The 139820-nt window shown below is 35.2% G+C and overlaps 19 protein-coding genes and 1 long non-coding RNA gene across 30 annotated transcripts; 8 read left to right on the forward strand and 12 right to left on the reverse strand.

Annotated features, from left to right (window-relative positions):
* Positions 1-9611: 9611 nt before the first annotated feature.
* On the forward strand, positions 9612-18310 carry LOC103569772 (armadillo segment polarity protein). 2 transcript variants are annotated; one of them, XM_008547252.2, is made up of 10 exons: positions 9612-9805; positions 10768-10816; positions 10914-11144; positions 11227-12021; positions 12092-12360; positions 12450-12791; positions 12872-13036; positions 13274-13576; positions 14262-14358; positions 17305-18310. In XM_008547252.2, exons 2-10 carry the CDS (start codon positions 10792-10794, stop codon positions 17487-17489), a joined length of 2412 nt encoding a protein of 803 aa, XP_008545474.1. In that variant the 5' UTR covers positions 9612-9805; positions 10768-10791; the 3' UTR covers positions 17490-18310. The 2 variants fall into 2 exon arrangements, with proteins under 2 accessions (XP_008545474.1, XP_008545475.1); XM_008547253.3 differs by lacking the exon at positions 14262-14358 and having other exon boundaries at positions 9613-9805; positions 17305-17426.
* Positions 18311-18680: 370 nt separating this feature from the next.
* Positions 18681-28393, forward strand: LOC103569769 (atrial natriuretic peptide-converting enzyme). Of its 5 annotated transcripts, XM_008547247.3 has the most exons (11): positions 18681-19201; positions 20159-21006; positions 24120-24315; positions 25411-25624; positions 25846-26217; positions 26292-26524; positions 26592-26798; positions 26872-27231; positions 27323-27745; positions 27810-27928; positions 27997-28393. In XM_008547247.3, exons 2-11 carry the CDS (start codon positions 20959-20961, stop codon positions 28168-28170), a joined length of 2346 nt encoding a protein of 781 aa, XP_008545469.1. In that variant the 5' UTR covers positions 18681-19201; positions 20159-20958; the 3' UTR covers positions 28171-28393. The 5 variants fall into 5 exon arrangements, with proteins under 5 accessions (XP_008545469.1, XP_053593772.1, XP_008545470.1 ...); XM_053737797.1 differs by lacking the exon at positions 18681-19201 and having other exon boundaries at positions 19903-21006; XM_008547248.3 differs by lacking the exon at positions 18681-19201 and having other exon boundaries at positions 19906-21006; positions 24120-24303.
* An 823-nt stretch (positions 28394-29216) lies between these two features.
* LOC103569768 (pyridoxine/pyridoxamine 5'-phosphate oxidase) lies at positions 29217-30657 on the forward strand. The gene is made up of 6 exons (XM_008547245.3): positions 29217-29403; positions 29504-29637; positions 29697-29796; positions 29863-29937; positions 30029-30231; positions 30303-30657. The coding sequence occupies exons 1-6, from the start codon at positions 29392-29394 to the stop codon at positions 30427-30429; spliced, it is 651 nt and encodes a 216-aa protein (XP_008545467.1). The 5' UTR covers positions 29217-29391; the 3' UTR covers positions 30430-30657.
* A 194-nt stretch (positions 30658-30851) lies between these two features.
* LOC103569765 (CAD protein) lies at positions 30852-43419 on the forward strand. The gene is made up of 9 exons (XM_008547239.3): positions 30852-31079; positions 31498-31636; positions 31709-35459; positions 35526-35630; positions 39681-39929; positions 40003-40753; positions 40831-40946; positions 41400-42710; positions 42791-43419. The coding sequence occupies exons 1-9, from the start codon at positions 30956-30958 to the stop codon at positions 42986-42988; spliced, it is 6744 nt and encodes a 2247-aa protein (XP_008545461.2). The 5' UTR covers positions 30852-30955; the 3' UTR covers positions 42989-43419.
* On the reverse strand, positions 35643-39491 carry LOC103569766 (uncharacterized). 2 transcript variants are annotated; one of them, XM_008547241.2, is made up of 5 exons: positions 39406-39491; positions 38627-39206; positions 38214-38512; positions 36449-38091; positions 35643-36375 (listed from the first exon to the last, which is right to left on the reverse strand). In XM_008547241.2, exons 2-5 carry the CDS (start codon positions 38857-38859, stop codon positions 35749-35751), a joined length of 2802 nt encoding a protein of 933 aa, XP_008545463.1. In that variant the 5' UTR covers positions 38860-39206; positions 39406-39491; the 3' UTR covers positions 35643-35748. The 2 variants fall into 2 exon arrangements, with proteins under 2 accessions (XP_008545463.1, XP_008545462.1); XM_008547240.2 differs by having other exon boundaries at positions 38627-39164; positions 39406-39489.
* Positions 43420-43548: 129 nt separating the features above from the next.
* LOC103569767 (uncharacterized) lies at positions 43549-45719 on the reverse strand. 2 transcript variants are annotated; one of them, XM_008547243.2, is made up of 3 exons: positions 44508-45412; positions 44250-44394; positions 43549-44176 (listed from the first exon to the last, which is right to left on the reverse strand). In XM_008547243.2, exons 1-3 carry the CDS (start codon positions 44548-44550, stop codon positions 44020-44022), a joined length of 345 nt encoding a protein of 114 aa, XP_008545465.1. In that variant the 5' UTR covers positions 44551-45412; the 3' UTR covers positions 43549-44019. The 2 variants fall into 2 exon arrangements, with proteins under 2 accessions (XP_008545465.1, XP_008545464.1); XM_008547242.2 differs by lacking the exon at positions 44508-45412 and adding an exon at positions 45446-45719 and having other exon boundaries at positions 43554-44176.
* A 162-nt stretch (positions 45720-45881) lies between these two features.
* Positions 45882-47772, forward strand: LOC103569763 (uncharacterized). The gene is made up of 3 exons (XR_548939.2): positions 45882-46010; positions 46073-46310; positions 47685-47772. It is a non-coding gene; the product is annotated as an uncharacterized LOC103569763 (long non-coding RNA).
* LOC103569764 (protein singles bar) lies at positions 46893-48511 on the reverse strand. The gene is made up of 4 exons (XM_008547237.3): positions 47677-48511; positions 47419-47601; positions 47189-47329; positions 46893-47121 (listed from the first exon to the last, which is right to left on the reverse strand). Exons 1-4 carry the CDS (start codon positions 47824-47826, stop codon positions 47044-47046), a joined length of 552 nt encoding a protein of 183 aa, XP_008545459.1. The 5' UTR covers positions 47827-48511; the 3' UTR covers positions 46893-47043.
* Positions 48512-49107: 596 nt separating this feature from the next.
* LOC103569762 (uncharacterized) lies at positions 49108-51276 on the reverse strand. The gene is made up of 5 exons (XM_008547236.2): positions 51188-51276; positions 50277-50412; positions 50020-50199; positions 49774-49893; positions 49108-49410 (listed from the first exon to the last, which is right to left on the reverse strand). Exons 2-5 carry the CDS (start codon positions 50388-50390, stop codon positions 49336-49338), a joined length of 489 nt encoding a protein of 162 aa, XP_008545458.1. The 5' UTR covers positions 50391-50412; positions 51188-51276; the 3' UTR covers positions 49108-49335.
* Positions 51277-52905: 1629 nt separating this feature from the next.
* On the reverse strand, positions 52906-63864 carry LOC103569761 (MAL-like protein). 2 transcript variants are annotated; one of them, XM_008547234.3, is made up of 4 exons: positions 63433-63864; positions 53895-54062; positions 53687-53809; positions 52906-53582 (listed from the first exon to the last, which is right to left on the reverse strand). In XM_008547234.3, exons 1-4 carry the CDS (start codon positions 63604-63606, stop codon positions 53499-53501), a joined length of 549 nt encoding a protein of 182 aa, XP_008545456.1. In that variant the 5' UTR covers positions 63607-63864; the 3' UTR covers positions 52906-53498. The 2 variants fall into 2 exon arrangements, with proteins under 2 accessions (XP_008545456.1, XP_008545457.1); XM_008547235.3 differs by lacking the exon at positions 63433-63864 and adding an exon at positions 58226-58327.
* On the reverse strand, positions 54069-58217 carry LOC103569760 (dynein axonemal intermediate chain 3-like). Its single transcript, XM_008547233.1, has one exon. The coding sequence runs from the start codon at positions 57413-57415 to the stop codon at positions 54353-54355; it is 3063 nt and encodes a 1020-aa protein (XP_008545455.1). The 5' UTR covers positions 57416-58217; the 3' UTR covers positions 54069-54352.
* Positions 63865-64317: 453 nt separating the features above from the next.
* On the forward strand, positions 64318-67944 carry LOC103569759 (protein singed wings 2). Its single transcript, XM_008547232.1, has 8 exons — positions 64318-64567; positions 65185-65375; positions 65547-65709; positions 65804-66127; positions 66224-66430; positions 66737-66895; positions 66980-67090; positions 67161-67944. Exons 1-8 carry the CDS (start codon positions 64514-64516, stop codon positions 67458-67460), a joined length of 1509 nt encoding a protein of 502 aa, XP_008545454.1. The 5' UTR covers positions 64318-64513; the 3' UTR covers positions 67461-67944.
* A 4035-nt stretch (positions 67945-71979) lies between these two features.
* On the reverse strand, positions 71980-77293 carry LOC103569758 (uncharacterized). The gene is made up of 7 exons (XM_008547231.1): positions 76988-77293; positions 76636-76772; positions 76263-76463; positions 75119-75462; positions 74370-74937; positions 72616-74261; positions 71980-72524 (listed from the first exon to the last, which is right to left on the reverse strand). The coding sequence occupies exons 1-7, from the start codon at positions 77244-77246 to the stop codon at positions 72092-72094; spliced, it is 3588 nt and encodes a 1195-aa protein (XP_008545453.1). The 5' UTR covers positions 77247-77293; the 3' UTR covers positions 71980-72091.
* A 3748-nt stretch (positions 77294-81041) lies between these two features.
* On the reverse strand, positions 81042-84608 carry LOC103569757 (replication factor C subunit 5). Its single transcript, XM_008547229.2, has 8 exons — positions 84329-84608; positions 84146-84210; positions 83283-83410; positions 82995-83157; positions 82039-82198; positions 81729-81940; positions 81537-81614; positions 81042-81459 (listed from the first exon to the last, which is right to left on the reverse strand). The coding sequence occupies exons 1-8, from the start codon at positions 84358-84360 to the stop codon at positions 81314-81316; spliced, it is 984 nt and encodes a 327-aa protein (XP_008545451.1). The 5' UTR covers positions 84361-84608; the 3' UTR covers positions 81042-81313.
* Positions 84609-84767: 159 nt separating this feature from the next.
* Positions 84768-85994, forward strand: LOC103569756 (ERI1 exoribonuclease 3). The gene is made up of 2 exons (XM_008547228.2): positions 84768-84991; positions 85066-85994. The coding sequence occupies exon 2, from the start codon at positions 85268-85270 to the stop codon at positions 85985-85987; it is 720 nt and encodes a 239-aa protein (XP_008545450.1). The 5' UTR covers positions 84768-84991; positions 85066-85267; the 3' UTR covers positions 85988-85994.
* Positions 85995-86236: 242 nt separating this feature from the next.
* Positions 86237-91424, reverse strand: LOC103569755 (uncharacterized). The gene is made up of 5 exons (XM_008547227.3): positions 91062-91424; positions 90804-90949; positions 90620-90736; positions 90454-90554; positions 86237-90385 (listed from the first exon to the last, which is right to left on the reverse strand). The coding sequence occupies exons 1-5, from the start codon at positions 91247-91249 to the stop codon at positions 86237-86239; spliced, it is 4701 nt and encodes a 1566-aa protein (XP_008545449.1). The 5' UTR covers positions 91250-91424.
* A 1297-nt stretch (positions 91425-92721) lies between these two features.
* Positions 92722-94424, forward strand: LOC103569750 (SAC3 domain-containing protein 1). Of its 2 annotated transcripts, XM_008547222.2 has the most exons (7): positions 92722-92880; positions 92971-93050; positions 93112-93306; positions 93382-93543; positions 93614-93874; positions 93941-94081; positions 94149-94424. In XM_008547222.2, the coding sequence occupies exons 2-7, from the start codon at positions 92983-92985 to the stop codon at positions 94396-94398; spliced, it is 1077 nt and encodes a 358-aa protein (XP_008545444.1). In that variant the 5' UTR covers positions 92722-92880; positions 92971-92982; the 3' UTR covers positions 94399-94424. The 2 variants fall into 2 exon arrangements, with proteins under 2 accessions (XP_008545444.1, XP_008545443.1); XM_008547221.2 differs by lacking the exon at positions 92722-92880 and having other exon boundaries at positions 92887-93050.
* A 14-nt stretch (positions 94425-94438) lies between these two features.
* Positions 94439-95944, reverse strand: LOC103569751 (mediator of RNA polymerase II transcription subunit 4). Its single transcript, XM_008547223.1, has 4 exons — positions 95702-95944; positions 95218-95624; positions 95021-95155; positions 94439-94752 (listed from the first exon to the last, which is right to left on the reverse strand). Exons 1-4 carry the CDS (start codon positions 95767-95769, stop codon positions 94571-94573), a joined length of 792 nt encoding a protein of 263 aa, XP_008545445.1. The 5' UTR covers positions 95770-95944; the 3' UTR covers positions 94439-94570.
* Positions 95945-98264: 2320 nt separating this feature from the next.
* Positions 98265-107465, reverse strand: LOC103569749 (protein diaphanous homolog 1). Of its 2 annotated transcripts, XM_008547219.2 has the most exons (7): positions 106075-107465; positions 104816-105407; positions 104068-104217; positions 101515-101678; positions 100119-101436; positions 99903-100024; positions 98265-99833 (listed from the first exon to the last, which is right to left on the reverse strand). In XM_008547219.2, exons 1-7 carry the CDS (start codon positions 106501-106503, stop codon positions 98595-98597), a joined length of 4014 nt encoding a protein of 1337 aa, XP_008545441.1. In that variant the 5' UTR covers positions 106504-107465; the 3' UTR covers positions 98265-98594. The 2 variants fall into 2 exon arrangements, with proteins under 2 accessions (XP_008545441.1, XP_008545442.1); XM_008547220.2 differs by lacking the exon at positions 104068-104217.
* Positions 107466-114486: 7021 nt separating this feature from the next.
* Positions 114487-129309, reverse strand: LOC103569748 (hemicentin-2). Its single transcript, XM_053737315.1, has 7 exons — positions 128449-129309; positions 118334-119798; positions 117014-118242; positions 116755-116920; positions 115292-115476; positions 114769-115044; positions 114487-114663 (listed from the first exon to the last, which is right to left on the reverse strand). The coding sequence occupies exons 1-7, from the start codon at positions 128519-128521 to the stop codon at positions 114503-114505; spliced, it is 3555 nt and encodes a 1184-aa protein (XP_053593290.1). The 5' UTR covers positions 128522-129309; the 3' UTR covers positions 114487-114502.
* Positions 129310-139820: the final 10511 nt, after the last annotated feature.

Raw genomic sequence — 139820 nt, forward strand, 5'->3', positions numbered from 1 at the left:
ATCAATGAATAACATACAAATGTTTCATTTTTACATTCTCATAGAGCTTTTTGCCCAGAGATCACCAGTGACGATGGGTGTTACTTGATACCAGGGCAAAAGGCACGCGCTACATCTTCAGAGCTTACTGCTTACTGCTGGGCACTATATTTCAAGTATTCTCCGCCGAGAGAAGTTTTAGTTCTCTTTGGTGTGTGCATTATATGCAGAACAGGGTGGACCATAGTGCGCCGGTGGATCGCGATACGGAGCTGGAAGAAAGATCGCGATGTGAGTAGCAGTAGCAGCAGCAGCAGCGAAGAGAATAAGGGGAGGTAGGTCGGCTATATAACCACTGGGCAGTAGTCTTCTATACTGGTTGCCGGAGGATTTATATTACGATGGCTCTCGAGCTCGCACACACCGGTACACCTGACTTATGCAAAGCAAACCCACGTCCCCGTGCCCAAATAAATGTCACTAGGAAACAAAAACGTTCTCTTGTCTGGCTCCGTCCTGGTTTGTGCCACCATTGCCAGCCACCCTCATATGCCCCACACTCGTTCTTCTTCCCTTATATATATATTACTACTACTACAACTACTGGTGGGTCTCTTCACCGGCACCTTCACGACCCCGGCCCTTCCTTTCGTCCTGCTGCCCGGATGAAAAAGCCAACCATATTTCAATGACGTCATTGGTACAAAAGGCATGGGCGTAGACGAGTACGCGGCGAGGTGAGCAGGATAGGACTCTGACTCGCGGCCAGCGGAGGTGAAGGAGGAAGAAGAAGAGTGTAGAAGGAGAGAATGAGCGCTCGACTGGCCGGATTTATTCGTGTGGTGACAAAGCACCTGCTGTCTCACCGTTGCTTCGGTCGCTGCTTAGCAGCACACTCATTCCTTCTCTTCTTTGCTTATATACCTATGCCTTATTCGTTCTTTCCCTGCCTGCCTGCCTGCATGTATGCATGGATATAATAGTGTATTATATAGTTGCGTGCACGATATGCAGCAACCACGACCAACTACTCCTCCCGCGAGGTTACATACTTCGATATGGAACCCCGGTCTCCATTGTTCGTGCGCTCCTGTTCATCGCGCACCTTCTTCTTGCTCCTCTTGTCATTCGTCTTATCCTCTTTTTTCTTTCCCCCTTTATTTTTTCCTCAATGTATTTTTATTTATTTATTCATTTGTTTTTTTCGTTCAGAAGCAACCGGATTTCACCAGAGTATTGTCACCACCGGCAGTGGAAAATCTGACAGACAAATATGAAAAGTATACTCTGTTAGAGACTGCTTTACAGCTTGTCGACAACTCGAGATACCCATGGAATTCATAATGGAGCACAAGCACTACAGCTTTATACTTTGAACGTTTGATTCTGTGCGCGGGTGTTTGTTCAAGACTCGCGATCGCAACTCGTGCTGCCATCTATCTCCACGGGTATCAACTTTTCACAAATGTACGGTGTGATATACCGGGTTTTCTATCATCCAGTGGAAAATTTTCTCCATACATCACTTCAGATAAGAGAGTGATGCCGTCCGTTGGTTCCTCGGAATAAAAAAAATTTTCAATGTGTAAAAAATATTTGACAATGATTTAGATGAATTTAAAAATGTTATTTTTATAAAATATATATTTTCCACAGAACATACGAGTATAGCAAAAATAAAACTAAAAAATTTGGCTGATATGGTAACTAATAGCAACAGAGAGTATGAAGCATATCGCGACAGCAGCGAACAGCGAAGGCGTGTGTACTTGAATCGTCGCGGCGTGGTGAGCCTCAACTCAGCCGATGCAGCCCCTGATGAAGATAACGCCAAGCATCTTTGAATTACGACTCGGACCCGGCAATAATAAATTCCGGCAAACATTCATTTTCGTACACGCAACTTTATGTCCTCCTTAACCGGACTAAGCACTCTCTCGCGATGTCATTTAGTATCCCAGTGATGGGCCTAATAGCCACATAGCCAGTTTAATATTTTTACTTTTTATTTTTTTATATCAACAACCACACAGATACTCGACGACACCGTATACAATATTCACTTGTCTCGACTCTCCAGAGATATTCGCGGATGCTTATTATATACTTCTTACATTATTGCTATGCCATTTTATTTTTAGTCAATCTATGCATTACCATCATTCCTTTAAATTCAAGACTCAAGAGATTCACATTTCTATATGCATATATATGTATATATATATTATATATTATATATTACAGGTGAATATACGAGTAATTGGACAATCTGACACGTGAGAATCGAGCTGCGGTGATTCAGAAGAGGCAAGGTTTGTCTCGAGCTAAATCATATCGCATTGAGTGTATACGAGTCCATGTATTTGTGTAGTCAATCCTGTCCATACAACATATATACATATATGTATATATATTTATTATTATTTATATATCTATATATTTGCGAAGCCGCTCCATCTCCACTCGTCCGAGTCTCATATAATTGCTGGCATCCATAACGCTGATGTATTTATGGCATTAACTCGCCTCTTTCTCGTACGACGTGCCGCCCCCGACCCAGCCCGGGCCATCATGCAACCACAAGTAGAAATAATTGGTTGAAAACAGCGCGCTCTCGGGCGGTAATATATCCAGCTTACTCCCCGCTGTCGCATCGCTTAGATCACTTGCTGGCCAGCCTGCACCCAAAACTTGCCACAGACAACAGTCACACAACACAACTCAACAAACTTGAGATACAGACATATAATAATAATAATAAAAACCGAGAGATATTGAGAGTGAATACATACCCATCATTCACACACACCAAAGACCAGATATCAGAAGAAACGACTTTGAGAAACCTACCTTTTGCCTTTGCCACGTCCACATCTACATCCACTTCCTCCTCTCACACGTCTCTCTCCTTATTCATCTGCAATCGCAGTACAACTCAGATCCCCGCCTCCACCACCACCGCCACGGCCACAGTTTCAGCCGCCGCCACATCTCCAACTCGTATCGTCATCATTCTGCTCATTTGAATGCCCTCTTATTTATGAAAATTGAATCGAATCCGCTTTATTTATTGAGGCAATTGATGTCTGTCGTGAATTCTACATCCTTAAGTGCGTTTATGCTTTCTTACATGTACATATAAACATACATGTCCTATCTTATCGCGGGGATTAACATTAACTCGATAATTATTCGTTCATCAAGTTTTATTTAAAATTCACTGTATTAAATTCTTTACCAGCGCAGCCGAGTGGACGCCGATGTAACGCAGTAAATATCAATGTAATAAATTTATATACATATATGCATACATGTATTTTGTATCATTTAATTTTAAACTGCTAAATGCTATCGATATCTTAGGTACTTCCGGTCCCATAAGGTCTTATCAATCTGGCAATTCAAGTAAAATACGAACGCACAATATAATTTCAGTGTATGAAGATTTTTAAAATAAAATATTTAGTAATAATGTATTCTACTTGAGTGTTTTCTGTCGGTATTTGTTTTTTTGATTTCCGGCATTCTTCCTCGGAGGTTGTTGAGTGGCTATCCGATTACCTGGGTACGAACCCGATCAAAGGGCTGTTGCGAATTTCCGCGCACTGTCTCAAGTCACGCACTCGTTCTGTGATTTTAATGCTCTCTATAACAAACATCGCCTCGAACGATGCATTTTATGGAAACAACAGCAAATATAAACATAAAAGTTAATTTTTAAAAAGTCATCCAACATCCACTTAAAGTCGAGAAAGAGCCGAGTCACTTGATTAAATATTATATTGGGAATTATTATTTTACTTTTTAATCTCGCTGACAGCTCGTCGATATTTATAATAGTATGTACATATGTTATTATTATGGCCGTTGGTTAAATGGACGCGAGAGATAATCGACGGGTGTAATTCTCGATCGCAACTCATAATATAATAAGATGCCAGCTGTCATTCTGTCCTGAGCAAGGCCATCAGAATGCTGAGTCTGGAGTATAAACAGGCTGATGCAGTTGCGATGAGCAAAACCGCGTATGCTGGATATATAATAGTCCGTTGGTGCTTCCCGATAAATTTAATTGGCTGGACAGTCGGTTAATAACCCAACGAAACGGCCGAGATAAGACGGCTTATTTCCACACAACGTTTATGGCTATGACTTTTACATAGACGCCATATAAGTTGTACTGTATATGTATCAGCAGGGTCCATGGAATAAGAATGGACAGGTTGCTGGTCATTGGGGTGACAGTAGACAAAGAATAGCAAAGTCCTCCCTCTCGTAGCACAACAGCTCTCTAGATGAACAGCAGCGGCCCTGTTTTCTCCCGGGTCCAACTTGGGAAGGATCAAGGCACACAAGAGAACCTTGCTCAGAGATATGCAAACGTCTTGCGACTCGACACTTGGACATAATTCACCTCCACATATAGACTCTTACATACACACACACCGTACAGTGATGGTGTGTACAGTGAGGACACACTATAAACCTCGATACCGGGGGAATAAAATCCCGGATTTACTGTCCTGATACCGAAACCGAGACCGAGTAGACGGTCCTGATGTCGTCTTGTTTGTCGCTGTCTCACGTAGTGTTGCCAGCACGGTGTGGGTTGCCCACTCATCAGTGATGGCCACGTCCACCACTATCTCTTAGCTGTCGAGTCCAAGAGCCAGAAAACCCTGGAATAACACATACGCCGTGGACTTTTGCTGGCAAGTTGGCATACATACCGCGTACTCTTATCAATTCTCGGGCGGATTGCGACAACACCCTCGCTAAATAACTATAGACATATACACACCAGTCTTGTTCGATGCCATTTGAAGAGGACCTCCAATAACCTATCCTCCTGGCAATTCCGATACGGGCTGTCGGAGTCTCTACTCCCACACGTGACACATCTTACAACCGTCTCTTATGCATACATATGTATATATATATACATATATATAGAGGCATCGTCACAGGTGTGCCGCGAAAAAAAATATAAACCGTGTCATTATTTTCGCACGCAGTGTGTACTTTCAAGTACGCTGACAATTATCATAAGTTGGTGTTTATTTGTGGTACATGACGAGCAACGGCCAGCCCGATAACTAAACCTTCTCAATTTAAATACAAAAACACAAACAAAATAATATATTCATTATTTTGTTATATATTGGCGTATTGCGAAAGAAATAAATTTAAAAAATAGGATATTTATTATTGTAATTTTTTGCCAGGCGAGTATTAGTCAAGTAGTGTGCACGAGGACATCTTCTTCGTGCATCATAAATAAACAGCATGTCGGAGTAGATATCTATCTTTCTCTCTCTTTCCATCTTTTTGTTGAGCAGAGTCGTTTCCTCTCTAAACGAAAACAGCTAGCCGTAAATATATATATCAATTCGTCGACAGAATTAATAATTCGAGTGGACACTGGTGAAAAAGAGAGGTAGCGATGATAAAGACAGAATAAAAAAAGGTGTAATAAATAAATGTATATAAAGAAAGAAATATATACAGTGACTAGAACAAAAACAACGACAGCACTCTAATATACGCACACAGCACACAGCATACACACGAAAAGGCGAGGAAAGCGAGAAAGAAGGAGTTCGATACCTCTAAACTACCTTTCGCATTATGCCAAGGGGGGTCGTAAATAAGGGGGTCGCCTTCAACTCCTCTTTTACCCCTTCTTCTTCAGTTCTTCTGACCGGGCGCAACACGAGTGGAGTAGCGTTGCTGCAAAATCCACATACTCTCTGTTCCACTGGCATTAGAGGTAGAGATCCAAGCAGATTCTGAGAATGCATATAATTAAGCATGCCGCTCTCTCTCTCTCTTTTTTTTTCTTTCTCAGCTTTCTGCGGTGACGCTTCAGTGCGAGCCACACGTATGGTATCGACACAAGGATATAGTGCGACTGCATGTGCATACAGATCTGCATGTGGCACACGCGTGAGCTCGTGCGTGTAAAAATACAGTACTAAGGAGTCCAGCATACCGAACATAGAACTCTTGCTTGATCCAGTACACTACCATATACTCCAGCATATTATCATGCATATATATATATATATACACATAAATATACATGTGTAGTGGTTGGCACAGTGCCGTCTTTCTATCTTCCTTTTTTTTTCATTCGCTGGCTCCCAACAAACAGCAAGTCCTTAGCGAAACGCGTTCCTCTGGTGATCTATGCATCGACTTGTGCTCGCCGAACCGGGCAACCGTGTCCGTCCCCCAGCTCTTGCTTACTTTATTATCGAGGCTCAAATGAGAATTTATGTAGACATAAACGCTTGTGTCAGCAATACACTGCGTAGATGGGGGAGGGGAAGACGCAGATCACCAGGCATTTACTATATTATAAACATATATTCCAAAAATATATATGTATTTGATATGAAATGTTATCGACGGTTACTGCGGATGCTGCCAGTGTTTCAAAGTGATTCACGAGATTGCTGATATCTTTTGTGTGACAATTAAACCACTGATGTATGATGTTAAGGATGGACTATATAACCGAGATCTGTGAATTCATGTGTGAGTTTTAGTCTGGAAAAAGTTCCAATCGGCTCGAAATAAATAAATGAGGGAAGACGGAATGTATAAAATGTGTAGTGGGAAATAATTTACTCGGAGAATCGAGTTTCAGCTGCGTTTAGGTGGATTAACGCGGAAGTTACCGTCACCACAAATCATTATTAGCATATTATCGTCGACACTTATCGGGGTGTCGCACTCTGCAGTGACTCTACTCCCTCAAATAAAAGAATATCCATAAATCACAGAGTGTCTCCAAGCTGAGGCTATAATTCATTCGTTAACAGGCATATAATTATATGATGCTGTGTGAGCTGAGTTGAGCAGAGCGGAGTGGAAAAGAGGAGTCGAGTCGAGACCGAGGATGAGAAAATAATAAAACTAAAAGGATATATAACTTAAGTTCATCGATGATTTTCGCATAGTTGACTAGAAATAATATATATTATCGTGTTCACCCACGCGCACGCCAACTTTACTCGAACGAGAATTATAATAGTGAGAAAAATATAACGAACAAACATTAAAAATGTGTGACGCGATGAAGGATTTAGAAACATTAGGTGGACGAGACACACAATGTTGACATTTTTTGTTGATTACGATGTCGTCTGGTAGAAGAAACTCCAAAGAGTACCAGAAAAAATTTTATTCTTTCGATCATAGTTAGCGAGTCCTTTTTTTTTTTTAATTTTCTCTAACAGCGGATTTTTTTTATAATTTTCCTAACATTTATAATAGTAGAATTATAAAGAACTGTTAAAAAATTTCACAGCGCAAAATCGCCTTTGATTACTTGTATTTTCTTGAGTTCCTTAAGATTAATTGATTAAAAGATCATGATACTGAAGTTATCCGACAACTAATAATTTTTGATTTTTTTTTAAAACTATAAATTATAAAAAAAAAATATTTAAAAAATTGCACCTGTAGCTTTTTTTGTTTTCTACATGTGCATATTTTTATTTTTATTTTTTTTTTTCAATTGATTCGCTGAAAAAAAAAAATTCAAAAATTTCTACTTGTCTGCTAACTTCAGGATCATAAAAAATCAAACAATTGATCGTATGATTTCTTTTTTTATAAAATGATAGCCATATATTCATAATTCTTATTCAAGTTATTTAAAAATAAAATATTTTTGGCGCGAAAAATTTTGTTTTAAATTTTTTCTTTTCAAATAAATATGAATAATTATAAGAAATAAATTAAATAAATAATTGTAAGCAATAAATTATCGCTTGAGCACAAGAAATAAGTAAGGAATTATTTGAAAAAAATAATAAAAACTTACATTTTTAAGACTTGTGATGAATTTTTCTCAATCCGGAAACGAAATTTTAATAATTTAATAATTATTCATATTAAAATACTCTAGTTAAAAATATTCACACCAACACTGATATTAATCCCACAATTTTTAATTAATAAAAAAAACTGAATTCTATTTTTAATTTTTTTCACAATGGCGGCATGAAAAGTCATGATAAAAAACACTTTCACTTCAATTACTCGAAAAAAAAAATTCATATTTATACACAAACACTCACTTATACTTTTTAACACTTTGGTATATTTATAATAATTAATGGAAGTTATTTATTTAGATTTTGATGATCTTGAAGTTAACAGATAATTAATAATTTTTGAATTTATTTTAAAGCAAATAAAATATAAAAAAAAAAAAATATATACACATGTAAAGAATCAAAAAAACTACAAGTGAAATTTTTTAAAATATTTCTTTTTTTAATGTATCGATTTTAAAAAAATTCAAAAAATTATTAGACGTTGGCCAACTTCAGTATCATGGATTTTAAATCAACAAAACAAATGACGACGAACACCGGTGACCGAACAATAAAAAAAATGGAACGATTTAATTTTTGTTATTTTTTGTTATTTATGTTTTAAGCACCGATAAAATTATTATCACGAAATGTTCATTGGGTGGTAGGGAATATTTAAAGACACGAGTTTTAATTTATTTATACAAAAACCCACTAAATTTATTAATTTAATCACGACTTAGATAATGTCCGAGTTAATACAATAGCGGTACAGTGAAGTTTGATACAGAAGACTTGCGCAGTTGTGGAAACGGTTGGTACGACCTGCGCAGTAGAGACGAAACAGAGGAGCGCGTGCGCAGAAGTCAGTCAGTCTCCCGCGTGATGGCGGCTTTCATTGTCTTTGTCATCTAAACTCGGTAAAATAATTTGTTTACATACTGTGTAGTATAATTATGAACATATAAATATTTTTTGTTTTATGATAAATATTTAAATATATAAATTTATGTGTGTCAGTAATCGTGACCTCTCTAGTAGTTCGACAAATTCGTTGTCGGAATACCAATAATAACACAAATAAATATTTAAATGATCTAGTTTTATTAAAAATATTATTTCCTAGTTATTTTGTTGAATTAGTGATTAATTACTTACATCAAGTTAATTTTTTTGTGAGTGTTTATGTCTTTAATTTATTTAGTTGGACACCGGTGATGTACAAGTACTCCCAGCTGAGAATGAAAATGGCGGGAAGAGTGAGTAAATTCAAAAAAATATTTTTCTTCATTCAAACTCATACATTATTAAGTAATTGTGGAATTATTATGATTATATACATTGATTTATTTCATATTTATACAACACTGATATTTTTACATATTTTATATATATTTATACATTTACTGGTTCTTTCTAAGTGCAGAAATTTTAAATTCATTTTTACTAAATCTTTAGTGCTAATGGCTAGAAATTACAGTAATAAAAATCAATCATCCATAGACTCCAAAATTTCATCAATAGATTTTCCTAAAAGTACAAAAGGAATTACCATACATACAAGCAAGAGTAGCAGGTAAAGTACAATGAGTACCTGCGCCCTTTCTCCTCAGCCCCACGTTATTCAACAATCGGCTTTCAGATCATCCATCCTACTCTCCAAGTAGTTTCATCGTCAAGTTGAGTCACCCGGATCTGCACTCGAACATCGGTAGTGCATGAGTATCACTGACCAGCAAGTGCGCCTCCACCTACAACTCCCAGTACTCTCTTGTCAAACAGCAGTTACCGAATAAGCCACCAGCGCTGGCGTAGACTCGAGCAAGCGTCCAGCAACCAGCAACCTTCTGAGCTCCGCCATCTTTAGTTGACAGATCTCCGTAAGATACCGAGGAAGCTGGTGTTACGTGTGAGTAATCGATTGTTATCGAGTGATTCATACGTGATAACCAACCCGGAACTATCAAATTAGTCCAGTGATATTTATCCTGACACCGGTGAGTATTCATAAATTATTTAAATATCATCAATATTTTTAATAAACAATAATATATCGTGTGTTTACCTAGGGTGTGTCAAAGTGTGTTCGTTCATGCTATCTCTCTCTCTCTCCCTCTTTTTCTCCCTTCTCAGTACACCAGCTTTCTCTCTCGGCATGCAGTCATACCCTCAGCTGTCTCTCTCTCTTGCTCCTTCGAGATTCCATCTCGCTCTCAGTCCTTTCCTGTTACTTCTGTCTCGATCTCTCTCAATAAAATTCTCTGACTTTGTTGCCGCGTTCCTTTCATCATTACGTGGACGCGTACAACTGTAGTAGTCTATGGTAGAAATTGCGGCACCCCCCAGGCCCTTGGCTTGGACGTCGACGCGGGCGCAGGAGTTTGGAGTTGTCATGAAAATGGTGATGCATTGGATTCTGCAATCCTTTGTTGCACTTGAGTTACACAGGGCTCTTTGATAGAAAAAGAGAGAGAGAAAAAGAGAAAGAATAAGATCTAAAGCCAAAGCCAAAGCTAAATCTACTGGCGCTCGTTCCTCGTCAACCACCCCCTTACTAGACGGCACTCACCAGCGTCATAGTCGTTGTACTCTCGTATATTGGAAAATCTCGAGCGTCCTTTATGCGCGACTTTGTACACGTTTTAGTAAATGCGCACCAATGTTTAACTAACGCTCTTACTGTGTGCTGCTTCTGCTAGTGTTTCGGAGTTTTAGTTTCGTATTTCGATCGTTGATTTTATTTCAGCATCTTCATATATATATATATACGCGGTGACTGACCCTTTGTAGTGATCTATACAATCTTGTGTACACTAACGACCAATTAACGACCTCAACATCATACTTGCTAATTTTATTTCCCATCAAATTTACCCCCTTTGTCAAAGACATTACGGGTGAATACTTTGTTTATTTTATTAAATACTCAAAAATATTATTTCACTTTTTTATTTTTTAGGAGTGAGTAGACACAAGTGGAGCCATGAGTTCCAATCAAATGCGACCTGGTACGTGTATTTTTCAATAATAGACTCTAATTAAATCTTTTACTTGTGTTTAGCTTGTCAATAATAATAATATTCATTGATTGGTTTTTATTTTTAGTGTCCCATGGTAACTACCAAGGGCCAGGTGATTTACCAATGGGTTCAGCCAAAGAGCAGACGCTCATGTGGCAGCAAAACTCTTACATGGGTGACTCCGGTATCCATTCTGGAGCTGCTACACAGGCACCATCACTGTCCGGCAAGGATGACGATGAAATGGAGGGAGATCAACTGATGTTCGACTTGGACCAAGGGTACCCACAGGGTTTCACCCAAGACCAAGTGGATGGTATTTAAATTTGAATATTTAATAACGGAGTTTGCAAAAAAAATATTTGACTGAGGATTAATAATTGTTTCATTTAATCTAGAAATGAATTCACAACTGAGCCACACACGTTCACAACGTGTACGAGCAGCGATGTTTCCCGAGACACTTGAAGAGGGTATTGAAATACCCTCAACTCAGTTTGATCCTGCACAGCCCACAGCAGTCCAGCGTCTGGCCGAGCCAAGCCAGATGCTGAAGCACGCTGTTGTCAACTTGATAAACTATCAAGATGACGCGGACTTGGCAACTCGAGCCATTCCCGAGCTGATAAAGCTACTTAACGATGAAGATCAAGTGATTGTATCTCACGCAGCCATGATGGTCCATCAGCTATCAAAGAAAGAGGCTGCCCGGCACGCTATCATGAACAGCTCTCAGATGGTAGCCGCTTTAGTCCGCGCTATCTCCAACAGCGACGACCTAGAATCGACAAAAGCAGCCGTCGGTACTCTACACAACTTGTCCCACCACAGACAAGGTCTCCTCGCAATCTTCAAGAGCGGTGGAATACCAGCACTCGTCAAGCTACTCAGCTCCGGTGTCGAGTCTGTCTTATTCTACGCCATCACTACTCTACACAACCTCCTGCTCCACCAGGATGGCTCCAAAATGGCAGTACGTCTTGCTGGTGGTCTACAAAAAATGGTCGCGTTACTCCAGCGCAACAATGTTAAATTCCTGGCAATCGTCACCGATTGTCTTCAAATTCTCGCTTACGGTAATCAAGAAAGTAAATTAATCATTCTCGCTTCACAAGGACCCATTGAACTGGTGCGTATCATGCGTACTTATGACTACGAAAAGCTTTTGTGGACTACTTCACGTGTTTTAAAAGGTAGGTAATTTATTTAAACTCAATAATAATTACATAGTTGACGTTAATAATTTTTTTTTTTTAATTGCAGTATTGTCAGTGTGCTCAAGTAATAAGCCAGCAATCGTTGAAGCTGGAGGCATGCAAGCCCTCGCAATGCACTTGGGAAACCCAAGTCAAAGACTCGTTCAAAATTGTCTCTGGACTCTACGGAATCTTTCGGACGCCGGAACAAAAATTGATGGCTTGGAAGGACTTTTGCAAAGTCTCGTACAAGTTCTCGCATCCACAGACGTCAATGTTGTCACCTGTGCTGCTGGTATCCTCTCAAATCTCACCTGCAATAACCAACGTAATAAAGTAAGTAAAAATTACATTATTATCAGTGTCTATTTACTTTAGCAATTGAGTGAAATATAGTAATTAAATTTAAATTTTTAATTTAAAAGATCACAGTATGTCAAGTGGGAGGTGTTGAGGCTCTTATCCGCACAATCGTCAATGCTGGAGACCGGGAAGAAATAACAGAACCAGCAGTTTGCGCTCTGCGTCACTTGACATCTCGACACGTTGAAGCTGAAATGGCACAGAATTCCGTGCGCGTAAATTACGGTATACAGGTGATAGTTAAATTACTTCATCCACCCTCACGCTGGCCCTTGGTTAAGGCTGTTATTGGGTTGATTCGCAATCTAACTCTCTGTCAAGCTAATCACGTACCTTTGCGTGAACACGGCGCTATTCATCATCTCGTTAGGCATCTAATGCGTGCATTCCAAGACACTGAGAGAGTAAGTTCAATAATAATAACAATAATAATAATAATAAATGATAATAAATAAATATTTATAAATAAAATATAAATTTACAGCAACGGGCATCCGTCGCTGGCATGGGAAGCCAACAAGTTTACGCAGATGGTGTACGTATGGAAGAAATCGTTGAAGGAATTGTTGGTACACTTCATATTCTCGCAAGAGAATCTCACAATAGAGCAATCATTAGATCTCAAAATGTCATTCCAATCTTCGTACAGGTAACTAATATTTTAAAATATATTTATTTATTTACTAGATATGCTGTAAAAAATCGAGAGTGAATTTTTTTTATTTGAATCTGAATTCACTCGGAGTTTTAATATTTAATTCTTCAACTCTTCGGAGTAAATTTCAATAAATAGACAGTTATCTGCTTCGTACTCACTCTTAAAATTTTTTACAACATGGAGTCATGGATAAACTAATTAATGAATTATTTATTATTTCCCAAACAGTTACTATTTAATGAGATTGAAAATATTCAACGAGTTGCCGCGGGAGTGCTTTGTGAGTTGGCGGCGGACAAAGAGGGTGCCGAGATGATTGAACAAGAGGGTGCCACAGCACCACTGACTGAATTACTACACTCGAGAAATGAAGCTGTCGCGACTTACGCCGCGGCTGTTTTATTCCGTATGAGTGAGGACAAACCCCAAGATTACAAGAAACGTATTTCAATGGAGCTCACAAATTCACTGCGTGAAGATACGAATATGTGGAATAATCCTGATTTTGGTATAATGGGCCCAGACTTACAGGTATTATATTTTTATACAAATTTATTTTAGTGTCACGTTTTATTAAAAAATTATTTAAATTATTATTGGACAGTTTTTAGTAGGAATGTTATTAAATATTTTTTTTACGAATCGCTCAAGCGCAAGCTTTTAATTTTCGACTGTTTTATTAATTTTTATTTTAAATGCCACTGCAGTAGTTAAATGTCAGTAGTTTTTAGAAAATTATTAATAATTATTTAAAATTATTATTTACTTACTAGATCACTGGTACATTAATATTATCAAAAGGTATAAAAAAAACGTATTATTTATTATTTAATATTTATTACATAGACATTCGATTGACAGCACTGATAGATCCATTCGTACGTCTAAAAATAGTTAAAAAAAAAAGAAAATAGTATCAGAATGAGTATTTATATTTGTTTGTTTTGGCACTTCTCTGAAACGATCTCACCCTCACATTGCTCAGTATAAAAATAAATAAAAATATATATTTTAGTTTTATAAACAAGCCGTCATAAATGTCGTAACATAAAAGAGATAAATTGATATCCCAACTACTGCTAGCACCACAATACCTCGGTTTGCATATGTATGTTATTCCATCTGTTTGTTTATTATCTTGCGCATATAAAACTGATCAGTAGATACCCCACATACTATTAGACATTGTTGTTGATCCTTGGTACCTAATCTTCAGGACATGCTCGGCCCTGAACAAGGCTATGATGGTATGTATGGACAGGGACCCCCTAGTGTGCACAGCAGTCATGGCGGCCGCGCTTATCAGCCCCAAGGTAAGTCCTCTATTCAGTTGCTCCGTAATAAATAGAACTCCTAATAAATTACAGGGCAATATTTACTTATTTTATTGATAATTGTACTCTATAAAAATTGGATAGTGACTTATCACTGAATCATTACATTTTTGATAGCTATAAGTACGTTACTGATCTAATTAATTTGGACATTCACCAAAAGCTGCGCCTATATGGGTGAATTAAATTTAAAAACTTTTAATTTACCGCCTTTTTTAAACACCTATTCGAGCCTAGTAAATTAATACAGCTGTCTATAAGTAGAGGTACCGTTTTTGGCCACTTTAGTGTCAGTTTTGAACACTAAAAATTGAAATTAAATAATTTGTAAACGACTCAATGACGTAGATAATTTTTCTAACATATATAAAGATATTTTTGTTACACTATTAAAATGAAAATTTTATTTTATATGTTGATAGTAATTAAAATAAAGTATTGAATGTCCAAAAATGCTACTTCTACCCTCTCTTTAACTCGAGTTTTATTTACAAAATTATAAAATAATTATTGACTTGAAAAATCCAAGGAGTCATGGAAATAACGATCCCAGTTGCTCCAGTAGAGATGAGTATTTGATTTTCTATGCATGGAAATAATTCTACAAATAATTACTCAAAATTTTATTTTTTGTCTCGAGTTCAATCTACATTAGTTTAGTTATCATTAAATATAGTTATTCTTCCATTGAAAAAAAATTCGCGGATTGAATGCGGCGCGTATGATCGTCTATTTATTCAATCTCTGGTTCAGAGTGAATGCGGATTTAAATAAAATCACTCTGCTAAAAAGACAAACTCTATTTACTCCGTTTACAGAATAATTTAAAAAAAAAAAAAAAAAAAAAAAAAAAAAAAAAAACTCCAGAACTCCAACGCTAGACAGCGTTATTAATTTTGAAAAAAGTGGGAGCAGCTTCAGAAGAATGTCCTTAATTTTATCACTAATGAATTTTTAAAACAAATACTACTCAATTAGCAACAAAATTACCCACTATGTGAATCAGTTAAAATTTCACTACTCATTTTTTAAGAGTACTGATATATAAATATAACTATTCCTATATCTTTCTAGTAAAAAAAAAAAAAAAATGACAATCATAACTAACAATGCCTGTCCTGTTTTATTTACTGGATACATTTAACATAATCTCTGTTGGCAGCAGCATAATCTATGGATTTAATTTTAAGTTATCAACTACCATCAAAATAACGCAGTAACTCATAGGTGAAAGTTCAACCAAATAAAGTAGTTTGATTGCCTGATCTAGCTTTTATATTTAACACCAACCAACACTTGAATTTGCTTGCACTATTTTTTACTGTTATCATAAATCTTGCCTGTTTGTCGTCTGTTTTCTTTAAATTTCTTCTGCTATCCATAATTGATAACCGCGCTAATGCATGCGTGTGGTCAGACCTTGTTTTAATAATTAAAGCAAACAAAATTATTAAATTTTTGATTATTTATTCGAGACGAAAAGGACAAAGTACTTTATCCTCATAAAAAACTCAAAGGTAATGCTAGAAAAAAAAGACTCAAGCGGTATGAAAGCATGAGCAATTCACAAACTCCTACGTGAGCTTGTATTTTGCACTGGCTTTAATCTTTTCCCTCTTTAGATGTTTGTTGAGGCTGAAAAATCAATAAAATTCCTCTCTTTATTCTTTATCTTCTAAACGGTCCATTTCTTCGGCTTATCTTGAGCTACAATCGCCTGTAGCGATACTGTACCTGCAGTTTATACATTCTTATAACAATAATTATAACAGTCACAGTAATAATAGTAAATAATAAACAAGAGTTTGATGTTTGAGTTTTATAGCACTGATTAAACATCCGAGATAAATATTTGCAGCAGACGCTAGTGTCGTCCGTAAACATAATTATTGAAATTTAGTTTAGTCGGAACTCAAAATTAGGACGTAGACATTCTCGGAAGTTGGTACAAATTTAATTGAAGGTCTATGATGTCACCTATCAACATCCCCTAGAATAAAAGTGAAGATGACACTTTCCGTGTCTTTCTATGAAAAGTAGCCCGTAACTTTTCACCTGTTGGGAATAACCCATCACAATATAAACGTTTTTTGTTCATTATGATGTCCTCTAGTAGGAAAAGCCATAAAAAGTCTTGGGAATAATTTATTTTTCGAATCTGGACCTATATTAGGATAAATTAAGATAAATGAGAATGACGCTTTCTATGTCTTTCTACGAAGAGTAGCCCGTAACTTTTTCCCTGTTAAGAATAAACTATCTTAAAAGTCATCTTCTTGAGGGTGATGAAAAAAAAAATGAAAATACCCCCAAAAACAGATTTTTTGAAAACATTTCATAAACGAAAAAAAAATTCTTAAAAAAAAGTGTAAGAAAATTTTTTTTTATCTGTAAAAAATAACACGTTATAGATTTTTAAAATTCCAAAGTTTAAATTTAGTGAATCTTCACAAGCATGCGCCATTGAAGTAGAAAAAAATGTGTACTTATAGCTGGGGTATGAGTGTCAGTAGTCCAGATCCAAGTACACATATTTTTTTCTACTTGAGTGGCGCATTCTCGTAAAAATTCACTACATTTAAGCTTCGAAATTTCAAAAATTTTCACGTGTTATTTTTTGAAAATACGAAAAAAATTTCCTATACTTTTTTTCATGAATTTTTTTTTTCTACGAGTTTTGTTTAAAATTTTTTTTTGTTTATGAAATATTTGCAAAAAATATTTTTATTTTTTCTCATCAACCTCTGGGGTAATGACTTTTATTCTGCGGACTGTTTGTGTGTGACATCATAGACCTTCAATAAAATTTGCACTAGCTTCCGAGAATGTCTTCTATTTCTGAGTTTTGACTGGACCAAATTTGATATTTTAAATTTTTACTCTCGTACTGATACTGATTATCTCTTTTTTTTTTCAACCCAACAGCAAGTTATGACCAGATTCCAATAGACTCAATGCAAGGATTGGAAATAGGGGGATCAACATACGGCGCAATGGACGCGATGGACGTCGGACACGACGGCGATCTGAGCTTCGATCACATCGACGAGCTGCCAACGCCTCCACAAGACAACAATCAAGTTGCCGCTTGGTACGACACCGATCTCTAAGCCGACATAATAATTTATTGAATTTATAATTAATAACATTAATATTAATACTAACATTAACATTAACAACAATTATTATTTTAATATTAATGATAAGAAAAAAAAATAGCTGCCGGGTCCAGTGCGAGGCAATGAATTATTTTTCATTTTCCTTTTTATATTTCTTTAGTTATTATTTAACTATTATTTTTTTTACATAATTTGTTTTTTTATGTAACCTTATCACGGTTAAATAACAAATTATTTTCGATATTCTTTTTATATATTATTACAGTTAAGAATGACTGGAAAAAAAAAAAAAATGAACCCTATTATATAACAAATCGACGTAATCAGATTGTTAATTTTGTCAATAATAATATATACACTTAAATCTACGCATAGTATATAAGAAAAAAAATAAGAAATATGAACAAAACTACTCGAGTGTCCGTAAAATTACAGAGTGACGCGTCAACGTACTATCAATCTGAATAAACTATTTATACAATTGTCCCATATTATTATTGTACTGTTCGATTATTAATATAAATAATAATAATAAAAGTACCACAAGCACTTTTAGAAATTATGGTATATAAATTTTAAAACGAATCCATTTTACAGGGTAGTAAAATTTAAATGATGATGGTGATGATGATAAAATAAATTAATAAATAAATTAATTAAAATTAAGATAAATACATTTATTATTATATAATTATTATTATTATTATCATTTGATTTATCATGTAGAAGAAAAACGCACCGCTGGTTTATAATAACTCGTGTGTCATTAAATGTATTGACTTAAAACTTAAAAAAGCAACATGTAATTCGTACACTTGTTTATGTAATTTATTTAAATCCAGTCTTGTAATTAACATCCGATTCCTTATTAAGTGATATAGGGACAAGATTTTTTCCTTATTTTTCGAAATGGATGGATCAAATGTTTGATATTACGGCGAAAATATTGGTCGTATAAACAAAGTTTTCAAACAAAAATTGTAGGAAATTTAATTTTCTAAAAAAAATGTCTCTTATAATTTTGTTGTGCGACCAATATTTTCACCGTAATTTCAAAATTAAGATTCATAATTAATAATTCAAATTTTTGTTAATTATAAAAATCTTAGTTTTGAAATTACACCTTTCTTATCAGTCCTGAGAAAAAATGATAAGAGATATTTTTTTTATAAAATTAAATTTTGAACAACTTTTATTTGAAAAATTTTTTTATACGACCAATATTTTCGCCGTAATATAAAAAATTTGACACCTTTAATTAATGATGAATTGTTATTTTTAAATTAAGGTAAAAATTCTGTCTCTAATTTAGATAATGTATTCTTTGAGAATTCAACAAGCGAGTAAAGGGAACAAAGAGCCACTTACTGATTTAGCTCATAAGCTTTCACTGGTCTCAAACTTTTTCTAATCATTGTAATCTAAAATACAGGAATGTTTTATTTTATTCTGGACAGGGACAAAAGACAATTTCCGGTGGGAATTTGACAGCTGGGACTGGTGGGACCGGCAAGGTGTTGGGGTCAGGAGACCCGAGTCAGTGTAATGCCGCAACTCGCCGCGGACGCTGGCATTAATTCTCTCAACAGACTCGGCTCGTTTGGTCAATGGATAAAACTTTTTTTTTTATCCGCGTTTAAAAGAGTTAGATTGCGATAGCAGCAGGTGCAGGACTAACTAGTCGACGACACGATAAAATAACAGTAAATTAATCTATATCAATCCAAGTTGTCTCAAACATTCTCTTTACTTGTAACTCAATAGCTCGCATAGCCCAGTCCACATGAGACTGCGATCTAGTTGTTGTTATTCAATAGCGTCCTCTTCAACACCAGATATTCAATCCTACTGTTGAAATCTAGAGCCAGCACTTGATCCATTGCTAATAAAAGTTAAATAAAGCATCAGTTTCGCCAACTGTCCGTCCGTGAACTGGTTTAATATTTTGCGGTCATACAATCTGAAAAAAATAAACTTTAAAAATTTGTTTGTTTTCTAGATGTCTGGTGAAGGTCAAATAATTTACCGAAATATTGCAAAAATATAAATGTGCTAAAGGATAAATATTTTTTTAGTCCACGTTCTTGTTAATGTCATACATATTTAAATCATATATGTGATCTTTAATTTAAAAATTAGTGTTTGAAATTACTGGGAACTGGATATCTATAGAAAATTTTAATGATACTGAAGTTTGCCAATGTCTAATAATTTTTTGATTTTTTTTAAACAATAAGTTATTGAAAAAAAAAGTATTTAAAAAAATTCCACTTGTAGTTTTTTAAATTTTCTACATGTGCATATTTTTAGTTTTTGTTTTATTGTAAATGATTTGTTGAAAAAAAAAAACCGAAAATTATTAATTGTCGAAAATTTTAAAATTCCAGGCAATAAATTTTATAATAATTTTTTAAAGTTCGAATATTAATTTTTCCTGCATAGAAATTAAATTCCAATATTTAATTATAAATAAAAAAATTGCTATTTAGAGTGATAGTAGCATTTACTGATCACTTTGTCATTATATTACTTGTGTAATTTTAAAATTCAGTACTCATACACCAGACCACTGTCTATAAAAATAATAAAAAATGAATATTTGACTCGCGGTATTCTCATAATAGATAAAATAAAACACGAGTTAACATTTTATTTACCAGCAGGAACAGTTGTCGATGCTGTTGCTAATACGTGAAAGTGTATCTACATGAACAGAGTGCTCGGGAGAACAACACCGCTACTCCAGTCTCTCGTCTCGCGTACAAGTTTCCTGAGGCCGCGACAATCCCCGTTTACCTGGCACTGCTCAAGTGTTAGCGGGAGAAATTCCCCGTCGTTTCGTCAAGTCGCCGGGCAATCAGAGTCCTCATCTGATCGGGGTGCTGAGCAGTCCTACCTGTAACGACCAGTGATATTACGTGAGCTCTGAGCTTCTTTACCTCTTACTGTACAATAATAATTCCAATAACCATCAGTGCGCTAACCAGATAATTATTGCGGCAAAAATTCAAATGGATTACGCGCGCTAACAAAATTTCGTTACTCGGTTAACTTTTCACGGGATCCTAAGACAGCACCTGCAGTAATTAATTATTCATCAGATAAATAATTATTTTTATTTCTTAATGGACGAGTGTTTACTTGTGGGATAACGGTTACCAAGTTTAAGACCGTTTCAGATTCCTATTGTCTTATTACTAATTAAGTGACAAATAATTTAAAACAATGAAACTCTAACTATTCTTATTGTTGTTATAAATGTGTACCCAGTAAGACTGGTGGATTTTTCACACAGCGCACACATGACAGACCGATTACACGATAAAATAATTTTTTATTTAAACTAAAATGTTTAATTACATTTATGATATTAAAAGTGTAATAGTGCACAAGTGAAGTTATTTAGTTGTCATTATTGTTATTATATATATAAATATAATATATTTTTTACTGGAGTAAAATGACTGTTTCGATGGAGCACAAAAGAAAGAGTTCATGGGACTCAAAGGTAATTTTTTTTTTTCCCTGGTGATAAAATTGTTTGGGCTTATGGCGGTCGCAGTAGAGAAGACATCGGAGTAGAAAAAAAAAATAAATTATTAATAACGCATTGGAGCATGAAATGCTGGTTAGGAATGAGAGTACCTCCAATCATCTCGAAAGTAATGGAGAGATAAAGTCACCCTTTAATAGCCTTATGCTCTGAGCCGGTGAAAGTGGGGCTTCCATTTACCTTTAAAGTGTGCGCATAAGTGAATGTACGGTATTATTTATGCACACGAGCATGAGTCTATACAAATTTTTATCTCGGTTGAAAAAAATAATACACTGCAACCTTTCATCATCTCAGTCATTATTATCCAGCCTTCAATGAGACCACGATGTGAATTTATTTTTTTTTTTTAAGACAAACAAAGAGTAGTATTATTGGCTGAGGTAATAAAGAAACTATTAGTCGTGGATGATCAGCGATCCTCGTCTAATATTCGCTGAGGTCTATCGGCTCAAGAGCTGCACCAGCCGCTAAAGTTCAACTGATTGCGTAAATAAAAATAATTGTAAAAAGAGACGGGTTTAGCTTGAGAAGAAAGCGCGAGTTGGCCTAATGCATTTTTGAATTTCTTAAGCGAGTGCCAGCAGTTTCTTGTCCGACCGGTCCAATAATCATTTTCTTGCCCGTTTATGTTAAATATTTATTTTTCCTCCTCGAGGTTGACTCAGTCGTATTTATTTTCATGTCCTAAATAACTTTTGTGTCTTAAATAAATAAATGAATTTTTTAACAAAGAAATAAGAGCCACCGAGACCAGGACTGAATACCAAAGAAAATAATTAAACTCGCGATGATTCTTCGTACTTGTAAACTTACATATTGTGACTGTACTGTCGACCTTGTTCTTCGGTGACCTCTCACGTTCAGTTTACAGTCGTGCCTCGTATAAGGTATTGTATATTACACACACGCACACATATACACACAGCGACCAAAAATACAGTCCAACAAGACCCGTAAGTTTGTTTAGCTGGATACGAATAATAAAAGGACGGTGTGCCGGATTCAGTCCAGGCTGGGCCAGTTTGAGTTGGGTTGGGTTCACAATGCCCAAGAACACAAGAGACATATTTTTTAAAGATAGAGGTAGAAGTAAAGCTACTAGAAGCAGAAGTACCCGACTCTGACCAGGTTCGTGATACCGTTACCTCGCTCGGTAATTTTGCTGGTGTCTTGTCACAGACATTTAAACGGTTAGATATAGACAGTAAGTATGTCTGCTGTCCTAGGAGTTTTTAAGCTCCTTTCTTCAACTATTACTTACTCCAAGGCCAACGGTTTCGCTTCCGCGTGACGGCGTGTCATCACCGTGCAGTGGCTTTCAGAGAATCTAAATAATAAACCCGTCGCTGATAGCATCTCCACGTGCAGCACCCGGATGAATAATAGATCGAGAACTATACATCGAACCCGTGGATTATTGCTGCGATAAGCGCGGAACGAGGAACGATGGGTAATTGAGGTAGAAAGTTTGAATTCAGTAATAACAGGCTGCAGTTAAAGTTGATAGCTCAAGTGCATTAATCTTTAATTACCACGAAGATGCTACTGAAAAATATAAATTTAATTTGTTTTAGCTCCTTGCTCTCAGTACATTCCTTTCCATCACTGACATTGAATATCGTACTTTCTAATTTAATACAGATACAGATACATAGATATAGATACAGAATACTTTTACATTTCCTTGAGATTTAAATACAAGATTGCTAAATTGTCCGGAAATGGCGTTTTGTTTTACAGATAAATATATTTTATTTAAACCTCACGGTTATACACGACTTTGATTATTAATTTATTACTTATTATTCTCAGACATGCTAACACCCAGTTAAGGGGAAGTGTAATTACATAAAATTACATTGTGAGAAATGAATTTCATTTGAATTATCATTAATTTCAAAAATAATCATATATTGATTGTAATTAAATAAAACACCGCCGAGACGAGGTCGACGAACTCGTTCTCTATAAAAAAACACCTGAGATATTCGTGTTCAAAGTAACTTTTAACTTTCGTAACAGTGCCCTAAGTCTTAGTAGTTCACTTCTGCTCGCCAGTATCATTTAAGTCTCTATCAAAACTTTTACGTAACTTTTATATTTATTTAATTATTCTGATCCCCTCACTTTATCTAGTACATTGCGAATAGATAGCAGACTTCACTACTTACAATAATTTATTTTACTCATTGATGCTCATGTGAATTTTCTCAAAACATTTTTTTCCGCAAACAGTAACCTTTACCAACAGTTTTTTATTATTATTAATAGACATCTTCTTGTTTCCTTTATTCAGTTAAAATCCTATTAATAGTTGGACGAAAAGTGCAATCCTCGATTCTCTAATCGAGTGTTCTTTGGAGCGTGAGCCGCACGTAACATTTGAACGAGTAAGGCGTGGGGCTGTTTAGTTGCATTGCTCTCTCTTAGATTACTACCACAACTTGTACTATAAATATATACTATGTATATATATTTATTTACTCTGGAGTGGGAGGAATGTAAGAGTAGGAGCAAAGTCTATTGGCTCAACATGTAACTCAGGCATTAAAATACCATGGGTGTGCAAAAACAGAGATTACGCATAAAGTAACTGCTATTACACGGGCGTTTAAACTACTGGGTCATCAAACCAGACATTAATTGTCTGTTAAATAATTTCCTTATGAGAATCAATCATTTCTGATGAGCAATACCGCCCGCGAGTAAACCAACGAGTGATTAAAGTCGACAGCAAGGAGGCGTACGGAAACCACCATCGCCAAAATTATTAAAAAATCTCGTAGTGGATAAACGGATAATTATTGATGATGGGATGCTCGGCTAGATGGGCAGAGAATAGACCAACAGTTAACAATATACTATTACAGAGACAACACCCACCTTTCTCGATTCTAATAACCAATTTGTCGATCTTCCTTTCGCAAACTCCAGTCACGGTTTTGAGTCTTTATATGGGTGCACTCAGTGAATCGCCAGCTGGGGTAAACGAGAGGGAAATGTAATCTCAGTGGCGTTTTACACAATTCAGATACTGTAATATTTATTTTTATTTCTTGTTTCAGATTTCCGTGAGCACGGTGAGCACGCGAAGGTTCAGCAGAGCGGGAACTCCGTCTTCAATTTTGTCCTCGGACAGCGACATAAGATTCACGAGGAAACTTGGCGGGCAGTACAGATGTGGATGCTGCGTACTCGCGGCATTTTTGCTCTTTCTCCTTTTTTCTGGAGTCTCTATCTACCTAGGATGTGAGTTTATTCGTGAGTTTATCATTGACGATAATTATGAATGTGGCTTTTATATATGGATATAAAAGCCACACGAATGAGATAACGAGAGAGAAAAAGAGCCGTAGGAGATATGTTGATGCGGCCAGAGCCCATTGAGGTCTTACGAGCGCGTGTAGCTAACGGTGTGACCGAGTTACCGACTTTAAATTCCCGAATCGATTACCGGTTCGTCCGGCCGCAAATCCATACTAATGTATCTCTATTTAAATAAATTACTCATAAGCCCACAACGCTTTTATAATCATACCTGTATATGTCTATATCTATATCTACTTATCATATCTATTGGATACATATTTATAAAGATATAAATATACAGATTGAGAGCGCGCATTAACAACTATAATTTTAAACTTAAATAAACCAGTTGATAAGCCGTATATTTATGCACAGAAATTATTTCTTGACGCTAAAGATTTTTACTCGCCCCAAGAAATTACAAAAAAAAAAAAAACCAAAAATATGCACATGTAGAAAATTAAAAAAACTGTAAGTGCAATTTTTTTAAATATTTTTTTTTTTTATAATTTATCGTTTTGAAAAATTTACAAATATCATTAAACGTCGGCTAACTTCAGTATCATACAGTTTTTTAAATTATAAATTGAAAAAAAAAAAAAATTTACTGCGCCAAGAAATTTTTTCTAGTCCTAAGAAAATTTTTTCTTTTTCATTCAATAATGAAAAATATTTATTGCGTCATGAAATATTTTTTTTTGTGTTTAAATATATCTTAAGAGTTTGTATGTTGTCTTATTTTTGTTATTTAAAACTCGGCACGGTGTCTGAGCAGAGCAATGATCCAGTAGTACACACAATACACGAGGGAAAGAGAGCCTCGATGATATCATCGGACTAACGGTACGTCCGAGTTACCGCCTCCCCGGCAGCCCACGATCACCGTGACCATTTGCTATATTGTATCCGTGCCTAATGATCGACCTTTACTCTGGAGAAACACGGCCTTGCCATACATACCGTCCGTAAAATATGCCAACTAACTCGTGTCAATTGTCGCTGAGTTTTGCTAAAAATTGTAATTGCTCATTGTTAATTTTGTTGCAGATCACCTCTTGACGTCAGACCCTCCCTCGGACCAAGTGTTCCTCGCGTCTTTCCGCGTGACAGACGGCGACTCGTTCACAATAGAGTTGGCTGATCCGTCAACTGAAGCTTTCCGTATCCGTGCGAGGGAATATCGTGATAGACTGAATCTTGCTTTCCGCAGGAGCAATCTCAGAATTTCCTTCATTGCTTCTGAAGTTCTTGCACTAGATGGGTAAGTGGTATCACGACCTACAAATCCACTTCCGCATATATTTATTTAATATCACGATGTGAATTACTTTATCTGAAAGCTGAAATAATAATTACTGGAATATTGTATAAATTTCCGATCGTATATTTATTAATAATAAATATGTATTAATTGACCGGAATAAAATAAATAAATAAATTTGCTTTTAATAAACTGGTTAATCTCGATTTTATTTACCACAGAGTGGAGAACAGTGACCTCGTTGTACACTTCGAGTTACGCTTTGATCCGCGTTATCAGACGGTACAAGTTGCTGATGTCGTCCAAGTGCTGACTAAGGAAATAAACTCCGAGACGGCCAAGTACTTGGTAAACTTGACTATCGACCCCAAGAGTCTCGAGGTCCAGGAGAATTTTGCGGCGCTCAATGCCCAGATAACCATGTCGACAACTGTCACGACTCCCCCAACAACAACAACGGCCCCGTCACCCAGGAGCTGCAGTTCTCTGGAGCTGACTTACTGCAAACATCTTCCCTACAATATCACTTCTTACCCGAACATTTTCGGGCACCGATCTCTCTCTGACGTGGAAGAGAACGTAATAGCCTTCAGGTATTTTTCAATATTTGTTTAAAAGCTGAGTATGGATCCATTACTTTTGTTATTAATTTAAAATAATTTAACAGAGAACTTGTTGACGCCGAGTGCTACAGACTGGCTTACGATTTTGTGTGTCAAGTATTGCAGCCAGCGTGTGTTGAAGGAACACCTGAGGCGACGATTAAACTTCCTTGTCGTAGTTTTTGCCGGGAATTTTGGTCTGGTTGCGGCAATCGCTTGCCAGATAGAATTAAAAATGCTCTAGATTGTTCAAATTTCCCGGAATATGCCGACGAAGGAAGTTGTAAACCCAAACCAGGTATTTATCTCCCTACTGTTACTTAAATTAAACATAATTTTAATAATAATTGAGATTATTGTTGAAGGCTGCGTGAGAGATTTGCAGAACAAAGCTCTGTCTCCGCGGATTTGCGATGGCATAGTCGACTGCCCAGATTTATCTGATGAAAAAAACTGCGCTTACTGCCAAGAGAATCACATGCACTGCGGAATCGGCAGAACCTGCATTCCAACTACTAAAAGATGTGACGGCAAAGCAGACTGTCCCAATGGATTAGACGAGAAAGATTGCCGTCAGTATTTAAATTATTGCGATTATTTGTATAAATGTTGCATATAAATATTTATTATGATATTTTCTATCAGTATTTTTGGCTCAAAGCGTAAGCTCTGTTAAAAATCAGCCAATAGACACACCTCTGTCGGCGAAATACACTCACGAAGGCTACGTGATATTCAACGAAAAAGGAACTGTTGGAAAACTTTGTATCGAAAATCTGAATGCGACTCTACCCCAAACGGAAATGGATACAGTACTTCAAACAGCGGCAGCTTCTTTGTGCACTCTTTTGACTTATAATGGAATGAGTTCCGTTGAAATGAGAACTGACGACGAACAAGACGTACAGTATGTGCATATGGAGGATCCTTTGGCATCTGAAATATCTTTTGTACGCGCACCCTGTCCAAGTAAACAAGTTATGTATGTTCGTTGTGCTGAACTAGGTACTCAATTATACTTCAAATAAATCACTATATTTATTTAATATATATAAATAAATTTTTATTGACGTCTTTATTTGTTTATTTACTCAAGAGTGCGGCATACAGGCACTGAAAACAAAAACAGGCACAAAGGTGCTAAACAAAATGGCTGAGCCGGGAGACTGGCCCTGGCACGTTGCTCTTTTCAAAGAAGATTCCCACGTTTGCGACGCCACGCTGGTGTCCACCAACTGGTTGCTGACGACCGCGTCCTGTTTCCAAGGACAACCGAAGGCCGAGTGGTCAGCGCGACTGGGGACTGTACGACTCTCCAGTACGTCACCCTGGCAGCAGGAGAGACGGATTGTCGGAATGGTAAAGTCTCCTGTCGAAGGCAGCACGATTGTTCTTCTAAAATTAGACAAGCCGGTGATCGTTTACTCCGATCTTGTAAGACCTATTTGTCTGCCTTCGAGTCAAGAATTTATGCAGCTCAATACTTCTCACTGCAACACGCTGGGATGGGCAAGAAATCGTAAGATTTTATTGTTTTAAATAAATAAATATTTATTAATAATTATATTTTTTATTTTTTCTAGGAGATTTACTCCAACGCGTTCAGTTAAAGTACAGCGTGATGGAAAAGTGTGAAAATATTAGCATTGCTTCTGTTAATGGAATATGTACTGACGCTGTTTACTCAACAGATGACTGCAATGTAAGTTGTGAACATAATTTATTTTTATCGCGATGGAAATTTGATTGGTTTTTTATTTTTTTGTGCAGGAGGAAGAATTAGCTGGGGCTCCAATGATTTGTCTGCTGCCAGATGAGCGAAGATGGGCTTTGGCCGGAGTCAGCAGTTGGCGAATCGGCTGCTCGAAGTCTGCTATCGAGAGACCCAGACTCTACGACAAAGTTTCGTCGAACATTGCTTGGATAAAGTCTACGATCGCTTGATTAACACAATCTTGATATAAATGTAATTTTAAAAAAATAAACCAAGTATCTGCTATTTAAGTTAGCAATAAGTCTGACTGACGATCTAAATGTAAATAATGTTATTCCATTATCCAGATGCCAGATATTTTATTATTTATTAGCTATTATTTTAAATTAGCGATTATTGTGTATAATTAATTTAAATATGTAATTTTTTAAACAGTAAATGTATATTTCAAAATGTCACTCAACGAAATAAAAAGATTGTTAATACTTGTAAATTTTTTCATTTATTCAAAATTCTATACTGCCAAAAATCATGAGTAAATTTTTAGTGATTACGGATTTTATTTCAGTTTAAAAGAAAATCACTTCGCATACAGGGTAAATAAGGAGTTTATTTTTAGCAGATTTTCAGTAGTAAAATAAATACAACCTCGGAATGAAATTCACTTCGAAAGAATTGAATAAATAAACAGTTGTCCTCTTTGTAAATTTTTAACAGTCTAGTTTTTATATAAAAATAAGTTCATTGACTTTTAATTACCAGCAAATGTCAAAAAAATTTCCTTTTTTTTTTTTTTAATATGAAAATTTAATCTTCAATAATAAATTATTTCAATTATTTATTAAAATGTGACTTGTGCCAACGGCGAAAGTCATTTTCTCAATAAAATTTATCTTCTTTCCTCTTCAGAACGTTAACTACTGAGCATACAACAAAAACGTTCAGGATAATTTTATAGAAAATTTAATTTTCTTCAAAACCAGTCCTATGAGTCGAGTCGCTAAAGTCAAGGATTTGCGAGTTACAGAAATTTTAATAACAAAAAATAAAAAAAAAAAAAAAAAAAAAAAAAGAATTAAAAATTAAAAATTTTTAAAATGATTAGAATTACGAATAAAATTTCATTAGCTCTTATCAATAGTAGCTTATCAATAATAGCTGCTAAATATGCCAAGATAATTTTGGGACGTTATCTGATACCAAGGAGCAAATTTCACCTATTTCGTAACAAAATAATTTTTTTATAAATTTAGAGCAAGTAATTTAAGTACTGGAAGTGAGCTGTGATCAGAAATATAACCACAGTGGGGGTCAGTATACCGATTGAGCTGATCCAGTGAACATTCTCGCTTTGTTTAGGCTCCAATACGCAAGTGCACTTCCATTGATTCCTATATTTCACAAACTTATAAGTCATAACTAAACTTTTGTCTCCTCACTACTTAATATACATGGCAGTTACCGTGAGTTCAATAAACTCTTCAGAATATCGACTAAAGTGTCGACCTATAAGTTTCGAACAAAAGCTCGTTATCTTCGTACTCAATATTCAAATTTTTTTAGGACCAACAATCAGATCTAGCTTTTATCGAATTAAGATCCGATGATCCATGTGATCTATTCAAGGACTGGCATAATGAGGCGAATAAATTCACCAAAGGGTCCACGAATGTGACTTGTCTTGCAACCCTTGCCGAGTACGTAAATAAAAATACATTTTTTTGCGTAATAATTATTTTTACTTATAATTTTCCAGAGGAAATACTCCAAGAGCTAGAAATTTGTTGCTGAGAAAATACAACAGAGATGGCTTTGAATTTTTCACCGACAGCCGCGGAAAAAAATCTTTGGAACTGGTAATTATATAAATATATATCTATATATGTTTGTTGATAAAATATAAATAAAATATTTTTTTGTAGAGCAACAACAGCAAGGCCGCGATGTGCATTTATTGGGTCTACGACAGCGATAAAAATGAGCGAGTTTCCAAACAGGTAACAGTTATTTTACTTACAACAAGCAATAACTTTTTAACGTCGGTTGTTTATTTATCTTAATCTCTATCTGTAATGTATTTTACTCAAGGTGAGACTTGAAGGCAGAGTAGAATTATTACCCCGAGACCAAGTTAAAGAAGTTTATGATGCAGAGCCGCTTTATTGTAAAGTTCGCGCTCACTTGTGTCATCAAGACACAGCCGTGGATTGGAACGAGATGAAGAAACGTCATGATGAGTTACTGCGTCAAGCTAAATTAGATCCCGAGATTTTATCCATGCCCGATCATTAGTTAGTCAATAAATATTGTTTTATAAATTATTATGATACATTAAATGTTTAATTATTTTTATTTATTCCAGCATTGGATACAAGCTGGTTCCTACTTGGTTCGACTTTTACTTTTCGAAAGATAATTTCATTGCAGATCGAATTGAATTTTTAAAAAATGACGACGGAATTTGGACAAACAGAAGAATTGCCGCCTGATTCAAATAGTTTTTTTTAAAAATTATTTTTACTCTGATTCATCATCGTCCTGTTATTTTAAATTTACGATAAGTTTTTCCGGAAAAAACACATACATATGTCCTTTTTTCTGCTGTCTTATCAACTCTATGTTTGTTAATGTAATAAATTTTATTATTGTTTGAAGATAAAAGAAAAATTCATCAGTTTACTGTTAATGCTTTCAAGTCATCAGTGTTAATAAATTTAATTTAAAAAAAAATTGAAGCCTCATTAATAATTTAAGAAAAAAATTTTTACCTGGATTGAGATTCAAAAAAGTTAGCGCACATTTTATTTAGTCAGTCACAGAGAACAATTCAAGGCTGAAATAGATGGCAGCAGCGAATGGAGATGTGAATAAATAAAGTAAAAGTAGAAGGGGATGCCGGTTGATTCTTCAAACACAGAACACGGGTCTGCTGGAAAAGCATGCTCTAAAGTATCGCCATAAGTTCAGACACCAGCCGGCAGTAATCAGTTTGAAAAAGCATTTAAACGTTATAACATGCCGTCAGTGTCGGAAGTTATGTCGATTCGAGGTGAACACGACTGTTTTCTTTTGCTAGAAAATGGTTCTATTTTTCCCGGCAGAAGTTTTGGAGCCCACGTGCCTGTGGATGGAGAAGTTGGTAAATATAACAATTAAATCTACAAAGCCGAGCACGTGTTCGCTCTACTCCATTCTCCGGACTCCATTTTCCGATAATAAATTCTTTACTCCGAATCCTACTGTCAGATATCATTTTCTCTCACTCTAATTATTATTATCACTGTTGATTGCACAATTTATTATATCGGATATTAACAGTTATTTTAAAAATTGTTGTTAATTTTATTTTCCTTACTGATAAGCTGATAATCACATCGGCGTACGCATGGCGGTGCGCAAGTCCAATGAAAATATTTAACATGTGTGCGAATTAAATTCACGTGGCTACCGGCTAGTCAGCTTATATATAAATTAATAAATTTTTTTTTTTGACCAACAATTAAATGTAAAAAATTTTCACTCCATTGAAAAAACTGATTATAGATTTTTTTTTTAAGTTTTTCAAACTGGTATGGTTGGATATCCAGAATCATTGACAGACCCATCTTACCACGCTCAAATATTAGTATTGACTTATCCATTAATTGGTAATTACGGAGTACCAGGAGACGAAAAAGATGAGCATGGACTACCTTAGTACGTTTATTTATTTTATTGCCGTCAATTTATTTTAATGGATTGTTAACAATAGTGTAATATTATTTACAGCTGGTTCGAATCAGACAAAATATGGGCAGCGGGTCTCATTGTCGGAGAAATATGCGACACGCCGAGTCACTGGCGTCAGACTAAAACCTTGTCCCAGTGGATGGTGGAACAAAAAATACCGGGAATCTGCGAAATAGATACCCGAGCACTGACTAAAGTTATCCGTGAAAAAGGAAGTATTTTAGGAAAAATAATCCATGGACAGCCGCCAGCGACTGTCACTGAAATTCCATTGATACCGAACCCAAATGACAGGAACCTCGTTGCCGAGGTATCGCGTAAATCACCGGTTACTTTTAACCCTCAAGGCAGCCCTAGAATCTGCGTTGTCGACTGCGGACTAAAGTACAACCAAATTCGATGTTTTTTGAACCGCGGAGCTCGAGTGGATGTCGTTCCATGGGATTATGATCTTACGAAGGACAATTATGATGGATTATTTTTAAGCAATGGACCTGGTGACCCATCAGTGTGCCAAGTAACAGTTGACAACCTTCGTCGAGTGATGTCAACAAAAAAAATTCCTATTTTTGGTATCTGTATGGGTCATCAGTTATTGTCACTTGCTGCCGGTTGTAAAAGCTACAAAATGACTTACGGTAACCGCGGTCACAATCAGCCGGCACTTCATCTAACAACCGGACGATGCTACATGACTTCGCAGAATCATGGGTTCGCTATTGACACTAACCAATTGCCCGAAGCCTGGGAGCCGCTTTTCACCAACGCGAATGACAACAGCAATGAGGGAATTGTCCATACAAGTCTGCCATATTTTTCAGTACAATTTCATCCTGAGCATACAGCTGGACCGCAAGACCTCGAATGCTTGTTCGACGTGTTCCTAGACGCTACGAGATACCAGATGAAAAATACCACAGTGGAGTATAATATCAAAGATAAATTAACGGAGAAACTGGTGTACATACCTGACAGCGAAGAAGCACATACTAGACCAAAGAAAGTATTGATTCTAGGATCTGGTGGTCTCAGTATCGGTCAAGCCGGGGAGTTCGATTACTCTGGGTCCCAGGCCATCAAGGCACTTCGTGAAGAATCAATCCAAACAGTTCTCATCAATCCAAACATCGCAACTGTACAGACGTCCAAGGGAATGGCTGACAAAGTTTATTTCCTGCCGATTATTCCTCTTTATGTTGAGCAGGTCATAAGATCCGAGAGACCTGATGGCGTTTTGCTGACTTTCGGCGGTCAGACGGCACTGAACTGTGGTGTCGAACTCGAAAAATCAGGAGTATTTAGTAAGTACGGTGTAAAAATACTTGGTACGCCAATTCAATCAATTATTGACACTGAGGATCGTAAAATATTTAGCGAAAAAGTAAATGATATCAAGGAACGAGTCGCACCAAGTGCTGCTGTCTATTCTATCCAAGAAGCTATGGAGGCTGCTGAGAAGTTGGGTTATCCAGTGATGGCACGCGCGGCATTTTCACTCGGCGGTCTCGGTTCTGGTTTTGCGAACAACAAAGAAGAACTGAGAGTTCTAGCCCAGCAGGCACTCGCTCACTCAAGCCAGCTGATAATCGACAAGTCGCTGAAAGGCTGGAAGGAAGTGGAGTACGAGGTTGTCAGAGATGCCTATGACAACTGCATTACCGTCTGCAACATGGAGAATGTCGATCCTCTGGGTATTCATACGGGAGAATCAATCGTCGTGGCGCCGAGTCAAACGCTGTCTAACCGCGAGTACAATATGCTGCGTACAGTTGCCATAAAAGTTATCAGACACTTTGGAATTGTTGGTGAATGCAATATTCAGTATGCCCTCAATCCTTTTTCTGAAGAATACTACATCATTGAAGTAAACGCCAGGTTGTCTAGAAGCTCGGCTCTTGCTAGCAAAGCAACTGGTTATCCACTTGCTTATGTCGCAGCTAAATTATCACTAGGAATTCCTCTGCCCAAGATAAACAATTCAGTCACCAGCAAAACCACCGCTTGCTTTGAGCCCAGTTTGGACTACTGCGTGGTTAAAATTCCGCGATGGGACTTGAGCAAATTCCAGAGAGTCAGCACTAAAATCGGAAGCTCGATGAAGAGTGTGGGCGAAGTGATGGCAATCGGTCGCAAGTTTGAAGAGGCATTTCAAAAAGCTCTTCGTATGGTTGATGAAAATGTCACCGGATTTGATCCTTATATAAAACCACTCAATGATGACGAGTTGGAGAAACCAACTGACAAGAGAATGTTTGTATTGGCTGCGTCAATAAAAGCTGGGTACTCAATAGATCGGCTGTATGAGCTGACAAAAATTGACCGATGGTTTCTACAGAAAATGAAAAATATTATTTCGTATTATGAATTGCTCGAAGGTCTGGGTCAGGGCATCCTCTCTCATGCGGTCTTGCTGGGAGCTAAACAAATTGGATTCTCTGACAAGCAGATAGCTGCCGCTATTAAGAGCTCAGAGCTGGTGGTACGAAAGCAAAGAAAGGAAAGTAATATTCGCCCGTTTGTTAAGCAAATAGACACTGTTGCTGCCGAGTGGCCAGCGACGACAAATTATCTCTATCTGACTTACAATGGATCCACTCATGACGTAGACTTCCCAGCAGGCTACACTATGGTCATTGGTTCAGGTGTCTATCGTATCGGAAGCTCTGTAGAGTTCGACTGGTGTGCTGTAAGCTGTCTCAAGGAGCTCCGGAACCTAGGCCGTAAAACAATAATGGTAAATTACAATCCAGAGACAGTCAGTACCGACTACGACATGTCCGACCGACTTTACTTTGAAGAAATATCATTTGAAGTTGTCATGGACATTTACGACCACGAGAATCCGGAAGGAATTATTTTGTCAATGGGAGGACAACTGCCCAACAATATTGCCATGGATTTGCATCGTCAGCAAGCGCGAATCCTCGGGACATCACCAGAGTCTGTTGACGGAGCAGAAAATCGTTTCAAATTCTCTCGAATGCTCGACAGAATCGGAATTTCGCAGCCTCGGTGGAAGGAACTGACGAATCTCCAGTCGGCAATCGAGTTCTGCGAAGAAGTCGGCTATCCTTGTCTCGTTAGACCCTCGTACGTGCTAAGTGGGGCGGCCATGAACGTCGCTCATTCACACCAAGACCTCAAGTCGTATTTAAAAAACGCGAGCGACGTCAGCAAAGAACATCCGGTTGTTATTTCGAAATTTATTCTCGAAGCTAAAGAAATAGACGTCGACGCGGTTGCTTATGAAGGAGTTATTCTGTGCATGGCCGTGTCAGAGCACGTGGAGAACGCTGGCGTCCACTCAGGAGATGCCACACTGGTGACTCCGCCGCAGGATATAAATCCCGAGACTTTGGCTAAGATTAAAATCATTTCTCGAGCCATCGCCGGGTCTCTCGAGGTCACTGGTCCATTCAACATGCAGCTGATAGCTAAAGACAATGAGCTCAAAGTAATTGAGTGCAATGTCCGAGTCTCCAGATCATTTCCATTTGTTTCAAAAACTCTGAACCACGATTTCGTAGCCACAGCTACGCGTTTAATCGTCGGCGAAACAGTAGATCCCGTTGACATCCTCGCTGGCTGCGGTAAAGTCGGCATCAAGGTGCCGCAATTTTCGTTTTCACGTCTCGCTGGAGCAGATGTTACTCTGGGAGTTGAGATGGCTTCGACTGGTGAAGTTGCTTGCTTTGGTGACAACAGATACGAGGCTTATTTGAAAGGAATGATGAGTACTGGGTTTCATATACCAGAAAAAGGAATTCTGTTGTCAATCGGCAGCTTCAAGGTATTTATTATCAAATAACATTAACTTTTAAATTATTATTTTACTTATATTTAATTTATTTTTTAGCACAAAATGGAATTACTCCCATCGATTCGCAGCTTACATAAAATGGGGTACAAATTATACGCTAGTATGGGAACAGCAGACTTTTACACTGAGCATGGAGTTGATGTAAGTTAATAAATAAATTAAATATTTTATTTAATATATATAATTATAAAAGTTATTTATACAGTAAGTAGTAGCTGTCATTATTTAAATAATATAAAGGTAAGCTAAATTATTTAAATCAAATGTAGGTCGTTTCTTCTTGCAAGTTCTTGTCGGCATTCAGCGAAACAGATCGCGGCTTATTATTTTTCTCACTATTTTCATTTGAATTCCCCATTTGCTGGAGCTCGATTGCTTCGGTAGACGAGCTCGAGGATGACTGAACCTCGTGAACTACTGCCATGGTGACGTGCTTGCGGGCTGGAGGGGATTCAAGTTCATGGGGACCCTCATTACTACTTTTAGCTTTGAAATTTTCTCGTGTGTAGTCCACAGACTCACCGATCGAGGGTAATGGCGCGGATGTTTGAGATTCTACTGGATGATGGAAGCGGTTGTTGAGCGAGGCCGAGAAAATAGACCGATCGGAATTGCGAATCGGAGTCTCGGGAGGATCACTCTGGGGTTTCGTGCTGGCGACGCGGCGTTTCAGCGCGTGGAGTCTGTCTAAGTAAGCTTTTGCGTCGTCTTTATAGCTGTCGTACTTTGATAAAATCATGCAGAGTCTCTCCGAGTGTTCGATGTACACTGTCTTCTGTGACAGTGATCGATACTTGTGACAACACTCCGCTATTCTAATAAAGTGTCTGATAAATAAGTCCAGCAGCAAGCACAGTCTCTGCGGTTCCATTTCCGCACACTTTACCTATTAAAATTTTAATTTTCAAAAAATTAATTGACTATTTTAATTAACAAGTGGATTTCAATTTTTTACTCACCGGAATTTCTAAAATTTGGTCGTAAGAAGTCTTTGTGTCGACAAGGTTTTTACTAGTAACCATTTTCCTGACCCGACGTTTTTCTTTCTCATGTTTCGCGCTGTCCCAAAACCCTCCAGTAGGTTCATAAATTTTTTCCAAAGACTCAATACTCTTTGACTGAGACTTGATCGTTCGAGTTCCACCCAGATGCGGATTTATCAGCATCAAAATATCATCAGTGAGTATTCTCAGCAACGTCGCGTAGTCTAATTTCGGAAAAAAACTCCTGCTGTGTTTAATATTTTGCATCGCGTGAATAAAATACATCACCGGATTCTCAATAATTCTCTTCAGCTGTTTCTGCGTTCTTAGAAGGTATTTTTTTGCCGGAAATATATTTTTTTCTTTTATAAAATAGTCCTGCATTATGGGTTCGTCTTGGCTGATTGAGTGGTACAGAGTCCCCAAGAAGGTCATCAAGCATTCGCCCATGCGGTTCTCCATCCACTTGGAAGGTGTGTCGAGTTCCTCAATCATCCAGAACATATGATGTCTGATATGATTGGCCGTGAGTCCAACAAATGAATCTATAGGACGGATGAATGTCTTCTTGAGCACCAGAGCCATAAAGTAGACTCGAGCTTGTGAATAACCCATACACGTTTCTAAATAACGTTCCGCCGCCGGAAAGGTCAATTCCCACTCGAGATTCTTCAAGCTGTTGTTTCCATTTTCTTCAGCGTAGCCCTCAGGAATAATGTAGCATCCAATTTCCTTGACTCTTTCAATGACGTCGTAGTCGGGCCACGTGGTACGCGGTCGGTCGAGCCACTCGTCAGCGATTTCCGGCCAGGGTAGCCAGATGCAAGGTATAATAGCGAACTGGTCATCTTTGGTACCAATCAACGACTCCAGTGGTTCTATTTTATCCCGATAAATTACTGCTCCCAAAGGTCCATCTTCATCCTCATCCGCATCAAATCCCATCAAGTCAGACAACCCATTAGTAAATAATTCATAAAAATGATCCATAAATTTTCGGCTATTTAAATACCAGACATCGTACTTGCGACTATGAATGATTCCTCTTATTTTTCTGTCTTTACTGTTAAGATTTTTTTGTACTCGCGTAGTCCGCGGGTCGTAAATTTCGAAACACTCACGAGGAATTTCCGGACTGAATACCGGTCTCTCGGTCTCTGAGTCAACTTTTACATCACCGACAGTCGAAATCGCGTAACTTCCGTCACTGTCGCTGTCAATGGCATAGTTGCTGGACTTGTAACCCGAACTGGTGCTTTCAGCAGAACTGGCAGCTCCATTAAATAATTTATCTCTGGTCTGCCTGGTCCTCGCGTCCCCTCTGTCATTGATTTGTTTCCTATTTTGTTCCTTTTTAAATTTACCGGTGCTAAAATTAAAATTATCCCTCTCATCATACGCGCTGTCTTCGTAATTTAAATTAGAAGATGATGCCGTTAAATTTGAACTTCCGCTTCCGTTAGATTTCTTATCGCGATCCGCTGACAAGCTGTTGTTATCTGGACTAGTTTTACTACCATTGTAATAACTATCACCGTCACTATATATCACATTTACACTCGCCCGTTGGGTCTTCCTCCTAGAGGGATTTACTTCTAGCCGCTGCAACAACGCATATCCTGCAATAAACATTAATTAACAAATAATTCAAATAATAATAGCCAATAAATAAATACGTTTTTTATCGCTCTTATCAGTTTACAATTTTTATCTCTACAAGCTTATTACTTCCTACAATTACCTTTATGTTTGCTGGGCTTCAACTGCATGCTGTAAGTGACTGTTTCATTTACGCTGCAATAAGGCGAAGCGAAACTCTGCTCCGAGACTTCGATGTTGTCATGAACAACAAAGACACGAATCGGCTGGAGAGATTCCACGGAAGGTATCATCGACGGCCCGACGTAAGTGAAGTCAACTTTACGCGCGAGGCGCTCTTGAAGTACATCCGGTATGAGAACATGCTTCTGTGCCGGCAAGCAGGTGTTGAATTCCTCCTCAAGTGACGACACAAGTGTCTGCCTTATGCTCGCTATTTCTCTGACAAAGAAAAAAAATTAGTGACTGATATAAAAATCGATCTCACTGATTATCACCTGACCTATCAAATAAATTCTCTACAGAAAAAATGTTATTTTAAATTAAAATACTCACTCGTCATAATTCTCAAAGAACTGGATGGACATCATGAGATTGTTGAGGATGAAAATCTCTGGATCTTGTTCGATAGTCCGACGAAGAAGCTCTAGCTCATGGTCTGCTGTCCAGCCGTCGTTGATGTCCGTCGAAAACGGTGGGTCTCTCGACTCAACAGAACTGACTGACGTGTGGTCGTCGTCGCTTTTGCTAGCAAACATTTTTGTGCATCGTGACTTTGAGTTTCCCATTCCTAATTTGGATGGGCCCTTGAGCTCTTTTGCCTTTGAAGCCGCAATTTTGGTATATTTTTAACGGCACTAACAAATAAATTAACAAACAACAGAGTACAAATAATTGTGGTTTTTATGAAGTATGTCAACGATTATCCGATTAACTGGAAGTTGTTCTTCATGTTGATATACACTCGTGTTAACGAACTGCGATCACCAACTCGACTAGAGACTGAGCACCGCACAGTAGATTCACCGGCTTACCTTGCGATAAATATCTATCCACGTTATCGAACACATACTCGGGCTTTTTAATTGGACGTCTTGTATCGATAATTGATAATAATTTAATAGAGTTAAAAATTCTTAGAAATCAGAGGATTATTCATTTAAAAGAATATTAATAAAATAAACCTCAATAAATATATGTATATGTATATACATATATTAATTAATGAATTATTTTATTTTTCGACGTGCGTACGATTACGGACACCTCAGTTATCATTTAATTTCCATGATAACCGAGATTCTGAATCAAATAAAAAAAACGTTACTCAATACCTGACGGTAAAATGATGCAAGTGAACCATCTGAGCGTTGAAAAATATAAATAACTTTACGGTGGTTATAAATAATGGAACAAAGCGACCTGCCGTATTTTATAACATATTTTCAAATATTTACTCAAAGTAATGAGTCAAATTCTTGCCAAATCTAATCTCACTTATCAGATTATTATACAATAAATATAATCTCATAACTATTTATATTATTTATTATTAAACATACTGAGACAGTGGTTAATATCTATATACACGTAATATTTTTAATTACAGGTTGAACCGGTGCAATGGACTTTCGAGAATATTGATGTCAATGAAGACTCAAGTCCCAGCGAATTGCGTCATCTTGCCGATTTTCTTTCTAAAAAACATTTTGATCTGGTCATTAATTTGCCGATGCGCAATGGAGGAGCACGTCGGGTCTCCAATTTCATGACTCACGGGTACCGCACGCGAAGACTCGCTGTCGATTACTCAGTACCTTTGATAACTGATGTCAAGTGTGCCAAACTTTTAGTCGACGTGAGTTTTATTTATTTATTATTCTTGTCATTATTCATCAGAATCAATTTACTGATGAATAAATTTTATTTAGGCCATCAGCATGCTGAAAGGCGAAGCGCCCCGTATGAAGACTCATACTGACTGCTTATCATCAAGAAGAATGATTAAATTACCGGGTTTCATTGATGTCCACGTGCATACACGTGACCCAGGTGCTACGGAAAAAGAAGACTTTGCTTCGTGCACAGCAGCAGCTTTGGCCGGCGGCATCACTATTATTTTTGCGATGCCCAACACAAACCCCGCAGTGGTTGACCATCAGTCATTCGCCCTCGCCAAGGAACGGGCTGCTCTGGGTGCACGCTGTGACTACGCTTTATTCTTGGGTGCCTCTTCGGAAAACTACACTCTGAGTCCTGAAATAGCGCCGCTCGCAGCAGGATTGAAAATGTATTTGAATGAAACGTTTACCACTTTGCGACTCACTGATTTGAGCGTTTGGGTGAAACACTTTGACAGCTGGCCAAAAAAGTACCCGCTTTGTGTTCACGCAGAAGGACAGACCACTGCGGCGGTCTTGCTTCTTGCTAGTTTGCACAATCGACCTGTTCACGTTTGTCACGTCGCTCGGAAAGAGGAGATTCAAATAATTCGCGCGGCTAAAGAAAAGGGTCTCGCTGTTACTTGTGAAGTTTGTCCGCATCATTTATTCCTGTCTTCGAAAGACTTGGAGCGTATCGGGCATGCCAAAGGACAGGTCAGACCTATTCTGGGAAATCCTGAGGACCAACAAGCTCTTTGGGACAACATGGACATAATCGATTGCTTTGCAACCGATCATGGTAATTAATTAATTTATTTTATTTTATTTTATTGGATTAGATGAGTTTCAAAAATAATTTATTTAATTTTTTCGAAGCTCCGCACACTGTTGAAGAAAAAGAAAGTGAGAAACCTCCGCCAGGCTACCCAGGTCTTGAGACTATTTTACCTCTCCTTCTAAACGCCGTCTATGAGGGAAGACTAACAATGGAGGTAATTTAAAAAAAAAAAAATATAAATATTTCTTAATTTTTAAATGATAAACAAACAGATTGTAAATCCCTCCCGCGATTCTTTATCAATAAAATGATCTTGAATTTTGTTGAAAGATCATCAGTAATCTCTAATGGTAATCTTCGACATTGAACGCGATGATGGTCGTGGTGTTCGCTGTAAAATTCTATACTTACATAAAGTAAAAAAAATAAAAAATAAAAAAAGCTATACTAAAGATTAGAAAAGACTTTGTGGGGTATTTTATCATTTATTGTAAAAAAAAGTTGAACGTTGTTCAGCGATAAGTCACTGAGATAAGCGATCACTCCACTTAACAATGATTACCCGATAAAGTATAAAGTAGTTTCATTAAACCGTCTTTTTTTTCGTCTGAATATTTTTATTATTACTCATAAAAATTAAAAAAAATATTTGTTTTTTTAATTGCAGGATCTCATTGACAAATTTTACCGTAATCCTAAAAAAATATTTAACATTCCCGACCAACCAAATACTTATGTAGAAGTTGATCTCGACGAAGAATGGACCGTGCCAACCGCGATGCCGTTTACCAAATCCAAATGGACGCCATTCGCTGGAATGAAGTTACGGGGACGTGTCCACAGAGTTGTGTTGAAAGGAGAAGTCGCCTACGTCGAGGGACAGATACTAGTTAATCCAGGATTCGGACAGGACATACGAGAAGTCCAGAGAGCCGCCAAGAGCCAGACGTACCTCCAGGCACCGATGATCGACGTAACGAGCCGACCGAATTCAGCGCTCGACCGTCTCCTCTCACCAAACTACGAGAAACATAACGGAGTCCAAGAAATACCCATCGACGAGACCAATGATTTCTCTTATTTATTCCAATCAGTAAAAGGAAACGTTCACTTCGCACCCGAAGTTGAGGCACGAGATTCCGCTAAAATTACCCAGCGATGCGTGTCGCCGCTACTCACGACAGCCTCAAAAGATCAGCGAACTATTTTCAATCAAGTGATACCTCCACCAGTCCATTTACAAACCAGTCACGGACTAGCCGGGCAACACATTCTCACCGCCGATATGTTTTCTAAAGAACAACTCAATGATATATTCAATGCCGCCCAAACTCTACGCATTGCTGTGATGAAAGAGCGATCGCTGGATCACATTTTACGAGGCAAAGTCCTGGCATCAATATTCTACGAAGCGAGCACACGAACTTCGTGCAGTTTTTCTGCTGCGATGCAGCGTCTTGGCGGTCGCGTAATTCACATGGACGGTTCTACGTCCTCCGTTAAAAAAGGAGAAAGTCTCGAGGACTCGGTTGCCGTAATGGCTGGTTATGCGGATGCCGTTGTCCTACGACATCCCGAACCCCGAGCCGTCGCACGAGCAGCTCAGCATTGTCGCAAGCCCATGATAAATGCCGGAGACGGTGTAGGTGAACATCCCACGCAAGCGCTGCTTGACATATTCACTATTCGTGAAGAAATCGGTACTGTTAATGGTCTGACCATCACCATGGTCGGCGATTTGAAGCATGGAAGGACTGTCCACTCCCTCGCCCGATTACTCACACTCTACAATGTTAATCTGAGGTACGTAAGTCCACCAGGGCTCGGAATGCCCGATCACGTTGTGAGCTACGTCGCCCAGCGCGGAATTCTTCAGGAAAAATTCGCCAGCCTTGAAGAGGTTCTCGCTGATACTGATGTCCTCTACATGACACGCATCCAGCGCGAACGCTTTGTCTCCCAGGACGAGTATAATCAGGTAACTGAAACAAGATTTGTTGTCTCAACAAACAGCAATAAATTAAAACACATTGATAAATTTAATAAATATTATTACAGGTTTGCGGGCACTTTGTCGTAACTCCGCAGCTGATGACCCGAGCCAAGAGGAAGATGGTCGTCATGCACCCCCTCCCACGTAACTTTGAAATAAGCCCAGAGTTCGATACCGATCCGCGGGCTGCTTACTTCCGTCAAGCTGAGTGCGGTGTTTATGTGCGCATGGCACTCCTGGCGATGGTTCTCGGACGTTGTTAAATTTTTCCTTAAAAATATTAACTCATCCTTTGGTAAATTTGCTCACTATCACGACCTTGTATTCCCGAATTCACTGATGACCTTCAACGAAATCTATAATCGCATTCCACAATCAAGTTTATTTACGGAAATTTTTTTTTCACCGACCAGCCGTCGGCGTTCATATTTTTTATATTAACATTTACAAATAAAAAAAAATGATAATAATAATTATCACTTCCTACATTCGATATAATTTTTTTATACAATTGTTATTGGATTTAAAAATAATAATGGCTTTGGAACGCAGGACTTCCATATTAAATATCACAAAAAATATTTTTTATCATAAATATATAATTAATTAGTATACATTATGCATATTATAAATGTAAAGTACACTGCATTAGTACGAATATTGTAAATGCGGGCATAAAAAATAATAACTTTGGTATTGACATTTTTCCTGATTTTTTATACTACAAAAACAACAAATAAATGTTTGTTTTACAAACGAAAAAAAAGTAAAATAAAGATAATTATTTGTGTAATTATTTACCAAGTGTAGCCGTAAGTTTATAAATTCTGTTAGCTAAATAATTATTAAGATATAATCTGTGTGAATATATATGGCACACGTTGCTATAAATATTATTTAAGAACAAGATTATCTCGAAATAACGCTGAAGATCTACAAGCGATTTAAATCTGTAGACAATAGCTTTGTTATTGTTTGTATAATTAATAATTATTATTCTGACGGTTGAGCAAACTGACGTAAAAAATTATAATTTATATCACAGTCATGATAATGTATCCGAAATCCGCTAATTGTTTTATCGCGGGTTATTTGCATCCACAAATTGACTCATCAATTCCGTATAAATTCCAATAGCTCACTATTTTTTCTCTGACGTCAACACATTTTAATTTTTTGCTAAGATAACAATGCCGACTTAGCATACTTCGTAATGGAATAAAAAAGTCCAATATAATATCTCATATATTAATTAACAATATTCATTTAAATATATAAACATATATTTTCTTATTTAAACTACTACATCTAAGGCTCCCGCTCCGTAATCCGTCAATCCGCTGGGAAACATATCCGAGGCCAGAGACTTTTCATCGTCCATTCGCTTCTTTTTGCGCGCCAGCGTTGGGGCTTTCATGCGCAACGGTTTGTTATTATTCGCATTATGTTTTCTGAAAAGTAAATCAATTTATTTATTTATTTATTTATTTATCGGTATTTAAAAAACATTAATTTTCTACTCACTGATGTCTGCAATCCAAAAATACGCCCATAGAAAACAGAATAATTATCGCGACTATTACCCCGATAACCACGACGATAAGAGTAAAAATCGTGTCTTCTTTTTCTGCTGTAAGTGTTGCCGTTGTCGTCATCCGAGACTTTTCATCTGTATTATTATAAAAAATAATAACATCTATTATTATTATTAAAATTTAATTTATTGTTTCAATTCTTTTGTTATAATTTGATACCCGCATTGTAATGGTGATAAAATAATACCGTGATAGTTGTACATTACGAGGACAATTGAGTGTCCAGGCATTGTGACGCCGATACAAGAGAAAATAATAACGAAGAGACATAAAAAGATTTTAAAGAAAAGCGGCAAGTGCTGCGGTAAGCATGCGGTCGAAGGAAAGATTAGACGGGAAATCACTCAGGATGTGGTGACGTCAATGCGTCAGGCTCTGGATGCTTTTGGTAAGAAAGCTGTAGACGTCATAGGCTTGAAGTGAATAGCTGCACGTATTATACTAATACTGATATGATACGAATACGTATGGGACACATGGGGCCGGCGGGACCGGAAATCTCAGGAGCTGACTACATTTCGTATGATGCCAAGGGACGGCTGAACAATCATCATTAATTATTTAAATCACTCGGTCGATTTAAATTTAAATCCTCGATATTTTTTTAAATTATTATTATTATTATTATTATTCTAAAATCGGTGACATAGTGAGAAAAGGAGGCGTATTGCGACGTTTTTGACTATCAGCAATTCATTATTTTATATAATATATTGCGATATACAAATATGTATTGTTTTTTACTTTTAATTAACATCCGCGCTTAATAATCTAATCACTTTTATGGAAATTATTATACTCGTTAGAAATGCGCGTTGCTATAAACGGCAATCGCGAGTGAGTTACAAGGAAAATAATTGCAAGAGAAAAAATTTGTCGAGGTAAATAATAAATCATGGATTGGCAGCACTATTATTTAACTCAAGGCCGCTGTTAAATTACAATAGATAAATTTTATATGTTTTCAAAGAGCAATTACTTTAAAATCGTGAGCTGGTTATCATTTACGAACTTGACATTGCTTTTGTTTTGTGATGTAAGTCGAAGAAATTAATTTCACACGTAGTTTGGGTACGAAAATAATCTGAGTATTGATAAATAATTAATTTTAAAAAAAGTACATACGTATTGTTGAAGCGGTGGTATGATTTCGGTGGTCGAAATCCATTTTATTGCTGATGTAAATTTATAATCGGAAATCGAACGATAGGTGTCGATAAATCACATTTGTAAGTAGTAATTACAAGTAAACCTGTTGGAGTAATTTAATCAGGTAGGTGTTGGCTGGAACGAGAGTGAAACGAGTATCGGAGCTCAAGTGAAGCAACCGGTTCGAAATCCTGGAGTAAACTGCCGGGCACATGCTTTACTACGTTCATTTGTAGCTATTGAGTGTAAGTTGAGGCCATACGGTATGACAGCATGAGCCGATGCTACTGGCAGCATAAGAACGCAAGTGGTGGTGAAAATCGAGAGAAACGCAGCACAGAGTAGGGTTTTACTCTGACGTTTGATCGCTTAGTTAATTTAACAATTTACAAATCATTACATTTCATTAGCGGTTATTCTTTAAAAAATTACCAGTGTCCAAGACCTTGTTGAAGAATAAATCAAATCCAGAGTGACATTCAATTTTATGCTGCTTGTCGAGAATAATCATAGACTTTAGATCGAAAAACGTCAACAATAGGTACAAGTAGTAATAAAATAAAAATTTTTCATTCACGAATGATAAATTATTTTTTTTTACAGTCGAATGAACCGAATGGTGAAAAAATGATTTGGTTTATTTTCGCTTAGCAATCGTCGGGATTATTATTTAATTTTGTTCGGACACTAATTCACCTGGGACAATTTATTTCCCAGTCAATGATTCTAAAATAGACTATTATTATTGAGTATGCGGTTTATTAGAATCAATTTCCAGCGCAAGATAATTTTACTGTCTATATACACTGGCAGACAAACCATCAGGAACATTTAATCAGAGGTGAGAATGAATCGTTTGTATGTTCACGGTGTAATTTAATCATTAAATTACTATGTTTATGTATAATGTGCGTGTACGATACCAGAGTTTCAAAACAACTCATTATCTTCCATAAACACTAATTAATTAACGCTTTTATCATTTAATATTTTTAATAATAATGACTATTAACTTTAAGAAAAATCGACAAAACATCTGACCCAAGACTTTTTAAATGAAAAATTTTCGCAACTGTGCACTCCCCCTCAGGATTTATGGTTACTATCTACCAGTTACATGAATAGTTATTGAAATAGTGTATTACACACCAAGGGAGGAAAGTAGAACATTTTAACCCGGGAGTCTAATTGCTTACCCGAGTCAAAGGCGAATTTTTCATCAGATCTGTACTTGAAAGTTTAAATTTTTGCCTCTATTTGTGGGAAAAATGGCGCATGCGCTAATTTTTGTAGTTTGTTGTCTAACACGTGATTTGAATGTCCTACTTTCCTCCCTAGGTATATAATATACTATTTAGTTCAATGCAAGTCTGTTGTGGCTTAAAAATTTTTTTATAATCGTTTTTTTAAATAAACCAACAGCTTAATATTTCTGTTTTTGTATTAATATAAAAATTTGCTATAAAAAATACGAAAAATTTACACTTGGATAAAAAAAATATAAATATATAAACAAATATTTTGATATTTAATAATTCACTTTTCTGTATGGATCCTAATAAAATTACTGGTAATTATCTACTTCCTCTGTAATGGCGAAATGAAAAATACGCGTCTGCCCCGTGAATTACACCGACGACTCCGCTCATCATCTAAAAAGTAAGATAACTAAACTTACTCAGAATTTATTATAAAAAAATGATACAAAAATAGACTTACGTAGGCAGCAGTCATTGCCGGATAAACGTCAAATCCCGGTGTAATATAATATTGAACCCCTAGGAACATTTTCGTGGAGAATGCGAGGTATGAAGCGGAACTCAAGTAGAAAAAACAAGCAAATGCGTTGAACATCATTTCCTGTGTTTAAATTATAGTTTTAAATTATTTTTAAATCCATAAACCGCTCGGTACTGAGAAAATCAACGGTGATAAATTTAAATACATACAAAAAGCGAGGCCCGGATGAGATTATAAGACTTTTCTGAAATTACGTAGCAGCCGAGCAGTAGAGCGGAAGTGAAAAAACACGCGGACGATGTAGTTAAAGCGCTTTCGAATGCCGATCCAATATTTGCACTGTATCGAAGTCCGTAATTTATCAGCAAACTCTGGATCAATCCACTCATTATCTGAAGAAAAAAAAATATTATTTGCATAAAAAAAAAAGTTTATTGAATTGAAATTAACATATGGAAATAAATTACTGTTTCAGCGACTTTGACAGCACCCGGCAAAGTTTTCATGAATTCGATGTGTATACAGGTGCAACATCTGCACCAGCAACACTGAATTCCACCAGATGAATGGGTCTCGGTCGGGGCCATCCGTATAATCGGTCTGCCGGTCTTGACCATCGTGCTTTGTGTTTTGTTGACGCGAAATGAGAGATGACTGTCTGAATTAGACTGACTAATTTACATCCACTTACCAGTTCGTTAACCGGCTGGTTTATTTTTATCAACTTGCTCTCACGCACTTTACTTTGCCGTTTTTATTAATTACTATTGTTATTAATTTTGAAATTTTCAATTTTCTCAGCACTAAGTACTAGTTGACTAGTACACGAGATCTAGTTCTACGAGGTCTATGATGATCAAGTTTTCGAAGGAAACTGAAGAAGGGTCCTCACGCGTAGCTTACAATGAACGCGTGTCGTTTTACCCCCTGCGTTGACTCGACACAACATCCGCGGAGTCGAGTTATTTTCGGCACGCGCCACCAAAGAATGCTCGAACCTCTTGAAAAATAATAAAAAACACGATACACTTTTAACATGACATTTGTCTTGCATAAATTTGAATACTTATCAATTAATCGACGGCAAATAATAAAGTCTTTGAAAAATATTTTGTTAAATAAATAATTGGAGGAAAAAATATTTGCACATTTAATATTAAATTTTTTTATTAAAGCATACAGACATTACAAGTTGCAGTTATATTTAGCCAACATATATTTTATCTTTGATAAATATATCTTTCGTACAATTTCTTAGCAAATTGTATTTTATTTATTGTTAAATATTTACTATATTTATTTAAATTCTGACACTTATTAAATAATAATTAACAGAATAATATATTCAAATATTAACTTTAATTAATAAAAATTAATAAATTATATAGACTGATAGAATATTTCAATACAATCGTAACTTATATATGTATGAAGAGGGCCTCGATGAGCTTAATTTTTTTATTTGCTTATATTTTTAAAAAATTATTAAATTTTATTTTTTGGCAAAATGAGAAAGTCGTAAAAAAATTTTACTTTAAATGATAATTAATAAATATTTATAGTCTAGTGTAAATTTGAGTTAAAATTTTGACAGAAAGTTTCAGGATTGATTTAAAAAGTTAATAATTAAGACTTAAAATCATTAAAAAAAAAATTTCACCATTTTTTGGATACTCTGTTCTGACGAGCCCGTCTCCTTTTTAAAATTAATTAATAATTTTAAAGTCATTAAAATTTTTATATAATAATAATATTTTAAAAAGTAACATACAAGTAATTACTTTACTATTTTTTAAAAATAATCAGCTTAATAAAATCTTAACAATTATACATCAAGTAAAATTATGACTCCAAAATCTCGAGAACAATAATTTAAAATCGATTATTAGAAAATAATCTGCTCTGTATACTCATTTATAAATAAAATTTCTGGAAAAAAAAATATTTTCCAGTTTTCATCAAAAGACTATAAAAATTTGGTAAGCGTACTTTGTTTTGTATATTCAGACTTTGTTATTTGTGAAGTCAGTATAAAATGAACCGTGTGTGTAATATTTTTATAAAAAATATTGCCATTAATTTTTAAGTACTTTAATGTTATTTTTTGTCTCGTGTTATTTTGTACTTTACAAGCCTCTGTACATTCTTAGAGCGAGGACGGTGCTGAAGAAATACAAGGCACAGTTTACCAGTCCGCAAATCTGTAAAAATAAATAGACATAAATAAGTATAATAATTTTTTTTAACTACACTGTAAAAAATTTTCTGAGTAAACGCGAATTTAATCCGGAGCGAATGATTTTTTTTAATTTCATGCTCTCAAAGTGAATTCACTCCGGTGGAGTTTATTTGAAAATTTAAATTTTAGATCAGAGTGGACGTGGATTTAATGAAAATTAACATCACTCCGTTGAAAAAAAATCCTATTTACTTCATATGTGGAGTGAATTTTTTGAAATCTCTAGAATTCTATGTGACGAAGTAAATTTGAATTGAATTAAAATTCATATTTACTCGAAATTTTGTTACAGTTTATTAATAAAATAAATAAATAATAAACTTACTGAAGCGCCTAACAATAAATCATATTGTGCAGTTCTACTATACCGGTCAGTCACTCTCACCATGAGATTTAAAGAGGCGGCAAGTAATAATGCAAATGCAATTGAATGATAAATAACTTCCTGAAATTGTATAATTCATATTAAAATTAAATACATCCAATGACATTTACAAACATCAAATAAATTATATACCAATATCATCGCATTGCAGATAATTATTTACATATTTATATTAAAATAACTTACATAAATTGTCTTAGAGATAATAGATTCCGTGGCAATGGAAACCAGACAACTCAATAATAATAAAAAGGTCGCTATCATAAAAGTTGTCGTCATAAGCATGAAAAATTGATTTGGAACAGTGTAATGATAGCCCAGATCAAAATGATGCCCCATTATTCCCACGCATACTGCACCCAGTATCTAAAACAAAAGTGATTAAATTTTATTGATAGTCATGATAAATTTATCAGTAATTATTGTAATTAAAAAATACATACCAGTTCCAATAACTTCAAAATCCCTCGATAAGTTTTTAAATACCCAGTGTTGATAATAATACTTGAGGTACTGGTGGTCACTGTAGCGGTTCTCACTGTTACTGTGTGCGACATGATATCAAACTCCTTTCACTTTCTGAAAGCAACAAATAAAATAAACATTTGCTTTCTGAAAACTTGTGCCAAAATTTGTAATAAAGATGAATCTGTCCAGCGAATCAGTACTTGCTGACTTGCTGTCTTTATTTACTTTACTCTGTGTTTATATTAACTATATATTCAACAAATGGTAGTGGGAAAGTAGGACAAGGCTATGTTTTCGTGGGTCGACCCACTTCGAATACGAATTACCGGTTGGTGTTTCTTACAAACAAAAATAGGAGTGACTTAATAAAAAATTATTTATAGATATAGCGTGCCAAGCTTTGAATCATGTTGCTTATCATTTTGAACATTAGTACGCTTCAATAATACACAAACAACCACCACGCCCTTGAATCTCTGGCCAAACACTGGATCAATATCAATGCCGATTTTATTTCAATGCTAATTAATACGATCTGTCTACTGATTATCACCAAATTGAGACATTGTTCATTACCTCTACCCACGCTTCAGTAAAAATAAACTTTGTTCATAAATGTCAAAAATTCAGCAAATAGATAATTTTGAAAAAATAATTTTTGAAAATTTTTTTAAATAGAGGTAAATATTTAAATCAATATCGAGCACGTGTATCCACCTGTCACTCAATAATTGACACTGTTTACATTATGTTCAAAGAAGTCATCAATCTCTACTTAAAATAATTTTAAGCGGCTCAAATTTTTTAATTTTTTCAAGACATTTGAGTCGAGAAATTGTCGGGAGTAATTACTTAATTAATTTAATTAAAAAAATATCCAACTGACCTTTAATTGACTGATCACCGCCGACTGCCTACGATCAACTGGAGACGCGCACGCCAGAGTTATGACTACTAACCCATTCCGCGCTATTACGTCATCAATGATATCATACGCGCCATGAACATATATGACATACAATGTTATCATAAGAGGCTGAATGTGAATTTAAGAATTATGCATTATTATCGTACTGATGATAAAAATATTGAGCTTCACTTAAGCCGAATAAATAGAATCCTCATTTCTCTTATCCTCGTTTCATAAAAATATCTATATATGTATTTTTATACTCTGAAAAAAATTGGCAGATTAAAAGCGGAACGCATTAGTTTTAATTCTGGAAATTCCCTCAGAGCTAAATTTACTACAAAATTCAAATTTTTATTATCAATAAAAAAAACCGCGGAGTGAAATTTGAGGAGTAAAAATTATTAATTATTTTACAAAAATTTTATTTATATTTTTGTATAAAAAATTAATTTTATTAAAACTTTAATAGTTATCGAGGATAAATATTTAAATAAATTTCTCATTTACTCCAAAATCACTCTGGTAAAAACTTTCAATTTTCTCCAAAGCAGTGATTTTTTTAGAATTTCGGAACCGGAGTAAAAGAATGTAATAAAAATTTCACACTATATTTTTTATTAATCATCCATAACTTACAAATAAATAAAATTTAATGAGTGAACAAAATTTATACTTCTTCTAATAATTAACGATAAATATGTGAATATAATTTTACAACATTTTTATAAATATAATTATTTGAATTTTAAATTACAATAATTATCTAAATGCAACACTCGATGTTTCCTTTTTTTTTATACTTTTTTTTCAGACATAATTAAAATGTATGAAAGTGATTTATATAAATAAATAGCTGTTATATATATATATATATATATATATATATATATATATATATATATATATAGTTCGATGTTTGTAATCATTAAAACTTAAAACACTTGACGGTTTGATTGACGCATTTATGTAATTTTTTAAATTGAATGAGTAGAAAATTTTTTTAATTAAAACGTTTATTTTAAAATGTACTTTCACTAAATCTTGTTCTGTAAATTGTTCAATAAGGCACTTGTTAAAGTCACATTTTATTTCAATCTATTGATACTAATATATCAAGATTTTTTTTTTAAATTCTGTATAATTTTATTACAAAATACAAATTTGTTGGCAAAGCTTTCGTGTTGATCCGAAATTATCGATCATCAAATTATATAGACGTATAGAAATATTGATTTATATAAGAATATATATATAGTCTTATGTACATGAGACTTGATAAATTTAATTTAGAATACAGGTGTAATTATTTACTGTAAAAAATTTTCGGAGTGAAAGCGGATTAAATCTGGAGTAGATGACTATTTTTTTTATTTAATCCCCCCAGAATTTATTTAAATAAAATCCAAATCCCTCCGAAATTACTCCGCCAAAAAGACAATGTCCATATTGACTCCGTATTCAAAGTAATTTTTTACAAAATTGCTAAATTCCGACAGAGTGAATTTGAATTTGAATAAAATTCATAATCACCCGAATTCACCTTCGATTTTTTACAGTGTGTATTATATATGTATGTATATATTATATTATCGTACGTATATTATAGTAATTGTAAATAAAAATAAGATAAAAATCGTCATATGAGTTGATGATTAAATATAGGAAAGAATAAATGAAGTGAGAGAAAAATATATAACTAACTACGTAAGCTTTTTATAAAGACATTTTTTTGCCGTACAAGATTTGTGACTGATTCAATAAAACTGCTGGCGAGTTTCGTATAAATTCAAAACTCTAGTATTCAATAATAATTATTTATTGCTCTAATAACCAGCAATTGTTGGTGAAAATATTTAACCCTTTGTACTTTATCAGTCGCACTCATAAATCCTATGACAGTTTTAGTTTTACAAATCATTATAAATATACAATATATATTATATATATAATATGAGAAAATAAAAGCGATAAAAAAAATTAAGATTTTGATTTAATTGTTTCAATAAAATCTAGTGTGAGGAAGTATGAGTTAATTAACTGATAATTATCTTTAAGCTTTTTAATTTTCATATTTGTTTGTTCATTATTATTATTAATATGTAATATTATTTACGTAGATTTATAAATATATGTATATATTTATTTAAAAATGGACTTTGCACGTGTTGATGTGGAGCATTAAGACCTGGTAGCAGCTGATGGCTTTTATTTAAACATCAGGATAATATCCTGCGTAACATTATTTTATGCTGATACGATTTAAAATTAAGCAGGTACTTTATCCTCACTGTGAGTTATTGCTCTTGTGTTCGACATAGAGGAAGTACGTTCCCGCAGCGTAAGCTATGGTATTGAAAATTCCAAACACCTGAGGAAGGAAAACCATACAATAAATTGTTGATCGAAACACTGGGTATCGTAAATAAGATAAGAAATAAATTAATAAGTGCGTTAATTGCTTCTGATATTTACCCCAGCGGCAATATTCGATGACTTGATGCCATAATGGTTATTGCTATAAGAACTCCACACAGCTAATTGGACTATAAAGGCAATGACGTAGAGAATAGATATTATTCCTGTGTTCAGCAGCTCCTGGACAAATAAAAATATTTAATTACATATTTGGGTTGCGGTCATGACTCTGGCGATTGGAAAAATTTTAAATTAATAAATTTACCGTTAAGATCCAATGGATGCGGATTTTTAGAGCCTCCCGTATGGAGAGGAGGTAAACGAAGATCCACAAGAGGGTGGCTAAGAAGGATGTCGTTGCAACAAATAAGAACCAACTCGTCGCAGGAATATACGCCGGAGACGCGCATGCCATGCAAATAATACCAAGACCCTGAAATATATTAAAATGTATATCGTCAGTATTTGCAACATATATCATATTACTCGTTAATGCATAAGGCCTAACAAACATGTATATTAATTTATTACGCAACTATAAAATAGAGTAGGAAATACAGGGAATTTGTTTGTGGGCGGGCAAGTGGGAGGCAAGTTGAAGAAATTTCGGGAATGAATATTAATTAAGCGTGGGCTCTGCAGGCTTCGTACATTTATTTCCTGCTGGTATTGCGCATTGGAGTTTAAATGTAAATTAGACAACTCATTGCCTCGGTAATTAGCTTAATTATTTTTATTTTTTCTAAGCAGGCCCGCTAGCATCATAGAGTTCCAGTCGAACTTCGGGACACGAGGACTCTCCTCGAGATGTTTTTGTGCCGCGGAACTAATTTCTAAATAATTACTTAGATGCTCATTTATGACCTCATCAATCACTTTGTTTGTCGACACGGGCGTGGCTGTTTGAGCCTCGAGCCCACTTGACGAGCGCTTTATACTCTCCGGAAACTCAACAGCCAACGCGTGTTTAAAGTAAGTGTCTTTATCAGCGACTTTCTCTCGCGCTTTATTCATCCTCGTATTTTTTTGTTCTTCTTGCTGAACAAGTGGATGTCTAACTTTATCAAGCTCTCGAGGGTCAAATCCCTTTTTTTTTAACAGCGTATTTTTCATTACTTCGAGATTTCCCGTTCGGAGAATCGTCTCTTTGGATTTTCGAATTTTTTTAGCTTTCCTCTCAGCCTTTATTCTCGTCAGTTCTTCCTGCTCCTTTAAAAATTTATCCCGCGCCTCCTCGTGACGTCGCTTGGCCTCTTGAGCAGCTCGGGCACTTTTTCTGTCAAGTGCTTTTTTGTCATTAGCCAAATAATCCTCCTGCCAACCGTGAAACTCTTTCTTACGCTCTACTTCTCGATAGACGAATTTTCGGAACCACTCAATTCGTTCTTGATAATTTGACTCGTTTTCTACTGGCTCATCCATGAGTCGAAATGTCCCGTTGTAGTCACAAATACCAATAAACTTTGAATTTGTTTTTTCTTTTTGCTGCTGATTCTGATGTTGATGTTGATGTTGATGCAGCAGTAGATCTTGCGTCTCAAAAAGTCCCGTTATTAACTTTCCAGAAATAGTCTCTATGTGAACCGGTTGCTTAGTCTTCCGGTATATATCCCAAGTTTCAAGGTCACCGTCATGCCTAGCTACCATGAAAACTCCAGGTGTGTGACTCCAGCAGCATGCAGTGTAACGACAGTCACCTTTTCTCCACAACACGGGATGCTTTATATAATTGTCATGCCAAATGGCAAAAATACGGCCACCAATGCTCAGCAAAACGTCTTCTACATGCTTAGAACGTATGATCCTGATGACTGGCCCATCGTGAATACAAGCACTGCTTAAGAGGTCACAATTCTCTTCACCGGTGACCTCAAATTCTTGACCGTGCCAGGTGCAGTGAAGCACTTCACCTTGAGCAGTACCGAACCACAATTTCCCTGATGTTTCTTCCGACTGGTAGGCCTCTGGTGGTGGAACACTGAAGTCGAGTACGGTCAAGTTGAAGGATTCCTTCGGTAGCTGAACATGGAGCCGGTAGTGCGGGTAAAAGATTCCGTCAAGTCGCTCAAGATCATCGGTCAGTGACATTGCGGCCTTAACAATACTTTTCAGATTTTTGGCAGTCTGCGGTAAGCTCGGCTGCCAAAGGAGATCCCAAATGGCAACCGTGCCATCTTCAGAGCTTGTCATCAACTGCAAGCAATTGTTTCCCGGTACATTTTCGAGCATCCCATTATCCGTTATTTTACAGTCGGTTGGAAGCCATCGAATAGCACGTACTGCCTGCAAATGAGACTTGGACGGGTCCGAGGAGGCGGAAGAAACAATTACCGGAATCTCATAATCAGAATCCGCATCTTTGGGTTTCTCTAATGAATTATAAAGATCCCAGAAAATCAATTGTCCATTTTCAGCCCCTCCGACGACGATGCTGTGCCGAGAGGGACAAAAAGAAATCACGTTAATCTCACGAGGATCATCAAGAATTAATTTGGGTTTAAGTGGTTCATCGAGCGACCAGACAAGTGCACAAGTACTTGAACCAGCACTAGTACTTATACTTCCACCGTAGCTACTGTCATCTGATTTATTAAGCTCGGTAGGTTGATCCGAAATTTCCGCAAAGTCACACCGGGGATTAGTTACATACGAAATGGCTACTAATTCAACGAGATTCGGGTGCCAAGAAACATCTGAAATGACTTTGCCCTTGGTAATGTCGAGATTAATCAAAGAACAAGACTCTTTATCCAAGTAGTTTTCAGCATCATTAAAACTGTCGGTTTCAGCGATTCTCGTTGTCAGATTATCTATGTCGTCGGAAATAATATTGATCTTGGAATTGTAGCCAACATAATCAATCGCGTCTTGCAGATGTTCTGGAAATGTAATTTCTAGTAACGGCTCCTGCATCAACGGCTCTGAAATTTTACGGTTTATCTCTCTCTCCTGTTCAGTTATCACCTCCGGGAGTCCAACTGGGCTACTTTCCTCAGTCGTTGTTTGCTTCTCAGTTTTACTACCTGCAGTTTCATCTTTATTATCTTCACCGACAGGTTTTACTACGTCTTTAATATCGTCACACTGAGTCCACTTGTTTTTCGGATAACCCAAGTAAGACTGAACGCTTTTGTCACAGGCCTTGAGATTTGTGTTTACAGCTTTTGAAATTTTTTTCATAAATACATTATTGTATTTTCTCGAGTCTTCTGGCAGTAGATCAATGGCGCCATCTCTTACATCTCCGCTATTTCTATCAGCTAAACTATGCCTTCGTCTCCGGATATTCGAATTAAAGTTTAGCTCGACCTCAAAAAAGGGCCTTGAACTGTCGGTGTCTTTCTCCAATTCTTCTTCAGCCCGAAACGCCTCAAAACTTTTACTAGTTTTAGTAATCATAAAAAAAACTTTCTCCAGAATTTTCCTCGTCACATCTCCGTTTCTCTTGACAATCATGTTCCGTGTTTCTTCCGTCAAACAAACGACAAAGCTAGTCGAGGTCAGCTCACTGGAGGCGTAACCAACCAAAATCCATTCCGACTTGTAATCTCCTATTTTGTCTTTGCAGCATTCAAAACTCGAACCGCTCTGGCATGCTTGCCTCATCACTTCCTCACGCGTCACATACGCCCATGGATATTCCAGAAATACATCTTCGCCAACCTTACACCCAAGGTTACGTTGACTCTCGTAGGGCAGTTCAATTCTCTCAACGTTCTCGTCGTTGTAGATATTTTCGTCTGGTAACCAGCTCAAAGGCCGCTCTGCTGAACCAACTTCCGACATTTTCCTTTATATTTGTATGTTTTTAATTCCGCGTAATATCGTCACTCTACTACGGCTCTTGAGATACTTGTCCCTCGAATAAACCGGTTACTCTAGTCTCAAATACTGCCTCAGCATCGATCAAACTTCCTCGCCTCCCTACCAGCCTACCCCGGTAACCGTTTGAATATTTCGAAAAGGACTTTATGGGTCGATGATGTTTGGCTTTCACGCAACACTAGCTCCTATTAAATCATACACAATATTTTTATTAACATATATATATATTACATTGGATTGATATATATATTTACTGTTGATGTATATCATTGATTACGTTATAAATGTAGTGTATTAATTTTCAAAAGGAATGCTCATATTTTACTTTCACTGGAGCTCAAAGTAAAAACAACTTTGTAAAATTAAAGTACATATATATATATGTATATATAGAATCGATTAAAGGCTAATAAAGTTTATGGAATTTACAACACGACGACTTTCCTTGGTATTAAAACATTCCAATCGATCCTGTCTGACCTTTGAGAAGTGGCCACGCACGCTAGCAATAAATAAAAAAAAAAAAAAGTCACGCAATTTTTAAATATTTAAAAACTAAACAACGGTATGATGGAAAGTTAAACATAATTATACGAAAAGAAATAATAAATAAAATATTTTTTGAAAGTCTTGCTGATAAGAAAGTGTGTATGCTGAGAAAAATATCTAAATGCGCACGTTTAAACAGTTAAGATATCTTTTTATGCCGATTGTTGAGTAATGTGATTGTGTGAATGACGCGAATCGTTTTGAGTTAAATGAATCACTGACCAAAATAGATTCCAAGTCAAACAAGACGTCGACACAAGGCTTATTGTAGCGCGCAGTAGAGTTGGTTACAGATATATAACACATAATATACGGTAGCAGGCGTTTTGATCTCCGGACAAAATATCTCGATAACAAAATATCATTAAGACAAAAAGAACTTTTGATAAAATATTCTCTTGATTATTAATTAATTTTTTACGCTGCTAGTAATTTGCATACATACACTCATGCCATAAATTAAAGGAACAGAAAAATTTTATAAATTTCTTATTGATTTTTGTAAGACTAACTTCGTGAAAAATAATTGTATCGGGATTTAAAAAAAGCGTTTTATAGCTTGAAATTTCTAGTTTTGGCGCATTGTCATCAAAATTCTTTTGGAGCTTTAACTATTGCACAAACATGAAAAATATAGTGAGACAAAAATTTTCTTTTTTCTTTTCTTTGAGAGTCCACGGTCCCGATACGATTGTTTTTTTACAAAGTTACAGTCTTATTAATAATAAAGAAATAAGAAATTTCTAAAATTTTTCCGTTCCTTTAATTTATGGCATGAGTGTATATTTTGAAAAAACTCATAAATATATATATGTATACTTCCATAGATTCGTATGAATTTATTTTCGAATAAACACACATAAAATCCATGAAAAAAGGGCACAGCACGATAACAAGCATATGTGTTGGTCTATTTTCGAATAAGTTCAAGAGTATAAATGTTGATGACAATAATAATAAGAAAATATTTTTATAATGTTGAACTTACGTAATATAATAAAAATATCATAATATTTGAGTATTTAATCTTTTATAATCGGAATATAAATTGAAAAAAAATTGAGTATTGCATGGTGATATTTTGTCATCGAGATATTTTGTCTTGGGGATATTTTGTCTGGGGATATTTTGACCGGGGATCAAAACGTATGGAACCGTAATATACACTCGAGTTTCTACATACGTCTCTTGTTCTTGCTGTTTATTTAATTTGCTTACGAGGCAACCGCACCGCCTCGGGTTTAACTACTTTCGAGACCCCTGAGATTGCTTTCCAGCGATGCAAGTCAACTAAGGTCAACTCAGTTCGTCAATAAACGAGTGTGCGTATTTCATACTCTTTGGTATTAAACACATGCAAATAATCCTCAATAACACTAATACAAGTGACCCACTTGTCAGCAGCGCATTCGCTCTGTTATGCCTTAAAAATTAAACTCGTTCCTCTCATTCTTCGGAGCTGAAATAAAAAGTATCTTGCTACATACTACATAACAGCCAGTGGAGTATCACATACATGGAGTGTAAATTTTGTAAACATCTTATCAAATCAGCGGGTGACATCATGCACCAAATAAAATAAAAGTAAAAATACATATGAACATAGATATGTTTGTATATATGTATGTGAATTATTTCATCAGGTTATTTGTTGTAAAAAATATAAATATAAAGCCTTGAATAGCATCATCAGAGTGGAGTACAGTAGTACAGTGAGAAACTGGTATCTCCATGTATACGAGCAATAAAACGACATGAATCGTCAGAGAGCACGGTTCAACGGACACGTACATAACTTGCCGATGACCCAAATGCAGTCACGGCTCGGTAACTGTCTACCTACTATAGCTGTTCGACTACTATTGCGATTGAGAATTGAGAATTGAGAACCGCGAGTAGGGACGAGTGTAGTAGTCGGGAAGTCAATTGCTGACCGTTCATGGACTCCGATACCATACTCCATACATACATATACTCGATAATAACAACAATAATAATAATAATAATATGTATGTACTATTAGAGTAGGATTGCTGAGACAAGAGACAACGAGGAGGCCGTAGGGTGCGGCTTGGAATGGTCGGTGCTTCTTGCCATTTCGCTGACGCACTCGAAACTATTCTCCATTGGAATGTATTGTAAATCTATCAGTTGACGACACATGCTGCTCATAGTTGATAGATAGACGTTGTCATATATATGCATGTTTATATTTATATAGATTTGTCTTGTATCATTTAATTTTCTTAGTTTATTTGTAAGAAACCGCGCAGAAATTGGAACGGATGCTCGATTGCACTCGAGCAAAGTAGAAAGAGAGGAAGCGATGAATCTATTGGCAGCCAATCGGCTTAGGTTTACATTGGCTAGCTGCCAGGAAACGAGTTCCAAGTGTAAACGCACCGTCTCCGGAAAGAGCTTGATAGTTGTAATAAGTGTGTACGTAAATGTATATCTACTATAAGAAAAAAAAAAAACAAAAAAACTAAAAATATATGAAACTGCGTTTTATTATTTAATAAAATCAATAAGTGTTCATTACACACGTAATGGATGAGCACGATGACATGGTAATATTAATAATTAAAGTAGTTATGGATTTAAGAAATAATTCAATTGAATTTCATGCTGACAAGTGGCCTCGTGAAGCACCAGAATGTCCAAGGCAAAGGCAACCCTGTGCTCTCATGTTTTACCCATACTCCATTATATTTATTTAAATATATATATATATCTCACGGCACTCTCGATTCGCTAAAGAAAATTTAGTACCCAATGATGATGACGGTGGTCTCGTGGCTGAACACAACCGATGAGAATTTAAAATACCCACTGTTCTCCTCACTCTGGTTATCTTCCACTGGTGGTTGTGTATCATATGTATATGTATGTGTATACATAACTATGATATATTATGCTTATTACAATATCAAATATTATGTGTCGTGTATACTTGAGTCCGGTGTAAGTATTGAGGCGCGGTTCGTCCTTGCAAATAGAACCTCTACTGACTCTATGCACAATTATTATTAGCCGTTATATACTACTTGAGCATGCTGGCCACCACTACCATCTGCCGCACGCAAACCCTCAAATGACACAATCTACACTACACTTTAAGTCTATTATATTATATATATATATATATATCTATATATATGTATACAAATACGTGTATTTTAAATTACGCAAGTGAGCCGCTCACATTCGCGTGGGTGTGATTACAATTGTCATTATCTCGAAACGCGATGCGAGCTGATGTTTGTCTCATAAACAATTATTAAATATGACAATTAATATGACACAGTGGTATAATAGTAATTGTTAAATTTATAATCGACACGAGGTAACATTTAGCCGCGCAATAAATTTTTTAAATAACTAATTCTCAGTTAGTAATTGATAGAGAAAAAAAAAAAAAAAAAAAAAAAAAAACCTGTTAGTCATTAAGTCATGTGAAATAATTTATTTGAATTATTTTGTTGATAAAACTAGTTGATAACACTTGAGGCGGGTTTGAAATAATTTAACGGTTTCAGTATAAGCGATAATGGAACTAAAGTACATCGTAACGTGTGTACATAGCAGAGTGTACATGGCATATAATAGAGTAGGTACAGAAGGATTGTCGGGTATCGTGTGCGTATGCATTTCCCACGTTTAATTCCGTCAATTAGCTTGTACAGCGAGCGAGGCGGATTGCACCCACGTTGCCGTGACCGAAATTACGCGGAAGGGGCCACGAAGATTGACGACATAATCGCTTTTAAATTTTACTGTCTTACAATTAGCTAAATTATTTTTTTCCTCGACAAATATAAAGATCTTACACGTGTACAATTATATTTCTACAAATAAACTCCCGTTATATAGGCGCTAAATTGTTTTATAAAATTAATACTGCGGAAAAAAGTGGGAATAAAAATTAGACACACTATCGGGTATTTTTCGGTAGCTTATAGACAGACTTTACATACGTGTCAGAAACACCCAATGGCAAAGACAGTCGACTCAAGGATACGTTGAATTCTTAATGAATCGTTTCAATACCGTTGGGTTCCAACGCGCGACACACCGAGTTTCTATATGGATGTAGGATGGCTCTACTCGCTCGGTTAAATATCTGGGACGCCACGTATGATCATCATACACCGATCATTCCGTATGGACATCTATAGATTTATATCTCGATGCACTTTGTTAATTAAATTTATTTACCATTTTAATTATTACCAATAAACTAATAAATTAGTACCACCCAATAAATTACTCGCGGCCGTATCGAACTTCGAGCGACAGTAAAAAAATACTTGATTTATTATATAAATATTTTTTTTTTCTTTTTACAAGAGGACATTGCCCGCGAGAAAATACGGAACCCAAAGAAATGCAACGACCGCTTAGAGTCACGACTACGTCACATACAATGAGCACTCTAGTGTTTACTTATTTAAAACGCTTTAAGAATACTTAGTGTCACGTGATTTAATTTAAATTACGAATAATATTACCTGACAACAAAAAAAGAAGAAAAAAAATGGACGGATAGATAAATTAAATTTAATTGATAACTTGGAGCTGAGTAAAGTACAAGAGCACGGTAGCCTTTTTTTGAGCTAATTATAAGCTGGGATTTTATTATAATACGATCATATATATATTTATATATATAAGATTAATGTAATTCTATGACAGGAACAAAAAATATAAATAAGTATTATAGAGATTGAGAATAAATAAATATGACATTATTATTTAGTATTGTGTATATAATAGTTGTGCCAACCGGTTAATCGCAATGTTTCCCGACAAATTCGAGCACCAGCTAAAAACAGTACGTCGATCTACGAGCCAACATTCAGAGCAGTTTAACAAAACGTGTAATAAATAATCTAGCTGCCATGAAATTAAAACTCTCATAAAATACTCAAGGTTATTAATTCCCGGTAAATTGAATTTTAAATTTCAAATTTAAAAATGAATATAAATAGTGAAATTTATTTACAACCGCAGCATAATTGCCTCATATATCAACAATTATAATCCCATATGAAAATCACCACCGATACGCACACACATGATAACATCCAGGTGTATTGTTATGTAATCCACCTGCCGCTCGCTCGCACAGTTGATTCAAGGCAATAAAAGTGATACCCAATCAATATAATAAATCTTAGACTCATCGAGAATTACTTGTAAATAATCAATGACTTTGTCAAGTACAAGAGATTATTTAACTAGCCTTAAAAATGCGACACTTGAATACAAGTATCCATAATAACAATAACAGTAATAATGAATGTAAATGGGTATGAAATAATTGGTGAGGCCGAGGATGTTATCTGAAGACAATAGCTGAGACAATTTATAAAATGTATATAGTTAGTATTATTGTACTGTATTGTATTGTATTGTAATGTATTTACCAACTGCACGAGCTTTATAATTCCAGGAATCGTCTTGAAGTAAGGTAAATTTAAGGTGATTCCAGCGATGAGACTCGGCTGTCCAGGCTCCGTTTTGACGGTCGGTCCTTGACGAGGATTGTTTGCATTGTTGGTAGAACCATCTTGGACAGTCACCACCGTTTCCGACATCATGTTATTTGTCACGTTAAATAAAAAATATTAAACGAACAAACAGTATATACTTTATTTTATATATGCGCTATATATTTGTATGAAATGAAATACAAGTGGGAGTAAAAATACGTATAAAATTAGGGGAGCGGATAAAAGTTGAGTAACACCGATAAAGCTTTGATAACTTGTTGATAGAGAACGAGACACCTGTTAATTCAACACTGTCGACGGCCCGCGAGGCGGCCACACCACTGACTATTACCTACATCATCGCGGAACCGCTATATTCTCCCACCACCTTATTCTTACTACCTCTCCAATCCTCACCACTCATAGTTGCATTACATCTCTCCTCTATTTTATTAACACACACGATACACCATCCGTATAACTTTACATCTATTCACCTTCTCTTTACTATTTTATTATAAAACAAATTCCTACGTCACTTACATACTTTTTCATATTTATTTATTTAGTTTTTTAAAAAGATTCATGCTACGATTTGCACGCGATGGAATACTTACTTACTGGAGATTGAGTTGCTCGGCTAACAATTTATTACTTTTTTTTCTATAATAATTACCAGCTGATATAAAAAATACAATTTTTTTTTTTTATTAAAAAAATTTAATTTTACTTTAGAGAATTTGAAAATTTTAATCAAAATTGTTTATGGAATACAAAGTAATTTTTAAAAAATTTTTAAGTTCATATTTCATTTTTTAATATTTTTATCGACGAGTAAAATGCCGATGTATTATCAACCAAAGAAAATGCAGAGTAAAAATTATCATATGAGTAACTCGCGATTTAACTTTTGAATCAAATAATATGCAGTCTGCCATAAGAAAATGCAACCGTGAGGTGCAAAAATTATTTTTCCCGACTCAAGTTCAAGAATATAAAAATATACAATTTAAACATGCGTACAATCAAAAAATCAACTCAGCCAGCGGTGGGCTACACCGACATATATGTAAGTTATATATAAATTCCAAGTGACAAATTCCTAAAAATAATTTATTTAATCGTGGGTTTGATTAAAATAATATTTTTACTTCGCGTGTCTCGTTATACTTAAATCTCATTATAACAAACAAAAGTCGAGTATATTCCCCTCGCACATAAATTTAAATAGAATAAAATATATTATCGAGATTAATATCGAAATAACATCTGTTTTCGAGATACTTATAGACATAATACCTTACGAAGACACGTGATACTACGTACTCTGTGTACCTAATTATTAATATATAAACCTGCTGTGTGAATATAAGAACAATATGCGCCTGCGTATTTAAATAAGACGTGATATATATTTATATTACACTCTCGCTGCAATTCACCACTGAATAATACGCTAAATAATTTGTTTGCAAACTCGAGCATTAGAAGTCGAGATAGCGAATGTAACTAAGCGTCATGTTAACTTCTCTTGCAAATACTCTGGCAATTGTCTCAACTCTCAAGTGATATCATTCATCTATATAGACAATCACCATTTATTAAAAACATTTTATTCAGTCTTTAAACAAAACTCGAAAAAAAAACCTTATCTCAGAATCTGACGTAAATATTTTTTTTTTCCAGGTGTGCTACTTACTTTTGATATTTATTAGCTCGACAATGGCATTGAGCGATAAAATGAATGCATGCAACCCGACAATTGCCGAGAGACACAATGCAACCTCAAATTGTCTTATACAGAACAGCACTCATCAGTTATACTGCTGGGGCAATAATCGTTACGATAATTACGATTTTAATGAACTGGGAGTAAAGTAAATATATATACGCACGCACATGTTCATTATTATCATAATCATTAGCATCAACATCAGAATCAGAATCAAAATCAAAATCAAATTCAGTATCATCATAGCCGACACAGTAATATAATTAGTATTAATTGATTTGTGCGTACACGCTTTAATTATCAATTATTTCGGCAGCGCAAATGACGTCTGGTTATTAACGATTTGTAACACATCACAATTATTATTCAACGCTAATCGAATATTAAGTAAATTCTACAATGTTACTGAGCTAATTATAGTCGATGGTAATTTGACCAAAATCACTACTGCGTTCCCTGCAGAAGCTACTAAACTTGAAGTAATCTATATAATTATTTTATTTATTACCTGATAATTCGACGAAATTTAATTTAAAAAAAAAAAAAAGTTTAATTGCAATTTTGAATTTACAGAGAATTCATATCAGCGGAACAAAGCTCCGTTATCTGCCAGACGACTGCTTTAAAAATTTACCGGCGTTACGTAGTGTAGACTTGAGGAATAATTCATTGACAGTGATTAATCCTAAAGTACTGTCGTCGTCGCCGTTGACACAGGCACTCGATTATTCTGTTTATTTAGCTGGTAATCCTTGGAAATGCGACGAAAATATGTTTTGGATAATAAATGATGAAAATTATTCTTCTCTGATAAAAAGAATTGTTGATAGAGATAAATTGCATTGTACTGAGCCGTATGCAAGTCGCTCTCTTATCGCAGTGATTAGCATAATGACGGTAAGTGGGCGCAGTATTTTTGTATAAACAATTTGAGCTTTCTGTTTATAGTTATAATAAAAATAATAAAACTTGGGTTTGATTTATTCAAGGCAGACTTTGAAACAAGAATGTCAACAAACTCCCTGTGAGTGCGAATTGGTGTACGTAATTGGAGGGCATTTTAACCTAAGGGAGCAAAATTTCCATCGGAGATCACAACTCATGGCATTTATTACCGTCAATTGTAGCTTTCTGGGTCTTACTGAGATGCCTAAATTTATACCAGAAAATACGACAAAACTTTATCTTACTGGCAATAAGGTATTTTATTATTAGTTTTATGAACAAGGGAAGAATTCCCACCACATGTTCCGTAAATAAAATTTCTAATTGTGGTTTTTTTTTTAATATTTTGTATATAAATATCACCATAAAATATCGACAGTGAATTTTCAATCTGTTACGGAGTTTTGAAAAATTCAAATCTGGGGCAAAATTAGCTATAAAAAAATTATAATTCTCTTTTTTTTAAAAAATTCTATAAAAAATTTTAGGAGGCTCATTTCACCCCAGGTTATTTTTCCTTTTTTATCTCACGAGCGCAATTAAATATTTTTCTGTTTTTAGATCAGCGATCTCAGTCCTCTTGTAGAGAATCCTGTCTATAGACAAGTTCTCGATCTTTATTTAGACGATAATTTAATTGGATCAATTGCTCAATTAGACGGTTCTTATTGGCTTGAACACTTTCGATTGTTCAGTCTTCGGGGGAACAAATTAACAGACGTAAAAACAACGATATTACATAAAATATATACTATTAGTGAATAAATTGATTATTAATTGACCGCAATTATAATTATATTTTAGTTACCGACTTACGCTCTAGAAAACGCTCTGCACAACAGCGTAACTGCCGTCAGTATTTTTCTGGGCCACAATCCTTGGACGTGTGATTGCTTCTTCACCCCCGGGTTCCAGGTATATTTATAAATAAAATGTCAATTGCCAATCAAATTAAATTGTCAACTATAAGATAAATTATTTCCAGGATCTTTTAATAAAATATACAAACATATTCAAAGATATAAATGATATTAGATGCAACTCAACGTCATCTTTATACAGCAGCGAACATAATAAAATTTTAAATAAACCTATTAAGGATTTAACTAGAACGGAAATATGTATAATTTATGATGAAGAAAGTTGGTTGTCATTCTACCCACTCGACATCTTGAATATCATCTTAGCACTTATAATTGTTTTAATTATCGGAAAACTTGCTTACGATTACTGGGCCTTCAAGAAGACAGGAAAGCTGCCCTGGATCGTTACTAAAATTCCATAATTATTTATAAATTATTATTTATTTTAAGATAATTTTTTTCGGATGGGTTTAAACTCGTTCAACAAACACGCTCTGTAAGTTCGCTAACTAAAGACCAAAAGGTTCAAAGCGTCCTTTTATACCTGGCTCCTCATTAACTTCTACTATCAAGTTTCTTCCAAAGGTTTCAAGCTTAATTATTAATACCAACTGATTGGTAATCACAAATTAGTAAGCCGGAGATGGGATGAAAGGGCTTCTTAAACTTTTTTTAGTCTTCAGTATCAAGCGAACCTTCAAATAGAAAATTAAGTTCTATTTGAAAACTCCCGGGCATCATCCGAAAAATTTATTTAGTAAATTGTGCAGATTTAAAAAGTATTAAGTTTTAACTGAATTTATAGGATATACTTATTATGATACATCTTTGGAAGGCGATTTTCTGGGGATACGTGATTTTTTTTTCGGCGATACTGAAGCAAATAAAAATCAATAGTGATATGTATAGATGTATAAATTACTTGAGTGAATGAACTAATAAAATATTTATAATAAAAATACTTTTGGCATTTTGACTGATGGGAATTGAAGAGGCTCGCGAAGCTCGACGTCGGATAGATGGATTATTTAGTACGTTATTTTGTTGTGGTTCATCTATTGAAGTAGACAGCCTACAAGTCTCACGTGACTGTATACTTTCCGTTTGGGGTGAAGTAGGCTCCCTAATGGCCGTAATCAATTTATCATTCACTGGCGTTGATATTCTTGGCTCGACCGTTTTGAATACCGCGTCCTTGGTCGTTATTGTCGGAGTCAATATTTCTGCTCCCTTGTAGTCTTGATCCGAACTGCCGCTCGATTCGCGACTTTTAATTGCTTCCGTATGTTTCGCGAACGGAGTACTTTTATTAGCGTACTTTAATTTCGAATCCTTAACAAGCGGATGAGCTTTTTTAGTTCGATACATTGGCTCGGTAACTTTACTTTCATCTCCTGAATAGGAATTTCAAAGTTTTAATTGAATCGTAACAAAAAAAACCTACTCAACCTGATTAAACAATTTTAATATACCAACTGCGTTTATCGAAGCTGAAAAAGTATTTTCCCTTGAATATCTTAGATCGTACGAGCCGCAGTTAAAAAAAAGAGACGAAAACGAAGAGAACGATTTCTTTTTACCACAGTCTTCATCTTCATCATCGTCATCGTTTTCTATAGAACCCATTGATAAACCTTCCGGCAAGTAATCAACATTACTACAAACACTAGCGTCTTTCATTAATTTTTTACAATCAGTCATTTTTAAAACATTTTGCTCAATATTTTCTGCTGACGTTTGCGTTTCAATGGCTGCAATAAACATAAAAACTCACATTCAAATAAACCGTAAGACAAAAAAAATATAAATATTACTTGAAACACTGGCATCTCGTGTGAATAATTTACAATTACTTAGTTTTTTACACTCTCCTACCCGAAAATTATCATTTTTATCTGTAAAATAATTTACTGTTAAAAAATAAATGTTAGATAAGACTTGTATTATAATTTAATTTACCCATTTTAAAAGAAGAAACAATGCTTGTAAACTCCGAGAGAGTAATTCGGGAATGATTGATAACCTCATTTAATTCGCATAAAACATGAGCAGTGTTGGGAAACCTTTTAGACAAAACATCCCAAGCGGGAACCCCAAGCCCACTTTCATCAGCGTCATGATGATGATCATCATCTGAAAGCCCCGTCAGCTGGGGTACTCTCGAGGGTGGTATTTTAAAATCACTGTCATTATCTTCATTATTATTGGACATATCCTACGTATCCCTTGGACGCACACACACACACATGATAAGCCACATGCATAAAACAAAAGCACATCTAATAATAACCACCCCTCCCCCGTTACATCTGACATATATATAAGTTATGATGACAAAAAAAAAACTAAACAGTAACAATAGTAATAAAAATAAAAATTACAATATTTTTTAACGCTGTAATATTTTATTAAAACTATAAACACGGATATTACAGTACATCACATAAGTATTGTGTTGTTATAAATAATTTTTTATTAATTTATTTTAAAAATGATCGTTGAATCAAGGCCACACGCTGACTCAAATATTCACTGTTTTATTTATTTAATTAATTATTTTATTTTTATCTTACTCTTTATTATCATTATCATTATAACTATTTATTTAAAAACGTCCTGAAATAATCGCGCGCGCAATTCATCTACAAAATACAAACTCATTGTGCTATAGGTACATGCATGTGTTACATATATATTTATATATGTATAAATAATTGCCTATCACGGTGCGTTTTATTAATTATTCCTTATCATTATCATGATATTGTTTATTTACTTATTATTTTAAACCACGAGGGTCATTAACCATTACAATTATTATTAATATTATTATTATTAATATTAAAATACTATATTTCACACAACTACGATGGTATAAAAATTAACAGCCGTAAAAAATAAACAGCCGTATAGATGTCACAGTAAATAAATAAATACTTAAATAATAGATATTAACAATCGAGTTATAATTTATAATATTTATCACTCTATACATTAGCAAATATATTATCAATAATACAATAGTCGTCTATATTAATAATTCATTTATTTATTTAAAAATATAGTCCGTAGATTGTAGTGTAGTAAAATAAATTGGAGAGAGTAATAACACGCAGATACTCGTATATAGGGAGTTCGTTACTGCAACTACAAATATTTAAATCGAGTGGATCGATTTTTAAAAAATGAAAAATAACCCATGAATGTTTTCTCTGCAATCTGGTAAAAAAAATACCTTCAAATCTAATTTATATCAAGCCGATTTTAAATTTTACTTTTTTTATACTTTTTTTTTTTTTTTTTACTTGCAGTGCAATTGTCACGTACATTCATCATATCTACTAACAGTAGCGGCGCGGCAACGACTGGATACTGTAAATGTAGTAATGGAAATGGTAATGGTAAATACCATTAACGCGATGCAATAAATCAAGTTCTCTTCTCTTTAGTATATGTATCTATATATATATATATATATATATATATATATATATATATATATATATATATATATATATATATATACATATATACAAATACATACTCAGATTGTTGACACGCGCTTAATTCTATCACAGCATGCGCGGGATCTTGTGTTCGCATTTCAATTATATACATGCATACATACAACCATACAACAAATATATGTATTTATATGTATATATATATTATCGAGCGTGTGGGTATGGGCACTAGTGTTAGTGTATTTTAGTGTGCATTTATTACGTATTTGTGTTGGGCTGCCAGCGAAATAAATCAAAAGTCGATTGCTACTACGACGGCGCATCATTTAAAGTTGCGCGCGCATCGAATTATTTGTAATTCCCAAATTCATATGTATGTATAATGTATATATCCGTCCATAGAGTTACTTGAACTTTTACTCCTTTTAAATGATTAGTCGATGGGTCTATTGCACTGAATCGTAGCTACACAATAAATGCAAAATAAAATTGGACCTCGTAAATGAATTACTTAAATGTAAACGTTGAAAAATGAACGATAAAAAATTGTAATTTTTGTTACGAGTTAAGAGTTTGTTTGGTCCTAGGGCAGTTCCCAAATAAATATATTAATTTTATTAGCTTGTCGCACGCGCGCAGTCTTGATTGCTTTTATTAAGTATTCGATTCACATTTAAATTTATATTATTATTAATAAATCGCTATCCTTAATTAACCCTCCATTGGTTATATATCAAATAATTAATCGTAATAATAATTTACAGTTGAGCGTGATACCATTAAAATTTTTTTCTTTTAACTCTTATTAATTCTTCTACACTCACAGACTTAAACTAGTTCACTCACAACCAAATGTAGCATCTAAATCTTATATATTAATCGTATTAATATAATATTACTTGTTTCTTAAACTTATATTCAGCTTTTATATTATTTATATTTAACCTCCATTTGTTTCTTCTTATAATCCATTGATATAATGACAATCTATTTTCATTAAAACATTAATCTTACACGCGAATATTTAATAAATCAAGTTAGTACGGTATACAATATATTATTCTGCAGTCGTTATGCCCGAAAGGCTCGTGACGACAATCTGTAAAATATTATTTTGGCACATATTTTATTTAGTTTTATTCTTTTTTTCCGTCATACGGATTTAAGAATTTATATGTATAATGTACAAAAGCTTTATAAATTGGTATGTACGTTAACGAACCAAATGCGCTGGTGTCGCAATTAGTTGCCTCGATATATTCCACTCAATAGCCGGCTTACGTATTGCAAATATTATTATATTTATTTAATTATCTCGATAAGAAAAAATAACTATTATTCAATAAAATTTTTTTCTATCCCACTTTTGTGTATATATATATATATATATATATATTTATATTTATATGTATTTAGTTAATAATAATAATGCGCTATCGCCTATCGACAGATTTAAAATTCAAAATAAATAATTGAATGATCATTGCTTTGTGTTTAGAATTATCCTGGAATAATATGATGAGTTATTCATGATAGCTAATAATAATAATAATTTATACGGTTGTTTCGACATTAGCTATGGCGTATTGTCAACAGATGCTATCTTTACCGTAATTATCATTGCTGTATAAATCCTGTGGATGACTAGTGATATTGTATTGGCCACCGGTACCGCCGCCGCTGCTTTGCAATTGACTGCTACTCGTTAATCCGTTATTATGATGGTGATGCATGTGATTAACATGGATGTTGTTGACATTTACTGAATTCAAACTGTTTTTCTTCTTTTTCTTCTTCTTCTTTGTCCTCATTTTGTGCCGGTATACGCAGTATTTGAGGCAACCGGTTGCCAGAAGAATAACAAGAAATACTCCCAGTATTCCTGCCCCCACGGCGACGTAGAGAAGAGTGACCCCCAATCGGTATGAACAATTTATCTCTTCCTCGTCGAAACCTGACGGGCAGTGTTTTATTCCGTCGCACCATAAGACGGAACTTATGCAGGCTTTTATCTCTGGGCATCTGTAAGCAGTAATCAGCAAACAATGATAATTAGTAGTTTGTTTAAATAATTAATTATTTTATAAAATAGTAATCAACTGTAAATGTGTACCTGTAAGGACAGTCTTCAACCGGAGGGACCACTGAGTAAATATTGACGGCATTGTTATCACCATCGGGACTGAAATAATGAGTGTCCGTGGCAGCCCGAGCACTCTTTGAAATGGCAATCCACATTACGGAATAAGTGCCCGGTTCTTTCTGGATAAATTCCACGACAAAACTTCTCGCATGTTGCTGGGCTAGCGCCGAGGTAGGAACAAATGTGGACATTCCATCAGCGGTAATTGTCACGGACGTATGATTCCATCCACCGCTAAAAAACTCAACAGTTTTGGAATTAACTTTATCATTATCACTATTATTATTATTGCCATCGCGATTACTCCTGGTTGTTTCTGGACAAATAACACTTCTCTCTTTGGAATTTATTGCAGAGTAAACAATTATTCTATTGAGCGTATTACAATCAGCAATATTATCAGCATTTATTGCAAAACCCGTCGTACGTAAATATATATAGTTAATCCGCGGATCTTCTGGTTCAATTAACCAAGGCTCATTAATACACTGCTGAGTTGCAGTAGCCGTCGCCGTAAGATCTTCGGTGTTTTTAAGAATTTCTTCAACTGCCGCAACATCAGCAGTACCCTCGCCAGAATCGCTTCCGTCGTAATTTCTGACAGACAATAGAGGACTTTTCAATGATATTTCTCCACTAGTACCACGAAGTCTTCGGTCCTCTAATCGCGATGGGCATCGACGACGTGATTGCTGTTGCTGTCTTTTCTGTAGCTTCTGTTCCACATTGTCATTGTTGTTGTTGTTGCCGTTGTTGATGTCGTCGTCGTGGTCGTTGTCGTGATTTCTGTTGCTATCATCACTATCATCATTGTCCTCAACTGGGAGATTGTTTGAAACAAAACGATATTCTCCTTCGAAAAAAAAATCATTGTAATCTTGAGTAACATTCATACGTGTTATTGTAAACCTGAGCTCGACAATATTTGACGTCAGCGAGGTAAGTGAGACTCTGTTGTTATTGTTGGCACTGTCATTGTCAGTGTTGCCGGTAATATTTGAACAGAAACAATCACGAACAAGCTGTACACCAGGCCAAGGATATTCCGAGACAACAAGCTCAGCGTATCCATTTAATTTAACGTCTGATGTACGCCGATCGCATGTCCATCTATTCACCAGAGGATCCACGTACGACATGCATACTTTATCGCCAAAGGAAGCTCTTGAAATAGATATCTCGACTTTCTGATCTAGCTCCGCCTCGAATCGATAGACACAGCTAAGATTTTGTGCTCCTCCGCGACCGTAAAAAAATACGTTCTTTGGAGATGAAAATTTACCCGATATTCCGGTTGATTTCTTAACCACCGATTCATCATGTCGGGTGGATCCACCGGCGGAAGAAGACGACGAAGATGTAGATGTAGAGGAGGAAGTAAAAACCAAATGGCAAGACATTGAATTGTGGACGAATTCATAGCGTAAGACGAAGCTTATTGGATAAAGAGCACTACCCTGACGTAGAATATGCTCTAGAGTTAAATCTCTCCCGGTTGAAACATAACTCTCGGCAAGACTACAAGGACGTGTATGACGACTACTATTTCTTAAAAGACTGTGGTCACATAATACTGGTATCTCATCCTTGCAAAATTGTCCCATCAACCGTATTTTCTACAACACACATGATGCACACAATGCATTATCCGATTTAATATTATACCTTTAATTAAAAGTTATGAAACCCACATCAGTGAAACCGACATTGTAATGGATACATACCTTTTTATAAGACTGCTGCTTATCCTGCTGGGTCTGGTCTCCATCCCATATAATGAGCTTGGCGTGACACTCGTCATTGTTATTATTATTGGTGTCGTCGTCATTATTGAGTGTATCGATGCTCGCAGCGGGCGGGGGATCGGTGCTCGCTGAATAGTACTTTATAAAAGATATCCATACTATTTCATTGGGCTTACCGTGAAAATGATAGCGACAGGTTGTATTGGGCGGCAGAGAATGTTTTGGATTCTCAAGTGTTCCCAATGGATTCTCATAACTCGTTATATAAAAATCACAATTCGAGTTTTCTTTAACAAAGCTGCGAGATTTATCGTCGACAAATAGAACGTGAACCTCGAGTTCAAAACCCGGTAGAAAGGATAAGGGAACTGGATGAAAGGGATTGTCATAGGGTGATGTATGAAATTCAAGAAGCATTGTATTGCGACTGCTGACAATATCTGGTACTGTGTCACCGCCACAAAGACGAACTAGTACTCGGTCTGTCGTTGAGCCGCCGTCATAAACAGTAAGATAATCCTGAACAACATTACACTGATCCCAAACCCTACAAATAGATAAATTACTTATGTATACACATATGTCTGTCCAAGTATTATATTAGATTAAATTACATAACTTTATTCATTTGACGGACATGCTACGAGCAAACTGGATTAGATTCACACCAAAAAATATGCGCTCGAGAGCGTACTCCGGCATTATCACTCTCGTACATTTGTATTTACCTCAGTATACGCTGGCTCCTGTCGTACTTGACGACCTGGTCTTTTATGTGGATTTTATGGCTGTTTCGTTGATTAACAGCGAGCAGAGCCCTGTGTCCAGGCGGCGCACGTTTATGTTCGATTCTATAGTAGCAAGTGACGTTGCGCGGATAAACACCTGGATAATTTGGCGACTGTAGTCGACATGCACGGGTATCGCAACGTGTTAAAACTCTGTCGCAGTAAGTTCCATTTACCAAATCACCCCGCCACGTAGACATTGTGTTATTTCCATATCGCAGATGCGCTTCGCTTCTTTTAAGAAATTTATACGACAATTTGAAGTCAAAATTGTATCCAATTCCCTGTAGTCAATTAAAATAATAATACTAATTTTATTTATCATTGTTTTCTTTCTCTTTTTTTTTTTTTATTTTTTTCTCCTCTCACTATTGTCATTTTTAATATTTATCTTTGATGAAAATTTTCTCACGAGTCTGAACAGGGGATTAAAAATATTTACTTTGAGAACTTGTCAAGGGAATTTATCGCATCCGTTTCACACCGCGCTTACAGTTTTGCCGCATATATTTTAAGTAAAAGTAGTGCTATGCATATATATATATATATATATATATTTATACTGAATTAATGCAACAAGAATAAAGAAATCAAGTATCAATAAAGCATTATAAAGATAAGGAAGCTCTAATTCGGAGCGAACATCGTAATTAGTGAGATAAAAGTATTTAATTTATTCAGTAGAGTAATAATAATAATAATAATAATAATAATGATACCGTTGTTATTATTATTATTATTGTTATTATTATTATAATCTAGTCTCTAAATCCGACGGGTAAGTTTTCCTTTTTGAGAAAAGAGTTATCATGTACACGGCAGCTATCTAGGATCTGAAACATATTTACATGGGTACGCGTCGCGCATACAGTAGTGTAACAGCAGCAATAGTCAGACGCGCAACTTTAGACATGAGTTGAATTGAATCGATTTTCTTTATTGGTGTTTTTACCGCCTACACACACCACTCCAGAGAACTGAGTTAAGAGTGAGTGAGTGAGAGAGTGAGTTATATATATGTGTGTAGCCTGGAATAAATGTACTTATATATGTATTATTTTTTGCGCGCATACTCTCGACGTACCTGTTCAGATAATCGGGCGAGATAAAGCGTTAGATTGATGGAAGCTGTTTCGCTATAATAAACGGTGTAACCCCATGCACTCCCACACCATTGTCCGCCTGTTGCTGGTCTTCCTTCTTCGCGAATCATCATGAAACCATCGGGGCATCCTTGATTCGTAAATGATAGGAAACGTCCGACGGTAAATGTATCAAATGTAAGCTATAAATATTATTTTTTAAATGCAAAATGAATAATAGCAGTAATAATAATAACAGTTGGATTCTTCTATTCTGTTATAAAATCTATTCCTTTCCTGCGAATCGTTGTTATTATTATTATTATTATTGTGGATTGTGCTTTTTTACAGCAACATTATGAGCAGTATTATTACCTGAACTAGGTCACCAAAATCGCCACCGGCAGCCGTAAAATTGATGTGACAAATGAAAGGTAATCGATCCTCTCGAGGACGTCGAACTTCCACTTCGTAAGTTCGTCCCACATCGCCGTAAAGAGTTCTATTGCAAGCTGTTAAATTAAATTCTGTTTATTTCCGGCAAATCATCCACTCAATTAACTAGTTACTTAAATTACTATCTGAGATTACCCTCCATTAACATCATACACACTATTGTATTAATAGAAATAAATAGATATCTATCTCTAATGGCCTGGATCTAAATATCCGGCAGGATGATTACATAGCCAACAATAACAGTAATTATAATTATGATGATAATTACGGGTACAGTATTTGGGTTCGTCGGATTTGTCAGAGCAGTCGTCCTCGCCGTCGCAAAACTTGTCCTCGGCAATGCAGTGACTGTTATCACATCTAAATTCCGACAAACGGCATCCCGCGGTGGCGATGTCTGTTTTATGGGATGAGCTACTGCTGGTGGTAACGGCAATGTGATAACTAGCAACCCCAGGTGTTGAATGGAAAATCAAAGCAAATCCAAGGTAACTAATAAACCACGGTGGTCGCCACCACCACCACATACCGCCAATCTTGTTCCCGGTTGTTGCGGCTGCTGGATAATGACCAATCGAAGCTGTGAGTACAGCCACGATCAGCAAACGCCGAGTAACCAACATCCCCCTTCACCCTGAAATTCATATTTTTACCAATACCTGTACTCTCATTATTACTTTTATTATTTTATTTTAAATAACTCGAAGCTCCGTCGACACAAAATATTCAATTATATTAATTAAATATAAATAAAAACTTTTATTGTAATTGATTATTTCAAAATATTAAAATCCAGTTTCATATCGGAGAGATATTTATCGAAAAGCTTCATTATATACGAAATTAAAATAAAATTCTCATTTAAAATTTAATTACTCGGGTTTTGTTTCAACGCTGTTTAATTATTCATTTATAATAATCATTTTAACTCATTTAAATTAATAATAATAAATCAAATAACGACAAGTACAATCTATATGTCCAAAAAAATATCAATTAAATTTATTTCTTTCATTTATATATAAAATGCAGTAACTAAATTATGCTTTTTGTCATATGGTAAAATAAATCCGAATTTCGTCGATACCCGAGTCAAAATAAAATTTGAATTTAAGTCTCAAAATTCTCAATGAGGTTTTTGAGGATCGATTTAGAATTTTAAGATTGACACTTTGAGGACTAAACTGGAATAACATAATCTGGATTAGAGCCTCAAAATACTCAAAACATACAGGAATAATTTTATCTACATTTGAACCTCAAAAGTCTTATTCGATGTATTCTCTCCCTCCCTTTTCTATGTAAAATTTTTAAAAGTCCGAAATATAACTTTTCATTAATTGAGAATTTTGAAGTCTTAGTTATAATTTTAAATCGATAAATTCTTATTTAGACCTCATAGTTCTCATTGAGAATTTTTAGTCCTAAAGTAGAGTTACTCTGGGCGGCAAATAAAATATCAAAGGAATTGAGGCTTTTGAGGACTAAGTCAGAACTTGTTTTTTGACTCGGGTGAACGCAATAATTTTTTTTTTCTCACGGCTACTTAACTATTTTTGAACTCATTAATATATTTAACAAGACACATGCCGCAGCGTACACGCGTCGTTGACCGCGAAGTGAGATCCCTTCCGCAAAGCTATAATATAATTCATATTCAATACGAAATTCTCTCCATAGATGACAAATTTATATATCAATTGTCCCTCTCAATGCCCATTGTGTATTTGTGTTATTGTATAGTTGCATAAATTATATAACTCTATTCAAAGAAATCAAGGAGAGTGCAATATATAATATAGATATATATACATATTCATACTCATGCATATATACATGGGAGATGATTTAAATGAAGAAAGGAAAAAATAATAATAACAAAATCAAGGGTTTTCACGCATAATGTAGCTTGTTCTTTCCGCTGATTTGATTTAAAAAAGCGGGGATTGCGCACGCGCGCGACCCTTTTTACCTCCAATGCATCAGAGATTTGCTTCAGACACTTACTCGCTCGCTCGGCACACACACACGTCCCGTTGCTGCATGTGTGCTCGAGCTGTACGGTATTTGCACACATGACATAAGGATAATTGAAAACAAAATTTAATTGGGTTGTCCATCAACGCTGAAAGTTAATTAATTACTATATAAATTCTGTTAATTATTTACTAGCAGCTATCTGGCATTAAATTATTGTTTTCATGCAGCTGAAATAATTTATATAGTGGGAATGGTAGGGCAGAGAAGTGCATGCCATGTTGTGCATATAGATGTAGGTACATGCAATCTACATCACATTGAAATGCTTAGACGTATAGTACCGTGTGTGTATGTTAGTATGAATGTAACTGCGCGGTCATCAAGATCAAGAACGCGGTTGAGCAGATACGCAACCCTATCTATCAGTCTTGGTCGCGCGCGAGCGCATTTCTCCTCTTTTATCATTACTAATTTTTTTTTTTTATTTTTTACATTCTCACCCTCGGTCCCCAGACCCCGGCCCGACCCCCACCACCCTATTCATCAAGCATTATATTGTACGAGTAGAGGACACAGAGATGGAGACAATTAAAAGACACATGTGTCTATCACGCTTGCTACTATTTTTACTACCATTATTACTATTGTAGTACAATGTATTATTCATATAAATGGATATATATATATATATATTTTTATCATACTCACATGTCCAATAGCCAGCCGGATAAATTCTTTATGTATGACACTCGTTCTTGATATTTTTAAAGTTAATAAAATGTGACGGGCATTAAAAAAAAAATATTAATATTTTATTCAGATGAAAGTTTATTTTTCAATGGTTTTACTTTTAAAAAATGATATCTTTGCCGATAACTATTAAAAATACATATGACCTCACACAGTTATGATTAAATATTTATAAAATAATTTTTCCACAAAAAAATGAGCATTTGAGAATTTTATTTTGAGTAAAAATGATAGAAATAACGGTGACAGTTCGCGAGTTTAAAAATAAACGTCAGTGTGATGCCGTTGATGATGATTGACACGCACAGTGATAGAGCAATAGCAATAGCAGCATTAACTCGTCATCTGAGTTCAATATCCCGCACGATAATGCTGACTGGTGTTACTCGAGCCGCGCGAATCGAATAACGGGAACCTTCTGTCGACCTCCGCGGCGGCGGAGTACTCTGCAAGCTCGCGGTCAGGTAGTGGCTCACGGGGGTAGCGCATTCACGGAGCAGCAGCTGCAGGGAAGCAAGAGAGGAATGAACGACCTGGTAGTGGTGAAAACGACGGGGCTACACAGCCCCAATGATATAGCTCAATGTGGTTCCTTGCCCCTCTTCCTCGCTGGTTCATCTCTCTCTCCCTCTTTCTCTTCCACTGGTTCACTCTTTCTCTCAACTCGGCATAGATACACACATGCACACATACTCGGTGTTGAACTCCAGTCGTACGGTAGGTTCATATCAGTGGTGTTGTGTTGTAGGTTGTAGGACATACACACCCACACAGAGATCCGCAGTGGTAGGATGTAGCTGCGCAGCAGCCGCGCAAACGACCCGGCCAAAACCCGGCCCCCCCAGTCGCCGGCGGCAGTATTACACACCATGCGGGACCTGAGTACTCGCAGCGAGCTAGCGTCGGAGGGCCGAGCCACCCCAGCAATCCCGTGACGGCGGCAGCGGCAACGGCGACGGCGTCCCGGCGGTTCCCATCTTTCCTCGCTGGTACTCGCAACGCTCAGCCCGAAATTCTCCACACTACAATCTGTCTCTTTCATTCGCGCGCGCACCCCTCGTCCCCGAGCACCCGTACTTACTGCTATCCTTCACTTCACTTTACTTTACTTGCCCGTAATCTTTATCTTTGCTTTACGCCCGTACCACCGGCAACGGCACACGTAGATTTTGGTACCTAATTTATGTTAATTATATGATAGATTCAACTCAGACTGCAACCACTGCAGTCCGATCCTCCTGCCACCACAGCCGACGCCACCGCCGCTACTATTTATATTACTGGTTGTATTACACAGCAGATACTTGTTCGCTATCTACCACCACTACGTCTAATTGCTTCTGTGTTGTGAATATAAAATTTAAATAGTACAGTGAGTTGACTACAAAAATCAAAAACACATGTTGTTACAACTGTTACCGCTGATACTGCTGCTGCTGTTGCTGATAGTGCTTGTACGTACACACCAAGAATCCAACCCGAAAACGGTTTTAAAAACAAAAAATAGCAGATAGAGATGTAAAATGTACAATACAAAATTCATAGGAATGTTAAAAAATAATGAAAAAAATTTAAAAGCTTGCTGACACATCTCAGTGTTGATTCTCGTTAAATTTAATAGGATACACTTGGATAATGATGTCCACGAAAAATAATATTTCAACAGTTTTGTTTTTCGCTGGCAAGCATAAAAGATGCAGCGTAAAGTAACGTGGAAAAAATAAGTCAGGAAAAAAAATTAAATAAATTAAGAGACATTTCTAAATTCAGTCCGACGAGACGATTGTTTTATAGTGAATTTTTTATATTCCGAGCATCGCCGTGTACTTAATACTTGTCATGGCACTCTACGACACCGCGCTCCTCACACCTTTTCAATATCGCGAACATTTTGAAAGGCTGAAACTAGAGCATTTAGTTGTACTGCTTCGCTACATCCAGCTGCAGTTTGCTTTTCAATTTGCGCTAGTTTGATAATTAGATCCATCATTAAATTATCCGGAAATTCAACTGAAACAAAATCATAATCGTATCAATAATTATTATTATCACTTAACATTTATCACAGAAAATATTTAATTAATTACTTTTGTTCACTAGTAGGTGCAACTGAGTCAGAATATCCTGTAGAGCCAGACCTTTTTTTATTTTCAAATCGTTGATCTCTGATTAGCGAATAATTAAGGAATCGATTTAAATCAAAGGGTGAGTTGAATAAAAATAACCTGATACTCCTTGTTTGTTTTTACTCGAAAAATAAAAGTATAAAAAAAGGATACTCGAGTAAGCTGAAAAGTATTGCTCGTTCAGTAACCAATTTAATATATTTTTTATATCAATTGGCAGAGGATGACCAACACAGGAATAAACATTTGTTTCAGAAACTGATCCGAATGCCAGCCACGTACTTTGAAGAACATTAAGGACTTTTCTCATATCCCCGCCACTTAGATCCATGAGAGCACGTTTACCATCTTCAGTTATTTTTATACTAAAAAATATAAAACAAACTTTTAATTTGTCAAAATTCTGAAAAACCCCGTAAGCTCGGATATGTGTGTTTATAAAATAACGTCTTAATGCAATTACTTTTCTTCTACAACGACGTGCTCAAGTCGAGGGAGAATCTGCTCGGATTTTAGGGAACCGAACCGGAACTTTGTGCATCTGGACTGCAGCGCAGGTATGATTTTATTGAGATAATTACAGATTATACAGAACCTCACGTTCTCGGTATATTTTTCCATTACTGAAACAAAACAAATCATGTAAATATGTATAAACTACACTGTGCCAAATAAAACCGACATTTTTTTCGCGGTAAAATAGGATTTCCCTCTTGAAAACATGGGAAAAATTTTTGTAACTCGTTAACGAATCAATAATTTGAAACGACCGTTACATAATTTTGTAGAGAATTAAATGCTCTACAAAAAAGGTCTCTTATGATTTTTTGATAAATCTAACAATTCAAAAGTTATTTGAGCTTATAATTCAAATTTACGGTAAACTTATCGTTTTTTTTTACTTTTCCAGCAAAACTATCAGTCATTGCGAAATGTCATAAGACGTTTTTTTGTAGATCATTGTTTTAACAATCGAAATATGCTGTTTAATAATTTTTTAATCTGTTAGAAAATTCTAGGTCTTACAAATTAATCATTTACGAAAAATTCTGAAATTTTCATAAATCAGTAACTTTTTAACGGTTAAATTTATCAAAAAATTATAAGAGACCATTTTTGTAGAGCATTTAATTCTCTATAAAATTATGTTATCGTCTTTTCAATTTATTGATCCCCTAACTAGCTATAAAATTTCAGTTAAAAAAAAATTTTTCCGTTTCTAAATGGAAAATTTTATTTAAACGAGCGCGCGTTTTGTAGTTGAGTCGAAGGGCCCAATCTTTTTGGGACCGAAAAAAAAAAAATCGATTTTATTTGGCACAGTTTGACATATATGTGCATGAAAACATGACACTGGTGAAGAATGCAACTCCAGTATTCCGGCGCTCAGCACACGTCATAAATTAAAACCCGACATACTTCTTCTGAGGGCATTTTGGGCGTCGTTTGTCATGGCATCAGCTTCATCCAGTATTATTAATTTAAATCCAGATCTATACATTGTTCCGGTACTTGCGAAACTAAGTATCTGACCTCTAACACTACCAATACCCCTGTCATCCGACGCGTTCAGCTCCAGCACCTAACAACAACAACAATAATAGTAATCCGCGAAATATTAATCCCCTAATACCCGCAGTATGATTGATTTATTAATGATACTTAAAAAGCTTGAATAGTTTATAAAGTATGGTCACGGGTACACACCATCGAGTTGAATTGTGCTGGCGTATATAATTTTTTGGCACAAGCCAGAATTGTACTTGTTTTTCCTGTACCAGGAGGGCCATAAAATAATAAATGCGGCAGTTGATTTTCATTTATAAATTTGTTAACTAAAAATAAATAAATAATTATTTAAAAGTAAGAGATAAAATAAATTTTATATTTAAAATTATATTCTTGCTCCAATAAATTTACTTATTCAAATTTAAAATTAAATTTTTTATGCATTTAAGATTTTATTAAATTGATACTAAAGTTAGCATGAGTGTGAATGCAGCGAACATCAGACGAATTTTAAATTATTAATAAATCAAGTAAATAATTAGTTTGATTTATTTTTTAAAAAATGCGCATTTTAAAAATTTTTAAATTAATAAGTGCATTTTTTGAAAATTTTATTTTTTTAATTATTCACTCTATTTATTTCTAATTTAAAATTTGTCTGATGTCTGCTACATTTACAATCATAAGTTAGCGGACGTTCAAAGATTTTTTAATTTTTGCAAAAATTATAAATTACAAAAAAAAAATATTTTCAAAAATTGCACTTGTAGTTTTTTAAATTTTCTACATGTGCATATTTTTAATTTTTTTTTTTTTTTTGTAATTGATTTGTTGAAAAAAAAAAAACCTGAAAATTTTTAATCGCCTGCTAACCAGGATCGTCATTAATTTCCATACTATAAATTTTTACAATTAAATTTACAATAAATAAATTTAATAAATCAACATATAATTTTTTTTCATTAAAAAGTAAACAAAATTTCTCATTCTCTCCAGTTACTAAACATTTAAAAAATAATTTATAGAGTTAAAAATAGTTTTTAATTAAAATGAATACTCACTGGTTTTAATAATGTCCTCGTGTGAAATGAGGTCATCTAATGTTGATGGCCGGTACTTTTCGACCCTTTAATACCCACGGAAACGTTAAACATACAAATAAACGACAAGTACACACACTGTTAATATTTACATTGCCATAACCATTTTCTCATTTAATATTTAATCATACCAGTCCAACTTACCATGGTAAATTTCCAGATTTATCAGCTACCATTGCCGCCTGCTCCAGGACATAAACAAAAAATATTAAACTGCCTTAGCTTTGAGCTCCAACCCCTTGAGTGTTTTTACCCCTTTAATTTACTTTTCGCGCGGAAAAATAAAAAAAAACACACGCGATAAATGAATCACTTGTGTATGCCGGTCTTGTTGTCCAGCACTTGCACGTTGCACCGGGTTTGTTATTACAGTTTATAAAGCCAAGTCCGGCTGGAGGTTATAATATTATTTTTCGTTCGCGCGCATTTGTCAGTCTGCCGACGGGTGACGCCGCGTGACGACACAAATACTAAATAAAAATAACAATAATAATAAGTATAGAGTACTGTCACATGGATTGTCACCGAGGAAACGGTGACTAGTTACGTGATACGTGAAATACAGACAGTGATTATAGCGAAAAGTACCAGGTCACCAATCACTACGCCGTTTATTCAGAGACACGTGACTCTGACGTTGAATGGCCATGTGACAGGCATGTCACTGTTGTATTGTAGCTCGTAGCCTCTATCCTCAATATCTATATGCCGTCTATCTCGTGTACATACTTTGTAATGCACGGGAAAACTAGTGGGTAAACACGAGCAAGACACGAGACGGGAGAGACTTTGCTTTGCTGCACCAGGGTACTTTTTTATACTTACCCTCTTTTCCTCTGTGTTATTATTTTTAAAACTTTTTTTTTATTATTGGTTTTTAGAGTACACAGTATAAAAAAGGAGAAAAAAAAATTAAATATTGACGACGTAATCCGAGGCGTGAGTTATTTAAGCAAAAAAAGTGTGTGAAGGTGGATGCTGATGAAAGCTTGCGCATTTAGCTTGAGCTGGTGCACATCAGCAGAAGCCGAGAAGAGAAAATAGTAATAAAAAAAAAAAAAAAAGGAGGGGAAGATTTAAATTATGGCGCTGCGTTTTATGAAAAAAACCGTAGGACCGGTATCGTTTGGACGCAAAACACCGGATGATGTCGTACAAAAATTCAAATATTTACTGGTATTGGACTTTGAAGCGACTTGTGAAAAACATGAGCAGATAAAAAACCAGGAAATAATCGAGTTTCCTTGCGTTGCGGTTAGCACTAAAAATTGGGAAATAGAGAGTATCTTTCATGAATATGTAAAACCGAGAGTAAATCCAATTATAAGTCCGTTCTGTACAGAATTAACGGGAATTATGCAAGAAACAATTGAGAATGAAGAGTATTTCCCAGTTGTACTGGATAAATTTTCTACATGGCTCGCAACAAATAATTTTATCAAGGATATAGACGACAATAATTATAATAATAATAATAATAATACCAACTGCGAAAGTACATTTGTAACTTGTGGCGACTGGGATTTGAAAGTGATGCTGCCGAATCAGTGTAATCTTGATAACTTGCCGGTGCCCCATTATTTCAATCAGTGGATTGACTTGAAGAGAATTTTTCACATGGCAACGCAGTATTATCCAAAAAGCCTGAGAGACATGCTCAGCCGATTAGATTTGCCGATGCAAGGTAGACTCCACTCAGGCATACACGATTCTCTCAACATGAAAAGAATTATTGAAACCATCGGCAATAAATATCCCCTTAAATTTGATTACACATCCCGAGCGAAAACAATTTTAGATTAAACTTTATTAGAAATATACATATATATTTATTTGTATACACACATATATCTTATATTATAATTATATCATAACGTTGTATGAGTTAGTATAAAAAAAGAAGTTCACGTATAAAAATTGCCTCGTTTTTTCCTACTTTATAAGTACAACATTATACTAAATGAAAGATAAAAAAAGAGTAATGTTAAATATAAGTAATATAAATTAGTTTTAAAGTACGCGCGCGTAAATGCATAAGATGCTTAACGTTATTTAAGATTCGGATCCTGGTCTTCCTTTAGCAGGAGCTGGTTCGCTGGAAGAAACACCGGTGGCAGTTAAGATTTTTATCTTGAGATCACGTTTCTCATTAGCTGTATAAATTCGTAAAACAGCCTCGATATTTTTGTCAACGGCGGTGTTATTACTTGATTTTACTTTAACGAGTATCCCTCGTCTGGCCGGGATCGTACCCTCGCTGGGCACAACACTGATCCACTCATTGTGAGACAGGAGTTTTGTTTTGTACGGCTGGTTTTTTCCTGTCATATTTGTTATTATGACCGTCGCGTGTTTCAAAATTGGCGGACTTAAAGTTACAGATAATGGAGATACGGTGAATTGTTTGTTGTCTTCTTCCACGTCGATGGTTACGCCCGAGGTTGGGTTGGACGTTGATGCCGATGATCGCTGATTGTTGTTTGCGCTGATAATATAATTTGCGTCAGGCAAATACCGAGTAGTTTCAGGAGGCAAATAATAACTATTATTTTCATTGGTAACAGTGATTGCCGTGCAGTTGTTCATCTCACTGGCGCTGTAAAGTGATTGAAATAATTTTGATTCATTAGAGTCATCATCGTAGTAATAATCATAATCAGCGTCCTGATATATCGACATCGTGTCATCGGAATCCCACTCCATTGTTAGCGTTATTGCGTGACGCAAAAGTTGTCGACACAGAATACCTATATCTTGCACAGAGTCGCGTATGGTATTCAAGTTATTTATTGATTTTTCCCCGGTTATAACTTTGCTAATTTCGTGTAGCATATCCATAAAAATATCTTTGCTATCTTTAGATTTTTTAACCTGCTCAGTTTCAATTAATTTTTTATAGAGTCTGCGTACTCTCCACCTTGTGGGTTCATCTCCGTGCATTATTGTCAGAGTCGCTATATCAGTAACATTGCCGCTGGAATTGCCACAGGCGCCTCTCACCCCGTAGGACGTTGCTCCGCGTAATAACGCCATGTCCTCTCGACGAGGTCGAAATCCAAGTGTTATCCATTGCACTTCTTTGGGCTTGAGTATCAGTTCCGTAGGTTCAATGTGCCAATTTGATTCAACTGATGGATAAACGGCTTTTGGTACCAACGATATTTTAGCGTAAGCTGACAAATCGCCTGTATTTTCTAGTTTTATTCTAGTGTTTAGAGTACCGTTTGAGTTTAATTTACCGAGAGGCAGCCACATTTGATCGCCTATTATTTTAAGGGCTTGACCAACACAAACTTTTGCGTAACCACCGTAACCGTAAAGTGGAATTATCCTTGAAGCTCGAGATTCTTTGTTGTTGTTGTCACTATTATGCTGATGATGGTGATGCTGCTGCTGTTTCTTATCGTAATAAGAGAATGTTATTTTTCCCGCCGCCGGACCAACGCTTGACGGATTAAATATAACCGTAAATGTCTTGCTCTCCATGCGCTGCAACGTAAAGGTGATATTCGTACTCGAATCTCGATCTTTCAAAAATTTATAACAATTGTCTTTGTCAGTAATTATTCCCTGTAGTTTTATTTTACAATTACCAATATTGCGTATTGTAAACTCACGATTTTCGTATTTACCAACTTTGACTGTAGTCCAGACTAAAGTTGAATGTGTTGACTTTATTGGAATTATAACGTCATCTGTAACGGCTGTAGGTGGTCTTGAACCGCCAGTGTTTGATGTTGTTGTTGTAGATGTTGTACTGCGAGGTGAATTTCTACCAGATAAATTTATTCTTGGCGCTATTGTCGTCCCTGTGCTCGCTGTTGATGCCGGTGACAATATATTGTTGCTAGGAGATAAACCAGCATCATTCACAATATCGCCGCCGGCGCCGTGTTCAACAGAACCAGCCCAAGTACCAGCACTACCAGACGCACCAGTAAACATCATACGCTGTGGAGTATTACACCGTTGACAGTAATCGTTATTTTCATTATCAACTCCAACTTTATTATTTTCTTCCTCTCCTTCTTTTTCTTCTTCTCCTTTTCCCCCTTCATTTTTATTTTTTTCTTTGTCTTTATCTTTTTCTACTAATACTAATACTGCTAAATATGAATAACTATCATCGTCTGTTTTTATTTTAATAACCGCTTGTCTGTCATTTAAACTCGTCCGCGTACTGTGATATTTAATTAACACACTGCTCATTTCGTTAATTTCCAGTGTCAAATTTTTTGGTTCAATAATAAAATTATCCTGCAGCGATTTATCGAGTGGTTCAACAGCCACCGACAAATTAACCGGTTTATTTTTTATATTTTTAATGCGGATATATTTATTTTTATCACTTTTTAATACAACTGGCAGTGCATCAATTAATTCTATCTCACGATGGCAATCACCGTTTGTTCCAGTAATTGCTGCTGCTGTTGTTATTGACGTCGAACTGCACGATATGTCTTTATTTGTAAATTCATCATTTACTGTTGGAATAAAGCACATCATATGTTGTTTCGTAAATATTTCACGTGTCGACATGTCCATTACTTGAATATTAAGCGAGGCTATTACCGGATCACTGAGTTTTAAAAAATTAACCAGAACTTTAGCTGTTTTAGTTTCATTCGGTTCAATTAAAATCTGGTCTGATGGCACTTTTATTTCGACATTATTATTATTATTACTCTGAATTTGATGTAATTTACATGTACATATTAACCACCTATCGCTTTCATTTTTAATCTCAATGTCTGCATCGCGCGGTGCGCCAATCAAACATTTATATAAATCACGAGTATTTTTACCAATACTTATTTTTTCATTATAACGTTTTTCATAATTTGTGTGATCCAGTTCTTGTTTTATAACCGTTTTATTTTGCTGCTGCTGCTGATATTGACGCTGACGAATATTTTCAACCGACAATTCATCATTGCTATTATTTCTTTTAATATTATTATGCAGTGAATTATTATTATTATTATTATTATTATTATTACTACTATTATTTATAATTTTAAATTTCGACAATGGCGATTGTGCAGGTGACAATATTGACGTTTTAATTATTTTAATTCCTTTGCTATTTTTATTATTTATCGAACCGTCAACAACGTCCTTTGTACTTTGAAATAATGCTCTAGCAGCTTCGCTGTCATTATTAGAATTACTTTTATCATTAAAAGACCCAAAGTCTTTTTTAATTACATCATTAATACCATTATTATCAAGCGCTAATCCATCTGATTTTTTTTCACCATCATTATCCGGTACATCAGCTACTAAAGTTCTGGAACAAGTGTAATCCATAACAGGCAATGAAGCTCTCGTTGGCAGTACCGTGTAAGTGTCTCCTCCAGGTGTAATTGTGTTTGAACTCAGCATTAAAAGGCTATCAGACTTTTGTTTCTTCTTGAGCATTAAAAGTTGATCGATAAGTCGTCTGGGGCTGCCACCCATCTCATCGGACTGCAACACCTGAGCTATTTTACTCAGACTCATCAAGTCATCGGCTACTGTTGTCTTTGAAAATTGTGTTTCGTCGCAACTATTTACTGTCGAGTTATTTCCGAAGCTTTCAGAGCCACCTTCTGCGGAACCGTTTAAAGTGTTGACTTGCTCGCTATTATTAACTGGAGATTTGTAACCCGCGACACGTTCAGGACTTCTTATATTGGACAGTCCGAAATTAGGCCTATCTACGGTGCTGGTGATTGTACTGTTAGACAATTGACCCAGGGGATCACATTTTCTTTTGAAATATTCACCGACTGAAACTTTGCGACCGTCAGCTACGGCCGTTGCACAAGACGCGATTGATAAATCTAATTCACCGATTATTCCGGAAAAACACGTCAAGTCTAGATGTTCTTTCTTATTGTAATTATTATTATTGTTCTTATTGTTGCCGTTGCTATTCGTAGAAGGGGGAATACTTGCAGTGGCTGAAGGCGGTATTGGATCAAAATTTTGTCGCCAGGACAATTCATCATTCGCGAGTTTATTATTAAACTGTGAGCCAGATAAAAAATCATCATTGCCGAATTTCTCCATCAATTCAGCGGCTGTGCTATTGAAACTAAATCCATAGCTGTTGGAATTATTGCCTTTGAAACTGGACAAAACAGACGTCAATGCTGACGTACTGCCGTCATTTATTATTGATGACCGTCCGGTAAATTCCGCTGGCTCAAAGCTTACCTAAAATAAATTATTAACCTTCGGCACAACAGTAATTAAATATTTTATTATATTTTAAAATAACTCACGCTGGTAAAATTTAATTTCGACGCCTGCTGGGGTAGCGAAGCCTTCCCTTCCTCTGTTGATGATAAATTCTGTATGTTGACATCGTTCTCTTTGTTCGTATCTGTATAATTTCATATAGATTTTTAAATATTTATATCAGCTGTATTATAGATTTTATTAATTTACCAAATAGCGCAGGATTATTATCACGCTGGCTACACCTCAATAATAATTGTCTGGCGAGTTCTCTTTCAGTCTCGATATTTATCGTTGCATTGTTCATTTTAGACTGATCCTTCATGACTGTCCAGCAGTAAAATATTAAATAAAATAAAATAAAAGTGATATTTAATTATTTAAAAATACTTACGAGTAGAAATATCATTTATGAGCCCCAACGAACTGCGTCCCGCGCTTGCTGTCGAATGATGCCCGGATTGTCCTTCACTCCAACAATTACTGTGATCATTAATTGGTGAATTTGCAGGCATGTATGACCTGGGAACTGATTTGCTTCTGTAATAAATTAAAATTATTAAATAAATACAAGCTAACCTTTAAAATAAAATAGTTAATTAAAAAAAAAATAAATGAGTACAAGTTTATTTAAATAAAATATAAAACTCACACTTTTCTTTCAACAGTTGAAGAAGCTTGTGGCGGGTGTAAAGCAGACAACAAAGTAACATCAGCAAAGTTATCAAGAGGAAATTGTTGTTGGTGTTGATTGGACAAATCTCTTGTTGATTTAGAATCAACAACAACCTTCCCACCATTGCAACAACTATTGTTTACACTTTCACTATTAACTTGCATTGTTTTTGTTCCTTGTATTACAGCACACACCCATAACACGTGTAATCATTGATACGAGTATTCTCGCGCGTTTTTTATACAGACGCAATTAAAATTCATATGACTGTTGTCTTGTTTCTTTTTTTTTATTCGTTACATTTTTTTCTGACATACAACGCTTCTCACACGCCTTCAAAAAAAAAATCATTCAGGACCTAGTGCTGGTTACAAACTCCAGAGCGCATGACAGTCGTGAGAACCAGGTCTTGAAATATTTTAAATCGTGACCTTGAAAAAATTACTGGACATTCCGCTCGATAAATATTAATGATAATTATAAAGAAAAGTTTTGTTTTTACCGAAAATAAAGAAAATTTTAATTTGAAAATTTTCGAGATGAAAATTTTTTGTTTAAATCGCGGCATAGGGTACATTCGGAACTTACTCTAGCTCTAGTTCTAGTCAGGGGTTGCCATATAGCGATAGTTAAAACTAAATAGCAAAATAAATTATTAAACATTGGAGACAAATTAAAATTCGTACATTAAAATAAAATGGCGGCAGAATATGATAGAAATATTTAAAATATTAAGAAAAAAACACGCAAGTATTGGAACAAACCTTGACGGGGAAATAATATGCAGAAGGGTGTCCTAATACACTTGGAGATTTGAATTAAATTGCTCCAAGTGTATTGCAGCTAAACAAACGTCACTTAACTGCTATTTCCCCACCAGACGATGCCGGATGAGTTTGGTCAGGAACTTGGAAGATCTCAGCATCAGCCATCAGCAACACTTTACACTACCACTGAACACTCAACACTTTACCCTCGCACTGAACACTCAACTACACCACAGACATTTTGCATAATTTAAATTTTACAAACACTTCACATTTTAGTTAAACAATAACTATGAGCAACGAATTTTATGAATAATTACACGACGCCACTGCAGTACTGTGTTTCAATTTAAACGCAGAGAAAGATCTGGACTACTACTGCCATTAGCGATGATACTAACTGCCGCTATCGAACCGTCAGTCGACACAAAGCAATCGATTTTTGCGATTCTCTCCCCCCCCCCCCCCCGGACTTTATAATGATGCGCCGTAGCGCCAAGGGCGCGAAATTTCAAAATTGAAATTGCAAATTGGACTTGAAGTAGTGCATTACTCTCAACATGTCAAAGTCTAGCAATATTTAATAATTTTATTAAAATTTTTTTGTCTATGTATTCGAAATGCTGTAGCTCTAGTTCTAGCCAAGTGTTTGCCATGCAACGTGAGCTAGAGCTACAGCATTTCCGAGTGCACCCTTTAATTGACTTCTTATCAATAATTTATTCTATTAATCTCTGATACTAATATCCCTGATAATAAATTTAACTTTAAATTGATAAGAGACTCAAATTAATTCTGGAAATTTTCTTTGATAATCTTTAAAATTCAAATTTGCCGCTGATTTTTAATTCTGTCTGTCATGTGACAGCTGTTAAATAATTTACTTTTTAAATGTAATAATAAAATAATTGTTAAATTTTATCTGATAATAATTATAAAGTGAAATATATTTTAAAAAATACTGACATACATTTTATAAAACATATAATCTCAAATAAATATATAAAATTTTCATAACCTCAATCTAGGTATAACATTATTTAAAACTGCAATAAATAAAATTAATATCTCATAACTTTCAATACAATTTATTTTATTTATTATTATAATAATAATAGAAGTGATAAAAAATGAGTTCAGATTCAAAAAAAATAATCGGCACATGTTTTTCAATGTGTTCAGAAAAAGAACGACATCTGTAAGTTTAAAAAAAAAATTTATTATAATAATATAACATTATAATAAAATAATATTTTCAGAAGAGAACGAGAAGGTTTGTTAAGTATTTTAGAGATCGATGAAAAAACTAAAAATCAAAGGCACAAAAAAGCTGATCCTGCTAAAACAATAAAATGTTTTCAAAGATCCAGCGCAGGGAAGTCGTTTGCGGATGATCCTAGTGAGTTGAGACCAGGACCAGTACTCCTACTCACTGTCAGATATTTACTTAACAAGTAAATTTGTTTTCTAAAATAATTATTCTGTCAAAAAATGTCCCTTCTTAATTAAATAAAATACGTTTTTTTCAGAGTTTCACTCCGAAAAGACGTAGACTGGAGCTTAATTTACGAATTTACATTTGACAGGATCCGGGCAATAAGACAAGACATGATCATACAGAGACTAGATGCACTAACGAGTATTAAAATTCTAGAACCAATTGTGAAATTTCATATTTATGCTGCTGAAAGGTAGAAAGAAATTTTAATCATAAATAATGTATTAAATTTATGTCTATTATATTAAAGATTTTGTTTTAAGGATGCGGGAGAGACCTTTGAAGGATTATGTTCCCAAATTCAATGATCAGCATTTACTGGAATGTATCAAACAATTGCTCGTCCTGTATGACGAACTAAATTATGCCAACGCTGATGTTCATGAGGAAAAACAACCGACAGACAAATTCGAAAAAAATGAACAATTCACCAACAGATGCACCATTGAAGCTGTATATCTCCTGCTCTATCTGGGCGACCCATCGGCTCTATCACGCGGACTGTCTCTCCCCAGCACATACAGGTTTCATTTTTGAAATAATTAAAAAAATAATTGGTTTTAATTTTATAAATCAAGTGGAAATTACAGGAACTCACCGGTTGTTCAGCAAGCACTGGAAATATCTCTTGGATGGTACTTGAAAAATTATGTACGAGTGTGTCGTAAAGTCTCTCAGCTGCCTTCTTTACTTGCTATGGCTGTTTTGAATAACATCAGATCCATCAGGAGGTAATAAGTTATCAATAATATCAATTGCAAACCCTCATATTTAATAATTTGTTTATTTATAATTTAGGGACGCTCTGGAAATAATGAGTGCGGGATACCAAAGTAAAATTTTGACGTTTCCTGGTGATAAATTAAAAGAAATTTTAATTTACAGTGATATGAAAAAAGTATCTACAGATTGTAAGTTACTGGGTATAGACTTTGTTGATAGTAATCTTCATTTTAAACATAGATTGAATACTGATTCGTTGACGAATCCAGAAAAGACATTCAGTGATACTCAGCTTGATAAATTTTTACCGTATATATTTTTTTAAACTATACTGTGGGTTTATTATTAAAATAAATAATATTAGATATTTTTATATCAAAAACTTTTACGATGATTTTTATTAATAAGAAAGAAAGCTATGTACAGACAATAGCGTTTAAGAAAAAAAATTAAATAATGAGACGGCGGTGATAATGAGGATTACTGATGTGTGAATTTTATTGTGAATCGCTGGAAGAGCTGCTAGATGAATCAGTGGACATCACTTCGACGTCTTCGCTCTCTTGCTTGTGGGTATTGATGGCCACACTTCCTTGCCCACCGACTCCACCCATGCTGATGTTTACTAATTCTCCAGATGGGTGCCATGCAAATTGGTTTGATATAGATGCTGGTGGTTCTGTTTTTATACATATATTTATAAGATTAGTTGGACTAAGAAAAAATCATAATGATATTCAAGTTAGCTTTCGTCAAATAATTTTTTGATTTTTCAAAACCGATAAATCTCAAAAAATTGCATCGGTAGTTTTTTTAATTTTCTACATGTCTATTTTTTTTATTTTTTTTTTTTAATTAATTTTTTAAAAAAAAAGTTCGAAAATTGATAATTGTTCGCTAACTTCAGGATCATGTCATAAAATTAACGATAAAATAAAAATAATGACCTGGATGACCTCCGGTACCGCTGCCACCACCAGCTCTGTGTAAATCAGATGAGATTCCTGAATGAGATCCAAGTATCGAACCATTTAGAGGTAAATCACTTAAACGTCCCAAGTATCCCAGCCTCATTTCAATGTCTGCAGATTAAAAAAATAAGTTAACAGTGAATTGATACTCTGAAAAGACTAAAGATAATTACCAGTTGGATATGGTCTTCTAGGATCACCCTGCTGCCAAGTCAACGGAGCGCAGATTGCATTCGAAGCACTGATTCTATGAGCAAACTTTATCAACTCTTCGGAAGGCACTGGTTTCTTATTTGCCTGCGCAATTGACTCAAGTTTCTGCTTTGCTTGATAAATAGCAGTCGCCAAAATCTGCTCGGCTTCTTTCAGCTGCCGCTGGAGCTGCTGAATGTCCTGGTCCTGCTTGTCAACCTCAGCCTTCAACGCTTCCATCTTTATGTTTATTTTTTCCTGTTCAGAGGCCTGCTTTAGCATTGATTTCAAGTCATTGTTTTTAGCAACCAGCAATTGCACCAGTTGACCGTATTCTGTTGCTGACAACTTGAGATGTTTCTGAGCTATCGTGTTCTCAATCATTTCTCTATAAATTTATCAAAGATATTTTTTTATAATTTATATGATTATTAAATAAGATAGCAACAGTAAATTATGACTTACTTTGAAATTAATTCCATGTCATCAACCAGCGATAGTAAAATTTGACGAGTGCTTTTGTTTGTCGCCATAATTAATTTATTTGGTTTAATATTTAATTACTTTATTTATAAATACAATAATTAATAGAAATACATAATTTACACAACAGAGACTACTTGTATGTATGATATATAAACATATAACTATATATATAGGTTATGGATGTAGTGTACACATTTTAATAACAGCCGGAACAACCCGAAGTGAGTTATTAGTCTATTTGAATTTTATCAAAGTTTGTTTAACTGGACACAAGTACCTGTGGCGCCCTCTGTAGAAATGATGAGTGTGAACATAGCAGACACGAGAAAAATTTAAAATTACAAATAAACAAATTAAACAATTAAAAATATAAAAATAAAAAAAAAATCCCCATTTAAAAATTATATAAATTCGTATTATTTAAAATTGATTTTTATTTAACTCATTTATTTCAAAATTTTTTAAATTGACAATTGTCAGCTACTTCATCTGTAGAATGCTTCTGCGCACGCGTATCTCAATTTTGTCTCTACTGCGCAGCTTTCCAACCGCTTCCACAACTGCGCAAGTGTTCGGGTCTAACTTCATATTGCCACCATAGTAATGACGCCGGTCCCGTCTAGCTCGTGATTAAATAAATAAATAATTTATTTTTGCAGTTATATTTATTAAAACAAGTGTCTTTAAATATTTTTTGACGGTTTTTGAACAGTTTGTGATAATAATTAAATCGGTGTGTAAAATATAAGATGTAAAACGATTCATTTAAATATATCGTGTCTGTGTTTCCGTTGTTAAGCTATCGGTGTTCGCTGTCATTCGTTTTATTAATTTAAAATCAGTGAAAATAACTATTGTTATTTTTTATTTATATGGAAAAGTATTGAATACTAATCAGTGAATATTTTTCTGTGAGTGGAAAGTGTTTTTTTATTGATCGATGTGAAAATTTTTTTTTTTATTCAAGTTATTTTTTGATGACATTTTTAAAAATCATCCTGAAGTTAGGAGACAATTAATAACTTTCGGATTTTTTTTAGAAACGATAAATTATGAAAAAAAAATAAAAACTAAAAATATGCATATATATGAAATAAAAAATGCTATAAATGCAATTTTTTAAATATTTTTTTTTTAAATTTATCGTTTGTTAAAAAAAAAGCTAACTACAAAATCATTTTTATCAACTTACTTGTGTTCTTTTCAATCAAAAAGTCGTGGATTATAAGTGTAGTGTTTAATTTCGTAAGTGATGTCAGTGTTAAGTTTGTGTTAATAATGAATATCAGTGTAATTTATTGTTTATTACTTGATTGTGTCACCTACGTTTTTAAGTCAAAGTCTAATCTAGTTACCAAAAAGCAGCAAAATGTGGGTTTTTAATTTTTTTATTCAAAAATCATTGACACAAATAATTTTTATTAAAATGATGAAATTCCAATTTTGAAATCGCGCGCCATTAGCGCTACTGTATGTCGCTGTAGTCGACGTTCAAATTTTTGCTAAAGTGGGGGAGGCGAATGAATTGTAAAATCGATTGCTTTGTGTCGACTGACGGTTTGATAGCGGCGGTCAGTATCATCAATAATGGCAGTAGTAGTCCAGATCCTTCTTTACGTTTGAATTGAAACACAGTAATGAAGTTAAGTCGTGTAAAATTGTGCAGTGATTGGAAAATTTATCTTTTATTAATTTAAATTGTGTAAAGTGTCTGTGGTGTAGTTGAGTGTTCAGTGCGAAGGTAAAGTGTTGAGTGCTCAGTGGTAGTGTAAAGTGTTGCTGATGGCTGATGCTGAGATCTTCCAAGTTCCTGAGCCAACTCATCTGGCATCGTCTGGTAGGGAAATAGCAGTTAAGTGACGTTTGTTTAGCTGCAATACACTTGGAGCAATTTAATTCAAATCTCCAAGTGTATTAGGACACCCTTCTGCATATTATTTCTCCGCCAAGGTTTGTTCAAACACTCAAGTGTTTTTTTTTTAATATTTTAAATATTTCTATCATATTCTGCCGCTATTTTATTTTAACGTACCAATGCTAATTTGTCTCCAATTTTAAATATTTTATTTTTCAAATATTTAAAATTACCGCGCAAGTAATATTAATAATTAATAACTTAATTACTTTGGGTGCATTTGGAAATGTTCTAGCTCTAGCTATCGCTATACGGCAACGCATGGCTTGAGCTAGAGCTAGAGCAATTTCCGATTGCACATTGAGTTTATTTGAATTGAATTGTAAAAAATAAAAACTCGTTTTCGAGTAGTCGAATAATAAGAGTACATCCTGTTGTCCTGGTGATGACACTGAAGTTAGCTGACATCTAATAATTATTTTATAAAATTTAACTGACATTAAAAAATAAAAAAAAAATAAAATTTATAATTTAAATATTTAATGAAACGAGAATTATTTCTCCGTATAGTTATTCAATTAAAAAAAAATTTTATAAGGAAGAAATTTTATTTACTAATAAAAGGATAAAACAAAAATAAGGATAAAATTTTTTTAAATACAAAATTTATTTATTAAAGTTCTACTTCGTTCAACGAATACTAAACTTATAGTTTATTTAAAAATATAACAATAATTAAATAATTCGTGCGCGTAATAAATATAACAAATGTCACTTCAATTAATTAACAATTCATACTATAGTTATTTTAATAAACAAAAAAAGTACAGCTATTGCTCAAGGAAGCATAAGTAAATTTATAATTACAGATTTATTTATACTTGGATGTGATCAACAGTTGGATCATCCATAACATTAAATAAAATATAGTAACAAATTTTTTAACGCGATAGATTTTTGTGCATTACATATAAGTAGTCAAGGTGTTCATCATTTCGTATTTACTTTTTGTATAAACTACCGCTTATTTTTGTCCATCAGTTTCAGAAGTCGGTCTTTCAGGCCACCTGGGACGACTTTATCCGTTTCAACTTTCCGTTTGTCTTCTAATTTTTTTCTTATCGTCTTCATACGTTCCTTCTTCAATCTCTGCTGCTCCTTCTTCCAGATGTCTTTGAAATCCTTGCAGAAACTGATCCACAGCCCAAAAAAGTCCTTTGGGTCGGCAGTGTCTACACTAGTGCCTTTAGGAATATACTGATAAAAAAGCATAACGGCTTTAAATCTAGCCCGTGCTTCCTGTAAATTTTCTTTTTCATTGATAAGTTCATTCCTAGCTCGGGTTAAAAATGTATCCATTTTTTCAGTGAACGCAGTCGTTGAATTTTCAGGCGACGATTTTGTTACAATTTTGCAATTTTTTTCGCACCTCTGTAATTCTTTTTCCAATCGATCCAATTCCTTGATTATGTCCTCGAAATTAATTGTCGAGGCGGCTTCAATGTCTGCGGGTTCGGGTATTGGCAGCGCTAACATTTCATCGAAATTATAGTTGCCCTCTTGTTCTAGTCTGACGCGTACAAGATAATGTAGGAGTGTAACCCCAGGTACTTTTGATTTGACGTCTTTCAGTTTGCTGAGAATTTCAAGACCGAAACCATCGGCTTGCCCTCGCATGCGGTTACCACCGTTCATATAATTACCCAGGGTTAAAATTAGTGCCATTACTCTTTTTAGGGACTGTGAGTTGCGTAGATAGTCACAAGTTGAACGCAAGTTTGTTAATTTTGTTGACACTGATGAAATAGCGTCGTGGAATTCGGACTGAAACATCAAGCAGGCTATACGTTCGTTGAAATTTTTAATAGTTGACAACTGTTTTATAAACTTCTCCGGACGATCCAGGGGTATTTCTGGATGCTCTCTTTCGTGGGCGGTGATGTCCTCCATTTCTTTGGCCGTTGGCATTATTTCATAAATCTGTCTGAGTGCTTCTAGACTGACGATACTGGTATCGAGATTGTATACGGCGTTTTCAACTTCGCTGAAATCAACACGTAAACTTTTTTCGAGGATTCCAACAGTCTTGGAACGCTTAGAGTCCAGTATTTTTGCTGGTTGAATTTTCGATGGTTTGTCGGACTCTTCTTTTTTTATTGTTGGCTTACGTTCAATCACTTGGCGCGAAAAGAGGTCCACGAATTCTTTCATATTTAAATTTTCTTCTTGCTTTTCAATTTCTATCCACAATGGGACCTGTTGAATTATTTTATTTTATTAGTTATTACGAATATAATCTAAGTAAATGCAGAAAAAAAATAGTACTTGTGGAGGCGCATCTGGAGACGTAGCGGGAATAACAGGTTGTTGGTCAGCTGGGATGATGATTCTTGTCCAATAGAGAGGTTTCATTGGTACTTCTGGCGCTAGAGGCTCTTTTCGCATACCTAGACATGAAAAATTTTTATTTTGATACTGCACTAAATTTCTCAATTAAATTTTTAAATTATAGCTGGCGGTAGTTTAAATAAAAGAACTTACTTGCTCGAGCGGGAGGATTCCAGCCTCCGACAGGTGGAGTAGGTAGTGCTGCTGGACTTCCTGAAAATGGCGGGGGAGGTGGTGGAGGCCCTGTTGAACCACTTCCTGGTATTGGTGGTGGAGGAGGTGGACCAGCTCCAAACATTGGAGGTGGTGGAGGCGGTGGTGGGCCGCTTAATCCTGGCATTGGAGGTGGTGGGGGTCCACCTAATCCTGGCATTGGTGGTGGTGGTGGTGGTCCAGTTAATCCAGGCATTGGAGGTGGTGGAGGGGGAGGTGGCCCAGTAAATCCTGGCATTGGAGGTGGTGGTGGTGGAGGTCCACTCAGTCCCGGCATTGGAGGTGGTGGTGGTGGAGGAGGGCCACTCAAACCTGGCATAGGTAGTGGCAAGGGTTCACTAGGTATAGGAACCGGTAAATGAGGAGTTTCAAAGCTAGGTAGTGGTGGAGGTGGAGGAATAGAAGTATCCGGTAAAGGTGGAGGTGGTGGAGGCTTAGAAATCGTGCATACAGACTCTTCATTATTATCAGCAGTTATTTCTTGTGTAGGTAAAGGTGGTGGAGGTGGTGGTTTTGAAATACTATCATCTACTTTTAAGTCTTTAATTTCTTGTGAAATTGATTTGGAGTCGCCCCCATCAGACTTTATGATTGATAAATCTTTAGTGTCCTGTAAACTCTCATGTAGTCCAGTATCATCTTGGACAAAATCCAATTTCCTGCGAGTATTATTTTTAATTCCCAGTGACTCGGATTGATTAACACTATCTACAATATTTTGGCAACTGTTAATGTCATCTGTGACATCTACCGTAGGATCCGACTCCGGATTAACTTGATCCGTAATTTGTTTTTCAGCATTGGATAATTTTCTATATGGTAACAGCGTTTTGTACTCGGTTTCATCATTTATTCTGTCAGCTTCACAGATAGTTGACAAACCGGACGGTAGCACTAAAGAGTCATCCTGGACCCTATCCGATAATTGATGAGAAATCGGTGATAAGTCTATTGAACTACCAGTAAACCTTCCGCTCTCAGACGACACACAGCTTCTGTTTAATTCTAAATTATTGTCATCTCTCGGCATAGGTGAGCTGGCTTTTGATCTCATAACCGCGAGATTCTCCGATTTATCTCTATTCTGTCTTTCCAATTTTTCAACCAGTATTTTAAGTCTCTCGACCTCCGTGCGTAAGCTCGTAATCTCATTTTCGAGGCCTTTAACATACTCTGCCGAATATTTTGTTTCATTGTTACGGTTCTCAGTTGGTAATTTCGCTGGTATCAGCGAATCCCAATAGTAAACTTGATCCGCCTAAAAAAATTAAACAAAGAAATTTTAATTAATCACCTTCGATTTTTTTAAAAACTAAAAAATCAATTAAATATTCACCGAAAAAGTTTTATTTATCGACTTATCTCCAAGTGGTTTGATTATTCCTATCGCTTGTAGCTGAGAATAAAGCGCAGCAGTGAATTTATTAAGATCCCCATCTGAAAGTTGTTTCCGTAAATGTTCAGGAATTTCAGACGTAAGCAAGTTTATTAGATGTTGACCTAGAACCAGGTAAAAAATTCACCAATTAAAGTTTAAACTTCCTCTATATTTAGAACGGTCAAAAAATATTGACGTAATTCGTCTAAAGTATCAAGACAGAAATATTCTTCCATTAAAAAAAATAACTTAAAATTTAATCTTAAATATTCAAATTTATTTCGCCATCTATTTGATTTTTAAAATACAAATAGATAAAATTTCTCAATTATTACCATAATTTATTGCGACACATTAATTAAAGAATACATTGGGAATAATTACAAATATATTTAATGATTGTGTCGAAATAAAATTCTAATTGTAAATTTAGTTTATCAAAAACTCAACTATTGGCCAATAAATTTTTTACTCACTCTTGGGTATCAGTAGCGAATTATAATTTTGTGACTTTGACAGTTCCATAATTATCAGAAAAAAATAATTGACTAAAAAATTAACACATAATTAATTTTTTAAAATGTCATTCGGTCCCAACGTGACAGAACATTTAAACTCAATTAAACTTTGTCCCCGACGAGTAGTTCCGCGGCACACACTTCAAAAAGACCGCACAGGGCTCGATTTGACCGAAAACTTATTGATCGGAAATTAACGACAAATCCCAGCTTAAAATAGCGTCCTCGAGGATCGGATACCAGTTAAACCCGACGAGTGTCGAAAAATTTATCACCAAAAAAAAAAAAAATATCTTCAGTCAATCTAACGGATTTCAGTCTCAAGTCAAGTCCATATCGATGTTATTATAGCCAAGGCTAAGTGTAGTAATCCACGATCATAAAGCTGCGATAGGAAGTATTAAAATATTACAGAAAGAATTTACCGAGCGTGTTACACCGAGTAACGTTTACTTGGTTCTGAATAATAAAGAGAAGTGATCCAACGAAAAAAACTGTTGACTCGGTATTTTTATGAGCTGACTTTTGAGATAATGAAGAAGAATCTCCACACAGCACGATATTTGGGTATCTGTTTTGCGTAAAATACCAGTTTCATCCTCTGCTGTATCATCTCGCGGGCATAATTTTAGGTTTATATACATTTATATATCTTTAAACAAAATATATACATATATTTTCTCATCTACACTACGCTGGTGTATTCAAACAAAAAATTAAGATAAGTCTTATCGTTTAATGTTCGCTATAATATCACACACGAATGACACCAGAACTGCTTGCATTTAAATTGTTTATTCGACTTTGCATTTTTTCCCATAAAAATAAATTACCTCGTATTTTAGTCTTCTCATTTAAATATTTTTAAATTTAAATTTAATTAAAATTATAAAATTGCCGCCTAATAAATTTATACTGCGTTATTTTTTTACAAGTGCAGTTTATGTTTAAAAAAAAATAAAATGGATAAAAAAAGTGTCGTGATGTCATGGAAGTTCATATGACAATAATCTAAATGGGCGTGAATGCATTACATACAATTGATAAGAGAATAAACAGATCGGGTCTTTTATGATGTTAGGACAGGGAGTAAAAATAAATGAAATAAAAATTAGTACCGCGTGCGATAGCGAGCCCATGAGAGTCGTGTTCTGTCAGTTGTTAGGTGCCGCGTGATTTAGAGATCAGCTTTTATGTAAATGAGACAACATTAAGTCCCGGTATGGGTCGTTGTGCTGCAGCCTCTTGCTTACTTATGCCGTAAGACTTGAGAATAATCACTTAGCGTTACTGAGAAAACTCTGCCTTGATTAAGACACCGTACTGTCATTGAAATACAATAAACCGATCGTTACATATTTATTTTTATAATCACACACCGTACGCTTACTTAATAACAGGCACTAGATTTTTTTTTTTTTTTTTAAGTAATTACTCATTTCCTTGTATGCGGAAATAATTTCCGATACAATGCATCTGTATATTATTAATTAAAATTAAAAAAATGATAAAGGGTGATAAATAGAGCGTGACAAAATATGTAATAAAATTGTTTGTATGCTGATTTAAAAGTAAAATAGTCATTTTATTTCTTTTTTTTTTTTTTTTTTTCATAAGCGATAAGTGATAAATAAAATGAGCAGCTTTGATGACACTTGTTTTATACGTGTACTAGAAAATGTGTAGAGTAAATAAATATATAAGTAGATCTAATATCCAGTGTATGTTTGCAATCTGGTTGGTAATCCGTCAGCGGATTAAATTATTTATTTATATATATAAAATTTTTTTTATGACATAAATAATAAAGATGTAGGCTTCAGCTGACAGTCACGTGAATTTAACAGTGCATTAAAAAAATAATTGATGACAAAGTCCGAAGAATTTGTCGCCATTTATCACAAATGATAAATTATTTTTTTTTATTGCGAGTAATGACTCTGCATTATTTTATTTACACTTTCGTATGATATAATAAATATTATTTTCTTACCGGTGAATTTTTCGGCGAGCGGAAATCCTGATCTGTGTGATAGAGTATTGGCGGATGTAAAACTTGATACTCTTCTTAAAGCGACACTCGGATTAGGTAATTGTTCATTAGTACTGTGTCTGCGATAAGATCCGTTAAGCGATGTTGAGACTGAAACAACACTTGGTGTTGATAAACTTGTACCATCTTTATGTTTGTACCAAACCATAATTAAGAATTTATGATTTGCAATTCATAATTTAATTGAAAGTATAATAAATTTTGAAATGTCGCGTGAAGTTGAAAAGCCTTAGGATTGATAAAAGTAAAAACAATGACAGCAAAGTACTAAATGCCTTATTTACAAAAACAATGAAAATAGAAAACTACTAGTCGTGTTTGAATGCAGACGATTTAAATGAAAGTTTCGAATGAAATATAAATAAATATCTTAGGATTATAGAGAGTTAGTAGTGTTGAGTTTTGTGTCGTGTTGTGGCGATATTGTAGTCCAATAGTTTGTTGGAAATGGTAACAATAACAAGATCAGCTCGATAATCCCTTCGATAGCCTTCAGGACAATACACAATGTTAGTTATGTATATCTAACAGAGCAAAACCGGTCTCAAGATCTGCATTATCCGGTTAGACTATTTAATTCGCCATTGTTCGATTCACAAAGTAAAGCTACATCTGAGCAATGTAATCGAAAGATCATGAGTTTTATCCTCTTTCTCTCTTATAAATATAAATAAATGTCTCTACTTACCAAGTCGATTATTCGGTGAATTAGAATTTGAGTTGCCTTCGATTTTCCGGTGTCCTGTTGCGGAAAAATTTTTCTTTCGGTTGTAAGTCGATAAACTATTGTTGTTGTTTTGAAGTTGATGCTGCCGTGATTTTTTTGTCGTCAGAGAGTTAATTGTCTGATGAGGCGCACTAGTATCAGCCACCATACCGTTCTCCTCGGGATCAGTAAAAATACTGTCACTGGAGGATGCTTGACTCGGTGGTGTTGGAATGTCAGATAACTTCAGCACATTTGCGTTTGCACGTCGCCAGGAATCGGTTACGAGAAGCTGAGGATCGATCGTTAATAGTTGCGAGGGTATTTGTGCTGCCGCGGGAGCACCTGGTGCGTCCACGGAACCAGAGAGAGAACTCGAGGATACTGCGGGTGCGGGAGCCTCATCGAAGCTCTGCGAGTCTACAGGTGGGAGCGGACAGGACGTAGTAACCTCCTCCTCTTCAAATTTTACCTCTACCTCTTGAAGTTTTTCAACCGGTACTTCCGCTCGTTTTGGAGATTCCACTGTAACTTTGATGTCATCCGGCTGTATCGTTGGGACTGGCGGAACCGCCTGTTTATTGAGAATCATCGTTTATTATTATTATTATTATTTTTTTTTTTTATTTTCATGTTCTTGCCTTTGACGTAAAAATAAATTAGAGATTAGACATCTTATCTACCGTGATATCATTGACAGAATTTTAGTGTTATTTATATAAATATATATACGTCTCGATGATAATATCACGCGTTTGTTGAACAATTATAATCCACGATGTAAGTCTATATCCGTGTTGGAGTAAGTGGTTATGTCATTTGTAGTGATAATATCATACAGATGATATTACTCAATTGATTTATTAAATGAATGATAACTCGATATCGTATTAGTTGTACAAATTTGATTATTCATCAACGGATTATTTTTTTAAATCATTTTATTTAATATTTAATATTTATTTATTTTTTTTTTTTTACATTAATTAGTTTACTCAAATTCGACGTTTAAAAAAATTTTCATTACTATTGTAATAGCAAAAGACAGTAAAAAAATTTATTTTGTTTAAATAACTTACAGTACAGTATTGACTGTGCCATTTCTTCAATTGTGTATCAAAAAAATTTAATATTTTTACGAAAATATAATTCATGTTTAATTAACATCAAGAAAAAAAAATGATCGCGTTTTTTTTGTTTTCATTTTTTTAAAATTCTGTAAAAAAATTTGAAAAACAAACCTGTCGAATTTTAGGCGGTTGTGGTGCCGGCCTTTTTCCTGGGGTGTGAACTTTTTCAAAATTAACTTGGACATTTGTTTCAGCTCCCACATTGTGTTTTTTTTGACGTTTCTTACCGTCACTTTGATGATTGCCCATTGTGATATCTGATCTTTCACTAGAATCAGCTGTTGATTCCCCGGAAGCATCGATTGCTTTCGAATTACTTTTACTCAAGCCCTCGACAACGTAATGCCCAATGTCGCCGCGAATTCGCGACAATAAGGACCTACCGCTCCGATCGGCAGGGCAATCATCAGCACTCTCATCGCGTGATAAATTAGTTCTGGTCCTCAAAGAGTGGATCCAAATACGGGCGATGTCTCCGATACTTCTCCGTAAGGGTCGCGACGCCGTCGCGACTGCGCCCTCATTCTCATCCACACTCATCTCTTAATCGATATTTCAAACGCATATACGTCCACTTTATTATATTAATTCACTTTAGATTCCGCTGACATACATTTAGAGAAAAATAATAATAACAGCCATAAGTTATGTCGCATAATATATGAACTTCTATTTTTTACACGGCTATATTTGAGATATAAACAGGTATATACCCAGGAATTTTTCAAATATTTACATTTCGATCTGTTTAAAATAAATCCCTGTACTTTATCGTATAAAACTTTTATTTGTCGTCTGTGTTATAGTCGAGTGAGTCAAAAATTAATATCCAGTTTAAAATAATCCCAAGAATTAGTTGAATTAAATACGAGGTCTAATAACTTTTTATCGCTATGCGGTTTGTTTTCAAAATCACGCTCTGAAAAATGACACGTGACTAAAAGCCGCGAAATAATTTTCCGTAATTAAAAAAAATCACAGACCCGCTAATTAAGTAAAAGAATTTGTAAATAATTTAATAGTTAACAATAATAATTATTATTATGTTAATTGATATAAATTACTTTGTACTTATACTTGTGGGCACAATAGAAAAATTATTAAAAATTAATGTGATTTATTTAAAAAGTTAAATTGAATATTTTATAAATAATTTGAAATGAAAGTGAGTAATGATTTAACTTTAATTGTATTGTATTGTAGTTTCTTGTGATCTCACTTCCTTATTAAGGATTCTCTAAATATATAATTGTATAAATTTGCGCGTCTGACATCCACGTGGGAACAATTTACTCCATTCATGTGAGTGACACATTTTATTGTATTCATTTTACCACGTGGCTAAATTATTTTTTAAATTATTATTTATTTATAAAGTACGCTCACAGGTTTATTAAAAAAACATATCAATTACTTTAATTATTATTGTAATTATTATTTGTTATTTATCACAAATTGAAGTCTTTGTTGCGATAAATAATTTAAAAACCGATGCACCATATCGATAGCAAGTGAACTACTAATACATTGAAAGTATTGCGGTATTCGCAGATTATTGTGAAATTGAGAGCGCAAGCTCAGGAATTTTCTCTAAAGGGTCTCTAGGAGCTTGCAAGTTTACCAGAGTTCAATTATTGATTTTGCTGCAATGATAAGCAGATAGATAAATGAAATTTTATTTTTAAATTTTGATTTTTCTAAATCTGAGTTGAATTTATTTTCAAAATTTGAACTTTGGCTTTTATTACAACTAATAGTGATCTAGTAGAGTGATCAACGTCTGATATAAAAGAAAAGACAGCAATTACCATGCGAGTGAATGCACTTTTCTCAAGAACTTGATCACCAGATGGCGCTTTCTGGTGGAACTTAAATAAAATAAAAACCCCCTGACTATATAATATTTGAATAGATATTTAAATATTTGATGAATGCTGTGAATATTTGAATAATATTTGTATAGGTTCATAATGATAATTACTGTTGGCACATAAATATCGAGGAAATGATATTCAGTTGCTTTCAACTCATCAATTTGTATTTAAACTCTTATAAGTTTCCGGTTAAAGTAAACCACAAAATTCAAATAATTTGTGTGCATCCATTAAAAGTTATATAGAATATTATTTGGAAACAAAATAAAATATAACGAGAGGAATTTCATCACGACATTCCCCAGCATTTCCGTTTAGTTTTATTCGTTTAAAATGAATCGGTAACCGGATGTCAGTTTCAAGAGGATGTTTAAAGATACTTGAGGGAAATTTTTTTTTTCATGTGTTTGCACTTATGGTTTTCGAAATAATTATTTTATTTTATGGGAAAATAATTCCCATGAGCAAGTGGTCGGGAGATTCCTCGAATTTATTAAGAATTACATAGCATTTAAAAATAAACTCAGCATAATTACTACACTGGGTGGTATATATGCATATATATGTGTATATATATATTCTAGTGTGGGAACGGTTGGCGACCTCGCGTCCTCAGTTCTCCTCGATGAAGCTATTGTCTATTCCAGTGCATCCGGTGTGTCTGGGCGTCATACTGCCTCCTGATTCGTAATTAGTCACAAGTTTTTTTTATTCGGTCATGAAACTTTCGTACTCAATCCATCCATGATAGGCTTCTCTCATATATATTCTCTAGTTTGTCTTTATATTTTTATGACAACTGAGAATCGATAGTCTGGATTTCACAAAAATTCAACATGGGTTTTTATAATTAATAAAAAATGTAGCGTAGATTAAAAATACATAAATAAAAAAAAAACAGGAAAGGAAGCTAATGAGACGATAATTAAAAAAACTCTTGTTTTATTATTTATTTTTGTTTTTTTGTTCATTTTATATTGCAACATAAAATTTGTACAAATAATAATCAATAATTAATAATAAATGTTTATTTGTTTTTTATTTTTAATTAATTATTTTTTATATAACTAGTAGTAGGCAATTAATATATATGTATAATATATATATATATATATATATATATATATTTATATTTCCATTTATAATTTTATGAGGGTGGGAAGTGTTTATATACATACAAGTTACAAACAACGGTACTGTGACGCCCTAATCACGTGGGTTCTAAGTTCAAATGTTGAACATTTATTAAACATATGCGTAATAAAATAATAATTAAAAAAAAAAAAAGAATAATAATAATAGTTGTATTAATTAAAAATAATTAAGAGTCTTAATAACAACGTGTCATCAGTTTTGCTTTTACTCTCATTACTATCGGCGTGAAAGAGATCCCGTATTTTAGTCTGTTATTTATTTCACTTCCAACTTATTCTTCCGTTTCTTCATTCTTACTTCCTTTCTCTATCTTGCTTAATTATAATGTAGATAAATACTAGTATGAGTTCTCTTATCCTATACTATTACACCGCTTCTCCATTTTTTCTTCTATATACATTTTTTTTTTAGCTGCTTCTTTATTTTTAACTGAATTTCGTTTTTTACAAGGTCGGTTGGATGAGGCAAGTGGGTGGGAAAAGTAGACGATCCCGCCAACGCTCGTTAAATTTAATCACCCGTTACATAAGTATTATATATTCCCTTCTTTTAATTTTTTTTTTGTTTTTTTTTTATATTCATTTTTCTTCCTTTACTTCGCCGTCATCTAAGGTTTCATTATGCAAAAATATTTCAGCTTTCGTTTCTATTTCTCTCTTTCACATTCTATGTTTCTGCTAAGCGCATTCGCATTCGTTCTTTTTTTTTCTTCTCATTCTCTCTACTCATTTTTATCATTATTATTATTAATATTATTATTATTACACCATACATAGTTATTTCTTGGAAACTAATTGGTCGCAGGTGTACGACAATTTTCTTTCGCCAACTCATTCAATTTATCCAATATTTTATATTATATATTTAATATGTTAAATGATTTACTACAATTCGGTAATAAGTATTAATATTTTAAATATTAAACATATATATGAAATTAGTAGCTGAATAAATAAAATGAGAAACGTCAAAATTTGTCGACACATTTGTTATATTTATAATTGTTTTAATTTAAAATCATCTATTGAGACTGAAATTAACAAACGCACAGTAATAATATTATTACTATTTTAATTTTTTAAAAATTAAATTCTGCTTTCGTCATATTTAATATTCGCATTATTCATATCAAGTGTTCAACGAGCGCAGTCAGGATACAGCCGGTAATATTTTAGTTTATTTTCCCGTAAGCATTAAAGGATACAATGATAATAATAATAATAATAATAATAATAATAATAATAATAATAATAATAATAATTTATGAAGTCGCCACTGTGTACGTGCATTAAATTTCATCAATTAATAATGCATTATTTTATATAAATAATGATAATTAATTTGAATTAATTACGAGAGATTCACATTTTTATGTCTTGTTATATAAATTCTTTTTATTATAATATACATATACATATACATATATATATATATTTTTTCTTCGTTTTAACAATAAATTTATGTGCGTAAATGGCCCTATAATCACTAGTTAATCCCACTCATAATAATGAGATTCAAAAATTCGTGCTAAACAGCGAATGAGATCAAAAAGTGCAGATCGAGTTTATTTATAAAAAAATAAAAACTGCCCAAGCTAAAATAAATCTATACTTTTCTTAGTATTTTAAATAAATAAATTTATTAATTAATAATATTATTGTTAATAGTAAATATCGATATAATTTAATCATTTATTTTTATCAATAAAAAAAGAAAAATACAAAAATAAACTAGTCGATGTGCCGTCAGATCTATTACTTTGTTTTTACAATTTTAAAATAGTTGCCGTAGATTTAATCTATAAAATATAAACACGTACACATTTAACTCAACCGAGACTGAATAATGTCGCAGTTATTATTGTTTATTTATATATTTTTTTTTAAATATTTATTCGTCAAAGAAAAAACAACGCGTTCCGAGTTTAAATATTTATTTAGTCATAGAACACATTGATTTCTATTTATTTATTATTTAAGTACCTTACTGATAAATTATGGCTATATTTACACTATAAACTTTTGTTCCGATTTACAATAATAAAAATTATGGAACGAGTATGTGAGATTCGCAGAAGACTTCATTTATTTACTTATTATTTTATAAGTATCATTAATTACGCGCGGTAATTTCAAACACGATATCTTCATATACACATTTATTTATATAATATATATATTTATATTTGTTTTTTTTTTTTTATTATATCTATATCCTTTTATTTATATTTTTTTATATGTTCGGAATTTAGTTGTTCTTAGTTATATTTATTTTAATTTTATAATCACGTCACATAAATATAACTTTTAAAATAATTACACGACACGAAATCACAATCATTCATCTGTCACAGTGTGTGTGTGTGTGTGTGTGTGTGTGTGTGTGTGTGTATTTTTTAAATATTTTTTATTTTACTCGCTCACGATATAAAAGTATAAAATACATCAATAATTCAATTGGTTGATGGCGTCAATTGTCAAGTGGAATTGACTAAATTGAGTTGCGCTAATTGGAAATGGAATAAATTTAAAGGAAAACAAAACAACAATAGTAATAATAGTAACCATAATAATAATAATGATAATAGGACTAAAAGAGTAATCCTGAATTTAAAGTTATTCATTAAAAACAGTTAAAAGTAAATAAATAGCTATTTACTTGACAAGCTATTGAAATCCAATAAAAAATGTCACCCGCAAAAAGTCTTTTTTTTTTTCCATTTACTTTATACCGAAAAAATGAATAAAATGTAGAGCAAGCGCGGACGAGCGTAAGAGCTGTCGATTTCAGAGCTGACGATCTATCCAATGAAATTTAAACTGCTACGTTGTCTCACGTATAAATTGTTCCGCGCAACAAAATGTCTCGGTGTCGCAGATACTTGGTATTCGTGTCACGGTCCCAGCTTTTCCGCCACTTTTTACCCTATAATATATACTATGCATGGACACTTAACTTCTGTACGTACGGTAGCATTGTCCATTCCAGCACCAGTACCGCAGTACAGAGAACACGAGGAACAAGAATTCAGGGTCCGCAATTAAAGCCGGCGACCGGTGGCCGAAACTTTTCATTATTTAATGATCAGCGGTACTTTTTCTCGCTCTTAATCTCTTTCTACTAAACTAACACTGAGGTATTTTTATACTACGTATTTCTGAGCGTACTTGAGAAAGTTTATCCAAGTGCTGCGAATATCCGGCATTGGCGATCAACTTTATTAATAAGACTGCAAAGTTTATACCCGATAACTTCATTATGTCGGACTTCAAATGCCTCTTAGACTTTAATTATAAACACTCCGACCGGCTTGCTCTTCATCTTTATTTATCTATAAAATAATAATAATAATAAGATAATGCACTTGTCACTTTAAGTCAACTTCACTTGTTCAATAGACACTCGACTCTTGTGTCAAATCTATATAATTTTAATTTATATATATAGCTATCGGTCTAAAATTTTTTAGCGAATAAAAATTTAGTTGGTTTAAAAAATACATTAAGTATCTCGTCAGTCGGCTGAATTTAATTTAATGCCGCAGTTTTTGTTAATTATTATTGTTATTATTAATATTTAATTATACACGCACTCATACATTTGTAATACATGTCTATAATTTTTAAATATGGCCTCTTTTGGCGTTGTTAGCCTTTATCAACGTCACTTTCATACGCTCACAAAATTCATTCACTTAATTACATATATATCTATGTACATTTACATACTTTAATTACAATTATCAAACTAATCGTATCTCTGTACAAAGTACTCGATTTTTGAATATAAAAAAAATATCGCGTACTTGATTTAAAACTTGTACGTTATCTTTAAACAAAATTGTTTGTTTATATATTGCTTCAACAAGTTAAAAAGTCTATTTGTTTTTAAAATTAATTTAATTATTTATAACCATCACCATCACATAATAACTGTGAGTAACATTGTTGTATACTTTTAAGTATTTATTATATAAGATTACACTTTCCTCGATGAGGATAAGTGTTATCGTGTTCTCACAATTGTTCCGAGAGGATGATCACCCTAAGAGTCTGGATGTTGTCGTTGTGTTGTAAAAGCTTGTTTGAAGCTTTAAAAGATACTCGTGTTTCTTCAAGGCTTTCAATGGCAGTGTGTTCGCAACCTTCTGCTTCAGCTCGTTCGCCTTCAGGTGTTTCTTTTGATAAAGACCCGGCTTTACCTCCATTTGCATTACCGGCATTGCCGCTGCTGGCAGACGTACCAGTAACCCGTGATCCGTGAGCCTCAATAACATCAGGAATTGATGAAACCTTGAGCGGGGACTTATCACCTCTTGATTTCGGACTCAGTCTTCCGAGACAGTCGGGCGGGTGTTTTTTTTCTTTGCAATCCTCTTTTATATTTAATGCGTTTGATGGAGGGTCAGCTGCTCGGGAGGAAACGACGATAGGTGAGTTCGCACAAGCCCTCGTGTAACTGGCGCCCGTGAGGTCGACGTAGGTCTGTCTTCCGGCTCGTGGATCAAGTGTGTTTGATAAAAATTTTGTTGAAGATGATACGTTTGTGAATTGACCGTGAGAACGTGGATCAATTTCGTTATTACTATTACTGGTACTGATACTAGTACTACTACTGCAGACACCGGCACTACTCACAGCAGAGGAAGGAATATCGAGGATTGGATTTGGATTTATCTGATGGCGACGAGCGTACGGACTGTTGGATGACTGAGTACCATGAATACTGGACGGGGTCGATGCGCGGCTTTCATCAACTTGACTCAATGGCCCGACAGAAGATTTAATAGAGCCGGTAGTACGTGGACTGAGACTTTGATTCGGTCGATGAATCTGATCCTTATGATGATCGATCTCCGCGCCCGTAAGGAGTCGCTCTACTATCGATCTGTTTTGAGACGCCGACGCCGAGGACGAGGGATCATCGGTAGTTTTTGTGGCATTTAACTCGGGGCTCTTCGGAGCTTGCAGTAGCAGTTGATCAGGCACTTCTGGAACAGCCTCAAGCAAACCTGAGCGATCGATACGTCGAGTCAGTGTTCCTCCTCCGCCACCCCCTCCTATTACACCCACTGTTGGATGACCTAGAGGATTTTCCGCACCAGTGAGATGCCGTGATCGACATCGCGTTGGATCTGGTTCTACTATTTCTAGAAGACCAGACTTATCAACACGACGGACCTGAGTTATTTCAAAGTCCGTCGGCGGCGAAGGAACCCCGATTATTTGACCACGTTGTGAGCGCGTCGTGCGCAATGGAAGAGTGCCATAGTAGTCGGTTGGCGGTGGTGGCATTCCGTCAATACCATGAACACGATATGCTGATGAGCGATGAGCTGGTCCCGGTAGAGTTCCGAAGTTACCGGGATTAATATTATTGCTGGGTGTCATTGGGGGATTTGTGTCTGTGGGATTCTCGATTACTATTTCCATGTGATGATGGTGGTGGGGGGCCTGCTGCTAGAGCCAAGTGGTTCGCGATTTACTGGCTCGCGAGCCAGTAGGCTGATCTCAGACAATTATCTCCCTTATTATTCTCGGCCGTCGGCCGTTGGGAGTTGAGTATCCGGATTCGAGACTCTCGTCGTAAGAGAGGCTCACCTGTTGGGGCGGCTTTGCGTCCTCGTCGTACGCTTCTTGATAAGGCAACCCAGACACGTCATACGGCGAATCTACAGTAAAAAAAAAAAATAAAAATACATTATTTAATGGTCGTTTAAAATTACAAAATTACTATCTGTCGAGAAGATTAAATGATAATAATGACGGTGACTTACCGACATGTTTCTGAGACTTGACCACATTGGGATAGGGCTCGGCACAGAATTGTTGTCTGCTTAGGTTGTGGTTCTCGCGGTAATCCTCACGCTGCGGAAGATAGTGTGGGTGGGCCGGGTAGTCAGACTCAGTAGCAGCGTATCCGCCAAGATCGTAAGGGGGATTAGCGCCATTGGCCGCGGCTGACTTCATCTGCCAAATAGAGTCCTGGGAGTTTACGGAGCCACCGTTATTTGAATTGGAATAGCTGTTGTCCAAGTAGCCCATGTTGACACCTGGCAAACAAGAGTACAGAATCGTGTGATAAATGTCACTGCAATAGTCTCGACGTGTTGTGCTACTCCGCAGTAGCCCATTCAACATCACTTGAGCAATATCACTAATTGAACTACTCTGTCTATGTATATATATATATATTATAAAGTAGAGTAGCACATTCCTGTATCGCCAAAAGTGCGGACATTGAATTAATAGCAGATGTGTCTGTTTGTATGTAGTATCAATTGACATTTCGACACTTACCGTTTTCACCATTGATGTGATTGGGCTGACGCCAATTATAAGCCGGTTGAGCGTAAGCAGGTGTTTTAGAGTCCTCCATAGCGAGAGCTCGATCTAGACTATGCTCGAGTGCCTTGTTCTCGGCATAGTACGGTGGCGGGGCTTGGGTCTGCTGTCCATTTCCAGTGACCAAACTTGGTCGTACCCTGAATCATAAACGTTAAATTCGTTTGTCACCTCACTGTATTATTATTACTACTACTAGTACGGGTACTTGAAACTATAACTATAACTGTTACTACACACTAGACTATCGAGTTAGTTAACTAGGATGACTGGCATATATAACAAGTTGAGAGAAGCCAGAAATAACAAGTTGATGTTAGTTGTGCAGGCGAAAATCGTAGAGCGGTATAGGCGGGTTATATAATAGCAGAGAGTAGGAGATGCGAGAAAAGCCTGGGCAAGGGTTTGGGCGCGTATATATTCTATGTAAGCTTGAATAAATTATACGAGGTAACGCAGTAGTATCTGACTTTAAATTCACTAATGAGATCCCGGAAGAAAATCGGCCAAGCGGATGTTGAATAAAAGAGTCTATGGCAAAGTGTTCTTAGCTTTTTCACGTTCTATTATTACTATTTTTCATCTACACACGTAAATTGGATTGCGGTTTTGAATTTCCTTGAAGTATACAATGCACTTACAAAGCCGGATTATTGTCTATTCTGGTAATGAGTACCGATATGAATTACTTTACTATTTTCTTATCTGAATGAGGGCGCGTGTATCTGCAAGAAACCCGATGAATAATATTTCACGCTATTATTACTTGCTTTTACGTTGTTTCTTTTGTAGCTAGTTAGTATTTTATGCATAGTAATGATCAAGAGTCGTTGTCACGGATGATAGAATACGGAATATGAATATTATCACAGGCTGTCTTTGCAGAACGATCTAGTTTCAGCATTACGTTGGTGTGGATTTTCCGAGGCAGTCTGTGTAGCAAGAGCCAGAGTGCTATTACCGTTCACTGGCCGAGAAGATTACTTGGACGAGCATGACAACGAGCGAGTCTAGGTGAGCGTAAGGTTTTTGTTCGGAAATACGATGAGTCAAGGGACGACCCTTGGGAAGAGCGACTTGGACTTATTGTTTTATGTCTCTACTCCGTCCTTCTTTCTGTTTTGTATCGCTCGTTTCTTTATCGGATACACAGAGGGACTTTCATTTCATGCTCTACGGTGTCACGATAGCGCAGAGAGCCAACAAAGTACATGGAGTAGAGGTTCAGACCGTGAGCAAAAAAAAATCACGGGTAAATACTAAAAAAATATAAATAAACTTTAAAGTAATGTGGTATTGCGGTTGATGCTGTAAATATATTAACCCGAGTGTAATTTTTCTCTGATGTGGATGCATATAAATCAAAATGTATGGTGGTAATAACAGTTATAGGAATAGTAATAATAAAAATGACTTACGCGTTGGAATCCATTTCGTAGTCTTTGGCTTTGGCCGTGTGCTTTCTTTTGCATCGGAAGAATAAAAGTAACAGAGCTGCAAAAAGAAGGAACACTGCGCCACTGACTACTATCGCGATCAATGTTGGCGTTGCTATTGCATTTGCTTGAACTAAAGACGGTCCAACTATTGGAGAGAAAATGAAAAAAATAATGTTGCATTGAATTAAATTGAATAAAATTGATATTTTTGCAATGCTAAAGGAAATATTATTCTTACCTTCAGCTTCAGTCCAATCGCCGCATTTTTGTTTGTCAGATTGCAAACAAAGTCTTACTCTGAGACGTGATCCCGTATTGGACATATCTGGGTCATTGAGCATTCCATCTTTGGTAGTGGCTGAACTGCCTAGAACTTCGAGCAGCCACTCGTCTACTATTTTCCAGAGGTCGTTTGGTCCACTGTCCAACCGTTCAATAGATGCTACCACAGCGAGACAAGTCGGCCCGACATTTATTACAAGATTATTGCTCTCGGGATCAAATGTAACGCGATTTGGTGCAGGGATTTTAGCGACCGTTGTGACAAACGTTTTTTCGTCTGAATAATCAGAGTGGTTTTTAGTATTGTACGCTTTTACTTTGAATGTGTACTTTTGATGTTGCTCAAGGTCTGTAATATTGCAGGGATTAGCACGCCGACAATCGCGCTCCAGCCATTGGCCAGCTGGACTACGTGGGGATGCGCAGTCTGGTGCAATTGTTTCATCCTCGCTGGGTATGCGCCGATAAGACACGAAGTATTTAGTGATCTCAAGACCGCCGTCAAAACCAATTTCCCACTGTAATGCCACATAAGTTGGTCCGATCTCCAAAGCTGTGAGATCTGTTGGTTTCTCTGGTGCGCCTTTGGGTTGCAGCGTAATTACGGAGGTAGTAACACCCTGGGCATTTATCGCATGACAGCTGTAGTTATTGTAATCTGTTTCCTTGATACCCGTTATCTTCAATACCGAGGTATAAATATCGTCATTTTCGAGTATTGTCCCTATCTCGTAATGTCCGTCACTGGACGAGCCCTGAAGGGGCGCCGAGTTAGATCCATATTTCCATTGGAACTCGGGCTTTGGCCAAGCCTGTACTTTGCACATTACTTCAGCGGTTTCCCGCAAATTGTAGGCAACTTTGTTGTGCTTGTGCAAAGCTATTGGCGCATGTTCGACCTTTAACATCATCTGGGACTCGACTCTTTTAACGTCATTGCTGAATACACATGTGTACTTGCCACGATCGCTCGCAATTATTTTGTCAGTTTGAGGACGCGCGTGTCCGAGGAAACTCAGAGTTGAATTAACAGTTATAACATTGCCGTGACCTTTTGAGTGTCGCGTTTCTACTTTGTATAGACTCACATCCGCAGTGAGATCCTCTTCGTCTTTCAACCAACGGACTGAGGGCACTGGTTTACCTTGAGCGACACACACCACTGAGAAAGATGATTCCCCGACTCTGTAAAACAAAATTTAGTTAAATTAATATTTTTTTTTCTTTTTAAATAGTAGTAAAAAGTGACAGTAATATAGGAAACAGTATTACTCACTTTCTTGTGACGTGGGGCTGTAATTTAGTGAGAATTTTGGGTGGCTGAGTGACAGTAAGTTTGATAGAAGCAGCTTCGCCTGTACCAATTTCATTGAGTGCATGACATTTGTATGTACCGTCATGACCTAGATGGACTGAAGGTATGATAAACTGCGGTCCAGTTGTCTCAATAGGCAGCTGTAGACCCTGATCATCTCCCTCCTTCCACCATTTGTACTGAGGTTCTGGATAACCAGCGGGGCTAGCCATACATGTGAGTATAACTCGCGTATTTTCGACCGCAACCGGCGAGTCTGGAGTTACTCTAGCCGGTCCTGGTTTGTGACGTATGCGAATGTTAACCCGTGCCTGTGCTGAGTAATTCTTGCTCTCACCACCGGTAGGATGTATGATATTGATCGCCTGACAAGTATAATTCCCAGCGTGATCAGCGGTGACGCGATTCAGCCGCAATAGAGGTCCAGATTCACGGAATTCCTGTCGTCCTTCACGAGTCCACTCGATAATCGATGCCAGTGGATTTGCGGATACATGACAGTGTACTGTTATTGTATCTTCAACCTCAGCAATACGCGTTGTGTCACCTTCTATCTTAACTGTCGGTGGATACAGTACATCAAGGGTCAGCGATGCTTCACCACTTTTTCCAATATTGTTGTCCGCTTCACAGGTATACTTTCCGGCATCTTGAACCGCTACTCGTGGTATCACGTGTTCAAAGCTGGTCGCAATAAAACTTCCATCTCTCATCCAACGAACCATACCGACTGCTGGTTTTGAATCAACGTTACATTTTAAAACAGCTCTGCCGTTTACCTCGACCTTTAGAGGATTTTCCGGGCCAACTGTCACACGAGGAAAGTAGTCAACGTCTAATCTCACAGACGCATTCAGTGTTTCGCCGTCAGGCATAGCCCGATTACGTACAACACACCGAAAAATAGCTCCGTTGTCATTTTTCGTCGGTACAATCTCAAGAGTGCGACCAGTGTGAAGAAGTCGTACGCTGTTGTCACGATACCATTTTACCTCGGGTTCAGGGCTACCTCCGTTAGTGTTACAGTGTAACTGAAGAGGTTTGCCCTCAGTGGCTGGGGTCGAAGTCGGTGAAATAGTTGGCGGTCCCGGTGCCCTCAGTACCGTGAGTGTCACATTTTTGTGATACAAATTCTCCCCACTTCCGCTCATCTTGATACGACATTCATATTTACCATTATTGCGTTCATATGATACGTTGCGAATTTCCAAGTCATAACGCCCCTCTTTAAGGTTCATGTAGACGCTATAATTTGGCGACAGGGGCTTGTCATCGATTGCCGCATTGTCGTGCACATTGTTAGTGTGAGTTAACCAGAAGCTCGTGGCATTTTCTTTGACGTTCTGAAATCGGCATCTGAGCAGCACGGTTGAGCCCTCTTGCGTGTCAACTTGGCTTTCTTCGGCTGCTTGCACTTGTGATAGAGCTGTAACACGAATAAAAACAAGCCATTTATTTATTTGTATATTTATGTTCATATATATGCATATTTACATATATTCATTAAAATAATGTAATATAATAATTATGCGGAGTTTATTTTGCGACATCATGACAACATATAGTTTACTCTGCTTAATGTTTTCACTTCATTGACATTTAATAGTATCGTTCATGATAAATATCTATATATAGATATGCATTATCATTATCAATAATAAAACCCAGCGTTTGGGGATTGCGGTGATAAAATCTACTAATAATGTTATGTTGAAAATTATACGAAAATATTATACAGAGGAGCTTGTTGAAGCGCGCATCAGTATTTGTAAACAGTATATAGCTGTTTTTGAACGAGTATTCAAATTGACTCTTTTATAGGGTCATTTTGAAGTAAACAGCAAACGGTAATCGATAAAGTTGTCTGTTCTTTATTGTCCGTGATTTCTCCTGCAAATTATTGGGAAATAAATTCAAATTGGCAATAACAATAATCTTGGCCTTTGACAATTCTGCACATCCTCATTTTATTTTATTTTTCGTTATCTTTAAATCCTCATTCCATCCCATCTCTCTACCCAAACCTTTATCTACATCTGTACATATAAATACACATCTATCTCAGCAAGTCGTCGTAGTTGTCGTACTCGGTCTCTTGTCGTCTGCTAGAAATTGAATTATAATCAACAAAACCGAGGATCTCATAAACGATTCGAGAGGATGGTACTAACAGATAGTAAGAGAAGAGGAGGTTGTCTTCAAACGAGAAATTCGCACACAGGAAACTCGTCCAATACCGCGGGAAGGAAAAGACGCTTGGTTGAACAAGTGACGTCGTTACAGCAGACGAGGAAAATAAAGACAAAGGGAGTAAGGAAATGAAAAAAAAAAAAGTTAAACAAGAGGCCCTATATATCTATATCTATATATATATATCTATACGAGAAAGTCATGCTCTCTACTATTGACTCAAACAATATCGAGAATATAAGCGTGATATCTTCTCGAGTCTCTGGTAAAAATCGACAACCAGAATGTGTAGTAGTATTCTTTATAGAGTACTTGGACGTTATCATCCCCTTTTCTTCGCCGTCGTCAACATTTTATCTGTCTATCTATATATACCTAATGTAAGAACTGAGAAGAGAATAAGCAGTGAGCAGAGAATGCCAGGCCAAAGAGCCACCGGATGTTTTTATCGCGAGCATAAATTTGTACCAAAGTTTCTTTGATGATGAGTTGGATCATGATACTTATAATATTTACTTTCTCTCTTTAATTCACTGATAGCTAATATATTATTCATGGAGGATTATCAAGTCATGTATATACATACTGGGATATAAAACAGACGGATGTTAATAGTATTTATAGGAGAGACGTCAGACATGAACGCTTGATATGACATTTGTCGTTACATCGCGTATTAGGTAATACGATCTATGATACATCAAATCCCACGTGGATTATTTTCATATCTATCTGTATATAGATGACATACAACCCCAGACATACATACATCTATATTTATATATATATATATATATATCTTGGTAAACTATAATATGATGATAAAACGCGAGTTGTCAAGCGTATTCGGATCACGGTACTGTTATTATCATATAACTGGCTGGTATTCTCAAAGTGAAGACGTAAATTTACGTTGAATTTTACGAGAGAGCTCTTAACACGAAAGTACCGTTACCTCGGGTTATGTCTCGGCTCACGGCGAATTGTACGTTTACATTGCTGGACTTAAACGACGGTTTACTGTGAATGTATGCGGGTACGTTGGGATGCGTAGATATAGAGGCCATCGGCTGGAGATGCCATCGAGTGACCGTTGATTCGTGGAAAACACATACGGAGGCTGCAGCATCAACTGTTACAGCTTAACAGTTCTGTACTCTATAGTCGGTCTATAAATGTGGCGCAACATGGGATATCGCTGTGTCGTATAATAACAAAGGTATAAGAGCTATTTTGAGTAACTAACGTGATCAATGATCACGTATAATATATAAATGGAGGACCGAGTTTACTACATCTTTTCATGGATACAGTAATTTCTATGTGACGGTGTAAGTAATATAATAGATGTCATCGCATCACCACTATCTTTACTTTCCTTCCCGTTTATTGTCGAATGAACAATCCCAATTGAAGATCAATGAGAATCCGCTCGGGACAATCGTTTACATCACTGTGCCGACTTGTAATTTATTTTAATTGTATCCGTTTTAATTTTTTTTTTTTTTTTATTAAATTTTATAATCAATTCATTTATTAAATATTTTTCGTTAAATTTAATTATGAAAATATTTCATAATATCAGCGAGAAAATTCAATAATATCGACAAAAAATATTATTTAAAAAATATAGATGCAACATACTAAAAAATTAATAACATTTTAATAAAGCAGAAGTTTGTTCTTAAAATAGCATAAAAAAAATAATAAAATGGCTGCACGACGAATATCGAGATTCCTGAGAGTTAATAAATACATTTACTGGAGGCAATGACAACGTTATAATAGGAAGAGGATTATTGGCCAACTTCGACGAACAATTTACCTCGGGGCTACATTTCATCATCTACTACGTGTCGGTACGCAGCAGTTATAGAGTAGTGGATACCGAGAAATAAAATAATGCTTTACAATTCCCCGTGTATTACTTTCTTGATTCTTCAGAATGGTAAGTAGACTCTACATACCAAACTCGCTGTGTACGAATAAAAAGTACACTGAGGAAGGAATAAAAAAATCCTCATTAGAATACAGCCTGCGTGTCTTACTAACGACTTACGAGGATGAAGAACAAAAAACAAAAAAAAAAAAAAAACAAATAAAGAAAGAAAGAAATAAGTTGAAAAAACTCGAAATAAGGAAAATATAAGCCTGTGTCTACGAGTCGTGACCGTCAGTTGGCACGTCCACAATTGCAGACCTTAGCGTATGCCATCTGCGTATACAATTCGTGTCCACATTGGTATTAATAGGAATAGGAGTAGGACTGGGTGGAGTGCCCAGTAGAAGGGTATGCAACCAGAAGAACAGACTGTATGCTTATTTAAAATATATATATGTGTGCGTGTATGTGTGTAAGATTCTTGTTGAGGTCGCGAGCTGGTCGTTGAATTGTCGTAGCGTGCCAAGCACCAGGTCGAGCACACTCGTCCTCCCGCGAGTTGTTTCAATTCGTAAGCGGTGGCGTACTAGGGATTTCATTTTGCTTGTCGTCGTCGCAGTAGTCTACTCCACTCTCTCTCTTTCTCTCTCTTGTCGTCTTATCGACTTTTTTACAACCTAATGGACCTAAATAAGTCTTTATCGATTAAACTATGCCGGTATTTTTTATTTATATACTCATACATTTATATAAATATACAAAGACTTACACATAATACATAAAAAATACATGGCCTACGTCGAGCGACGAAGTCGGTGAAAGAAAGTAGGAGAGCTAGACATTATAGTCATTTTACATTTCAACCCCTTTTTCCAACCACACTTATAACTGCGGATATATGGCGTCATCACTCGGCGCTTACTACTCCCAGATTTACACCGTGTTAAATTAATTTACGTCTCGAAATATATGCATTTGGCAGTTGAGCTACATAAACTTGTTCATGGCGACTTACACTTTTGGCACCTGAATGTCGGTATCTAGTTTTGTTTAAACCCTTTTTGCTATAGGCATTAGTTCGCGGTCTTTAATGTACACTAAAAAAATTCGAACTCAATCGCTTTCTATGCAGTAATTTAACACGTTGCTGTCGAATGCTAAAGCAAATTAACTCTTTGTGTATAGAGAGTGTACATTAAAGATTTAAGAGCGTATATATACGAACAAGTGTCGTAACAATTGAAAGGACGGTTTTACATGTAACTTGCGGAGTTGCCACGACACTAGTTTGCTACTGCAGCTGAATACGATCGGTGGCGAAAGACCTTTTCCTGTAATTCTATACGACTTTACGATCGTAAATGCTACTACTTTGTGGTTATATATGTATATGTGTGAGTTTATAGTTCAAGTAGAATAAAAGTCTTTGTAAAAAATAGTCACACGTTTCTTAGAAGTACTATTTTCATTTGTTTTTCCGACCTATGTGATGCTTTCCACCGCGAGCGTTGTTTTTTCTTACTTACTGCTCTGCACTACTATTTGAGAAACTCAACTCTACTTGTATTTCTCGGTCTTATTCGTCTTCTTTAGATTTTTTTACATTCTTTCCTCGTGAGACGAGTAATCGGACAAGTATGCCAAAGAAAAAATAGGAGTGGGAGTAAAAGAAAAAGAATAAGAAGAAGAAGAAGAAGTAAAATAAAAGAATGAAAAATAAAAAAATAAGTTTGACGTAGCCCAAGCTCTCGCTAGAGGACGCTTCCCATCGGGACCTTTTAGCTCGGTAAGCTCAGCTGGATGGGACACCCGAGTATCCTCTATACTGGCCAGCAACTAGCACACGGGAAACTCACATTTTTCCTTCGACAACCCACTCACTCGATACGTGACTGAGAAAAATACTCAATGCTCACTGCAGTGACTTATTCTCGGATTTTTTACTCGACAGATTGATCACACATTCACTCAATTTATCGTCTGTTGCAGAGAAATAATAAAAACCACTGCGTCGATATTTATTCGCTGTTTTCTTTTGCTGTGGAAATGCATTACACAACAGGTAATTAAGTGAATTAATACTTTTTTAGAATAATATGTGGAAAAGAAAAATAGCTAAGACGGAGATGGATGGAGGCCAAGCGTGACGGTGCTTCACTGCTTAGCTTTAAAAATACATAAACGAGAATTCATCAAGGATGACAGGCCTTTATTGCAGTAATTTTTTTTATAACCGTACAGCGATAAAAATTACGTAACACGAAAAGGTGTAAGCAGTGTTTCTTTTATTACTCTTTAAATACGTTGCACTCCGTTTGCCGTTGTCACTTAACTCCACAATGCAGAATGCCATCATCTGCTATCTAATCAATGAAATGTATATCTATATATATGTATTTGAGAAAGCTTATGTAAAGGTTGATTATCAATTGAATAGAGAACTACCAGAGCGTAAAATCTATTTGTTCTATAGTAATAAATTTAATGTTAATTTGTATTATATCATAAATAATCAATAAATATTTAATTTGATTGGTAGGTCATTATTAAAGTGACATGCTCATTGGCATACCCATTGAAATTAATTATATTAATTATTGCGTAAAATAATTAAATAGATTTGTATACATATACTTATAAATGTATATATATGTGAAAGGATAATGTGGGTATTTATTGGATGCAGATATATAAATATAGACATTTACATTGGTAGAGAGCATCAGATTCTCCAACGAGTGCGGTTAAGTTATTGCGACTGCAGTGTATACTCAAATGCTTTAAATGGATCCAGTATATAACCCGACAACCATGTTGGTTGTTATTTTCCGTGTCATCACTTTGTGGTCATAAGTAGAAAAGAGGGATAATTGATATCCCGAAAAACCGGCTGGAGAGAGAAATTGAACGAACCGAGGTATCACAAGTCGAGGACTAATGATTTTGAAATTTTATATTTCCATGGCGATAGTCATCAATAAAGTGCTTTTTTGTGATGCTGGTAATAATGATGATAATAATAGTAGTAATAGGATGAGTAAATTAATAATGATGATAGATACTTTTTTATGAATAATAACAGACATTAGAGCTGGAGATTTAACGAATATAAATCCGCTTAATGATACATACATAAATGATGTCATGAATAAATCAAATTTTTTTTTTAAATTATTATTTTTATAAAAAATTATACCGCTATGATATATTCTATTTTATGAGATATTATTTATAAATAAAATACATCTATATGTATATGTATATATATATGAATGTATTTTGGTTTTAGGTAATTTATATAATGTTTGCTATATGGGGAAAAAAATTAATACTCAAATTGTTGGTATAAATTTAACCGTCATAAACATTTATACGAATAAACTTTTCATGATGATTTATATAGTGTGACATGTATATATTTATGATGCTTGGTATATATAAATTATATATGATTTAAGTTACTTCTTTTTTTTTTTTAACATTTTGAAACTATTGAAAATGGAATTTTCGATCGATCGTTGGTGATAAAATTATTTGCCACATATTACTATTCCGAGTCACGCGCATTTGATATTTAATATTTAACATTTAATATAAAATTTATCATACGCGAGTATCTGCGGGCGGGTTATTGTTTGAAATGTATAAAATTTATTCCCGTTCTGTCAAATCAATATAAATAGATTTTGTTACGGACAATTGCATAATTTAAATTGTTGATGTTTAAAATTGCGTATATATGTAAGGTAGGAGTATGTGAGGATGACAAAGTATTGAAGATAGCTGAGTGGAAATATGCCGAGGTTAAATTCAGGTGTGGTTAGATGCTTTGTAGTTTGCCGTAGCATCAAATAATTTTGGTAACGTCACTAATAACGGGGGCCCTTTGTAGATAACGCACCTAAATGTTGGTATGCAAGTACAGCGTACCATCACCATCACTACCTCCAATAATAGCACTTGTGGTTGACAAAAGACACAAGAGACAAGACAAGAGTCATATTATTATTGTTTAAGTATCCATAGTCTATAGTTTGTATGGATATTTTCTTTGTTGTCATGACATGGAGATAAAAGCCTCCTTCAAAGAGTTGAGTCGAGTGAAATTTGTCGGCGGCAACTGAATTAAAGTCCCCTGTTCGAAAGGACAAAATCTAAAATTAAATAATTAACATCGATAGCCGCGAGTGAGAGTTCTGTGACTTGCAATTGGCCATTAGGGCATTTAAATAGTCATTGAGTTTGTCCCGATGGAATTAGTTGAGCGTTGAAAACCACTTGGTTTGTACTTCGGGGCAATTTCCACTGGTAGCATTGCTGCTGGTCCTGGTTCTGCAACAAAACTGGTATTGCTCCTGCTGGTACGGGATATTGGTGCCAGCGGTAGTTCTGCTTCTAACAGAGGGTTTAGAATTGGCTCAATCTACCCTCTCACCTATAGCTGACTGCAATTCCAGATCACTCTCTCGTAACACACGTCCGGTGCAGTTTGCCGTATCCCCAGGCTGAACGTGAGCAATGCTGATCGCACGTACGCCACAATACCTTTGAAACGTGTACTCTGTTTCTGCGTTGCCACTCGGGCTACTTTCACGGCCTTGATTTAATGCTCGATCAAACTCTGCTAACACCAACATAACTGGCTACCGCTAGTATTGCTGTGGCTTATTGCTTTCTTGCTGTTATGCTATTGTATACTTTACTTAGTTTCGCTATGTAGGACTTTATTTTACTCCGTCTTGCCTGACTTAACTTTCTGATACACGCGTCATGTTTCGTCGATCGCGATCGTTTTTATATATTATATTACTTCACCTTTATACTTTATTAAACTAATACCATTACTTTAACTTCTGTCGGAGCTGATCGATGATTAAATGGGATTCGAGGACAGCCGTCTCGTTTAACTACATGTATATACATATATACTTAATAAAGTTACACTAAAGGGAATAATTAACTTATTTAAATATATGTAAATATTATGAGCAATTGTTTTTTTTTTCATAGCTTGTTGCCGAATGCTAAATGTTTTAATTTTATTAAAATTTGTTTGATTAAAATAGCTAATTAAATTGAGCTCCGCGAGATTTTTCGTTAAGTAACTTTTCGTTAATGGAAACTAAAATTTTCATCATTCAATTTTCCAATTGAAATTACTCGTGTAAATTTACATTGTCCAAAAATAAAATATAGTTTTTTAATAATAAAAAATTAACACTCAATTTCTCTTACCCCGGCCATTTTTACGCTAAATTTTTTCGGAGCATTATAAAAATATATATACATACATATATATTTATTTAATTAAATTATTTAAATAAGTGATTTATTAATTTGCTTAAAATAAAATCTCGTCATCGATTCAATCTGCATATATTTAAAACCTGTATATAAATATATATGTATTATAATTATTATTTTTAATTAAAATATGTAAATATAAATATTCTATAAATATTAAATTCGGGTGTTTTTCTCCATTTTAAACAAGTTTTATTAAATAAAAAAGGCATTATTTATAAAAATATATGAGAATCAATATAAATAATTCAATATATAAAAGTTTACAAAATCGTATTTTGTGTAACTTTAAAAACTTTATCACACAAACTTACGTTAAAATAAACTTTTAACATTAAATAGAATGTCATTGTTTAATTTATCACCCGTTTTGTGCCAACAAAACGACAGTTGTTTAAACAAATAACGCACGCAATTACTATTCGACATTTGTAAGTCTCGATACTACAGTACATAAATTAAAAAAAAAAAAAAGATAACATTCTTTCGGATAATTCAGCCGTATCGAAACGAACAATGCGTACTCCACTTCTCGTACCATATCCAGCTGAATTCCGTTCTCGCTCTACTCTTTAATCTTCAACATTAACATTAACGTTTTACAAAACTCATTTCATCGTCAGTTTCCCCCTTTCATAAAACTGGCGGTAAAATTTAAAAATTTAAAACATTACTCCAAAATTAGCAATCAACTACTCACCGTTACACAAGAGCAAGATTGTTATGTTTATCCAGAGAAATTGCATGATTCTAGACAGCTCTCTTGTATCCATATTGACGTAAATGACCGCGGTAATATCTCATCCACGTCAGTATTAGTAATCCACTTGGCACAGGTGGCAAAAATGTTATCAGCCCACGAGGGTAACTAGAGCACGCGCGGCAAACACGCGCTTTTAAGCTTACCGCACAAAATATATGTATATATAATATTTAGTTTCTCTTGCATGTATATATTTTGTAAAAAAATATATAAACTCAAACACTTAAAAAATAATAAAAACCAAAAAAACAATTTTTCACCGTACGATATCGTACCTCATTATTTGTCTGCTCAATCACTTGTTCCGATCACTTAAAAAAATCACTCGGCTGCAAATCTCATCAGCGAATAAATATATCTATCACACTATTTTCTCGCTCGAATATATGTAATTACAGATCATAAGTAACATAACACAATATTGTTATCCATAAATAAAAAAAATTGGCACAAGCTCCAAAAATGATACACAAATCACACGAGCTCACACAGCACACAAATTTATTTTTTAAATAAATTTAAAAATATCCTAGTGGAATGTTAAAAAGAATATATATATGCATATATATATTCTTTTAAAAACACTTTCACTTGTGGTGAATAAAATAATTGCACTTAAAAGTAATAGTATTTTGATTACTAATAAGCGATCCTCAGTTGCGTGCACTGGGAAATTAAAAAAAATAAATAAATAAAAACAATAAAATTGGTGGACTGTTGGCGCGAAAGATGTGACTTGGATAGATGTACTGAGCAAAAGTACATGGGAGAATGTTAAACATGCGCGCCTTTCAACGGTCGCACGGCAACTGAGCGTCGGGACGCGTAAGCAGCAGTGCAACCCCCCACCGCATCGCTTCCCTATTTTTTACTCCACTCTCTCCCGTTCTTCGCGTAACGTGCACTATACTATATATATGTATATATATATATGTATTTATATATTGGTAAGGTATGGTAGAGAGGGATGCGTACCTTGCCTCAAGTTGTACCTTGGAGGGGATTAAGAGACGTTCGTTTCCTCAACTGGTTTGGTACTAATACTATGAAATAGGAAGAGTGTAAGGGGAATGTGGACATTATGGAATGGAGTAAGAGTAAGAGAGACGAGTGAACGGCAACGACAGTGACGTCAACAACCAACGACCAACGATGAAGGAAGAACAAGGATGCGGTTGTATTTGTGTGTGCAGCTACAGCTCCGCATCCCATACCATCACAAAGGCCAGCACAACTTACTGTATAAACATAAACTGGAAAGGTGAGCCCTGAGGATTTTGAGGGGAGAGAAACGACCGTTTTTGTGTGCCCTTCTCCCATCCGGTTCTTAGGCCGTTGTGTTGGACCCCTTGCGGCAGGTGGTTTTCATCTTTCGAGGCCTGCCGGACGCCCGCAGGGTCCCGACTATTTTCGTGTCCCCTGCTTACATTTTTTCCTCTTGTTAAATACATACAAACTACTCCCTAAAACTATTTTATATTTTCCCGTTTTAGAGCAACCAGCAGTGTGTTGCTGCAGAGCCTTATGTTTTTTCCAGTCTATCTGCATTTTTATTCGTTGAGAGATCTACAATCTACATTATTATGTTACACTAGACTAGTGTCTTGTCTTTTCTAGGGATCCTCGGGCTGTTTTTCAAGTCGAAAAGGCATTCACGTCCGTAGATCCTTATCCGTACCTGCTGGCTTATGCCAATGAACCACTGCTGCCAGGTACATACGTACATCCATTCGTTATGCACGTATACTTTTGAATAAAATTTATCATTTCAGTATGACTATAACGTACATGCTTCCATATTTTTATTTTTGTTCATTAAGCGTGTGTGCATATAAATAAGCACATCGATATTTAAAAGACACGATCAATAGCCAGGAATAAAATGAATGCTTTTGACGTTATAATAAGACCCGAAGCTTAAAAAGTGTTGGATTGGGAATGTACATTCGCTGTTTATTCGCCGCGGTCTATGTATGTATAAAATATACACGTACGTCAGATCAGCAGGTGCAACAGAGCAAACCGATGGAGAAATTAGTCTGCTCCCCTCGGTTCTGATGCTTTGATGCTTCTCCTATCATCAGAAGCCTGCGAACTACACAGCTAATTAACAGTCTATGCGTGGCTGCGCTCAGTGCAAAAGCGAGATGATGTTTCATGAAATGAGATTCACTTTTTTAATCTGTTTCATTATTTCTATTATTATTGTTATGACCGATACTGTTATTATTATTATTATTGCGATTATTGTTATGAATATACGTAAATTTTTTACATATTTATTAGACTATTAAAGCTCGTACACGGATTCCCTGATATTGAATATTTATTTATTTATATTTTTTCGAGATTAAATATGACTGAAAAAAAATTTTCATGTACAGTCAAGCGGATTATCTGAATGTGCGATTATTGTAGCGATTAAAAGAGTTTAAAAAAATACTGGCGTTGAAAAAAAATGAATGTCGTGGACCGGGAGAGACATCAGCAGCGTGAGGGCTCATAATTCTCTGGTGGGTTTTGTGGAGCAGCACCTGCCGTCCCCTCGTGGCCAGTCCGAGCCTCGGATCGCATGTAAATAATGCATTAGCATACACTGCCTGCGCCGGTACGGGCTTTTAAAACCGAGTCGATGCTATACCCCTAGTTCAAGGGAAAAAGAGACGCTACTATCTATTTTAGGCACACAGAGACCACGTTTCTGTGTTATGTATATCGTGGCTTCCTCCTTGTTGTTGTTGCTGTCAAAGAGAAAAACTTTTTCTCTTGAACAAATATTACGTGTACTCTGATGCTATCGACAAACACCTTTAGATAGAAATATATCCGTTTGTTGGAATTATATATATATATATAATTATATGCATATATACAACCAGCGGCACACGTGGGTATTTCTATGTCTGTATATACATACATGGATATGCACGTGTGTATAAATAAAATATGTATGTATATATAGAAAGAAACAGGGTTGAAGAGAGATAATTTTGTGCCAGTTAAATCGACATATGGTGTGCATTGGAGGTCGATAGCAAGCTCGAGAACAAAAAGTAAAAAACCGTATGATTGAGGGCTTGATGGCCTTCCGCGCGATCCGAAGCAATTTTCTTTCTGGCTTGTAGTATTAAAGGCTGTGCGTCCTGCCACTACACGCAGAGCCGGTTCGAGTATAGTTTTATGTACACTCAACCCGTCGAGCGAAGACTCTACCTCGGCTGGCCAGTGAAGACTCTAGAGCCAGTTGACTTGAAAATATTCCGGTCTCCTGGATTTTAGCCGTGATGAGACGGTGAAAAAATACAGAGGGCTTTGGCATTTTTAAAAAATGTTTCCAGCTCGCCGTGCCTTCAAGGGCTCGCAGCACGAGAGCAGGTGCGAGCCGTTGTCTTCTTATTTTTCTCCTCCATCTCCATCTTCAGCTCTACTCGGTCTTCTTCTCCTTATTCTCCTCTACCTTTTCATTACATTTTACTTTTTTAATTCTCGTAGCTCTATTGCCGATCACGCTCGCTTCCGATCCGCTGGCCCGAGTATACCTGGATCAGGCGCACCTTTAATGCTGCACCATCTGCCGTTTTTTGGCGTCCACCGACGCTTTCCTCTTGAGGCAGTCTCCAGTTTCATTTTTGACGTCTATCCACTATTTTTAAATCCCTCAATATATATAATATATGTATTATATGAGCAATCTATAGGAAACTAAACGCCAGCTGCTGATGATTTGCCCGATGCTTCGGTAGTAAAACCCTTTCTTCCAAAAGATTAAGAAAGCCACCACATACATTCATATGTAGACAAATGTATAGATTAGTTTTTACGGGATATATTTTTTTGATGGGCACTGGTTACGCCCATCAAACTTAAATTATTATTATACAAAACGTTTTTTAGTTGCTATCGTTCTATACTCGGCATAATTACATATTTAAAATACTCATCGTCGACTTTAAGAGCTATAGGGTAAGGGCAATTTTTTTTCCAATTTAATTTTTAAGAAAATAATTAAATTTTTTAATTTCACTTTGCCGACAAATCCCGAAACCCCTCAACAAGCAAAGCATCAGCGCATTATTATTTGAAAGTTGAGTAGAGCAGAGAACAAAATTGTGTTGTGTACCTGCGTAAATTAAATGCAGACGATGTAAACGAGATAGTTTAAGATACTGTCAACATTACAAGATGCTCAGCAAAAATATCTTACGCTTTTGAGTACGATCACTGTGTTCATCAGCGTTATAAATTTATATACATATATATCTTTATAAGCGATTAGTGAAGTAATTAAATTTAACATGCTCGGTCGTCGCGTTGACGGATTATGCGAAAGATGCGCATGACAAGATCGTGAGAGAGTTAGACCGGGCGAGAAACTATCTTTTAGTAGTCACGTTATAACACTCTCTCAAGCTTGTGAGCCCGGAAAATCCTCCCAGTCGGTGAACACAAAACTTTCCGGTATGCGACGATACCAAGTTTCATTCGCGTCTCCTCCCAGCCAGCCCTCCAGTTACTTCTTAATATAACTCGGAATAAAATAATCCATCTTATGCACTACATAACGAAGACGTCCGCTCTTATTATTATTGTTATTATTATTATTGTCTAAAATAGGTGTGCTAATTAACAGCAGGGAATAAAAGCGATAAAAACAGCATCAGCAAGAATGTGCGTCGGAATTTAAGCGGCTACACGTTATTAGTTTCTTGGCCACCACTGCTATTAGCATCCACCACCGCCAGGACGACCACGAGCGAGATTAATAACAAGAGCTTCTCGGGTGATGATTAATGATCGGCGATTCGTTCAACGATGACGCCCATTTCCAACCCAGTTGCCTCATAGTACAATCTTATATTACATTATTATTATAGACTATGCTCAGAAATTAAAAAATTAATTTTAAAATAACTTTTTTGGCCTCTTTATTCTCCGTTTATTTTTCTTTGATGGCTCTGCCACGGCATACTTTTTAAAAACTCCCATTAATAACGTTCCCTTTTTAAAAGGAACTAAATGGATTAAAATAAAAAAGGCCAACGTGTGGATCACGCCGGAGCGTTTCAGATAGTATCAACAATTCAGTTGTGTTTTATAAATGCTACTGCATGACTCGGCAAAAAGCTGGATAATTCTTGGGGCGTGATTTTTAGTACAGTACTATTAAATGCACTTGTTGACAACCGTGTCACGTGGCTCGCGGAAATTAGTTGTTTGGGTCAGCGAACTAAAACCGCATTACAAGAGTGGAGAGTAGAGAGTAAAGTCCACTTTATATCTATATCTATCTATATATATATAACACACTGAAAATACACCTACTACTGGCAACTGCAGTGTAACGGATCTACCTGTACTCAGTGCTTACGTGCACGCGCGCACTTATTATTATTCTGACCGAATGCCACTGGGTGGCGAGAGGATTTAGCTCGTACAGTTGAAGAGTACACAGTTAAGTAGCTGAAAAGTGTACAGTAACCATTACACATATATATATATATATATGCATTAAATAACGTGCGATATTTATATTGAAATACCAAAAAGTATCCACAGAAAGGTCATTGGAATTTCGCATAATTTTCGATATTGAATGGTGAGATTAAATTTGCACCAATACCTCAAAGTATCGCACAAATTTCAATGTAATTATTGCTATCCATAAGTTATATTTATCTTTTGTGCTATTTGATGATTAATTTTGTTTAATTTTAATGTTCTAATTGCAACTTAATCTACTTGATTAATTACTACAATTTGGATAATTAGCTTTTGATCATTTTATACAGATTAAAAATTTTAAATATTCACTTTCGTATATTTTTAGCTCGAATAAATTACATAGTTATGTAAAAAAATATTTCAAATATGCTATTGATACACGCGAACGTTTGGTAATTTTTTTTAAATCCGAGTTTAATATTTACAACTTGATTTTTGTAATTTGATAGCTAGTATGAATTCCGTTAATTTTTGATGTTTTAATTACAATTTGATCTAATTGATTAATGGGACAACTCAACAATTATTTTTCATTCATTTTATGATTGGTAAAAATTTTAAAATAATCTTCATTACTTTTATTTTGTTATTTAAAACACGTTCGTTGAATTTCGATACAAACCCGATTGAATTTCATGTAGACTTTAATTGAGCCATACACAAAGAAATTATTTGTTAACATTTTAGTTTCCCCAGTCAATTCAATACTTCATGACTTGATTCTCTGGTCACGTGATCTGGTTCTCAATAATGAGCGGAATTAATATTTTGACTCCTAATAGAATTTTTTAACAAATCGAAATTTAAACCCACGTTCGTGTTGCCAATTAAATAAATACAGATACAATTTCTTTTGATTTCTTATACCGGGAAAATAATTGCGCTGCACGTAACACAAATCCATCGAAAGATTGATAACTAGAGAGTATATTATATTTATAATTTATATAAAAAATAACAAATTCTAGTTCAATCCTTTATTGTATAAAAATTTCAAAAAGACCTAATTTCGACTGCTTTGTTTATTGTTATACTATTAGATATATGTACTCGTACGTTGAGCAGTATAGTATCGAGCATAGACAAGGATAAATTACGTGGTAAGATAATACTAATTAGCGGTTTAAGTACACAGAGAGTTTGATGTACTTAATCTGATGATAGCCACCGCACGCACCCTCTGACTGGTATCTGTGGTGGGGGACATTGGATAAAGAGCATACATATTGACGCATCTGAATCATTGACGCTCCTCGGATGAGCATTTGTCCTGGTTTCGGAGCTGTGTATACCTATATATACATATATATACATAAGCGTATATGTACACATATATATTGAGATGTACATTTTGCTTTCATTGAGACACAATCCTGGATTGTAATTACGCGCCTCGTTACTTGATGCCTGCTGGTGTGTACTGATGTGGTATCACGATACCACGTCAAGCGTTCGCTTTGATTTGTCATGGACATACATTCACTTTGCTCGGAAATTACGAACATGGAAATTCAACTGAAATATCCTCAATTAATTCCGAGGAATGTCAGTCAAGATTATATCCTCTGCCACCAGTACCAACAGTCACTACACCAACAAAATACGCGTTTGGATTTACGTTACATAAATCCATAAATTGTTTTATCAAGAGACACGTTTACTTATAAAGATTTAAAATTTTCTATTTCTGCATACTGACTACTGCAGTGTAACACTCGAGTCCACATGGATTTATGACGTACATCTGTTGAATATCCAGGAACACCAACACCAGCAGTAGCTCAAGTTGGAGCCGAGTGAGTCGAGAGCTAAATGCGAAAGAAACTTCACTTGTGTTTTCAATTTTCCGCATTATTTTCACGAGTTTCCGGCTGCTGTGCATCTGCATATCTGTATGTGTTACTTTGAAAAGTTTATTGCACGGGTAACGCATGACGACACGTCTCAACGGAATAAAGAGTTGAATAAAATGTATGCTATAGAAAACCTGTGCACAAAAATTTCACTGCTGCACAAAATTATATACAAGTAATTCATGTATACTTATGTACATGTGCTATAGTTTTGTCTTTCGCCCACACTATCTCTCTCTCTCTCTCTCGCTCTTCGAAGTTCTCTTTCAACTGCAGTAGCACCAGCAACCCACCGAAATTTCCATATTTATATACACACACACACTGCTGTCGGTGTACACGAGTGCAGGGGTAGGTAAATTAACCCGTAGGGCTGAGAGTTCGGCTGGAGAATTGAAAACGAGAGTAAACGAGACGACGCGAGAGGAGAGAATATAAAGCTAGGTATGTATATTAATGTATATGAAATAGGAAAGGGGGTGTATGGCATAGAGTCGCTCAGCAATTCGCTCAAATTGAGCAGACCAATTTGCACGGATTGTGATGCTAAGCGGCATTACACCGGGATACCAAACGACTCCGGGCGTGCGAATACTCTTACTTTGTTCTTTTTTCACCAGTATTATGCTTCATAAAAGATATAATAAAATAATTTAAATTTTTTTATCAGTATTTTTAAAAAATATTAAATGAAATCTCGAGGCACGAGTTGCGTCTGCTACTTGGCTCTCATATTATTCATAAACAAAAGAGTAGCAGAATGTGAGGTTAATTAATTTACGAGGTTAAAATAACTGTTTTGAAGGAGGATTTAAAGTTTAAAAGTAATGTTATGATTTTCTTCATGAACTGTAGTTTGAGCAATTGTAGTTCTCGTAGAGGGAATAATCATAGTAGGCATTAGCGTCGTAAAGTATCCTTAATATTCGGTGCATGCGTGCCCAGATATCGTAAGCTGAGGTGCATTCGTGCCACGGCAATATTATAACGTGCGACGCCCACGAGAGCTGAGCAGACTCAACTCTCGCGACGTACAAATCTCTCGCATAATTTTCGGTGCCCGTTAATGAGAGGCCATGCGCGTTCCTAACTCCTGCTGCCGGTAAGAGGCATATATGTGAGTTTCAAAGTAAGATACCAGTTTAGCTCTGTATATATATATATATATATCATATGAAGTATGTATAGAAGATTTAGTGTCCGGAGCGTGTGTTTAAGCTAACGGGGGTTATATTACCACAAGACTTAATTGTCGTCCAGTGGGTGCTCGATTAATTAAATGTCTGACTGTATTTAAATGAATTATCGCGTGATTATTCATTAATTTATTTTACCCGTGTGATATTATCGCTAATATATGCATACACTGAAAAAAAAACATAAACTTCTGTGAATAATAATTTTCTTGATAGAAAAAAATCGAAATTTATTCTGAGCTCAGATTTCTTCGATCAAGAAAATGATTTTAAACGAAGTCATCAAATTTTTCCACTCAAGTATTAGACTGAAAATTTCCAATAGCATAATTTCTTATAAAAGAAAAATGCAACATTTCGAAAAGTTTTTATTTCTCTGTGTATTTTATTTTTTTTACTGTTCGGTATTAAAAAAAGTTAATTTACGAGCGTTTGTTAGCTGCATTTAATTAATCTTTGTTTTGATTGGAGTGTGTTCTTGTTAATTTTTCTGTTAATCATGATTACTTTGCTGGCTGGAGATTACATGAAACGCTTGGAGAAAAAAGTGCAATAAAGAGATCCGAGGATGTAGAGATGAAAAAAATATTAAAAAAAAGTTCACGCAGTCAATGAATTAACTCAAATGTAGTCGGATAATTAGAAACGTCGGAGTCCGGATAGAGTTTCAAGAATTTTAATAAAATCCCCAGCTCGGAAGCAAACCTTGCGGGTACTATATATATTATAATGTAACGTACGTTTCGTCCTCGAGCGGATTACTTTTTTTTTTTTTTGCATTTGTATCTTTCATATTTAAAAAGAATCGTCGTTTCATCATTTAGATGATATTTCAACGGCTACTTAAGTTAATCACATGTAAGTTTTCGCTTTTAATTAAAATATGGAAAAATTTTCAGTCGCAGGATATTTAGACGAGGAATCGCAACAAATTTCCTTGGAATGATTTGCCAGCGGAATTCTTTGGTTTTTGCGGCATCTAGAGGATGCTAAAATAAACTTTACTTTGCTGGTTGAGGTCAAGTGTTCCAGAAAGCGCGCTTTTTATAAATATACAGACGTATATATTTATAAAAGTGAAATTTAAAGGGTATTGGTACTGAAAATTGAAACAAAGCAGGCGAAAGATTACATTTTGAGTTGGATTATTTCAAACAGAGATTCTGAAAGCTTTTGAAAATATTGTTTGTTATTGTTATTGTTAATAAAGAAAAGCTTTTTGTCTTTTTAGGTCATCCGAAGTAAATATTTGACTGTTTTAACTTTTCTATTAAAAAAAATTTCTGTTATTTTTTCTTTGTAAGTCAATGGAAAAAAAAAGTTAGAAGGTTATAATATATTCTAGTGGGCTTTATGTTCCCTCTGATCATTGAAATGGGAATATAATAATAATAATAACAATAATAATGATAATAATAAAAAGATAAAAATTGAAATGAGAAAAGGAAGCCGGAGTAGCAGCGAATCATATGCTCTGTGTATGTATTTGCTCAGTCTGACCCCCGGCGTATAACCGCAAAAGGGTGCGACCTAGAATAAAAATAGCCTGCCACTCGGGAAACGTGAATTCAGTTTTAGGATGCAAAGCATTTTCTCGTTGGTCTCTGATGCTTTAGCGGGTATACAGTATTATATATCGGGGGTCGAGGGGGCTGGAGTGGCGGATATAGAGCGGCGTGGTTAGCTGTAGTTTCCAACCGTGATGAGAAAAGAGAGGAATCGGTGTGGAAAAGTGAGATGCAAATAGAATATCGTCATCGGTATCAGGCCAGGGAATAAAAAAGACGAACACGATCGACAGACTGATATAGATATATATATGAATTGACAATCGGTAATTCCGTACCGTGGTCTTGTGTGTTCCCGAAACCATTTCAACGTGTCAGTGTCGTCATTCACAGTCCTTTTGTAACGGTTTCTCTCTGTGCAGATCTCTGCAGGCTGTGTGGGCCGCACAATTCTACTATCGTCTATGTGAAACTTCACAACGTTGCGATCATTTCTCTGATCATTTATCTCGCGTGGATTTTCACTCACGTTAACGGATAAATCCATTACCGAGGGGTCGTGTTCTGATGCTCAAAACTTCTTCACAACAATTGACAGCAACATGGCATTACCATTACCAATATATATGTGCAACGTTTCAATTAATTTATCAACTCCATTGTCAAGTTATTCTTAATTTAACAATGGCTTTCGGACATGTTTTTATTAAACATAAAACAAATCAGACAGACGTAGAATATGGACGTGCAATTGGGATAACTAAAAATTTCGTTCAATTTTTTTTTTTTTTTTTCAAAATCGTTTTAAATTATTGATCAAAATTTTTTACGTTAATGTTCAAAGTAAAGTTAATTATAATTAATTGAAAATTTTTTATCATTAATTACAAATGAAATTTTAGTTAAATATTCATTGTAATTTAGTTAATTAAGTACAAATATTTTTAATTACCTAAGGCATGTAAGTAGTTACTAATTAATAATTTGTTTATCAAGAATTAATTGAAGTCAACATCAAAAGAGTGATATTAAAACATGACATAAAATATTCGTACTAATTAATTTATTAAAAAAATTTTCAAATAATTTTCATACATCAGATTGTCAAATCAAACATAAATATCAAAGGGATTCTGTTAAAATATAAAACATCTAGATAATTATATTCCATAAAATAAAAAAATTAAATACATAATTTATTTTTTTTCCATTAAAAAAAAATAATAATGACTCAAACATCCTATTAACTC

The sequence above is a fragment of the Microplitis demolitor genome, chromosome 3 (assembly GCF_026212275.2).
Source record: "Microplitis demolitor isolate Queensland-Clemson2020A chromosome 3, iyMicDemo2.1a, whole genome shotgun sequence".
NCBI classification, from domain to species: Eukaryota; Metazoa; Arthropoda; class Insecta; order Hymenoptera; family Braconidae; genus Microplitis; species Microplitis demolitor.

What these genes read in the sequence shown, in the direction of transcription:
- LOC103569767 (XM_008547243.2), bottom strand. Translation starts at nt 44,550, where the DNA reads ATGCCTGGACACTCAATTGTCCTCGTAATGTACAACTATCACG. An exon ending in CGTAATGTACAACTATCACG is followed by an intron (nt 44,395 to 44,507) that starts GTATTATTTTAT and finishes ATAATAATACAG; the next exon opens with ATGAAAAGTCTCGGATGACG. An exon ending in TTTTTGGATTGCAGACATCA is followed by an intron (nt 44,177 to 44,249) that starts GTGAGTAGAAAA and finishes TTTACTTTTCAG; the next exon opens with AAAACATAATGCGAATAATA.
- LOC103569751 (XM_008547223.1), bottom strand. Translation starts at nt 95,769, where the DNA reads ATGGCGACAAACAAAAGCACTCGTCAAATTTTACTATCGCTGGTTGAT. An exon ending in TAGAAGACCATATCCAACTG is followed by an intron (nt 95,156 to 95,217) that starts GTAATTATCTTT and finishes TTTAATCTGCAG; the next exon opens with ACATTGAAATGAGGCTGGGA. An exon ending in CGGTACCGGAGGTCATCCAG is followed by an intron (nt 94,753 to 95,020) that starts GTCATTATTTTT and finishes GTATAAAAACAG; the next exon opens with AACCACCAGCATCTATATCA.
- LOC103569768 (XM_008547245.3), top strand. An exon ending in TGTCTTGCAACCCTTGCCGA is followed by an intron (nt 29,638 to 29,696) that starts GTACGTAAATAA and finishes ATAATTTTCCAG; the next exon opens with AGGAAATACTCCAAGAGCTA. An exon ending in GAAAAAAATCTTTGGAACTG is followed by an intron (nt 29,797 to 29,862) that starts GTAATTATATAA and finishes ATTTTTTTGTAG; the next exon opens with AGCAACAACAGCAAGGCCGC.
- LOC103569757 (XM_008547229.2), bottom strand. Translation starts at nt 84,360, where the DNA reads ATGGTAGCTGATAAATCTGGAAATTTACCATG. An exon ending in CGAGGACATTATTAAAACCA is followed by an intron (nt 83,411 to 84,145) that starts GTGAGTATTCAT and finishes ATTTATTTTTAG; the next exon opens with TTAACAAATTTATAAATGAA. An exon ending in CCAAAATGCCCTCAGAAGAA is followed by an intron (nt 82,199 to 82,994) that starts GTATGTCGGGTT and finishes GTTTTGTTTCAG; the next exon opens with TAATGGAAAAATATACCGAG.
- LOC103569759 (XM_008547232.1), top strand. Translation starts at nt 64,514, where the DNA reads ATGCGTACAATCAAAAAATCAACTCAGCCAGCGGTGGGCTACACCGAC. An exon ending in TTTAATGAACTGGGAGTAAA is followed by an intron (nt 65,376 to 65,546) that starts GTAAATATATAT and finishes TTATTTCGGCAG; the next exon opens with CGCAAATGACGTCTGGTTAT. An exon ending in CAGAAGCTACTAAACTTGAA is followed by an intron (nt 65,710 to 65,803) that starts GTAATCTATATA and finishes TTGAATTTACAG; the next exon opens with AGAATTCATATCAGCGGAAC.
- LOC103569756 (XM_008547228.2), top strand. Translation starts at nt 85,268, where the DNA reads ATGGCGCTGCGTTTTATGAAAAAAACCGTAGGACCGGTATCGTTTGGA.
- LOC103569760 (XM_008547233.1), bottom strand. Translation starts at nt 57,415, where the DNA reads ATGTCGGAAGTTGGTTCAGCAGAGCGGCCTTTGAGCTGGTTACCAGAC.
- LOC103569764 (XM_008547237.3), bottom strand. Translation starts at nt 47,826, where the DNA reads ATGGTCAAGACCGGCAGACCGATTATACGGATGGCCCCGACCGAGACC. An exon ending in CTGTCAAAGTCGCTGAAACA is followed by an intron (nt 47,602 to 47,676) that starts GTAATTTATTTC and finishes TTTTTTCTTCAG; the next exon opens with ATAATGAGTGGATTGATCCA. An exon ending in CGGCAATGACTGCTGCCTAC is followed by an intron (nt 47,122 to 47,188) that starts GTAAGTCTATTT and finishes CTTACTTTTTAG; the next exon opens with ATGATGAGCGGAGTCGTCGG.
- LOC103569761 (XM_008547234.3), bottom strand. Translation starts at nt 63,606, where the DNA reads ATGATGTCGGAAACGGTGGTGACTGTCCAAGATGGTTCTACCAACAAT. An exon ending in TTATAAAGCTCGTGCAGTTG is followed by an intron (nt 54,063 to 63,432) that starts GTAAATACATTA and finishes AATATATTTCAG; the next exon opens with GGTCTTGGTATTATTTGCAT. An exon ending in GCATCCATTGGATCTTAACG is followed by an intron (nt 53,810 to 53,894) that starts GTAAATTTATTA and finishes TTATTTGTCCAG; the next exon opens with GAGCTGCTGAACACAGGAAT.
- LOC103569755 (XM_008547227.3), bottom strand. Translation starts at nt 91,249, where the DNA reads ATGCAAGTTAATAGTGAAAGTGTAAACAATAGTTGTTGCAATGGTGGG. An exon ending in CATAAATGATATTTCTACTC is followed by an intron (nt 90,737 to 90,803) that starts GTAAGTATTTTT and finishes ACTGCTGGACAG; the next exon opens with TCATGAAGGATCAGTCTAAA. An exon ending in TAATAATCCTGCGCTATTTG is followed by an intron (nt 90,555 to 90,619) that starts GTAAATTAATAA and finishes GAAATTATACAG; the next exon opens with ATACGAACAAAGAGAACGAT.
- LOC103569769 (XM_008547247.3), top strand. Translation starts at nt 20,959, where the DNA reads ATGACTGTTTCGATGGAGCACAAAAGAAAGAGTTCATGGGACTCAAAG. An exon ending in GAAGTTCTTGCACTAGATGG is followed by an intron (nt 25,625 to 25,845) that starts GTAAGTGGTATC and finishes TATTTACCACAG; the next exon opens with AGTGGAGAACAGTGACCTCG. An exon ending in TGTTCGTTGTGCTGAACTAG is followed by an intron (nt 27,232 to 27,322) that starts GTACTCAATTAT and finishes TATTTACTCAAG; the next exon opens with AGTGCGGCATACAGGCACTG.
- LOC103569748 (XM_053737315.1), bottom strand. Translation starts at nt 128,521, where the DNA reads ATGGATACAAGAGAGCTGTCTAGAATCATGCAATTTCTCTGGATAAAC. An exon ending in CAGCCCCACGTCACAAGAAA is followed by an intron (nt 118,243 to 118,333) that starts GTGAGTAATACT and finishes TTTGTTTTACAG; the next exon opens with AGTCGGGGAATCATCTTTCT. An exon ending in CGATTGGACTGAAGCTGAAG is followed by an intron (nt 116,921 to 117,013) that starts GTAAGAATAATA and finishes TCTCTCCAATAG; the next exon opens with TTGGACCGTCTTTAGTTCAA.
- LOC103569766 (XM_008547241.2), bottom strand. Translation starts at nt 38,859, where the DNA reads ATGGGAAACTCAAAGTCACGATGCACAAAAATGTTTGCTAGCAAAAGC. An exon ending in GAAGCCCAGCAAACATAAAG is followed by an intron (nt 38,092 to 38,213) that starts GTAATTGTAGGA and finishes TGTTTATTGCAG; the next exon opens with GATATGCGTTGTTGCAGCGG. An exon ending in ACCAAATTTTAGAAATTCCG is followed by an intron (nt 36,376 to 36,448) that starts GTGAGTAAAAAA and finishes AAATTTTAATAG; the next exon opens with GTAAAGTGTGCGGAAATGGA.
- LOC103569758 (XM_008547231.1), bottom strand. Translation starts at nt 77,246, where the DNA reads ATGTGGTGGTGGTGGCGACCACCGTGGTTTATTAGTTACCTTGGATTT. An exon ending in AGCAGCAGTCTTATAAAAAG is followed by an intron (nt 74,262 to 74,369) that starts GTATGTATCCAT and finishes TGTGTGTTGTAG; the next exon opens with AAAATACGGTTGATGGGACA. An exon ending in GTTGAAGACTGTCCTTACAG is followed by an intron (nt 72,525 to 72,615) that starts GTACACATTTAC and finishes TACTGCTTACAG; the next exon opens with ATGCCCAGAGATAAAAGCCT.
- LOC103569762 (XM_008547236.2), bottom strand. Translation starts at nt 50,390, where the DNA reads ATGTCGCACACAGTAACAGTGAGAACCGCTACAGTGACCACCAGTACC. An exon ending in TTTTGAAGTTATTGGAACTG is followed by an intron (nt 50,200 to 50,276) that starts GTATGTATTTTT and finishes CTTTTGTTTTAG; the next exon opens with ATACTGGGTGCAGTATGCGT. An exon ending in TTATCTCTAAGACAATTTAT is followed by an intron (nt 49,894 to 50,019) that starts GTAAGTTATTTT and finishes ATACAATTTCAG; the next exon opens with GAAGTTATTTATCATTCAAT.
- LOC103569749 (XM_008547219.2), bottom strand. Translation starts at nt 106,503, where the DNA reads ATGAGTGTGGATGAGAATGAGGGCGCAGTCGCGACGGCGTCGCGACCC. An exon ending in TTCACCGAATAATCGACTTG is followed by an intron (nt 104,218 to 104,815) that starts GTAAGTAGAGAC and finishes GTGTTGTTTCAG; the next exon opens with TCTCAACATCGCTTAACGGA. An exon ending in GAATCCTCCCGCTCGAGCAA is followed by an intron (nt 100,025 to 100,118) that starts GTAAGTTCTTTT and finishes TTTCATGTCTAG; the next exon opens with GTATGCGAAAAGAGCCTCTA.
- LOC103569750 (XM_008547222.2), top strand. Translation starts at nt 92,983, where the DNA reads ATGAGTTCAGATTCAAAAAAAATAATCGGCACATGTTTTTCAATGTGT. An exon ending in CATATTTATGCTGCTGAAAG is followed by an intron (nt 93,544 to 93,613) that starts GTAGAAAGAAAT and finishes TTTTGTTTTAAG; the next exon opens with GATGCGGGAGAGACCTTTGA. An exon ending in TCTCTCCCCAGCACATACAG is followed by an intron (nt 93,875 to 93,940) that starts GTTTCATTTTTG and finishes TGGAAATTACAG; the next exon opens with GAACTCACCGGTTGTTCAGC.
- LOC103569765 (XM_008547239.3), top strand. Translation starts at nt 30,956, where the DNA reads ATGCCGTCAGTGTCGGAAGTTATGTCGATTCGAGGTGAACACGACTGT. An exon ending in ACACTGAGCATGGAGTTGAT is followed by an intron (nt 35,631 to 39,680) that starts GTAAGTTAATAA and finishes TTTTAATTACAG; the next exon opens with GTTGAACCGGTGCAATGGAC. An exon ending in CCCAGGACGAGTATAATCAG is followed by an intron (nt 42,711 to 42,790) that starts GTAACTGAAACA and finishes ATATTATTACAG; the next exon opens with GTTTGCGGGCACTTTGTCGT.
- LOC103569772 (XM_008547252.2), top strand. Translation starts at nt 10,792, where the DNA reads ATGAGTTCCAATCAAATGCGACCTG. An exon ending in CACCCAAGACCAAGTGGATG is followed by an intron (nt 11,145 to 11,226) that starts GTATTTAAATTT and finishes CATTTAATCTAG; the next exon opens with AAATGAATTCACAACTGAGC. An exon ending in TAATGGGCCCAGACTTACAG is followed by an intron (nt 13,577 to 14,261) that starts GTATTATATTTT and finishes CCTAATCTTCAG; the next exon opens with GACATGCTCGGCCCTGAACA.